Source organism: Akebia trifoliata, chromosome 6 (assembly GCF_017979445.1).
Source record: "Akebia trifoliata isolate Shusen 1 chromosome 6, ASM1797944v1, whole genome shotgun sequence".
NCBI lineage: Eukaryota > Viridiplantae > Streptophyta > Magnoliopsida > Ranunculales > Lardizabalaceae > Akebia > Akebia trifoliata.
The window spans coordinates 17,754,121-17,898,299 of NC_141380.1; positions in this window are offsets into that span (position 1 = coordinate 17,754,121).

Here is a 144,179-nt window from a genome sequence, read left to right on the forward strand (position 1 = left end):
AAAACCTATTTTCTTTGCATTAATCTTTCAACATTCTGTAAAAAGAGTCAAGACGTTCCTACAAAGCACGGATTCGGACAGCCCGACTCATCATCAATTTTTCAGCCTGACTCATCATCAAATTTTCAGCCTGACTCATCATCATGACCCACTAGACAAAATGCGAAGGCATCGAAGAAGGGACCGCAGACAAACCTCTCCTAAGATCACTCTCCGGGCCTACTGAGGTAGATAAACCATTGATCATCGAACTTACAGTTGTAGCAATGGAAGAGTTTATAAGAATGACCTAACTAGGGAAATCCTTATGGATGCGTGGCCGTAACGATGCTTATGAGATTCTAAGTGAAGATGAGTACATACAAACATTCCCGAGGGGAATTGGACCAAAACTATCGAAATCAGAAGCTTCTCGAGAAACTGCCGTTGTTATCATGAATCACATTAACCTTGTTGAGATCCTTATGGATGTGAATCAGTGGTCCACCGTGTTTTCTAACATTGTTTCAAAAGCAACAACTCTTGAAGTCGTATCAATAGGCGTAGCAGAAAACTACAAATGGAGCCCTTCAAGTGATGACAGCAGAATTTCAAGTCCCTTCACCTCTGGTTCTGACTTGAGAAAATTTCTTTGTAAGGTATTGTAAACAACATGTCAAGGGGATTTGGACGGTGGTCGATGTTTCCTTGGATCATTTGTATCCTAGCCTGATATCGAGATGTCGAAGAAGGCCATCAGGTTGTGTAAATCCAAGAAATGCCAAATGGTTACTCCAAGGTTATATGGGTCGAACACGTAGAAGTGGATGATAAAGCAGTTCATAGTATATATAAAACACTGGTTAAACTCCAGCCTTGGGTTTGGCGCAAAGCGTTGGGTTGCTACCCTAGATCAACAATGTGAACACCTTGCAAATGTTATGGCTAGTAACATGCCCGCTGGAGATGTTGGTGTGATCACAAGTCAAGAAGGGCGAAAGAATACGTTGAAGTTAGCTGAAAGAATGGTGATGAGTTTTTGTTCTGGTGTAAGTGCTTCTACTGCTCACACATGGACAACATTATCGGGAAGTGGCGCTGAAGATGTAAGGGCCATGATTGGAAAAAGCATAGATGATCTCAGCAGGCCTCCTGGTATTGTGCTAAGTGTAGCTACTTCTTTCTGGCTTCCAGTCTCACCAAAGGGAGTTTTCAATTTCCTTCGCGATGAGAACTTTAGAAGTGAGTGGGACATTCTTTCTAATGGTGGTGCTGTTCAAGAAATGGCACATATTGCTAATGGTAGAGATCCTGGTAACTGTGTTTCTCTACTGCGAGTAAATACTCCAAATTCCAGTCAGAACAACATGTTGATATTACAAGAGAGTAGCACCAATGCAACAGGTCTTGGTCGATTCGGTTCCAACTGCAAAACTCTCTCTTGGATCAGTGACAGCTGTTAACAACCATATTGCTTGTGCTCCAACTGCAAAACTCTCTTGGATTTGTGGCGACTACTAACAACCTCAGTGCTTGCACCGTTGAAAGGATCAAAGGTATCAAAGGACAATGCATGAATTGAGAGGGTTAGCGTATGATAGAAACAGAGCAAAATCAACAAAAGAAGGTAACCAAAAAAAAAAAAAAAAATTCAAAAAACCTCTCGAGTTGCACTCAACTCCGATTTGTCAAAACACGATCGAAGAAATAGTCGGATTTCAAAACTCATCAAATTTTCATCAAATCAAAGATCTCACACGAGCTCCGCGCCATCGAGATCAATGAATTAATAAGGCAAAACTCTATCAGACCCCGTGCTTGAGTAACCATTTTCCACAAAAATCTTCAATACAATCGATAATTCAAGATCGTGTTTTTACAGAATTTTTCTGGCCCGTACAAATAGGGGTTTAGTCTATTCTTTGCAGTTCTTTGCACGCAATTCCTGCAAAGAAGGGCAGCTGTAGACACCTCAATTTGAACGGGCCACTTCTCGAAAGGGCCCAAAAATATCGATTTTCCAAATAAATGGGCCAACGGGCCTTAAGGGCCCAACTCATTGAAAATGGACATTTTTACCAACCCGAGGCCCCTAAGACCTCTCAATGGTTTAGGAGGCCACCAAAAGGACTCGGCCAACCTTACGCTTTCCCAACATTCACCGCTCCGCTTCCAAAATAAAAAACGTCAAATTTTCGATAAATTTCACCAACGGGCCTAAAAAGCCCGATTCGCCAACACGTGGCATTTTTGATCAAATTAATGATTGTAAAAAATCTAAAAAAATTAATTAAAAATTAAAAAGGTGAGACTTGAGATGCCTACCCCTCTCTCTACTATCACCGCTCCGCCTCCGTATTCGTAAAAACCATTTCTAAAACCCAAGCCCAACACTACAAAGCCCACAAATCATTAACCATATCCAATTCATTATCCAACCCACAACCCTAACCCATAAACCACAACCCACATCAACCAATCACTCTTTTATCATCAAAAGATGACACATGTCATCACCCCATCTCACCTCCCTCACCCAACTACCTACCCCATTAATTTGCTTTAAATCCCATCTACCCACACATCAACCCATCACCTTTTCTCTCAAATCAAACACATCTACCCACACCCCTAACCTATACCTCCCCTAATCTACCCTCATCATTCCCTACAAAACCTACATCTACAACCTAAACCTACACCATCCTCTCAAGTCAAACACTCAACCTCTCCCATCAACCTATCCCAACCCTTCATTTTCACCCACTTTAACACATGGCATCATCTCCTTCATCCTCCCAAAATATCATCAACCACCTCTTTAAATCCTCCATTCTCTTAAATCAAACACCATTTAATCTCAACCACCATCTTAAACTTACCTCACCAAACACTCCACCCAAATGGGTTGGGTAGGATCCAAACCATTTGGGTCAAAACTCACCCATTTAACCCCCCTTCCCTAAATACCCTCCAATCTCCTCTAAATTACACCCACTTCTCTCTCAAACTCATAACCATTCTACCCATTTTCTTCACTTCACCCCATTATATCCCTAAAATAACTCCTAAACATCTATAAATACCCTCATCCTCTTCCCAAAAATGGCCCCCAACTTCTCATTACAAAACTTCTCCCCAACACTCTCTCTACTAACAACCATCATCAATTCTCACCAAGTTTACCAACTCTTTCACACAAATCCTCTACAAGTCTCACTAAAACAAAAGAAATCCCTACTCTCTCTAATCACTTCTTCCCATTCTCATACTCTCATATTATACTAAGGACTCAAGAAGACTCAAGCAAGAAGAAGAAAAGAAGAAACAAGATACAAGGTGGGTTTGAAGCACACCCCCTCTCTTTCTCTAACCTTCTACTCTTTCCCTCTTCTAACACCCCCTTCTTCTATTTTATTTTACCCCTTTTGATGATTGGGCCCCAAGGCTAAGGTTCATAAGGGTCATTTCCATTAATGAAATGACCCTATGATCAAGCCGAAAATGAATCCCTACTTAGGGAACATATGCACCCACGTGGCACATTTTTTTCACCTTCTTTTAAAAATAAAAAATGATCGAGTTATTTGAGGTTACCGCCACGTGGCGGGGAGGAAAGGGTGCCTAACACCTTCCCTTTTCTTCAACCGAGCCGCTTACCCAAATCTCGAGGTTTGACTACCCCTTATCCATTGTGAGTCACTAAAATGCCAAAAATCTCATCTTTTGGAAAATGTACCCCGGGTGACCATTCACACCCACTTCCAACTTGAATGGTGGCGACTCCAAATCATTGTAGATGTAGTCATCATAATGACGAAATCACGCGTCTACAACGACCTTACTAACTTGGGGTTTATTCGATCGAGTTCCTCACTTTGGGAAGTACCGGTTTTGTTTGTCAAGAAGAAGGACGGGTCACTTCAATTTTGTATCGACTACCGGAAGTTAAATCAAGTGACCATTAAGAATAAGTATCCCCTTCCGCGCATCGATGATCTGTTTGACCAACTACAAGGTGCCCAATATTTCTCTAAGATCGACTTGGGATCTGGGTACCATCAGTTGAGGATTTGGGAGGCGAATGTTCCAAAAACTGTATTTCGGACTAGGCTAGAACACTTCGAGTATCTAGTGATACGTTTCGGCCTAACAAATGAGTCGGTAACTTTAATGGATCTGATGCATCGGTTATTTTGGGAGTACCTCAATAAATTTGTCATTGTGTTCATAGATGACATCCTAATTTACTCTAAGTTGAGGGAGGATCATGAGAGACACCTCAGAGTCACACTACAAATCCTAAGAGAGTATAAGTTATATGCTAAGTTCAGCAAGTGTGAGTTATGGCTCCAAAAGGTAAAGTTCTTAGGACACGTGGTGTACAATGAAGGAATAGTAGTAGACCCTTCTAAGGTTGAAGCCGTATTGATGTGGAAATAGCTAAAGACAGTGATAGATATTAGAAGTTTTCTTGGGATGGCTGGCTACTATAGAAGTTTTCTTGTAGCACCGTTGATGAGACTAATGCAGAAAAACGTCCTATTTGAATAGGATAATAAGTGCGAGACTACATTTCAAGAATTGAAGAAAATATTGACAACCACTCCAGTTTTAGTATCACTAACTCTGGGTGAAGGTCTGACGATTTTTACAGATGCTTCTGGGATTGGTTTGGGAGCTATATTGATGCAGTGTGAGAAGGCATACGCATCAAGGAAGTTGAAGAATTATCCGATCATAAGAGTGTCAAGTACATATTCTCGCAACGAGAATTAAATATGAGACAATAACGTTGGATAGAATACCTCAAGGACTACGATTTTACCCTTAAGTATCACCCAGAGAAAGCCAATGTGGTTGCCAACGTGTTGAGTAGAAATACTATAGCTCATATATTGGTGAAAGAATGGCAGTTGTTTGAGCAAGCCATAGAAACTGTATTTGAGACTCCAAGGGGAAGGTACAGATCGTACATTTACCTAGGTACATTGAGGATCGAAAATGAGTTGATAACATGAATTAAGGAAGCCCAGAAGGTAGGTGAAGATGCGAGAGAATATGAGCCAAGGACTAGGGATCTGGCCGACCTAGATTGGTCAAAAAAATAAGATGAAGTTCTTAGATTTCGAGGTAGGATATGGATACTGTAGGACTCATAATTGAGATCCGACATACTGGATGAGGCACACCGTTCCCGATATTCTATACACTCAGAAGGTACGAAGATGTATAAAGATTTGCGAAGAAATTTTTGGTTCCCGGGTATGAAGAAGGCAATTGTAGAATATGTAGGTAGATGCTAACCCAGCGGGCTTATTCCAATCATTACCAATAGCGGAATGGAAATGGAAGCATGTGACTATGGACTTTGTAATAGGGTTACCGAGAGCCAGTGACGGGTCAGATGCCATATGGGTGATTGTGGATCGACTAACGAAATCGGTACATTTCATCCCAGTTGGAGTCTCATTTGGCATTGATAGATTGAGCCAAATATACATAGCTGAGATAGTTTGACTGCATGGGATACCAGTTTCTATCGTGTCAGACAGGGATCCCAGATTTACTTCTTGATTCTGGGAGAGTCTACACAAAGCCATGCATACTCAATTGAACTTCAGTACAATTTTTCATCCACAGTCTAATGGACAGTCTGAGCGAGTTATTTAGATTCTATAAGATATGCTAGTGTAGACACCCCATTTTTGCAGTCACCTGATTAATCAATTCGTCAACCTGATCGCGATGATTCCCAATGATGGATGATTATTCCAAGGCTTTATTTGTTATTAGATATAATTCAAAAATTCAGATAAAGTATCTCAAACTAACAAAACTGTAGAAACCACGCTACGCTAGGAAAATATAACTCCAAAGACATAGAAATCATCATCTTGCAGACAAAAAGAAATTTTACGATAAAAATCACTAAAAAATGATCAAATTATTAAAATACCCCAACCGCAAAACATTCCTAGAGCCTACATTACGCTTAGAAAAACCCTTTCAAACACATAAAATAATAAATCGAAATTAAATAAACCATTTCGCCAATTTTCACATAATTCGACAAAATTATGAAAATACCCTTCATAAATGACATAAACTAATATTCTCATTGAATACCTTATGAAAAATCGATTCCAAAACATCTTGGAACATTGAAAAATGACTTAAAATGCAAAAAGTCCTTTTCGAGGGCAAAACGATAATTTTATAATTTTAATAATTAAAAATTCCAAAATTAATAATTAAAATATTAATTAATGTAAAGTGAAATTCTAATTAAAATTAAAGTCAATCAAGTAAGACTTAAGTCAAAACCCTAAATTCTAGTAAATCAAGTAAGACTTAAGTCAAAATCCTAAAATCATGTCAATCTAATAAGATCAAAGTCAAACCCTAACCCTAATAGAATTCTAATTAAGATCTAAAACTATCTAAAAGAATTATAATTAAACTCTAAAACTATCTAAAGTAAACATAATCTAACTCTAACTCTATGTAAAAAGCTCTTAAAAAAAATTTATAAATAGGGGTCTCTACAATCTATTTTCGTATGAAAAACAAAATCCTGGAAAAAGTGTGTTAAGGAGGCTCCCCAACCTTTCCAAAACCCTAATTTGGATGCCCTAACCCCTTACCTATCATCCAATCCCCAATTTTTGCTAAAAAAACACTAGAACTTCAAAAACTCTCAGAAATCCATCAAAAATTAGGAAGCACTTAGATCTAAGGAGAAGATACTTCATCTTGAAAATCCGAATGTAATGGAAACGAAGCAAGGAATCTCTCCGCCAGCTCTGAGGGAACTATCATTTTAATCATCTAGGTATTTTTCATTCTTATTTTTTTATTTTTTATTTAGGTCTTTTAGCAATGTAGTTTTATTTGAAAAAAGTAATGACCGACGTTTGTTGGGCGGGGTTGGTACTTAGCACCTTCCAACCCCGTAACGTGATCTCCGGACCCATATTTTCTGTCGTAGATTAGTGTTATTTGCCTTTTAGAGTCAGTGTTCGGTTTCTAGATCATAATAACTAGGTGGTGACTCCCAAACCTCAAAATCAAAAGCGGATCTGCGGATCAAGAGCGCTTTCAGCTACGGGCATGTGTTTTGGATTTTGGAGGAGATTGGAAGCGCCATTTACCGTTGGTGGAATTCTTCTATAACAATAGTTTTCAAGTTAGTATTGGCATGACACCATTCGAGGTTCTATATGGGAGGCCGTGTCGATCACCGATATGTTGAGCATAGACAAGAGACACCATGATGTTGGGACCCGAAGTTGTTGAGGAAACTACTGAGATAGTACGCATTATACGGGACAGACTAAAAACTACTTAGAGTAGACAGAACAGCTATGCAGACAAACAACGCAGACCTTTGGAATTTCAAGTTAGGGATAAAGTATTCCCTGAAAAGGGATCTCCTGGTTTGGCGTAAAAGGCAAGTTGAAGCCACGGTTTGTGGGACCATTCGAGATAACTGAATGGATAGGTCCTGTGGCTTATAGATTGATTTTACCACCGCAACTTGAGCAAGTTCATAATGTATTCCACATGTATATGTTGAAGAAATACTTGCCAGACTCTTCGCACGTGGTCGACTTGCGGGAATTATAAAGGTGATGCAGATACTTGACAGGAGAGTAAAACAACTCAGATCCATAACCATTCATTTAGTCAAAGTATTGTGGAGACACCACAACGTTAAGGAAGCCACTTGGGAAAAAAAGGCAGAGATGCAGGCTAAGTACCCATATCTATTCCAAGACTAAGGTACGATTTTAATTTCGAGGAAGAAATTTTTATTAAGGAAGGGAGAATGTAATACCCTGAGTTTTTAATGTGTATCTTGAGAAAATCTAATTGTGAATTTTGAAAAAATTTTAAAAGAAAGACTAAGGATAAATACTCGAATTTTATTCCATTCGTTTTTAATGAAATCTAAATTCTCTAATAGGCTCAAAATGATCAAAATATATACTTTAGTTTATAAGCAAGTTCGAATTTGAGTTCGGATGGAAAAATTATAAAATTCTCAAATTTCGTGTTGAGTGGGATCCAAAATAGTGAAATTTCATTATAACAAGAATCGAAAAAATTCGACGTCACCATTAGGTATGCAACGATAAAATATTCAAAATAGAATATTCATTTACCATTTTTCGAGCCCGAATAATCAAGTTACGGTCGAAACTAGAAACAATAAGAAGAAAATTACAAATATATCCTCATCACTTTCTATTTAAAAGAAAATTAGTTTTATTTTATTCCTTTATCTTATTCTCCCACGAACCAAATGACAGCCCACTCTCAACCCAAGGGTATCAACCCATTCCCATCAAATTCTAGCGTAAACGAGGCCGAGTTGTACATCGATTAAGAAGGAAAAGTTGTTGGCCATGACGAGATCTATAACTTCACCATCCTTGCTTGGTCATTCTCGTTCGTTTTTCCCATCCTTCATAAAAAACTAGTTGTGTAATTCAAGAGAACCACTACATATTCCACTCAAAGGCTTCATCGAGTAGGAGTTAGATCTACCCTTCATCGTAGGAACAAAGGAGAGCGCCATAGTTGAATGCCTTACAAACCCTCACCCATTTTGTACCAAACTCAACCCAACCTCGACTCGTGTGTCATCCAACCTAAGCTCTCGTGCTAGCTCATCACCTTTGGCATCCACGAACTCCGGTAGGGGACTTTCAATTCTTAGTGGTAACCTTTAGATTTTAAAATATGCATTTAGGAACTTTTATGGAATATGTGTGATATTTGTAAATCATAGAAATCTTTTGTTTAAATTTCAATTCATGATTAGAATTAGAGATTTGATGTGTTTTTATCAATTTTAATTGTTAAATTCATGGGTGGGTCGAAGGGTTCAAAGAACGGAAGAAAAATCTGAAAAATGATCAAAACCCAAATTTTGTGAATGTGTTCAGTGCTGTCGGCAGGAGGTTTGGTTCCACTGACAGAATGATGCTTCTGCCAACGACAGCCACTGAGAGAAGTGTTTTCAAAACTACTTCTAGCTTTTGGGATATGTTCCTCATGCCTTATATATGTTTTCCCATCCTTCATTTAATTAAAAATATTTAACTAAATGTCTACTTACTTTAAGTTCTTTAAAGAAATTAAGATTTTACCCCAATTTCAGAACAATGGGAATTATTTCAAGATTCAAATCTTAAAGGATCAAAATCTAAATTTTTGTTTCAAGAACAAAACATAAAATTTGACATTTTCGATAAATTTTCAAAAGTTAATATCTTTCGTGTTACTTTAAATTAGACTATAAAATTTATATGGTGTCGAATCTCGTGTTCAAGGCTTTCATTTTCAAAAACCTATTGAGAATTTTGAAAATTTGAGATTCTGACACTTTGTCAAATTTCCACAAGTTTTTCCAATTTTGGCAATTTGCCTTCGAGTACTTATTGAGACCCCGTTTTAATAAAAAAAAATTGATAGTTTTCGATTGAAAGATCAAGTGAATTTGAAAGCTTGAAAAAAAAGGTTTGGATTTGAAAAGATGAATAGTGAAAATATCTAAAGAATGGGAAAGGTAATAAAATGGTAAAATATAATATTCACACCCGAGGGGTGATGTCTACATTTTACATTGTATGTTGTGTGTAGGTTGGTGAAGGGATATCCAGGTGTAATGAATGGTTGTATGTTTATTTAAATTATGTTGGCGTAGAGGCTCCGAGTACTGTTATTTATTTTAGATCGGGTGACCACAGTTGCATGATAGGAAACTAGATATCCATTTTCAACCCTGGTATTATAATTTCTCTTTTGTTTTTTAAGAAAAATAATATATATAAGTAGTTATTTTGTGAGCTGTTAAAGAGCTTGTAAATGCCTGAAGGGAAAGTGCGTCATATCATCCGGAGTGGTGTACTATCCTAGGATGTACGATAGGGACTACCAAACTCATATGTGGTATGGGACGCGTATAAGAATGGAGTCACAACTGGAATCCGGTTCCATTTTTTTTCTATCTTTACTAGTGAACGTGATTGTAAAGGTGGTCATATACGAATGAAATGTTCATTTTGGGAATCACATGCACGCCTAATAGGCATAGATGAAGATGATTGGTCAGTGATCACTAACAATCTAGTAGTAGTCGAACGTTCTAACACATCGAAAAGAAATCCTAGCTTACAGTCACGTCAAACGGCCCGCCTGAGTCGGATAAATGGTAATTAGTGTAGTACGTGCGCCGACCAGTCACAAAATCATGAACTAAAAGTCAGATTTATATTGTGACATCATGTCCCAATTGGGAGCACTCCAGTCGTGAATCCCAGCTCTCTAATTCTTTTACTCCACCATTTTGTAATATATATCTGTGGTTCTATTTTGAATTATAAACTGAAAAGCATGTCTACTATTTGAATGTTGTCAATTATATTTGCAAACAATGAAAATGTATATTGAGTATGGATGACTAATGCTATGTGAAGTTTTAAACTATTTTTCGTAACTATAATCTAACCTTATGTCGTTGTAATTTACCATCTTCCGCACCTTGTATACTCTTGGCATATGTTATATTCATGATTATTTGAATATTGGTTTCTCAAGTTTTGAGTTTCGTGGAACGCTAACATAAATAAAGGAGACCAAGCCGAAATTTTTGAGGCACCACCTAGTGCCTCGAGATGACCTTGGGATTTGTGTTAATGTTCGACGAGGCGTCACAAAAACTATAAAATAACAGAAGGAGAGAGGTTGATTTGAAACTAGGGTTCAAAAACCTTTCCTAAATAAAATTACTTCTAAACTCACCCCACTTCAATATGAAGTATTTGTATCTACTAAGATCTTGCATAAATCTTGAATAATTTTCCATCGCTACCATCGCACTGGCCAAGTTTACTATGGAATCACGGTCCTATAGACATCCCATTTTTGGATCTGCCTAATTCGACAATTCGTCGTCCGATTGGCGTGAATTCCTAACGATGATCGCAAAGAACTCGAAGGCTTGTGAGTATTGTCCTTGATTCTTTCCATTTCTAGTCCTTTCATGCCCTCACTTGCTACGACTCGACATAGAAATTTACGCACGCTTAGGATTGTTATACCTTACACTCGCTTTAGAAAGCACATACGCTTTAGGTTTGCTACACAGTTCGATAACTTAGAGATCTTGCTATATTAGGAAAACACAACTTTGAAACTTAAAAATATTCACGTTGGGACTGAAAGAAATCTTACGTCAAAATTTGTAAAAATCTACAAAATTCACCAAAATAATGAAAATGTCCCTCAAGAATTTTGGACTTTCAAACAATCTCGAAAGTTCCACCATCGTACTCAGAATGTGATTTCGAGTTTAATGAGACTCAAATCGACAAAAAAAAAAAATTAGAAAAATCATAAAAATGATCAAAATGCCCCTCAACATCCAAATTCAACCTAAAAACCTTGATTCTTAGGAAAACATGATAAAAATAAAAATCAAATCGAAATCAAATTGAAAGTCTAAGCTAATGAAAATTAAAAATTATACGACCAAATTTACTGTCAAAATCAACACTTTTTTTATGACTATCAAGTTCACCGTTTTTTCAAATAAAATATTGTGAACTCAACATTGATATAACCCACCCATTTTCGATTTTCGAGTTTTTTCGACTAAAATACATGGAAAGATCGACTTAAAACTTGAGATAATGGTTTATTTAAATGATTTCAACCTAAAAAAGAACCATTATTGATCGATTTTCATTCAAAAACTAAGAAAAAACAAACCTATTTTTTTACATACATCTACAAAATGGTTGATAAAAAACCTTGAAAATTGATTCTTCTTTCTTAAATCCTTTCTGACGGAATGGAGTCTCTGAAACTCGATTGATATGTCAAAAATCCAATTTTTTGATGAAAATGATGAATTCGAATGGTTAAGGCTGTAAAATCCGAAGTTTTCAATTCATATCTAGAGAAAAAATAAATAGTAGAATTTTAAAAAAATCCTGAAAGTGGGACTTAGGGGTAAAACTTTAAAAAGTTTCTAATCATTTTTAATGCAATTTGAACTCACCATTGGATTCAAAATGATTGAAAAATATTCTTTAATCTGTAAGCACGCTCAAATACGAGTCTGAACATAAAAGTTGCAAACTCCTCGATTACCGAGTCGGACCAGGCTAAAATAATGACTTTCTGTTAGAACAAGAACTTTTAAGATTCAATCATACCATTGGATTCATAACAAAAAATTATTGAACATTGACTATTTATTTGTCATTTTTGGAATATAGAAAGTCGAATTATCGTCAAAAATGAAAATGACGTCAATTTTATGGGTCACCTTAGGCCAAAAATGTAAATTTTTATTAGAGATAAAATTTATAAAAATTGATCATACCATTAGATCTGAAACAAAAAATTAGATGAAATAGAGTATTCATTCGTCACTTTTGGAGTCCGGATGTTCAAGTTATTGTCGATCGAAATAATAAGCAAAATACCAATTTCGTCCTAAGATTTATATAAATAAATTTTTACTAATTTTTTCACTATTCTTCATTTTAAACCAACCAAAACCAGCCAACGAATTTAGGATAAAAATTAGTTTTTTTCCCAATTTTTCAACTTAGATTCGTCGCGAACGATCCTCTTTTGGTCACCTACGTAGAAGAGAAAAAGGTCCGCAGCCTCGACATCTACAAAATCTACCCAAAATCTCTTTATTTCATCTTCTTTTTCATCCATTATCTTCAAAAATCAATCGTATATATATACGGGGGTTTCGAAACTTCGACCTCAAATTTCATCAGTTTCGAGGCCAAACAGTCCTCTGTCACAAAAGGGATAAAGGAGAACAGCATTGAGATCTTCGAAATCATCGGGTTAGATTTTAAAATCAACCACCTCGATTTTCATGTTGATCACCTCGATTTCTCCACACATGTTTCAATTTTGTCGCCTAGAGATTGTAAGGAACTCTCAATTTCTATTAGTAATCGTATATTATGAAAATTGTACTTAAGATTTTATTAAAAATTTGTGGTGTGTTTCCAAAAATATAGAATTCTTTTTGTTATTTCAAATTCACGCCAGAACTTGCATGTTTGATATGTTTAACTATATTTTATAACAAAATATATATGGATAGGATATCTCACTAGGTAATTTCCGTCAATTGGGTCCTATGCATCGCTCGGACCTTGTTTTAATCTAAGTTTTGGTATTTTTTTAATGTTATTGATAAAAATGAATTTTATAGTTGGAAAAATGATTTAATATTCAATGAACTCAAATTGAGTTTATAAATATTAGAAAGTAGATATTTTGTTTGAAAGATTGAAAACGATAAAAATCGAAAAAAGGGATGAAACGGTAAAATGTCAGAGTCACACCCAAGGGGTGATGTCTGCATTTTACATTGTTGTGTTGTGTGTAGGTTGATGAACAGATATCCAGAGATAATATTACTGGTTGCATGTTTATTTACTTTCTGTTAGCGTGAGACGCTGTTTACTTTTTCGTTTTGTTATTTATTTTAGGCCAGGTGACCACACTTGCATGGTAACAAATGGGCCCATGGGCCTGATCAAACCGATCATTATAACATGAATCATATGAATATTTAATCAAAACATTCAAAATACATATCATTAATATTAAGATCAAGGCATATCAATCAATGAATATAACAAAGAATAATCGATCAGATTTAATATTGAAACAAGCACAAGAACCAAAAGGACTCTTTTTTTTTTTTTTTTTTTTTAATTTTGAATTTATGACTGAACAAGTTTCTCAATGAGAACTTAGGTTATCTCGACTAACCCATTAAGATTTCAAAATTGTTAAGGTTAATTAGGTCACGTGGTTCATCATGTCCAATCCAATGTCACAACCTTACAGATTTTGATGGAAAAATTGGGATCCTGAAACAAAATTCACATTAATTTTTTTTACTTCGATCCAAGGTTTTTGAAAATGAGCAATTACGGAATCCCAAATCTAAAATTAAAATTCAAAATAAAAATTCAAAATTTTCTTTTGAAAGTTCTTTAAATTTCGGCTTTTACAAGCCTATGACATTGGCTGGTGATTTTGAGTGGCACATGGCAAACTCAACTACCTTTAATAAATATAAAATCTTATCAAGTTAGTGAGATTAACCTTGCTTGAAGGCCATCACATTTGAAGTCAGACACTTTTCCTAGCAATTAAGAAAAGTGATTTTGTCGTTTGGGGTGGGACCCACATTGAAAACTAAGAGATAATGTAAAGAATTGAAATGTCTACTACCATAACCTTTTTTTTTTTTAAAGCTAAGAGATGTAATTCCATAAAAAATGTGGGTCCCACCTAAATTTTGTCACAAACAATGCTTCAACCTATTACTATTATATATATATATATATATATATATATATATATATATATATATTTTATTGTGTTGCTGTACAATACAACACCCAAAACTCTTTTTATTTTTATTTTTTATTTTTTATTTGTTTTATATATATGCTGTCAACACACAACATGCTGCCAACACCTCAGCGTTTTATGTTTTTTTTTTAAATAATAAAAATTAAAATTAAAAAGCAACCAAACCAACTGTTTGCAACTAAAAGTAAGTTGCCTTTGATCCTCTTTGGCCTTCACAGAACCTCTGATTTTGAAGAGAATATGAGAGAGGCTGGTTTTCATGTTATCAAGCGAAGATCCATCGGTGAAGAAATCGGAACTTGTCCTACTGTTTCTATGTATCGTATTTTCTCATTTCGGATAGCTAAAGGATCAGATTGGGTTTATGAGATGATTGGTGTTGTTGCCAATACCTGATTTGTAAGGGTCCAGTGACGTAGAAACATTAAATACGTCATTCGGGGAATTGGAATCAATCTCAATATTGCCCCCAACAATCTCTAGAAGATCACCATTCGATTAATCTGAACAAAGTATTTCATTCAAAGAGGACAATGAGCACTGCCTGACTAGCGATGATCTACGCGACTCGGCTTCATTAGAGGTAATGCCAGCCACAACAGATGAATGAACAATGGAATCAGATCCGCCGAATTCAAAACTCACAATCCTTGAAATGGGACTCTGAATATTTTGTCTAATTTTTGGAGTTAACCAACCATTCTTATTATCCCGAGAACCAATCCACAACCCATGAACAAAGTTACTATTGTACGGTTCTTGATTTCTCAAACTCACGCTCGTTTTCCTGCAATTGTAAAGAGATTTATCACTGTACGAAAGACCAGCTTGATTCATGGAGCTCAAGAGATGATCATTCGTCAAAGTAAATTTATCTAAACAACAATCGTGTAATACAGCTTTGGAACCACAAGCAGCCATTGGTGTCTTCTGAAATGGACTGCCAACAGAAAATGTGCGAGAAGTGCTCGAACAAAAGATAAGTTCCTCTTTCACTGATTTATTAAGTGAAAATCTGATTTCACAGCAAAATTTTCCGTGCCTTTAGAATAAATTTACACCCCTAGAATTCCCAAACAACTTACTAGAGAGTTTTATAACTGAGAAAAACAATGGCATTTGACCTTCGTAAAGAAAACAATTCAACTCCTCCATTATACAGACCAACTCCCACTACATCAATCCTCAAGTTATCCATAACAAGATCTTGGTGCCATGAACGAAAGATGGAACTTATCCATCACCCACATCGACTCCATTGGATTTTACAGAAACAGAGGTCGGATTGAGCTTTATGTTAGGATTACGAGCACAGATTGTGAGATTGAGATACAAATTGAGGTGAGGGGAAGAAGAGAGAGAGAGAGAGAGAGAGAGAGAGAGAGAGAGAGAAGAGAGAGAGAGACGTCTATCTTATGGTTTGTTGTTGTTTTTTCTCTTCTTATTGAAGAAGAAGATGGAAAATAGAAAGAAAGACTTTCTGTTAACGGCACACCGCTCAGACATATATAAAACGTTAAGGGTTTAAAATGTAAAAGAGCGTTTCTGCTAGGGGCACACCAAGGCTTATTAGAACTTTTAAAAACCAGTTTTTTTATTTTTATTTTTTTCTCTTGCTGCCAATAGACAGCACGTTACATAATTTTACTATTTTGCAAATCTTTTTGCTGTCAATGGACAGCACACTAAAAAAAAACTCCTTTTTTTTTTTTTAAACAAATATAAAAAATGTTGTTGAAGAATGCATCGCACCTTTAAACCAAAAAATTTTACTTTTATTTTTATTTTTATTTTTAAACAACGGTACTTAGAAATAGAATCCTAAAACAAAAATAAAAAAATAAAACTTCAACATTAATCATCGTTCCTTCCTCAATTAAACCTCATGATTTTTTTAATTACTTAGAGCTATTCCAAGTAACTCTCGATTGAGCAATAATAATAACATAAAATAAACAAAAATAATGCGAACATGCAAGAACAGAATATTCATAATCCAAACATACGATCAATGATTGAACCGAAAAAGATGATAAAAATAAAATAAAACAAGTAAACTAACAACGGAAAACAATCTAGGTTATTCTAGCAATGCTCCCTTACTTGGGGTTTTTCAAATTCGATCCTCGAAGGTCCTCAGTGGAGTCGCCACTGAAAGCGCCCTCGATCCGCGGGGTGGGCAGATCCGCTTTTGACCCTTGAGGTTTGGGAGTCGCCACCTAGTTATTACGGTCTAGGAACCAAACTGACTCTAAAAAAGGCAAACATTACTAATCTAAGAAAGAAAAAAAGGGTCCGGGGATCACGTTACGAGGTTGGAAGGTGTTAGGTACCAACCCCGCCTGGCCAGAGCCGGTCTCTACTAATTTATCAAATAAGTTACATTGCTTAAAAAAACCTAGATAATAAAAAAAATAAGAAAATATACTTTTCCGATAGCAAAGACCTTATTCCCTCAGATCCGACAAAAACTGCTCCTTCTACCGTACTCCTTACTTCGTTCTGTCTCTGGATTTGATTTCTGATCTCCGAGGCAAGGTATCTCTTTTTTGATCTGGATTCTTCGAGTTTGTTATGGATTTTGGGGTGTTTTTTAAGGGCTTTTAGGTGTTTTTCGACTAAAATTGAAGTATGGGTGTTAGGCAAGGAGTTGGGGCTCCAAAACTAGGGTTTATGGGAGGCTAGGGGGGCTTTTAGACCTACTTCTCTTAGGGTTTATAATTTTATACGAAAATAGGGTGTGAGGACCCCTATTTATAGATTTTTTTAAGGGTTGATTTAGATAGAATTAGTGTTTAATTATAATTCTTTTAGTTAGAGTTGTATTTTAGTTAGAATTGTTTTAAGTATAGTTATATTTTAGTTAGAATTGTTTTAGGTAGAGTTATATTTTAGTTAGAACTCTATAGAGTTATTATTTAATTAGAAATCTATTAGGATTTTGACTTTTGGTCTTATTTGATTGACTTTAATACCTTGACCTTAGTCTTACTTGATTAACTTTAAGATTTTGACTTTAGTCTTGCTTAATTGACTTTAATTTTAACTTTAGTCTTACTTGATTGACTTAAATACCTTGACTTTAGTCTTGCTTAGTTGACTTTAATTTTTTTGGAGAATCCCCCTCTATTATATCTTTAATTCTTTGGACCCCCAAATGGAGGGGTCCTTAAAGAAATATCTTACGAACCCTCAACAATTTTGTCTGAGAGCCTGATTAATCGATTTTTTTTATTCAAAATTTTAAATTAATTTCATTAATGTTTCACTTTAATTATTTAATATTTTATTTATTGATTTCAAAATTTTTAATTATGAAAATTGTGAAATTATCGTTTTGCCCACGGAAAGGACTTTTCGCGTTTTAAGTTGGTTTTTTATGTTCCAAGATGTTTTAGAATCGATTTTTCGTAAGGAATTCAATGGAAATATTGGTTTGTTTCATTTATGAAATTTTTTGTGTGAAATGGTCGTGAACTTTATGAGGGGCATTTTCGTAATTTTTTCAAATTTTGTTAAAATTGGCGAAATAATTTATTTGGTTTCGATTTGTTGTTTTACGTGTTTGAATGGATTTTTCTAAGCGTAACATAGGCTCTAGGGTCTTTTTGATGTTAGGGGTATTTTGGTAATTTGGTTAATTTTTAGTGATTTTTATCGTGAAACTTCTTTTTGTCTGCAAAATGATGATTTTTATGTTTCTGGGGTCATATTTTTCTAGCGTAGCGTTGTTTCTAAGGTTTTCAGTTCGAGATACCTCATCCGGATTTTTGAAAAATTTCTGGTAACAAAATAAAGCAATGGAAATAACATCCATCATTGGAAATCATTGCGATCGGGTTGAGGAGTTGATTAATCAGGCGAGTGCAAAAATGGGGTGTCTACAATGAGGTGCCCTTTTATAGGCAAATTAGTTCAAGATTGGTTCTAATTAGTCTTTGGAAAAATAAAGCAAGTCTAATTAGTCCTTAGGAAATAAAGAAATCAAAACTAAGGACAATTAGAACATAAAAATTCCCAATTAACCCTTGCATCCAAATTGATCTTCCAAAGTGATCTCTTACATAAAAAGATAGTTGACCATCCTTGATGAAACTTTGATATCTCCGAAGTTAGCCTTAGAATATTCTAGAATGGTCTCTTTGTATTGTACTTTCACAATCAAGCCTTGCAATACCTCTTCCATCCTCTTTATCCTTGCCCTAGTCATTGGACCGCCAATTCCTTGCAATGGTTCTTGAGTAGACATGGAAACATCAACTTGAGTTATTGGGTCAGCAACTCGATCTCCATTATTTAGGCATGCATATCTAAAAAGCTTGTGGCATTTTTTATGATAAAGCAGTCCCCACATGACCACTCCAATAACCCAAGAAAGGCTACATAAAAAATCTTTTTTTTTAATAACCTTTTAGAGTACCTAACTTACTTTTCCCAAAAAGAATTAACAAAATGGTGTTTAACCTCTTAATTACTATTCGAGTGTGTGGGCCTTCAACTTCCATTATTATCATATGACATATTAAAGCACATAAGAGTAAACAATACGGAATAAATGGTAGAAGTTGCTAATTAAAATAATGGTACAATGTATCCGAAGTTTTTAGAGATAGAAAAGTGAACATTAGAACATCATTAACTATCTATCGTGTGGTACTATGTATCCCAATGAAATTTGCACCTGTGACAATCTGGGCCGAATGATGGGCTACTTACTGTATCTGATGAAGTACTTCATGCTCTTTTCCAACAAGGAACTTGGACATATTGCCTAGCTCGAATCTATCAACTATAAACATATATCCTTTTCGACAAATGGGTGTTTATATTGAACCTCCATGAAAATTAATTTCTCTACCATTAAATTAAAATACAAAACCAGCCTTATTATAAAAGGATTCAACCAAGTTCCTAGTATGGACTACCATGATAGATTTAGCCCACTTGTAAAATTCATTGTTTTATGCACAATTATCTCCATTTCAACTCGATTTCTAAGGGATTGCCGTTCTATCAACTTGTTGTAACTAAAAAAATGCACTGCAAATCATTGAGTACTCATTTGATGGGTTCATTTACCACTCAACAACCTCCATGGAAGAGAGATCATTTTCCTTTAACTAGAATCCGAAAAAATAGTTCATAACATTTACCACTTGAACTAAGTTATCTTTGATTTTTATTATTTTAATGAGAAGAAGGGGAAATTGATAAATAAGAAACATTACCAACACATAAAAAGTGTAACAAAGTAGGAACTAAAAATGAGAGGCCCACTCATTTGCTCATCAAGCAATGTTTGAGTTGTATATTTAAGTCAATTAAAAAAAAATCTAAAATGGTAAAACATAGTAGGATTGTCAAAGATAACAACCATTTCATGCAACATTTCAAGTGCAAGAGCTTGCCAATCCCAAATTTCTTAGGAGAGAGAAGTAGGAACTAAAAGGTGCTTTGTAGGTTATAATAATTGGTAAAAGGCAAGCCAGTTTTTTACACTTCATTAGGTATCTTGAACAAATGATGAAAATTTTGTGTGGCCAAAACTTACAAGATATATGAATCCCATTTAGAAAAGGAGACAATCATAATCACTTGTTAGAGTCCAACGACTTTAGAATAAGTAGAACTAAGGTCGAGTATGTGGATTTTAAATTCACTATCAACACCAAAGATGTCTTAGGTAGTAGGCCCTGTTTTATTCTGCCTTTATATGAGTCTATAAGAGGGAAACTGAGATTTTTTGTCATATCTATGGATTTGATCCTTTGGTCAACCTACTATTTTATTTGAACTGTTATTTGCTCTGTTCCTAGTTCTATGGTTTGTCTCTATTTATCTTCAGTGATTATAGGTAGCTTTCTAATAACTTGTCATGACCATCACATGCTAATGCTTGTTGTTGGAGCTGTGAAACGTACTAAAGAGCATGCAGGAGCAACCCTTGAGCTTCCTATCGAGGATATCCTTTCAAAGTCCACTGCATAAGAGAGTAGATGAGCTGCAATGCCTTCAAATGTGGGCATTTATAGATTATTTATTTAAGTGTAATCTCTGCTAAAGAGTACATGAGTCCTTTTTTGTGTTCCAATGTCTATGATTTGCTCAATCATAAAACAATAATGGTGACAAAATGCGTTTATTAATGTTAAACTACACATAGAAAAATGTATTTTTTTTTTTTTTGATAAATGGTGATCTGGGGTTTAGGAGAACCCCCAACCAAGAAGAGACTACAACCTAAGGACCATCCTTCCCTCGGCATCCTCCTTAACAAGCTTAGCCAAGCCAGTAGGAACCGCCCCTGGGAGGATCTCCACATATGAATCTAAGTTACATAAGCCCACAAGAAAATCCGCTGCGCGATTGGCTTCTCTATAGGAAAACAAAAAGTCACAATATCTAATCTTAGCCTTTAAGTCTTTGATATCCCTAATAATTCTTTCGGTATACCAAGGGGGAGTGATTTGTCCCTTCAGCGCTTCCACTGCTACCTTTGAATCCGATACCACTTTAGTAGCTTGCCCACCTAGGTCCACAACCCTTTTTAGGCCCATGTGGATAGCTTGGAGCTCATGTATTATCACGGATCTCCTTTTCACCCCTTTTGCTACTGCCCATATGATGTCTCCGTTGTGGTCACGAATTAAAGCACTCATTCCCCCTACATTTCCTCTTAAAGAGCCGTCACAATTTACCATCCACCATTGCCTCGGAGGGGGGTTCCATCTGCACTGTTTTGGTATTGCCAATTTGAACTTTGCTTCAATGGCCCACGACTCAAAAAAGCTCCTATTGAAGCTCGAGTCCTCCACCACGGTATCCTCTCCGCTGAACCTTATTCTCACATCTTGGATAATTACTTGCACCAACACATCCTCATTGGCCTTCTTATTCTTGAAAATTCTCTTGCATCTCTCTTTCCAGATATGGTAGACAAATGTACTAAATGAAGCTCGCTTGATCTCCGTGGAAAATTCCCTGCCCTTGAAATTATTGATCATCCAATCCAACTCTTGTGCCCACGGCTTTATAGCTCTATTTATAAGAGACATTTTAAGAATCCTTTTCCAAATATCCCTTGCATAAACGCAGCCCATAAACATGTGCTCTATGCTCTCATTGCTGTTGTTGCAAAAGGAACAAACCGAGTTAGATGTGATGTGCCTAGATCGCAGCCAGTCTTGCGTTTTTAGGCTACCCAAAACAGCCATCCACAGCGTAAATCTATGCTTTGGAATAGCTTTCTTACACCAAACCAACTCCCGCCATCCAACCCTTTGACCACGATTCAATTGGTGGTAATACGCCGAAGAGGTTGTGTACAAGCCAGTTGAACTACCTACCCACCTGACCTTATCGTCCTCTTTAGCGTCAATCTCAATATTGTCCAGGTCTGCCCATATGTGATCTAACACTCTAACCATGCGATATGGAGGATTCCACTTTCCGTCTTTAATAATAGTGCTTACCTTAGCTCGGAGGTTCAATCTTGAGTCATAACGGAGCTCACTCGGGAATTGATTCACAAGAATACCATCTGGGTGCCATGGCTCAGTCCATAACTTTGTTGCTGCTCCATTACCAAATAGATGGAACAAAAGTAAGGTTATTTACATTATTAGGCACCATGGGTGCTACAACATTTGTAAACCCCAAAGGCAAGCTACCAACAACATAATTGTACAAGCTACTAACATAAAGGAGGTGGGATCCACCACTCAATAGGGTCATCAACTTGATCAAGACATAAGTTTTCTTCTTTATTAAGTTTCTTTGCTCAGATGGTGTGATTTCCTGTTTAGAATGCCCAAGGGTTAATGAGATTCTAGACCTCCAAGAACTAGTGAGACTTTATTTGTATCCTCTTCTCACATGACTATTTTTGTTATCACACTTCCAACAACTAAGTCATACACCTATGTTTTGCTACTAAAGGTGGATATTTCCTACAACTACCTTGCATTAGTATATAAACTACTAAAATTGTTGCAGATTTGACCGTTCTAATTCCACTTATTTTAAAACTAGAACCAACAAAAACCAGAAGCGATAAAATATAGTGGTTATAATTCTTATTTTCATAGGAACTAAACCAGAATCGACTCATTGCAGTCTGTATTCGTCCTCCTATGTAATCTTTACTCCCAATAGTATAACAAGATTTATACATACATTTCTTGTTTCCAAATATTGGGAACTACTTTCAAGTTTCAACACTACAAGGGCCCTCTTTGTCACATACACAATCACAATCCAGCATATTAAGAGAAAAACTTTTGAGGGACAACTACAAATTAATTAAGCTAAGCAGTTTGGGAATAAATAAAAAAGGATTGAAAAATTGCAACATCAAATCATAGAAAATAAGTCCAACTAAATGAGTTTGATTCATAAGAAATCGGATTCCAAAAAATTATAAAAAGAAAAAAATTAGTTAATTCGTACTAAACTATGATGAAATGTTTACCTAATAAATTTTCAGATAGATCACAAAATATGAATGACAATAGATTGCAACAATAATCTAGCAACATAGAAAGGGGTATACAAATAGATTAACATGAAAGATATCACATATATGATGTAATATGCAAATTAAAAATAGCTTATAGAAGTAACTCAACTCATGCTAAATTTTTTAGTGCAAATCAAAATAATTCTTAACTCAAGAAAAAGTACCAAAATGGCAGAAAAAAGCACTTTGACGGCATTCTCTTATGGAATTCCATAAAAAATGGAACTTAAAAGCTTATATTGAAAAAAAAGAGTCATGTGCAGATTACTAGTTAATGGACAACTATTAGATAGAGAAGCAATACTCATATCAGTACAAGATGGTTGAAAAGATCTCACATGCCTTTTCCATATACGAGGCACACATCCAATTATTAGATCAGATGTTCAAAGCCAATAAAAGAACACCAAAAAAACTATAACTTTCAAGGATAAAAGCCAAATAAAGTCATTTGAAATCAGCAAGTATATTACATAACATAGCAGAAACTCCAATTAAAACAATGTGCAGAATTTGCAATACACTCATAATTTACAAATCAAGCTCGGATCAGATCTTCAAATTGACCAGATCCATTGCTAATCTTCCAAAAAAGAATGACTTCAAATGAAAAAAATATTTGAAACCCTAAATTAATTAAGGAAAATATGATATTCAATAAAAAAATTTAACATACCTGAAGATTCGATAACAAACCAAGCAAAGGGAGGGAGATCGAACAATGTCTTAAAACTTTTGATCAAATGCCAATCGATTCTGCCCTAAAACTTGTAAATCGAAATTTGATTGCATTTTCAAAATCACAGATTCTGTAAGTGAGAGATCGAGCGAAGATCTTTCACTCAAACTTCGATCGATTTCTTTACAAAAAAATTGAGACAGAGTCGAGTAAGAGAGAGAATGACAAATTCGAGAGAAAGTGAGAAGAGTGAGGAGTTTGAGAGAGAGAGAGAGTAGAGACAAATTCGAGAGAGAGCGAGACAAGCGACGGATTCGAGAGAGAGACAAACTCGAGTGAGAGAAGATAGTAGAAGGTCGACTGTGGCGGAGATCGAACTTCTGTAAACTAAGGTTTGTAAGGATTTTTGTTAAGAGTGGCTATTGGCACCCCAACTTTTACTTATTATCGCCTATGAGTATGTTGAAACAACGGTTATACGATAGCTAAAAACTGTCACAATTTGGCGTCGTCGAAAACGCAATATGACGTAGTGGTTGTTGTGCGCTATTAGTAACAGCAAAAATAAAATAAAAACTTTGAAAAAGGATAAGAAAAGAAAATTTTTCTTTGATAAAAGCAATAGCCACATCTTTACAAGAGCAACCACCCACGATGACATGATTAAAAGAAAAAAGGAAAGAAACGAAAGATTTTGTCTCTCAGTGACAACTACAGAAAATGAACGTGTGAGAGACAGAAGAATCGTAGAAAAGATTCTCTCTATCTCTCTCTCTTTCTGATGGATTCTTTGAAACTGAGTTTTTTTAGTAGTGATTAGTATCTCTATCTTGTCTTCCCTCTTTGTTATGTCTTATTTTTCTTTTTAGTTTGTTGTTCTTATCTATCGGGTACAATGGAGATCTCACACACGATAAAAAATCAGAAAGGTGAGTTTGGGTCGAACAAGGAGATCACTAGAGAAAGAGATTGAGAGAGTTCTAATAGAACTCAATCTCTTGAGTGAAACACAGCAGGTCGTGTATGTTATAAAGGAGGGGAGTTGGCACCACATAAAATAACGAAAAAAGAAGAAAGAGATATGGATAGGGAGAGAGTTCTTGAAGAACTCAACCTGCTAATCCATAAAAAAGAGTGGCAGCCATCGTTGAGGGGGAAACACAAACGAAGATCAGAAAAAATGATACAGAGAGAGAAAAATAAAAAGAATTGTGTGTCTATTGTGTGGATTGTTGGGGCCGCACAAGCAAGGAGAAGAGAAAAATGGAGAAGTTGCTGTTGTAGCATTGCAAAGAAACATAAAAAAATCTGTGAGGTCATGTGGTGCTGCAAAAATCAGGTACGTGTTAGTTTTTGTCATTTTTCCTATTTTATTTTATTTTATTTTATTTATTTTAATTTTTATGAACAATTTTTATCAATCTTATGGCATTGCATGATTAGATTTTTAGGTGATTTGAATCTTCATTTAATGTCATTTTTTTCATGATATTTTCAATTTATAGTTGTGTATTGAACGCATGGCATTCTCTGGTGGAATTACCTTTGATATTGGTTGCGGACAGTCATATGATGTGGTTTGCTTAGTTTCATGAAATTCCAATTCTTGTAAGATTGATTGGGAAGTTGGCTCATTATTCTATCTTTGAAGTGGGCAAATCAATTTTGTTATGGTGATCCAATACTTGTAAAATCTGATCTCCATGCATGGGTGGCATTGGAAAGGTTTGTTATCATTGGTTATCCCAATAATTATTTGTTTGAATTGAATTCCATTTGCGTGGGTGATTGATGTGCCAACTGATGATTCATAGTGGTGTAAGACCTCCGATTTTTGTTTAGTTTTCACGTGGTTTGGTGATTCTCAAAATGCTAATCCAAATTCAATGTCTAAGATTTACAATTTCAAGAAATATGGGTTTTACCACACAATGAGTCCTTATTAAAAATTTTGTGGTTGATCGTGAATAGTAATTGCATTATTTCATTAAAAAAAAAGAGAAAAAAGTCAATTTGTTTTTTTTTTTAAAGGGTTCATCGCTCTTTATCTCCACAACTAATATTCTATCTTTGATTCAATATTATTTGAAATTTTGAATTGTTTTGGGTCACCCAAAGTGATCATCGATTGGACCATAAAAAAAAGGTTTGTTTTAGTTCATTTAAAAACAAAAACAAAAAAACAAAAAAAATGGGGTTGAATTTCGAAAATCAATCATAGGGGTGAATTTTCTTAAGTAAGTCAACTCAATTGAACTCGTCTTACATCACGTGAGGTGCTAAATGTGTGCTACTTCTGTTAATATCTTCTCCTTTTTCTTTGTGTAATTTTATCATAACATGTGATGCTATGATACCCCAATTTCGAATGTAATGAGTTGAGTTGACTCATTTTAATTTATTGGTCTCATACTTGTTCTCATACATTCCATTGATGCTTCATGATGATGCTTCATATGAAATTTTTTTTCATGTTATATGATATTGAATGCTATGAGATGAGTAAACTCAATGAATCCACATTTGAATAGGTCATGTGCTAAATTAGGTTGCATGGTTTCCTTTTGATACCCGATTGATGTGATTATATCCCTTGGATATCTTGATTAATTGAATCATTAAGTCTAACATGTTGATTGTTTTGATTCTAATTAATTGATTGATTTTGATCGATTGATTGATTTTAATTTCTTCTGATTAGCATACTATGATTTTTTTTTCTAATGTTTGCATCCCCTATAATTGTGGCCCATTAATGATTTGATATGGCCCACGGGCCCATTTATTTGAAAAATGCCTCGGGCACACCCCACCCTGTTTTGCACATACCACTAGCACGTTTATTTTATTACATTGCACCCTTGCATGTCCCTTCTAGCCAACGTGGCACTAGTGTGTCGTCTGGTTTCCTCGAAGATACGACGTCATTCATGAAAACCACAACTCTAGTCACGTATCTTAGGGTATATAAAATTGGGGCATCAGTACCATTTGATCAAGTGACAATAAAAGGTATATCGATGCACCAATGCTAGAGCGACCTGAGTCTTTGTCCTATTGTAAACCGTAAACTCACATGTCCCGATTGTCCCGATCGTCAACCCTAGACTCGTACCTATGCGATATATCAAAGTTAATCTAAGTTCACCAATTGCACTTCTTGGCCAAAATCAGTGCCTAAGTGAGATCTTGTCTCGTTGTACCCTACTATACGAGGGAGATAGACAATGTCTATTCTAGACGAAAGGTATTTAAGTGGGCCCTTGCTCAGCATCGTGCGCTACCTCTTAACTGGGGATTAAACTGACTGTTTTTTACTTCAGAGATTTGAGTTGGAGTCTTAGATTATCACCTATACGGTATATCAAATTAAGTCACCACGTACCGTCTGGTTGAGTACGCTTGAGAGGTATATAGGTGCACTTGGACAAGGGTGGCCAGATAAATTGTATTGCACGTAGTAAACCTAGAGTTTAAGAGGCTCCCTATAGGTCACAACTCAAATTGACTATGGGTGTTCCCGGATTTTTCTAATCAATCCAACCAACAAGTAAGTAGGCGGACTGATCCAAACCGTTTAAACTAGACTCGCAATATCGGCCTGACTCAATATGTGAAATATAAATCAATTGGCCCAATCAACAAATGGATCAAACTAATCAACACCAAACCATTTGAACCAATTGGTTTTACTTTCAAAAACTCAGACTATTTTATACCAAAAAGATTTGATCATAGGGTCAAATTAATTTGTTTGATCAAAGGTTCTATCTTAATCAGGGGTAGACCCGTGATTAACCTTTCTCACCTTCTTGGTCATTATAGACTTATAGTGTAATTGCATTCAATGTTTCCAACCAGACTTAGGCTAATCTCAAAATTTTAACCATGTGGTTAAGCATCAAACCTTCAGAATCAATGGTTAATCTTGGTGTAGTTCCACTCAGGTGATAATTGCTCCTAAACATTCTAAACCACCATCTGTACCACTTTGGGTCTGTCAAAAGAGTCGTCATGCCAAAGTACTAATGTCAGTCTATCTTTACACCATGATATTATGTCTATCCACCTAGAAGGACCTCCCTGCTTTATAGATAAGTGTTCTTGAGTTTTCTTTTAGTTTTAGTTTAGTTTTCGTGAGTCTTGAAATTCAATTGGTCATTTCAATTACGTTAGTCTTTCTTTAGTCGAGTTTGTCAGTCTATGTTTTTTTAATTCCAATAGAATAAAGAAACTTCTGATTATTATGCGTGTAATAACGATTTGAGTATAATATCAAAGATGAGGAATGACTCAAGGCTGACAAATCGAACTTGATAAATATTGGGATTAAAGTGTATGCTCAAAAAGTGCAAATGGGTACTACATTATCCTCAGGAGAACATGAGAGAATAATAAACTTGAGAAATTCAACAACGTTCCTGTATGATCTCATGAGGATATATTGATAGATTGCACCAAAATAAATTAAGGCATAAAGTCGATGGTGAACTTCAAAATCAAAGATTATCAGTTAAGAATGTTGTAGTTGTAACTATCGATAAAGGTGCTAAGACTCATTAGAAGGGATCCATTATGTTTTTCACTGGAGGGAGAAAAGTTCTTATTCACAAAAGAATATGAGATCTTCTTCGAAGTTTGGAAAGGGTTGAACGAGTCAATGTCAAATACAAAGAACTCAATCACATTCAATTTCGTGGAAAGAGACTGAAGATTACTCATTCTCAAAAGGAGATCGTATTCGATAGAGTAATCAAGACATCGAGTTCCTAAAACTTTGACCAAATCAAGTAGTATTTCACCAAAGGAGGCCTTCTTTGGTCAAACTATTTTCCTGACTTACCAAGATAAAGAAAACCTTCTTTAGTCCTCATAGTTTCTAAAAACATCAATAGCCTTTTCTTTTTAAACCACACCAACCAAACTCGGGAGGGATATCTTAGTATGAATTACATTTTGACTTGATCCCAAAAGAGAAAAGAAATATTTGGGGTACGTAGGCAAATTGAAAAGTTACTTCAGGACCGGTCACTCAAAAAAATATATATATTCTTTAAAAAAAAGTGTCATCCAAAAGGTTCAAAAAAAATAATGCCTAACTAGGGGCATTAAAAGAAAGAGTCAAAAGAATTGACAGAAATGAAAAAAATGCCAAACTAAGGGCATAAATCAAAAGAATTTACAAAAGGAAAAATGTCAAACTAAGGGCATTAAGAAGAAAAAGAGAATATCAAACAAAGGGCATTTTGGGGAAGTCAAGCCTTATACCTTTTCTTTCTAAACCATGTCCTAAGCCCACCTATTAAGTCCTCCTGAATGCTAATTGACTCGGTTAAGGTCCAAAGAACCAAAAAGTTGTCGAGTTAAATATTCAGGATCATTAAGAAGTAAAAAAAACCTACTAAGTTGAAAACCCGAAAGGGCGACTTAGGCAAAAGTTAGGGCATAACCATAAATTGAAAACTACTAGGTTAAAAACCTAAAAATGTGACCTAGGCTTTTATCAAGGCATTATCAAAAAAAATAAAAACAAAGTTCACTAGATTGAAAATCTTAAGATGCGATCTAGGTAAAAATTAGGGCATCATCAAATGGGAACAAAGGTCCCATCAAGAAGAAAAATTCAGAAGGAAGCTTATGCAGAAATTAAGAAATGCAAGAAATTATTCAAGTCACAACATTTATTTTTCAACTGAAAGCTCACATTTAACAAAGATAGGGTTGAAGTCGAAGAAACTCAAAAACCATCTTGAACATTGTAAGATCCTTAGGAGTATGTTTACTTGTCCAAGTGTTCGTCAAAGGAAAGTGTAGAACCATTAACCACTTTGAAGAAAAATATCTTCTATTCTAGTAATTATCAAGATTCTAAGTCCAGCGCAAGTATTTCTCAAAAGAAATTAATCAAATTCTTTATTGCACATATGATAATTTTAAAAGTCTTGAATTTAAAGAAATGTTGATTCTTCTGTCTGTCATATATTAGAGTCCATAGTTGCTCGTTTATATTTTTCAAGTGCAATCCATTTCATCGGTTTCATAGTCAAACTCCAGTTAGAAACCAACCTTGAAACAATGGGCATTTTTTTAGAATAACTGTGATTCCGAAGTTTTTATTCTTGATCACATGATAAAAAGAAAATCTTATAAAAGCTCAAAAGTCTGGTGATGCCCAATGATAATTATGAATACAGATGTATGATAAGCCAATAAAAGTCCAATCTTCCAAACTTTGAACTCGATAATACCGAGTCTTTAACTAATTCAAACCCGAGAAGCGTGGCTCCAATAAGTTCGAGTTCAAGAAATGAGACTGCAACTTTTTGAATCATAGAATGAGTAGGTTTTTTGAAGTACCTACAAACCTAAGTTCGAGTCCGAGAAATGAGACTCCAACATTTTGAATCATAAAATGAGTAGGTTTTTGAAGTACCTACAAATCTAAGTTCAAGTCCGAGAAACGAGACTCCAACTTTTTGAATCATAGAATGAGTAGATTTTTTTAAGTACCAACAAACTTAAGATCGTGTTTACCTAAAAAGCTAAGTTCGAGTCCGAGAAACAAGACACCAACTTTTTGAATCATAGAATGAGTAGGTTTTTTGAAGTACCTACAAACTTAAATTCGAGTCTGAGAAACGAGACTCCAACTTTTTGAATCATAGAATAAGTATGTTTTTTGAAGTACCTACAAACCTAAGTTCGAGTCCGAGAAATGAGACTCCAAATTTTTGAATCATAGAATGAGTAGATTTTTTGAAGTACCTACAAACCTAAGTTCGAGTTTGAGAAACGAGACTCCAACTTTTTGAAACAAAGAATGAGTAGGTTTTCTGAAGTGCCTACAAACCTAAGTTTGAGTCCGAGAAACGAGACTCCAACTTTTTGAATCATAAAATGAATTAACAAGATTGTTTAAGTTCCTATAAACCTTAGCTAGAGTCTGATAATCGAGATTCAAAATTTTCAGATTCTAAAATAAAATTTTGATAGAATTTAATGAAGTTTCTACTTCACCTATCTCGTTATTCAAACTTACCATAATTCAATATTGTGTGATTGTCTTCATTGTGTATGTGCATTTCAATTTGAATCATCATTGTCAGTAAGAGAAGATCTCTAGGACCTAACATTCTTTTTTAATTGAGGAGAGTTTATTCTCAATGATCTGATAAAATACTCAGTAAGCATCGTACCATTGCATACATGTGCACTTTTGCATTTGTCAGGGAAAATTTTCTAAAATTTAAGGACTTAACATCGCCAGTGAGAGCTCGCACTCAAAGACCTGATAATTTTTTTAGTTTGGGGAGAGTTTTACCCTCAAGAATTCGAACGCCTCGATGAATTGCTAAATCAGGCTGCAAAATGAATTGTCACTAGCTTTGGCATTCAGATATCGCACTATCTACTAAAATGGATTTGCTATCTAGTTTGTTTCAACCCTCTGCTAAAAAGAGGTATCTGTAGAAATTCCATTTTCGCACTTTCCTGATTAATCAACTCGTCAACCCAATTGCGACGTTTCCCAATGATGAATGAAATTCTAATGCTCTATTTTGTTGCTAGATATGTTTTAGAAATTCAAATGAAGTATTTCAAACAAACAAAATTATAGAAACCACGTTACGACAGGAAAATATGACCCAAAGCGTAGTAATCATCATTTTTCAGAAAAAAATAAGTTTTACGATAAAAATCACTAAAAATGACCAAATTACCAAAATACCCCAAACATCAAAACATCCCTAGAGCCTACATTACGCTTAGGAAAACCATTTGAACACATAAAACAACAAAATGAAATCAAATAAACTATTCCGCTAATTTTCACTAAATTTGATAAAATTACGGAAATGCCCCTCATAAGGGTTCACAATCATTTCACGTCAAAAATTTTATAATTGACACAAATCGATAATCCCATCGAATTCCTTACGAAAAATCGATTCTAAAACATCCCGGAACATCGAAAAAAGACTTGAAACGTAAAAGTTCTCTTCGGAGGAAAAATAATAATTTTTTAATTTTAAAAGTAATAAATTTTAAAATTAATAAATAAAATATTAATTTACGTAAAGTGAAATCTTAACAAAATTAATTTCAAATCTAAACCAAGAAAATTAATCAATCAAGCCTTCAGGCAAAATTGTTGATGGTTGCTCACTTATTTAAGTGGAGCCTTCTTGATATTTATTAAAAGACCCTTCCATCTGGAGGTCCAAATAATTAAAGATATAATTAGGGGGTTCTCTAGAAAACTTAAAAGTATATTCTTTTATCGTACGTAAGAGTAAAAAACCTAATTTAAGATACCAAGTCAATCTCATAAGACTTAAGTCAAAACCTTGATTAAAATCCGAATCTAAAGAAGCTTAGTCAATCAAATAAGTCTTAAGTCAAAACCCTAATTTTCCTGATCTAAAAGGAGACCTAATCAAACCCTAAATCTTCCAAAAAAAATCTATAAATAGGAGCCTCCACAACCTAATCTTACATGTCAAAAGAAACCCTAGAAAAAGTAGGTCAAAAAGTTTCCCTAACCTTTTCCAAACCTTAATTTTGAAACCCTAACTCCTTATCTATCATCCAAACCCCAACTTTTATTCAAAAAACCCTAGAAACTCATCAAAAATACCTATAAATCCCTTAAAAACGTCAGGAAACACTCAAATCTAAAAGAAAGATACTTCAACTTAGAGATTAGAAACAAATCTAGTGATGGAGGAATGGCAAGGAAACTCATACAAGGACACTTTCTGCCAGTACTGAGGAAACCGTCGTAATCTGCTAGGTAATTATTTTTATTTTTTTTATATTATTTTTTGGCCTATTTTGCAATGTAGTATTATTTGAAAAAAGTAGAGACCGACGTTTGCCGGGCGAGGTTGGTGTCTAACACCTTCCAACGCCATAACCTGATTCCCGGACCTATTCTCTGTGTAGATTAGTATCTTATCTATTGGTAGAGTCAATATTTGATTCCTAGACTATAATAACTAGATGGCGACTCCCAAACCTCAAAAATCAAAAGTGGATTCACACACCCTGCGGATCGAGGGCGTTTTTAGAGGTAAGGACGTAATAAATGAAAGGCAGCAATAATATCCATAAAGATAAGAGAGAATTGAGTGTTATGGCAGCAACATATTTTTTATAAAAAAATGTGAGTTTTGGATGTGTGAGTTTTGTGTGTGCTGCCAGCTACTTTAAAAGAAAATTGATTTTATCTAATGGTGCTAGCATATTAAAAACGCAAATAAAAAATGTGAGTTATGGGTTGTGAGTGTTGCTCGCAACAAAAAAAAAAATTTGTTTTATAATTTTTTTTATAAATTGAACGGGCAATCTTACTAGCTTAGTAAGGTTTTTTTTCTTACTAAGAGTTATTGACCTCGCCACGTGGCACTCAAAAAGGAGATCTAATGCCACGTGCTTGTGGCGGATGAAACTCTACGAGCTTTAAAAAAAAGGGAATCTCAAGAAAATTTTTAAAAATTAATTTTGATTTCGAATTTTGATTTCGAATTTTGATTTCAAATATGATTTCATAGCCGCTCATTTTCAAAATATTGGATCAAAGTAAAAAAAAAAAAGTGAATTTCACTTTTGGGTCCAAACTTTTCTATCAAAAAGGCTATGGTATTGGATTACTGATGAGATGACCATGTTGGCTTAATGACCCTAAGTAAAATTTGAAATCTTATGAGTTATTCAAGTTAGCCTATGTTCTCAAAATATTTGCCATGTATGTCTTTCAAAAAATAAATGAATAAATAAATAATATGTTCATCATTCCTTATCTCTACAACTATCAATTTATCCTCAATTCATGTTTGTTGAAATCTCAATTTGTTTTGGGTTGCCCAAAGTGATCCTTGGTTGGACCAAAAAGAAAGAGTCATTTTGGTTTTAGTTCATTTTGAAAACAAAAAAAGGTTTTTCTTGTACTAATCTCAATGATTGGTCGATGATTGGTTATTTGTGTGCTATCTTGATTGATCACTTTCTTTCTACCCTGATTGATTGTCTATTTAATATGCCATGATTTGATTGATATATTTTTATGATGTGCATACTTTGATCTCGAACTAGATGTTATGGATATTCTTGTATTTCTCGATCAATAGTTATTTGATATCCATGTGTTAATGGTTTGATCTGGCCCACAGGCCCATTTATCTAGAAAATGCCCCGGTGTTACGGCCATATCATTTGTCACCTACAGTTAGGTGTAAGCTCGCCCCAGAGTTACCCGGGAGCACCCATGTAATATTATGTAAGACTCGTTATGAAGCTATGTCAGCCTTCGTACCAGGGCATATCTATTAGCTTAGAGGTACATGTCAACCCCGTGCTAGGGTACACTTGTTAGCTTAGTGGCATTTTTGTAATAAGAGAGTATGACCGGCCTCCACTTTTGATTTTTTCCTTCTGAAAATCAGGGAAAAACTTAGCGTACTCTTTGTACGAAGGGTGTCAGTGCTATCCAAATCCCTGGCCTACACCCACGTTGTTGAAGCCTTGAAGCCCAACTCCGTGGAAGTCCCCCATGTCATAAGATCATCTATTACTTGTAATGCACCTTATTACTTTTGTAACGGGTTACCCCGTGTAATCAATATTATATCAACAAAGTTACCTCCGGGCTTTGTCTCGTGTTGCCACATTTACTTGTTTGTTAGCTACTTGTGTGTGGTGTACGATCATTTTACAAGCTTGCAAGTAGATTTGAGCCCCTTGCGCCACATGACCTCTCTTCGAAAGAATACGGCCGTGATAGTTGGTATCAGAGCTATAGTTGTTTGAGCACAGTTGGAATTTCAACCACGTTGGTTTAGGTACATGTTGGTTTTATCCCCTAACTCTTCCCCCAGTTTCCATTTAGTTGACGCGAACGATGGCAAGAGGAACTACTAGTACCACGGACCAACCCGCTCCAAACACACCACCACCATGTACAAACAAGGAACACATCAAGGTATTAGAAGAGAAGGTAGCCATGCTACTCGGTCTCGTTGATGGTATTGCGCAATTAGATGGTCACCAGAACACGTTGGAAAAAGAATCCGTGACCTTCAGAGCTAGAGTGACTAACCTTGAGGAAGATACCCGAGGCAACATAGCCACCTTACAGGAACAAATTACAGAGCTCACTACGAAGGTAGGTTTCCTGGTCCGAGCCGTCGCTAATGATTGACCTACCAGTGATGATGCTTCTCCCTCGCGCTTGCAAGTACCTAAGCCACGCACCTTCGATGGTGTCCTTGATGCAAAAGAGCTCAAGAATTTCCTATTCGACATGGAGCAGTACTTCCATGCAGCTAGTCCGGATTCAGAAGAGGTAAAAGTAACAACTGCTTCTATGTATCTTGCAGGTGACGCCAAGCTATGGTGGCGAACAAAGTACACTGAGATGGAATGTGGCCAATGTTCTATAAATACATGGGAGGACCTCAAGAAAGAATTGAAGCACCAGTTCTTACCAAAGAACGTGAAGTTCATTGCCCGCAAAAAGTTGAGGCAACTCCAACATACAGGTACAGTTCATGAGTACGTCAAGCAATTTTCCGTCTTGATGCTTGATATTCGTGACATATCAGAGAAAGACAAGTTGTTCTCGTTCCAAGAAGGACTCAAGCCTTAGATTCAAACAGAACTCTAACGACAACGTGTGGAAAATCTCGCGTCTCCTGCGGGAAGGAGTCAGCAGAATGTACACCCTCAAAGGGTTACTACCAGCAACCTAAGTACACAAAGAAGTCTTCAAATGGCAAGAATGGAGGGCACAGACAGAGTTCTAGTAAGGGATCCTCACGAAATTCCTCCCCTTCACAGAGCAGAAGTACCTCGCCAGTCAAGCGTCGTCACAAGCATGTATGGGTTTTGTGTGATGGGCCTCACAAGACAGTTAAGTGCCCACAGCGAGCCAAACTGACTGCACTTTTAGCATCCCAGAGTGACCCTAGTCACAAGAGTACAAGTGGGAGAGGTGATGAAAATCCTCCTCACATGGGAGCCTTGCATCTTTTGAATGCAATGAAGCAGACATCTGAGACTCAGAATAACCATCAACGGAAGGGTCTTATGTATATCGATATTGAAGTTGGTGGGAAGATCACCGAAGCAATGGTTGATACAGGAACTACGCACAGCTTCATTACCCCTACAGAGGCGAAACGTCTCAATATCCGGCTCGATAAAGGTTCAAGCCGTATGAAAGCTATAAACTCCCAAGCCACTCCTATCCAAGGTTCAGCCAAGTCAGTGTCCGTCAAGATAGGTACATAGAAGGGTAAGCTTGATTTATTCATAGTTCCACTCGATGAGTTCAGAGTTGTCATTGGGATGGATTTCATACAACAGAACAGGGTTGTACTGATGCCATTCACCAATACTTTGGGCATGCTAGGTGAATATCCAGTCTTCATTCCCATATCCTCAAGCAAGGAAGAGGGAAAGTTGATTTCAACCCTTCAGGTGAAGAAAGAGTTGGAGCAAGGTGAGCAACCGTACATTGCTACCTTGAGAGTTGAATCTGTAGAACAGGACCATAGTTCAACTCTTACACAAGTTACACAGGTTTTAGCAGAAGTTGATGACGTGATAGCGAATGAGCTGCGAATGAGCTTCCGAAGACACTACAACCACGTAGGTCGATAGATCATCAGAATGAATTACTACCTGTTGCCACACATTTTACAAAGAGGCCTTTCAGGATGAATCCTCCAAGACTAATTGAGTTGAGCAAGCAACAGAAGAAGTTTGGGTCTTCGCGACGTTGTGTCGATTGTCGAGTATCGAAGAATATCACCTTCTAGAACAGGTATCCTATCCAGCCAATTATCGACTTGTATGATAAACTTGGGACAGCCAAGTACTCTTCAAAATTGAGTCAGAGATCAGGTTACTGTAAGATTCAACTTGCAGATGAAGCCCCTCAGGTACTATGTCAGAGTGTCAACAAGAATTGGAATGTACCTCAGAGTGTTGTCAGCGTCAGAGATTCAAGAGTCACAGGGAAGTTATGGGACGGATCGTGCAGATTACTTGGATTCTAGCTTGATTTTCCAACCAGTGTACATTGTCAATCAGATTGGCCAACGGAGAGATTCATTTTGTGTTGGAGTATTTTAGGCATCTTGCCAATGCCGATCATGAGAATTGGATGAATTTGTTCAATTCCAGCTTTCAAAAGAACTCTTCCTCCAATAAGAGTACTTTTGAACTTATCACAGGCCGACAGTGTTTAACTTCTTACGCTATTGTTTCAGGTTACAGGAGACACAGTCTAAGGACGTACAGGTTTGCTAAACTCTGGTTACCATACAGGTTACGCAGCATTCACTCTGTCATCCATGCAAGAAGTCTCAAGCCGTACCATGCAGATCTAGGAGATCCCACGCGCATCATTCCAACACGTACATCTTCTCATTCAACTATTTAGACAGAGCATATTATCGACAAAGTTCTCGAAGACGTCATTTCAGCAGCAGTTCCATCTAGCAACAGCAGCAGCATGTGGAGTACTTCGTCACACAGAACATGCCAGAATTTGAAGCTACATAGAAGAGTGCAAGAACCTACAACCTTTCAAGTAGAAGATTGAAGAGTTTGCCAGGTCAATGCAATGAGGACATCTACAGAATAGGTGGGGGAGTCTGTAACGGCCATATCATCTGTTACCTAGAGTTAAGTGTAAGCTCGCCCTGGAGTTACCCGGGAGCACTCATGTAACAGTATGTAAGGCTCGTTATGAAACCATATTAGCCCTCGTGCCAGGGCATATCTGTTAGCTTAGAGGTACATGTCAACCCCGTGCCATGGTACACTTGTTAGCTTAGTGGCATTTCTGTAATAAGGGAGTATGATCGACCTCCACTTTTGATGTTTCCTTCTGAAACCTAGAAAAGACTTAGCGTACTCTTTATAGGAAGGGTGTCAGTGCTATCCCAATCCCTGGCCTATACCCACGTTGTTGAAGCCTTGAAGTCCAGCTCCGTAAAAGTCCCGCATGTCATAGGATCATCTATTGCTTGTAACGCACCTTATTGCTTTTGTAACGTGTTACCCCGTGTAATCAATATTATATCAACAAAGTTACCTCTAGACTTTGCCTCGTATTGCCTCATTTATTTGTTTGTTAGCTACGTGCGTGTGGTGTACGATCATTTTACAGGCTTGCAAGTAGATTTGACCCCCTTGCGCCGCACGACCTCTCTTCGAAAGAATACGACCGTGACACTCAGGCACACCCTACTCTATTTTGCACACACTACTAGCATGTTTATTTTACTACATTGCACGCTTTCATGTCCCTTATAGTCAACGTGGCACTAGTCCGTGGTTGAGTCTCCTTGGAGATGCGACATCATTCATGAAAATCACAACTCCAATCATGTACCTTAGGGTATATAAAACTGGGGCATCAGTACCACTTGATCAGGTGAATCTGAAAGGTATATCGATGCGCCCATGCTGGAGCGACCTAAGCTTTTATCCTATTGTAAGTCGCAAAGTCACATGTCCCGATCGCCAACCCTAGACTCGTACCTATACGGTATATCAAAGTTAATCTAAGTTCACGAACTACACTTCTTGGTAAAAACCAGTACCTAAGCGAGATCTTTACCCCGATGTACTACTGATACAAGGGGGATAGACTACGTCTATTCTAGACGAGAGGTGACTTAAGAGTGCCCTTGCTCAGTATCGTGTGCCACATCTCAACTGAGGATTAAATTGACAGCTTTTGACTTCAGAAATTTGAGTTGGAGTCTTACGTTATCACCTATATGGTATATCAAACCAAGTCACCACGTACTGTCTGATTGAGTACGCTCGAGATGTATATAGGTGCACTTGGGCAAGGGTGGCTGGATAAATTGTATTGCACGTAGTAAATCTAGAGTCTAGGAGCCTTCTTATGGGTCACGACCCGAACTAACTATGGGTGTTCTCGGGTTGTTCTATTCAATCCAATCAACAGGTAAGTGGGCAGACCGGTCTAGGCCGTTCAAATTAAACTCGTAATATCAGTCCGACTTAATGTGTTAAATGTAAATCAACTGGCCCAATCAACAAATTGATCAAACTGATCAACACAAAACTAGTTGGACCAATTGGTTTTACTTTCAAAGATTTAGAATATTTTATACCAAAACGATTCGATCTTAGGATCAAATTAATTTGTCTGATTGGAGGTTCAATCCCAATCAGGGGTAGACCCGTGACTAATCTGCTTCACCTTCTTGGTCACTATAGACTTATAGTTCATTTGAATTCGATATTTTCCACCAGACTTGGGCTAATTTATATCAAATTTTTAATCATGTGGTTAAGACTCAAACCTTCAGAATCAATGGTTAATCTTGGTGTATTTCCACTTAGGTAATAATTGCTTCCAAATACTTTAAAAAGTCATCTGTGGTAGTTTGGGACCGTCAAAAGATTGTCTAGTCAAAGTACTAGTGTCAAGTCCAAGTAGTTCATCCAACCAGAAGGACCTCCCCGCTTTGTAGATGCGCCCATGAGTTTTCTCTTATTTTCAATTCAGTTTTTGTTAGTCTTTAAATTTAGGTGTTCGTTTCAGTTACGTTAGTCTTTCTTTAATTTTCGAGTTTTAGTCGAGTTTGTCAGTCTATTTTTTTTTAAGTCCAATAAAATAAAGAAGCTTTTGATTATCCTGCGTGCAATAATGATGTGAACATAAAATTTGGCATGAGGAATGACTCAAGGCTCACTAATCAAGTTTGATAAATATTGGAGTTAAAGAGTACACTCAAAAAGTAAAAATGGGGTACTACATTGTCTTCAGGGGAACATGAGGAAATAATAAACTTACTTGAGAAGTTCAATAACATTTCTGCTTGGTCTCATGATGATATATTTATAAATTGCACCAAAATAAAAGTCTTAAAGTTGAGGATGAACTTCAAAATCAAATATTATCAGTCAAGAATGATGTGGTTGAAACCATCAACAAAGGTGCTAAGACCCACAAGAAGGGATTCATCATGTTTTCTCATTAGCAAAAGAATATGAGATTTTTTTTCGAAGTTTGAAAAGGATTGAACGAGTCAATGTCAAATACAAAGAACTCAATCACACTCAATTCTTTAGAAGAAGATTGAAGATTACTCCTTCTCAAAAGAAGACTTTACTCGACAGAGCAATCAAGGCATTGAGTTCCCTAAACTTTGACCAATTCAAGTAGTATTTCTCCAAAGGAAGCCTTCTTCGGTCGAACCATTTTCTTGTTTTACCAAGACAAAGATAACCTTCTTTAGCCCCTCACAGCTCTAAAAAATAAATAGCCTCTTATTTCTAAACCACACCAACCAACCTTGGGAGGGAATTTAAATATGAACTACGTTTTGACTTGATCCTAAAAGAGAAAAGAAATATTTGGGGTACATAGGTAACCTGAGAAGTTACTTCAAGCCCGGTCATGCAAAAAAAAAGTGTATTCTCTTAAGAAAAGTGTCATCCAAAAGGAAAATCCATTTTTAAAAGATTTAAAAGAAGTAATGCCAAACTAAGGGCATTAAAAGAAAGAGTCAAAAGAATTGATAGAAATTTTTTTTTCAAACTAGTGCATTAAAAGAAAGAATCAAAAGAATTTACAAAAAGGAAAAGAATGCAAAATTAAGGGCATTAAAAAATATTATTAAACTAGAGGTATTTTGGGAAAGTCAAGCCTTATACATTTTCTTTCTAAACCATATCCTAAGCTCACCTATTAAGTCCTCCTGAATGCTAATTGACTCGATTAAAGTGCAGGGAATCAAGAAGTTGTTGAGTTGAATATTCAAGATCATCAAGAAAAAAAGAAAAACTCGCTAGGTTGAAAACCTGAAAAAGTGACCTAGACAAAAATAAGGGTACACAAAAAGGAAAAAATCTTATTGAAGAGAAAAATTCAAAAGGAAGTTGTCGAGTTGGTTATTCAAGATCACCAAGAAAAAAAAGAAGTCCGCTAAGTCGAAAATCCGAAAGGACGACTTAAACAAAAGTTAAGGCATAACCATAGAAAAGGAAGGTCTGCTAGATTGAAAACTTGAAAAGGCGACCTAGGCAAAAATCAAGGCATCATAAGGAAAAAAAAATAAAGTTTGCTAGATTGAAAATCTGAAGAGACGATTTAGGCAAAAATTAGGGCATCATCAAATAGGGGGAAATATTCCATCAAGAAGAAAAATTCAGAAGGAAGCTTGTGTAGAAACTAGGAAATGCAGAACCATTCAAGTCACAACATTCGACGAAAACAATGTTAAAGTTGAAGAAACTCAGAAGCCATCCTGAATATTATAAGATCTTTAAGAGTATGTTTACCAAATGAAAATATAGAATCATCGACCACTTTGAAGAAAAAGATCTTCTATTCCAATAATTATCAAGATTTTAAGTCTAGTTTAAGCATTTTTCAAAGGAAAATGATTAAATTCTTTATTATACATATGATAATCTTAAGAGTCTTAAAATTTAAAGGAATGTCAATTCTTCTGTCTGTCATATATCAGAATCCATATTTACTCATTCATATTTTTCAAGTGCAATCCATACCATCAGTTTTATAGTTAAGTTCCAGTTAAAGCTAACCTTGAAACTAGGGGTATTTTTGAAAGTCATTGTGACTCCAAAGTTTTGTTCTTGATCATATGATAAAAAAGAAAATCTTACAAAAACTTAAAAGTTCAGCGAAGTCCAATGATAATTATGAATCCAGATGCATGATAAGACAATAAAGGCCCAATCTTTTAAACTTTGAACTCGATAATATCAAGTCTTTGACTAATTCAAGTTCGAGAAGCATGGCCCTGATAAGTTCGAATGCGAAAAACGAGACTCCAGCTTTGTTTGAATCATAGAATGAATTAACAGAATTGTTTAAGTTCTGGTAAACCTTAGCTAGAGTTCGAGAAACGAGACTCCAACTTTGTTTAAATCATAGAATGAACTAACATGATTGTTTAAGTTCTTGTAAACCTTAGCTAGAGTCCGAGAAACGAGACTCCAGCTTTGTTTGAATCATAAAATGAATTAACAGGATTATTTAAGTTCTTGTAAACCTTAGCCAGATTTCGAGAAACGAGACTCCAACTTTGTTTGAATCATAGAATGAATTAACAAGATTGTTTAAGTTCTAGTATACCTTAGCCAGAGTCCAAGAAACGAGACTCCAACTTTATTTGTATCATAGAATGAATTAACAGGAGTGTTTAAGTTCCTATAAGTCTCAATCCGAGTCCAAGAAACGAGACTCCAACTTGAATAGGATTTTTTAAGTTCCTACAAACCTTAGTCCGAGAAGCGTGGCTCCAATAAGCTCAAGTCCGATAAATGATACTCAAATTTGTTCGAACTCTAAAAAACAATTTCGATAGGATTTAATGTAGTTTCTACATCACCTATCTCATTATTCAAACTTACCATAGTTCAATATTGTGTGATTGTCTTCATTACGTATGGGCATTTCAATTTGAATCATCATCGTCAGTGAGAGAAGATCTCTAGGCCTGACATTTGTGGTTATCGAGGAGAGTTTATTCTTAATGATCCGATAGAATACTCAGTAGGCATCACCCATTTTTTATTAATAAGGGAGAATTTTCTAAAATTCAAGGATCTGACATCATCAGTGAGAGTTCAAGCTTGAGGACCTGACATACTTTTAGTTCGAAGAGAGTTTTACCCTCAAGGATCCAAATGCCCCGACGAATTGCTAAATCGGGCTACAAAATGAACTGTCACTAGCTTTAGCATTCAAATATCGCACTATCTACTGAAATAGATTTGCTATCTAATTTGCTTCAACCCTTTGTCAAAGATGGGTATCTGTAGGCACCCCATTTTTGCACTTGCCTGATTAGTCAATTCGTCAATCCGATTACGACGGTTCCCAATGATGGATGATTGTTCCAATTTTATATCTGCTACTAGAGATATATTTCAGAAATTTAACTGAGGTATCTCAAACAAGTAAAACTTTAGAAATCATACTACACTAGGAAAATATGACTCACAATGTAGAAATCATCATTTTTCAGACAAAAAGAAGTTTTATGATAAAAATCACTAAAAAATGATCAAATTATCAAAATACCCCTAACATCAAAACATCCTTACAGCCCACAGTACGCTTAAAAAAATCCTTTCAAACACATAAAATAACAAATTGAAACCAAATAAGCCATTTCACAAACTTTCACCAAATTTGATAAAATTACAAAAATACCCTTCATAGGGTCCACGATCATCTCACACCAAAAATCCATAAGTGACACAAATCGATAATCCCATCGAATTCCTTACGAAAAATAAATTTTAAAACATCAAAAAATGATTTTTTTTAATGTAAAAGTCCCCTTCGAGGGTAAAACGATAATTTTCTAATTTTAATAATTTTAAATTTTAAAATTAATAATTAAAACATTAATTAATGTAAAGTGAAATCCTAATTAAAATTAAAAATTTTAAACCAATTAATCAAGCTCTCAAGCAAAATTATTTTTGGTTGCCCACTTATTTAAGTGGAGTCCCCTAATATTTATTAATAGTCCCATCCATCTAGAGGCCTAAAGAATTAAAATATAATTAAGGGGGGTCCTCCAAAAATAAAAAATATATTCTTTCATTATACGTAAGAATTAAAACCCTAATCTAAAGAAACCTAGTTAATCAAATAAGAGTTAAGTCAAAATTCTAATTCAAAGAAACCTAATCAATCTAATAAGGCTTAAGTCAAAATCCTAATTCACCTTATTTAAAAGAAACCTAATTAAACACCAACTCTTCCAAAAAAAATCTATAAATAGGAGCCTTCACAACTCAATCTCGCGGGTCAAGAGAAACCTTAGGAAAAAGAGGTCAGAAAAGTCTCCCTAACTTTCTCCAAATCCTAATTTTGAAATCCTAACTCCTTACCTATCATCCAAATCCCAATTTTTGCTCAAAAAACAGTTAGAAACCCTATAAAAACACTTAAAAATCTTCAAAATATCAAAAAACCAGAAAATACTTAAATCTAGGAGGAGAATACCATGTCATGGAGATCATAAAGAGATTTAGTGACGAAAAAAAGTAGGAAGACTCACATGAGGACGCTCTCCACCAACTCTAAGGAAACCAATTGTCGTAGTCACCCAGGTAAATTAGGTATATTTTTATTTTTATTTTTATTTTTTCTAGGTTATTTTTGCAATGTAATTTTTTTAACTATAGTAGAGACAGGCAATCACCGGGCGGGGTTGACGCCTAACACCTTTCAACCCTGTAACGTGATCCCCAGACCCTTAGTTTCTTTCCTTAGATTAGTGTTATTCATCTATTTAGAGTCATGATTAGGTTCTTAGACCTAAAAACTAGGTGGCGACTCCCAAACCCAAAAAAGTGGATCTACAACCTGTGGATCGAGGGTGCTTTCAACTGGATCGCTCCCATTCGGGACATGATGTTTCATAATGAAGTATTAGTTCTTGATTTTGTGGCTGGTCGTTGTTTACGACACTTGCGGGACCATTTATCCTGCTCAGGCTGTCTGTTTGACACGACTATAGGCAATGGGTCTTTTTTCGATATGTCAGAACGTTCGACTACTATACATTGTTAGTGATTACTTACTAATTATCTTTGTTTATGCCTATCAGGCGTGCATGTAATTCTCAAATATACAATCTATTCGTATACAACCACCTTTATATTACAAGTTCACTGGTAAAGATATAGAGGAATAGACTCAGATTCCAGTTGTGACTCAACTCTCATACGCATCCCATACCACGCCTGAGTTTAGTTGTCCCTACCGTACATCCCAGAATAGTACACCTCTCTGGATGATATGACATACTATCCCTTCAGGCATTCATAGACTCTTTAACAGCTCACAAAATAGCTATATATATATATATATTATTTTTATTTGATAACAAAAGAGAAATTAATAATACAAGGTTGAGAATGAATATCCAGTTTCTTATCATTAACTATAACCACCCGGCCTAAAATAAATAATAGAACAGAAAAGTAAATAGTGCATCGTACTAATAGAAAGTAAATAAACATGCAACCAATAACATTATCCCTAGATATTCGTTCACCAACCTGCACACAACACAATAATGTAAAATGCAGACATCACACTTTGGTCGTATTTCCTATCCACAGTCACGTGTCAGCTCATGGAGCCTATCATGTGTAGTACTGCTACCACACCGCTATCCTAACTGATCACAGGCCCAGCTCGACCTGTGCACGGGATGTGACATCTCATATTTTCGGATATAAAATGAAGACATCACCCCTCAGGTGTAATTCTAACATTTTATCGTTTCATCCCATTTTCCCATTTTTTTAATTTTCATAATTCTCAGTCTTTCAAAACAAATATTCCCTTTCTGATATTTATCAATTCAATATGCGTTCACTGAATATTAAATCATTTTTTTAAACTATTAAATTTATTTTTTTAAATAACATTAAAAAAATACAAAACTTAGATCAAAACGGGGTCTGGACGGTGCATAGGACCCAACTACCTGAAATAACCGAGTGAAATGTCCTACCGACATATAATTTGTTATAAAATACAATTAAACATACCAACTATGCAAGTTCTAGCGTGAATTTGAAATAACAAAAAGAATTCTACAATTTTTTAACTCAATACAAATTTTTGATAAAAATCCTAAATGCAATTTTCATAAATCTACGGTTACTAATAGAAATTGAGAGTCCTTATAATCTCTGTGCGAAATAATTGAAGCGTGTATGGAGAAATCAAGACGATCGACATGAAAATAGAGATGAATCAAACTTCAACGTAGCTGAATTTAATCCAATGGTTTCAAAGATTTTAATACTGTCGTCATTTCTCCCTTCTACAACGAAGGATAATTTGGCCTCGAAACAGATGAAATCTAGGGTAGAAGTTTCCAAATTCCCGTCTTATCTACGGCTGATTTTTGACGATATGGGGTGAAAAAGAAAAAAAAAATGAAATTTGGTGGATTTTATAGAGAACGAGGTTGCGAACGTTTTTCCCTTTACGTTGAAAGTCGAAGACAGACCGTTCGCGACGAATCGGACTTTGAAAATTGGAAAATAAACCAATTTTTTTTTTTAAATTCCAGCTGATTTTGGGCTATTTAGAATGACAATGAATAGTTTTTTCTATTAAAAAAATTTATTTATATAAGTGTGGGACGAAATCAATATTTAACTTATGGTTTCGTTCGACGATAACTTGACCGTTCGGATTCCAAAGGTGACGAATGAATACTCTATTTTGTCTAATTTTTTGTTCTGAATCTAATGATATGGTCAAATTCTACAAATTATATTTCTAACAAAAATTTACTTTTATGGCCCAATAGGACCTTAAAATTGATGTTGTTTTCATTTTTTACGATAATTTAACTTTTTTGATTCTAAAAATGACAAGTAAATAATCTTGTTTCTATAATTTTTTCTTACGAATCCAATAATATGATCAAATTTTAAAAATTCTTACTCTAGAAAAAAGTCATTATTTTAGTCTGGTTCGACTCGCAAATCGGGGGTTTTGCAACTTTCTTATTCGTACTCGCATTTGAGTGTGTTTATAAGCTAAAGCATGTTTTCTGACCATTTTGAATCCAATGGTAGGGTTAGATTCCATTAAAATGAACAGAATAAAATCCTACAGTTTTATCCTAAGTCCTACTATCAAGAATTTTTCAAAACTTCACTATTTATTTTTTCTTGAGATACGAATCGAAAACTTTGGGTTTTACAAACCAAAATCCTTTCTTTATTTCCAATATGATTTGAACATGAGGAGGATACAAAAACAACATCCATCGTACTTTGGTAGTCCACTAAAGCATTCAAAAAGAGAAAATCAGATAAGATAACATCTAAACTCAGACACATAGACACCTCTGTCAACAAGAATATGACAAACTAAAACGTAAAGTGCTTTGACATAATTACAGTACCAATTTCTAGAAAAGATAAAACATTATTATAGAAGAAAGAATACGTACCTTCAAATTTTGTAGATTTCCAAGTGTTTCATTTCTATAAATATTGACAAACGAAAATTAAGATAGGATAAGCTAATTCAAGTTAAACAAAAAAAAACTAACAATAAAGTAAAACATTACAATTTCAGCAAATATAACAGCTAATTGATGTCAAAACTGAATCTTTAGACTTTGAAAGTTCCAATCTTTGCACAAACCTGCAAATGAAAAATAAACAGGTAGACATAATTCAACCACAACATATAAATAATTACAGAGATATTATAAAATAAACAATAGAAATATATCATATATAATAATTTCAAATTAACTAAAAAGCTGAAATTTTGACACATGGGAGTTTTACCTATGACAAATAAACTCATAGTGATGAATCCATAGCATACCTTCTCCCTCTTCCTTTATCCGAACTTGGGATCGGCAATGTAAAACGTTAATTTTACATTGGCAGAGTTAAAAAGATTTTACCTAATACATGCAAAAAGTTAAAAAGGTTTTACCTAAGAAGTGTTAGATATCAATCCATATATATATAAGAAACGATACACACATTCAAGACCAAGTTTTTGTCTAATTTACATTACATGGAACTGAACAATTGTAATATCTTCAACTATCACTAATGAAAGTTGCAAAATAAAAAGTTTATCATTCCTACCTGATAAACAAAAGTTTGTGAATCCAACTATTACTATTTGATGAGTATCTCGAAATACTCAATTGTACGCACATTTTCCAGACATTTATCTTGATTTTTATCCCTATTTCTCCGTATTTTGGTAATAATCATGATAAGCCTCAAAACACTATGTTGCATGTTAATTAGCCTTAATTATACTTAAATAAATTTATTTACTGGATAAATCTTATTACGTGTGTTTCTTGTGCAAAAAATCATCATTTTAAAATCAAAATCTCAAGGCAAAAGTATTTGGGCCTACTTTAAAATGCCCAAATCTTTAACTCATAATCTCCTCTTTTGTCTTTTTGTGTAAAGAAAAATAGATACTACTTTTAGACTCTTTTACACATATTTTTATTTATAAATAGAGCCTCAATCTCTAGAGAAAGGGTCCCCTCTTGGTTATTTTTATCTTCTAGTTATTTTCTTTTTAGTTAAATAATCTTGTAAAAAGTAGAAGAAGAAGAATTTGTAAGTTTCTCCATGAAATGAAGAAAAGTTCTTTCATCTCATATCTTTCCTCTCTTGAAATGACATTAGGCAAAACTCCCCTCCATTGGAGAATGGAAAAGCCTATAGCAAGTTTTTGTCTTGTTTCTAATTTCATGCATTTCTTTTATTTAAAATGCTTATGAGTTCTCTTTAATATTTTTTGCACCTTTTATTCTTAATATAGATATTTTATGCTTAGATTAGATCAAGATAAAGTATGCTTAAACTAGATAATTGGTAGTAGGAAGTTTTCAAAGAATTTTATCTTGTTTATGTTCCCTTATTTGATATCATTTGCAAAACTTTCCGATCTAAGGAACTAACATCAAGCTCTTACGATTTAGTTATAAAAGGCTAGAGACTAGGAATTGTTTATCAACATGTTTTAGGTCGATCCACCTCCAATGGTGCTTTAATTTTATAAGTTTATTTGCTTTTAATTTCATTTACTTTGATTAATTTTCTAACAACTTTAAATCTTCTTGATAAGTTCAAAAATACAAAGAAAAACAGTTTTAATTTTTTTGGTTAATTCAAATTTTATTCTCTTAGCTTAACTCTACTCCCCATTTTTCTTGGGTTCGATCCCCTACTTACCCCACAAGTAAGGTAAAAGTAAGATTAATATTAACTCCGGTGAGAAGAACAATGATAGTCTCACCAGAATTTTGGCGTCGCTGGAAGGGAAAAGTAAAGGTAGTAATGGTAAGTTTTGATTTAAAATTCATTTCTTTCATTTTTATTTTTATTTTATTTTTTATTTTGATTTCTCTATAAGTTCAAATGTTCTTGAGGGTTTAAGAGAGAAGAAAGAAGAAAAAAATTGAAAATTGAAAAAAGATGTCATTCCCGTTTGTTTTTTCACCCTAGACAATAGAACTTAAATTGACTATAATTTTATGTTCCGATCTCTGATTAACTATTATAGTATATCGCTTTGGGGTAGAACGAAATTTTATATTAAATGAGACAAAATCAGCAACATTTTGGTAAGTCAAATTCTGTTTTTGAGTCTGTTTATTATCATTTCTACTAACATTTATGTTTTGCTCCTTGTAGGTGAACATTTTTTTCTTCTTTTCTTTCAATTTTATTCAATCTTTAGTTAGGTTTATTTTTTTATTTTAAAAACTCTTGTTTTGTAATTTTTTTTTAATTATGCAAAAAGGCTTGGATTGTACTAGACTAAGGAAGGACGACAGGTGGACAATACCATCACGGCTCCTTAGGTTTGCACACCAAAATTGGAATTGGTAGGCTAAGTCGACTCAAACCGTCTTCACCCCGTCTAGCACAGGAGGTAATCTCGAAACACCCACACCTCTCTATGCTAGTGGGTTACTCCTTGCCTTTGTGTGTTATTTTTCCAATTTGCACACACTTGGAATAGTTAATTAAGTAGTAAAGAGCACCCCTCTCCTAGGGATGGCATGATAAGATAAGGATTGGAAGTCATAACCAATTCCTTACTCTAATTAGGATAATCAACTCACTATTCATCCAATCAAATTAAATAAAATTAATTGGAATTAACTATAAGGCCCACGAGCTCAATAGGAGAAATTCTGTTTCAAGTTGTGCTAATTGCGCTTCTTGGTCATTTTTTGTATATAGTAAGATATTTCCCTTTGAGGGGATAGACTCAGTCTATTCAAGAAAGGAATGTTATTTAAGAGTGCCCTTGCTTATGTATTGTCACCACCTCCGATCTAGAGATCCGAATGATTCAAAATTGACTTCATAGAATCGAGTTGGAAGGCTAGTTGTGCTATTTCTACCCAGTTAGGAATTGTCTAGCTTTAGGCAACCTATCTAGGTCCAGTCTTTTCTTTTCGTAATTGTTTGATTGATTATATGATTTGCATGCTTTGTAGACGTTCACAAAACAACGTGTTAGAACCATTTGATCCTAAGATCGAACGTACCTTTAGTAGAATACGCAAGATACTATCAATAGTTATGAAGGATGATCGAGAGCGAACTCTCAATGAGCTTTTCGCTCTAGCTTCCGTATCTCATCCTACATGCATTGTGCTACCATTAAATAATGCACCTCAGTTTAAAATTAGGATTGTCACCATCAATATGCTCCCTAAGTTCCACGGTTTAGAGCGTGAACAGCCTTACACCCACCTTAATTGATTCTTAACTATTTGTCAAACTTTTAGAAATTAGAATCTAGATGAGAAGAGTATCAAGTTCATTCTGTTCCCGTTATCCTTGGAAGACCATGCAGTTGCGTAGTCCCCTAGCATCCAATTCCATATCCACCTGGGACGTTTTATCCAAGAAATTTATGGCCAAATTCTACCCCGTGGGCAAAACTGAGAAAATGAAACTCAATTAAAAATTTTAGAGCCCGTCCTGATTATGAATTTTCCCAAACTTGAGAAAGATTCAATGATTTATTAGTCAAATGCCCACACCATGACATTGACAAAGCACAGTTGGTGCAAAGTTTTTATAGAGGATTAACAATGAATCAACGTATCATAGTCGAGTCAACGCATAAGAGTCAGTTTATTAACCAGACTCCCAACTAAACGTACTATTTACTCGTAGAGTTAATCGAGAGTGCTCAAAATTGGAACACTAACCAAGAAAATTTTGATAGAGATGATCCAGTTAGGAAGACAGGCATGTATGAGATGAAGGCAGACCCTGATCTAAAAAATGTCATGTCTAGTCTAGTGAGTGGGATGAACAATCTCACAAAGAAGTTAGGTGCCTTTACCATCTCAACATCCAAACCTCTCCTAAACCCTCGTACAATTTTGTAAGTGACTGTTGAACCGAGTTCTTTGTGCGTCATATGCGACGGCAACGACCATTTGGTCGAGTGTTGTCCCACCTTGCCTCAAATCAAAGTTGAACAAGCAAATGCGATTAATGACTATAGTACTTTTAGGAAGCCAACTCCGAACTCTTTTAGCCAAATATATCACCCAGATAATAGGTTTCATTCTAATTTCTCGTACAGATAGAATGAACCTATTCAATCTAGTGGTCCGTCAGGTTACAATAGCAGTTTTCCAAGGCAATTTGGTTTTTTCACAAACCAAACCATTGTTCTTCAAGTCCCTTATCAACTCCAACAATCTACAGATTGCAGAGTCATCATACCAGATCCCATGACCAATTAGTAGTAGCCTACCCAACAATAGTTGTCCTTAGAATCTATGATTGCCGAGTTGATGAGACAGCAACAATATTTCATCCAAACTCAATAGCAAACCCATCAAAATCAAACTCAAATTAACCAGATCACTACACAATCTGTAGCTAAGATGGAAGTTCAGTTGGACAGTTAGCTCTTTCCTTACGTGGGAGAGAGAAAGGTCAATTTCCTAGTCAGACTATCCCTAACCCTAGAGGTCAATCTTTGATTCAAAACGGACTGAAAGGTCAATAAGGTCCAGTCCAGGCTATCCACACCTTGCATTTGAGAAAGAAGGTGGACAACAAGGTCCAACTTATTAATAAGGGAGAAAAAGTCCTAGAGAACAACAAAATTTAAAAAGAAGTCATAGATTCTTCAAAAGAGAAGGAGAAAGATTTGAAAAATCCTCCCATCATTTTGCCAATTTTAAAAGCTCCATTTCTCCGTTGCCTTAGAGATTCTAAAAAAGATAAGCAGTTTGAGGGTGTCTTAGAAGTCTTTCAAAATGTGCATATCAATATCCCATTCCTAGATGCCATTAAGCAGATACCTTCTTATGCAAAATTCCTAAAAGATTTGACCACAACTAAAAGGAAAACACTATTTCCTTGGGAAATCATCATGGCAGTCCAAGCTTCGTCGCTCATCCAACAAACAATTGCACCAAAATTTAAGGACCCTGGATGTTCGACAATTTCCATTCATATTGGAAATAAAGTGGTCGAAAAATGTTTCTTAGACTTAGAGGCTAGTGTGAACCTTTTACCATATTCGGTTTATAAACAATTAGGTTTGGGGGTTTTGAAACCTACCGATATCATGTTGAGTCTAGCCAATAGGTCTATAAAAATTCCAAAAGGTATAGTTGAGGACGTGATAGTTAAATTTAAAGATTTTTATTTTCCTGTTGATTTTGTTGTCTTAAACACAGAGCCAGTCATCAATTCGAACAGTCATAGTCCTATCATCTTAGGACATTCATTCTTAGTCATGTCTGACTCAATCATTCATTGCAGAAAAGGGATTATGACTCTAGCATTTGGGGATATGAAAGTTAAACTGAATGTTTTCCACAATTTCTAAGGAATTGATGTAGATGATGGTATAGAAGAAATGAACATGATAGATACGCTAGTCAATCAAACGTATCAAGAGTTAGGATACTCTGATCCCCTAACGAAATGTTTGGCTCACTTTGGCCTTGACTTGGACATAGAAGAGTCCATAAGCGAAGTTAATGCTTTGCTTGAATCCGTTCCACTCTTAGATTCTGTACGGTGGCACGCAAAAGCTGAAAGTCTTTCTGTGCGCACATCCAATCTTGTTCCTTCCCATGTCGAACCTCTAAAATTAGAACTTAAGTCGCTTCCAAAGACCTTGAGATATACATTTTTAGGCAAGAATCAAACCTTGCTCGTGATCATTTTCTCTCACCTCAATGAAGTTCAAGAGGAAAAGTTGTTAAGAGTATTAAGAGAACATCAAGAAGCTATTGATTGGAGCATAACTGACATCAAGGGAATTAGTCCATCTGTGGTGATGTACCATATTCGTTTAGAGGACTTCGCTAACCCTTCCTTAGAACCTCAGAGACAGCTAAATCCTTTCATGAAAGATGGGGTTCGGATGGAAGTGATGAAATTGATAGATGCGGGTATTATCTATCCTATCTCTGACAGTCGTTAGGTGAGTCCTATACTACTAGTTTTTAAGAAATCTGGTATCATTGTGGTAGTGAATCAAAACAACGAATTAATCCCCACTCGAATCCAAAATGGATAGAGAGTGTGTATCGATTATAAGAAACTAAACTCGATAACTCCAAAGGATCATTTTTCTTTACCTTTCATTGATTAAATGTTAGAGCGTCTAGCAGGACATTCTTACTATTGCTTCTTAGATGATTATTTCGGGTACAACCAGATACCTGTTGTTCCAATCGATCAAGAGAAAATAACTTTCACCTGTCCCTTTGGAATTTTTGCGTATCGTCGCATGCCTTTTGGATTGTGCAATACACCTGCAACTTTTCAGAAGTGCATGATGAAGATATATTTTCCGACATGCTAGAAAAATATCTCGAAGAGTTCATGGACGATATTTTAGTTTTCAGACCAAGTTTTGAGGAATGTCTCCATCACTTGACTTTGGTCCTTGTACGTTGCAAAGAGATCAATCTAGTCCTCAATTAGGAAAAATTCCATTTCATGGTAACATCGGGGATTGTGCTAGGGCACATTATTTCTACTAAGGGAATTAAGGTAGATAAGGCGAAGGTAAGTCTAATCGAAAAATTACTACTCCTAGAATGATCATTCCTAGGCCCTATGGGTTTCTATCGTAGATTCATTAAAGATTTTGGGAAAATCTCGAAGCCTTTATGTGAGCTATTGGGAAAGGATGTTCCTTTCGACTTTTCAGAGTCATGTCTCTCTGTGTTTAACAAGCTCAAGTCCGAGTTAACCTTGGTACCCATTATTCAACCTCCAAATTGGAGCATTCCATTCGAAGTTATGTGCGACGCTTTGGATTATGCAATAGGCGCTGTTTTGGGTCAGCGAATTGAAAAACAACCTCATGTTATCCAATATGCTAGTAAAACCCTTAACGATGCTTAGCTTAACTACTCTACAACAGAGAAGGAAATGCTAGCAGTAGTCTATGCCGTTGAAAAATTCCGCCCCTACCTCATTGGATCTAAAGTCATGATCTACATAGACCATGCAACATTGAAGTACCTTCTATCAAAGAAAGATGCTAAAGCAAGGTTAATCCGTTGGATTCTACTTCTACAAGAGTTTGATCTTGAGATCCAAGATAAAAAGGAGGCAAAAAATGTCGTAGCTAATCACTTGTCTAGGATAGTTAACAAGCCATCCGAGGAGTCCTTACCCTTTTCTGATGAGTAACTTATGCAAATCTCTCAAGCCAACGCTCCATGGTATGTGGACATTATCAACTACCTAGTTACAGGTCAATTCCCAGTCGAAATGACTAGCCAAGAGAAACTCTGTCTTCTGTCGAAAATAAAATGATATTTTAGGGATGAGCCATACTTATTTAAGTATTATCCCGATCAAATCATTAGAAGTTATATTCCAACCTGTGAGCAAGTCAATATCCTAGAGTTTTGTCATAATCATGCCTGCGGAAGGCACTTCAGTGGTAAGAAGACCGCTATGAAAATCTTACAATGCGATTTTTTTGGCCTAGTATTTTTCGTGATGCCCACGAGTTTCACAAATCTTGTGATAGATGTCAGAGATTAGGAAAAATCTCCAAGAGAAATGAAATGCCTCAAAATCCTATCCTGATCATCGAAATTTTTGACATATGGGGTATAAACTTCATGGGACCATTTCCTATCTCACAAGGTTACCAATACATCCTAGTTGCCATTGACTATGTGTCAAAATAGGTCGAAGCTATGACATGTAGAATGATCACAAGATTGCGATAAAATTCATTAAGGAGTCGATTTTTTCAAGATTCGGTACTCCACGAGCTATCATAAGTGATGGTGGCTCACATTTTTGCAACAAGATCTTTGCTGCGTTGATGAAGAAATACCTCATAACGTATAAGGTTGTCACACCTTACCACCCACAAACAAGTGGACTAGTGGAGATTTCTAACAGGAAAATAAATACTATCTTAAAAAAATAGTCAATCTTTCAAGGAAAGATTGGTCTTTGAGATTGAGTGATTCACTCTGGGCCTATAGGACTGCATTCAAGACACCCATAGGGATGTCTCCCTACCCGTTATTTTTTTACAAGGCCTGTCATCTCCCTATAGTTCTCAAGCATCGTGCATATTAGGCGATCAAGGGCCTCAACTTTGATTTTGATAAAGTCGATGAGAAGCGAAAGTTATAGCTAGACGAGTTAGAAAAGATTAGAAATGAATCGTATGATTGTGCCAAAAGGTACAAAGAACGTACCAAATTCTTTCACGATAGGCACATTCTTAGGAGGAATTTCATTCCTAATCAAAGAGTTTTGTTGTATGATAACAGACTCCACCTTTTTTTAGAAAAAATCTCGATGGACTGGTCTATATATTATCCAAACAGTCTATCCTCAAGGTGCTGTTAAAGTCCTTAATCCTAAGGACAGATCCACTTTCAAAGTGAATGGCCAACGTCTCAAACCTTTTCTCCAATATGTTCCCCAGGAGGAAGTTATTCTCCTCCATGACCCCGTCTATCAAAATTAACTATGTTTTCATCTAGCTAAAGACGATAAACTTTACGCTTCTAAAAGGCAACCCACGCGTTTCAGGGGACATTGTGTTAGATATCAACAGGACTGTAAGGTCTTTCTCAGATGCTATCTAACCTACTTCATTTCATTTTGTCAATTTTACCTTTGCATGTATATGTTGAAATATTGAGGAGAATATAATATTTAAGTTTGGGGGTATATGGGTCAGATTTCCACTTATTATTTTTTTCTTTTATTTCAAAAATAAAATAAAATTTTTAGTTGGCGACTTTGTTGTAGTTTGCTTAAAATCTTAGCTTGTATCTTTAAGTACTTTGTTAAAAATATTTAATCAATCTTTCATTGGAAGCTATGATCTGAAGTCCTCATTTGTGTTTCTCTTAGGCAAAAGTTAGAGTAAAGTTATCTTTTGGTTTATAGTCACTTCTAATAAGGTTACCAAGAGTCTAGATTGTATTAAGAGAGTTTGTTACCTTATTTCTATTTAGAGTTTAAGGAAAAACTAGGTTTGATAAACTTTGACTTCCTTGTTCAATTGGTTGGCTGATTAGAAGAAAAACAGAACTGAGTTTTATGCACCTTGTACAATAACCATTGAATTAGACTGGGTACCTTGAAAAGGACTGCCTACTTTTCTTAGAAAAAGAGTAAAGAGTTAATAGAAAAAAAAATCAAAGATCCAAAAGTTTATGTAAAGTTTCAGTAGGGTGAAAGCTATCAAGTGTAAAAATGTGAGTATATTGGAATATCACATATAAAGTCCCTTAAAGGTATTAAAGTGAATGTCCATACTTCTCACTACCCCAGACAGGATGCTAAGTTTAGAATTAAACTCTAAGTTACTCTAGCTATTCTTGAGTAGTTAGAAGGTTGAAACTCATTCTAGGAAATCGAATCTCTTAAATTTTTTAGTTAGAACCACTATCGCTCAAAGGTCAATTTAAGTCTAAATTTTATCGTAGAGAAATAAGGGTTGGGACTCTATACCAAGCATTACTTCCAATTGATTGACAAAACCAAAAATAGACTTGTGCTTTTCAATATAAGTTTTGATTTTGACTATTTTTACTTCTTAGTTATTTTCAATTTTGTGGGTATATTTTCTGCAAACCCTCACGAGTCAAACTCGTCCACTAGGGGTAACCTAGCGGTTCAAGGGCTTGCTGCATTCGCTAAATACAGTCGAGATGCCTGTGAAAGTGGTAGTTTTATTTTCTAGGGACTAGAAAAAGGTAAGTTTTGGGTGTGATTAGTGTTTCGAAATACTCAATTATATGCATATTTTTTAGACATTTATCTTGATTTTTTCCCTATTTCTTCGTATTAAAGTAATAATCATGATAAGTCTCAAAACACCATATTATATATTAATTAGGCTTAATTATACATAAATAAATTCATTTACTAGATAAATTTAATTACGTGTGTTTTTTATGGAGAAAATTAACATTTTGAAATCAAAATTTCAAGGCAAAAACATTTGGCCCACTTTGGAATGCCCTATACCTTAACTCATATTCTCCTCTTTTGTCTTTTTGTGCAAAGAAAAGTGGAGGCTAATTTTAGACTCTTCTATACACATTTTTCTCTATAAATAGAGCCTCAATCTCTAGAGAAAGTGTCCCCTCTTGGTTACCTTATCTAAGACTCCTTTAATCTAAGTCTCTTAGCCTATTCTCTTATTTTCTGTATTTTTATCTTCTAGTTATTTTCTTTTGACTAAATAGTCTTAGCAGAAGTTGAAGAAGAAAAATTTGTAAGTTTCTCCATGAAATGAAGAAAACTTTTTCATCTCTTATCTTCCCTTTCTTACAATGACATTAGGCTAAGCTCCCCTCCATTGGAGAGTGAAAAAGCCTAGAGCAAGTTCTTGTGTTGTTTCTAATTTCATACCTTACTTTTATTTAAAATGCTTATGAGTTCTCTTTAAGATTTTTTGCACATTTTATTCTTAATATAGATAGTTTATGCTTAGATTAGATCAAGATGAAGTATGCTTAAACTAAATAATTGATAGTAGAAAGTTTTCAAAGAATTCTACCTTGTTTATGTTCCCTCATTTGATTTCATTTGCAAAACTTTCCGATCTAAGGAGCTAACACCAAGCCCTTATGATTGAGTTATAAAAAGACTAGAGACTAAGAATTATTCATCAACATGTTTTAGGTCGATCTGCCTCCAATGGTGCTTTAATTTCATAAGTTTATTTGCTTTTAATTTCATTTACTTTGGTTAATTTTCTAGCAACTTTAAATCTTCTTGATAAGTTCAAAAATACAATGGAAAACAGTTTAAATTTCTTTTGATTAATTCAATTTTTATCCTCTTAACTTAACTCTACTCCCCCTTTCTCTTGGGTTCGATCCCCTACTTACCCTACAAGTAAGGTAAAAGTAAGATTAATATTAACTCCGGTGAGAAGAGCAACGATAGTCTCACCAATATTAACGAAACTTGGAAAATAAAAGATTAAACATCGATTTCTACTTAACAAAAGGTTGTGGATCAACTTGTTACGAGTAATGAAACTTACAATTAAAAAACTAATCACCGATTATTGTAAAAAAAGCTTGAATATCAAACTATTACTGCTCAATAGAGGTTTGTGGATCGCTGCCCTTGGAAACCTACAAATAATATTATTTTACTTATTAGTACAAGAAAATGCAATTGAAAATTTTTTGTTTAAGAAAGCAGAATAACAAGTTATTACCTGTGTACCCCAAAGTACTTCAGTCATATTTACGGGACGGCCAAGTTGCTTACTTATAAATGACATCAGTGCTTGGAATTGTATTGACACGTTTGTTTGAAATTCAATCATCTCTCGGTGTGTTGCAACGGCTTCTCGGCATGCCTCATCAACATGAGGATTTGCCTCAACAGCCTGTGAGATATACTCTTGACGGGTGGGTTGGGGTCTGAAAAATGTTGAAGGACTCACTCCCATTCCCATCTACCCAACACGACCATGACCATCTTCTCCCATGACTTGGGCAAAGATGTCTGTAAAACCTCGAGTTTTCGATTCATATTTCAAGGAAAAATAACTAGTGAAATTTTGAGAAAATCTTAAAAGTGGGACTTAGGGTAAAATTTTAGGATCTATTTCTGATCATTTTTAATAAAATCTAACATTAACATTAGATTCAAAATGGTTGAAAAATATACTTTAGCCTATAAGCACGTTTAAATACGAATTCAAATAAAGAAGTTACAAAATCCTCGATTTTTTAGTCGACCCAAGCTAAAATAATGACTTTTTACTAGAGTAAGAATTTTTAAAATTCAATCACACCATTGGATTCATCACAAAAAAATTATAGAAAATGGACAATTTACTTATTATTTTTTAAGTCCAAAAAGTCGAATTATCGTAAAAAATGAAAATAATATCAATTTTAGGATCCAATTGAATTGAAAAAGTAATTTTTTGTTAAAGACATAATTTGTAGAATTTGATCACATCATTAAATTCAGAATAAAAAATTAGACAAAATAGAGTATTCATTAGTCACTTTTAGAGTCCGAACGATCAAGTTATCATCAAACGAAATAATAGGTTTAATACTGATTTCGTCCTGCACTTATATAAATAATTTTTTTTAATAAAAAATACTATTCATTGTTATCCAAAGTCATCCAAAAATCAGCTGTAACATTTTTTTAAAATAATTGGTTTTTGTTTCAATTTTCAAACTCTGATTCGTCGTAAACAGTCCGTCTTCGACCTCCGACGTAGAAAGAAAAAAGGTCCATGGCTTCGATGTCTACAAAACCCACCCAATATCTTTTCGTTTCATCTTTCCTTTTGTCTCGTATTATAAAAAATCAGTCGTATATATATATATATATATATATATATGGATTTCGAAACTTCGATCCTAGATTTAATAAGTTTCGAGGCCAAATCGTCCTCTACCATAAAATGGAGAAATGACGATGGTATCGAGATCTTCGAAACCACTGGGTTAGATTCAAAAATCAACCACTTCAAAATTTGATTTACCTCGATTTTTGTGTCGATCATCTCAATTTTCGCACATGCACTTCGATCTTATCGGACAGAGAAGGTAAAGACTCTCAATTTGTATCAATAACCATAGATTGTGAAAATTGCATTTAAAGTTTTAACAAAAACTTATAATGTGTTTTCAAAAATATGAAACTTTTTTTATTATTTCAAATTCACGCCAGAACTTGCTTGTTTGATATATTTAATTGTATTTTATAACAAATTATATATGGGTAGGATATTTCATCGAGTTATTTCCGTCAGTTGGGTTCTGTGCACTGTTCTGACCCTATTTTGACATAAGTTTTGAAAATTTTCAATGTTACTGATAAAAATAAATTTCATAATTGAAAAATAATAATTTAATATTCAATAAAATCATATTGAGTTGATGAATATCAAAAAAGAAATATTTTATTTGAAAGATTGAAAACTACGAAAATTTGAAAAAGGGAAAAAGGGGATGAAACGATAAAATGTAAGAATCATATTCGAGGGGTGATGTCTGCAGTTTACATTGTAATGTTATGTGTAGGTTGGTGAAGGGATATCTAGGGATAATAATTTGTTACATGTTTATTTAAATTCTATTGGCGCAGAAGATCCAAGTTGAAGGCACCCTCGATCCGCGGGGTGCGCGGATCCGCTTTTGACCCTTGAGGTTTGGGAGTCGCTACCTAGTTATTACGGTCTAGGAACCAAACTGACTCTAAAAAAGGCAAATATTACTAATCTACGAAAGAAAAAAGGGTCCAGGGATCACATTACGGGGTTGGAAGGTGTTAGGCACCAATCCCACCCGGCCAAAGTCGGTCTCTACTAATTTTCCAAATAAATTATATTGCTAAAAAAACCTAGATAATAAAAAAAATTAAGAAATTATACCTTTCCGAAGATAACTTTATCATTCCCTCAGATCTGATTGAGTAACTAACTCCTTGTATAGTACTCCTCGCTTCGTTCTGTCTCCGGATCTGATTTCTGATCTCCGAGACAAGGTATCTCTTTCTTAGATCTGGGTTCTTCGAATTTTTTCTATGGATTTTGGGATGTTTTTGAATAGTTTCTAGGTGTTTTTCAAGCTAAAACCGAAGTATGGGTGTTAGGTAAGGAGTTGGGGCTTCAAAACTAGGGTTTATGGGAGGTTAGGGGGACTTTTTGACCTACTTCTCTTACGATTTTTGATTTGATACGAAAATAGGGTGTAGGACCTCTATTTATAGATTTTTTTAAAGGTTGATTTAGATAGAATTAATGTTTAATTATAATTCTTTTAGTTAGAGTTGTATTTTAGTTAGAATTGTTTTACGTAGAGTTATATTTTAGTTAGAACTCTATTAAATAGAGTTATTATTTAATTAGTACTCTATTAGAATTTTGACTTTTGGTCTTATTTGATTGACTTTAATACCTTGACCTTAGTCTCACTTGATTGACTTTAAGATTTTGACTTCAGTCTTGCTTAATTGACTTTAATTTTGAATTTAATCTTACTTGATTGACTTTTAATACCTTGACTTTAGTCTTGCTTGGTTGACTTTGATTTTTTGGAGAACCCCCCTCTATTATATCTTTAATTCTTTGGACCACCAAATGGAGGGGTCCTTAAATAAATATCTTGCTAACCCTCAACAATTTTGCCTGAGAGCCTGATTGATCGATTTTTTTAGTTCAAATTTTTAAATTAATTTCATTAATGTTTCACTTTAATTATTTAATAGTTTATTTATTAATTTCAAAAATTTTAATTATGAAAATTGTGAAATTATCGTTTTGCCCCCGGAGAGGACTTTTCGCGTTTTAAGTCGGTTTTTTATGTTCCAAAATATTTTAGAATCGATTTTTCGTAAGAAATTCAATTGAAATATTGGTTTGTGTCATTTATGAAGTTTTTTGTCTAAAATTATCATAAATTTTATGAGGGGCATTTTTGTAATTTTGTAAAATTCTGTTAAAATTGGTGAAATGATTTATTTGGTTTCAATTTGTTATTTTATGTGTTTGAATGGGTTTTTCTAAGCGTAATGTAGGCTCTAAGGATATTTTGATGTTAGGGGTATTTTGGTAATTTGGTCATTTTTTAGTGATTTTTATCGTGAAACTTCTTTTTGTCTGCAAGATGATGATTTCTATGTCTCTGGAGTCATATTTCCTAACGTAGCGTAGTTTCTAAGGTTTTGTCAGTTTGAGATACCTTATCCGGATTTCTGAAACATATCTGGTAATAAAATAAAGCATTGAAATAAACATCCATCATTGGGAACTGTTGTGATCGGGTTGACGAGTTGATTAATCAGGCAAACGCAAAAATGGGGTGTCTACAGAAGTTCTGTTATTTATTTTAGGTCAAGTGGCCATAGTTGCATGGTAGGAAACTGGATATCTATTCACAACCTTATATTGTTAATTTCTCTTTTATTTTCAAATGAATATAATATATATGTAACTATTTTATGAGCTGTTAAAGAGTCTGTGAATGTCTAAAAGGATAGTGCGTCATATCATCCAGAGTGGTATATTATCCTGGGATGTACGGTAGAGACCACCAAGCTCATACGTGGTATGAGACACGTATGAGAGTGGAATCACAACTGAAATCTGGGTTTATTCCTCTCTATTTTACCAGTGAACTTGTAATGTAAATATGGTCATATACGAATGGATTGCATATTTGGGAATCATATGCATGCTTGTTAGGCATAGATAAAGATGATTAGTCAGTGATCACTAACAATCTATAGTAGTCGAACGTTTTGACACATCGAAAAAAAACTCATTGCTTATGGTCACGTCTAACGACCAGCCTGAGCCTGATAAATGGTCTCACAAGTGTGGTAAACAGCTACCAACCACAAAATCAGGAACATATATTTTATTCTGAAACATCATATTCTTATTGGGAGTGATCTAGTCGTGAATTCCAATTCTCTAATTCCATTACTCCACAATTGTGTATTATGTAACTGCTGCCTTATTTTGATATATAAAATGAAATGCATGTTTAATGTTTCCATTTAGTCAATTAGATTTTTATAAAAAGAAAATGATATAGTAAGTACTGTTGATTGATATAATGTGAGTTTTAAAATGTTTAGTTGCTCATCCATGGCTATATGTATAGATTAATCGTAGTTTCTTGTGTAAAATTTTGCATACTTAAAATGATTCAGTATGTTTATTCATTCATGTTAGGAGAGGTTATTGGTAGAAATTGTTTGCTTCCCTACTAGGTAACCATTGTTACTCATCCTTTCCTTGTCTAATTTTTTTAATTTCAGATTCAGAGCTTGGCAAAACATGTGTAGAACACTAGTGAGAATTATTTGTTAGGTCAGGTAGAAGACCGGAGTCCTTTCATGGTAAGTACTGGAATATAGCTAGCGGCGTCAAGTTGTCCAGGTAATAATATAGATTTTGGTTTTGAGAGTTAGGAGTTTTATTAGAGTGAGGAATTTCTGTATAAACCTGTATATAAATTTCTTCTTTCGCACTCTGATTTATCATGCGTTATTAGATGTATATAGATTTTCGCTATTATTCTATTTTGTATGTATATATGCAGGATATAGTATATGTTATTTATCAGGTGCAGGTATTTAAACCCTTTCAAGGAGCCACTTAGTGCCTCGAGATCTGACATGGGGCTTTGTGTTAGCGTTTTGCGAGGCGCCACAATGTCATTCCTACTTGTGTTGCTTTGGGAACCATCTGACAGTTGGGACTCGTTCTCTTTTTGTCTCATCTCATCCTAAAATAAATTAAAAACAATCAATATTTACATGATTTAAAAAAGAAAAGACAAAAAAAATTATTGTAACTTAGAAATAATTTTATAAGATAGATAATTTGGATTCATAAGTTTTTCTAATAAAATAGGTTGGAAATATATACTTACAATAATTTTTTATGTCTTTACATTTATAAAGGTATTGTCCTTTCTTGTATGGGTTACTATGAACATTTGCATCCAGGATAGCTTCACCCCATTACTCTTTTCTGTCTATTAACAAGTAAAGCATAGTAAGTCAATAAATATTATTGCAATCATGTACTAAATAGGCTCGATGGTCATTTGATTTTACTTCTTCCTCAAATTTCTGGCGAAACTCTTTGTGTCAGATGTGTGGTGCATTTTTTGTTTCTTACAATTGACTTTGTTTTTCATTTCACGTATTTACGAAGTAAACCATAAAAAATTGGATAATATTCAAACCTTACCAACAGTTAATTAAATGAATTTATATGTAATTATGGTTGTTACTGTAGACACCCCATTTTTGCACTCGCCTGATTAATCAACTCGTCAGCCCGATCGTAATGATTCCCAATGATGGATGTTTATTCCATTGCTTTATTTTGTTACCAGATATGTTTTAGAAATCCGGAAGATGTATCTCGAACTGACAAAACGGTAGAAACCACGCTACGCTAGGAAAATTTGACCTCAGAACATAGAAATCATCATTTTTTAGACCAAAAAGAAACTTCATGATAAAAATCACTAAAAATTGACCAAATTACCAAAATACCCCTAACATCAAAACAACTTTAGAGCCTACGTTACGATTAGGAAAATCCTTTCGAACACATAAAACAACAAATCGAAATCAAATAAATCACTTCGCCAATTTTCACAAAATTTGACAAAATTACGAACATGCCCCTCATAAAGTTCACAACCATTTCACATAAAAAATTTCATAAATGACACAAACTAATATTTCCATTGAATTCCTTACGAAAAATCGATTCTAAAACATCATAGAACATTAAAAACCGACTTAAAACGTGAAAAGTCCTCTCCGGGGGTAAAATGGTAATTTCATAATTTTTATAATTAAAAATTTCGAAATTAATAAATAAAACATTAAATAATTAAAGTGAAACATTAATGAAGTTAATTTAAAATTTTGAACTAAGAAAATCGATCAATCGGACTCTCATGGAAAATTGTTGAGGGTTCGTGAGATATTTCTTTAAGGACCCCTCCATTTGGGGTCCAAAGAATTAAAGATATAATAGAGGAGGGTTCTCCAAAAAATTAAAGTCAATCAAGCAAGACTAAGGTCAAGGTATTAAAGTCAATCAAGTGAGACTAAGGTCAAAATTAAAGTCAATTAAGCAAGACTGAAGTCAAGATATTAAAAGTCAATCAATTAAGACTAAAGTCAAAACATTAAAAGTCAATCAAATAAGACCAAAAGTCATAATAGAATTCTAATTAAATAATAACTTAATCTAATAGAGTTCTAACTTAAAAACAATTCTACCTAAAACAATTCTAATTAAAACACAATTCTACCTAAAACAAGTCTAACTAAAACACAACTCTAATTAAAAGAACTCTAATTAAATACTGACTCTATCCAAATCAACCCCTAAAAACATCTATAAATAGAGGTGCTCACACCCTATTTTCGTATCAAATCATAAACCCTAAGAGAAGTAGGTCTAGAAGGCCCCCTAGCCTCCCATAAATCCTAATTTTAGAGCCCCAACTCCTTACTTAACATCCCTCCTTCAATTTTAGCCTAAAGAACGCCTAAAAGCCTTCCAAAAACATCCCAAAATCCGCAACAAACTTGAAGAGTTCAGATCCAAAAATAAGGAGATACCTTGCCTTGGAGATCCGAAATCAAATCCGGAGATAGAACGAAGCAAGGGAGTACGGTACAAGGAGCTATTTTTGTCAGATCTGAGGGAAAAAAATCCTTGCTATCGGAAAGGTATAAAATTTTTATTTTTATCTAGGTTTTTAGCAATGTGATTTATTTGGGACGTTAGTAGAGACCGGCTTTGGCTGGGCGGGGTTGGTGCCTAACACCTTCCAATCCCGTAACGTGATCCCCGGACTCTTTTTCTCTTTCGTAGATTAGTTTACCTTTTTTAGAGTCAGTTTGGTTCCTAAACCTTAACAACTAGGTGGCGACTCCCAAACCTCAAGGGTCAAAAGTGGATCCGCGCACCTCGCGGATCGAGGGCGCTTTCAGTGGCGACTCCACTGGGGACTATTGAGGATCAAACTTGAAAAACCCCAAGTATGAGAGCATTGCCAAGATGACCTAGTTTTTTTTTTATTATTTAGTTAGATTTATTATATTTATTTTTTCTGTTTATTTATTTTTTTGTCTTGATTGTAGATGATTTTGCGTATTGCATTTTTTTTTTCAATTAAGGATCACTTTTTGATGACCCCTAAATAATGAAAGATTCAAATTGACATATGAAAATGATGGAATGATGAAGGTTGGGACAGTAATGTTCAAACGTTTTTACAAAATATTTTAGTGAGAATTAAGTCTGAGAACCTCTTAATAAAACGTAGATCTCATCGAGTAGATTAATTTAAAATTTGAGTTCACTCAATTTCGTTATCGGAAGCCTTAGATATCATCGATGTAAGTTCAATCTGTAAATCTGGAATTGTTGTTGAATTTAGTTGGGACAACAATGTTAAAACTTTTTTACAGAATATTCTAGTGAGAATTAAGTCTGGGAACCTTTAATAAAACGTAGATCTCATCGAGTAGATTAATTTAGAACCTGAGTTCACTCAATTTCATTATCGGAAGCCTTAGATATCATCGATGCAAGTTCAATCTGTAAATCTGGAATTGTTGCTGAATGAAGGTTGGGACAACAATGTTAAAAGGTTATCACAGAATATTCTAGTGAGAATTAAGTCTAGGAACCTCTTAGTAAAACATAGATCTCATCGAGTAGATTAATTTAGAACCTGAGTTCACTCAATTTCGTTACCAGAAGCCTTAGATATCATCGATGCAAGTTCAATCTGGAATTATTTCTGAATGAAGGTTGGGACAGCAACGTTAAAACATTTTTACAGAACTTTCTGGTGAGAATTAAGTCTAGGCACCTCTTAATAAAATGTAGATCTCATCGGGTAGATTAATTTAGAAATTGAGTTCACTCGATTTTGTTATCGGGAGCCTTAGATATCATCGATGTAAGTTCGGATTATATTTTCCAAATTCACAGAAAATCCGAATTTATCTAATTTTAACACAATTAATGTTCCTGAGAGTGAGCTCATCTCCACCATTGTCATCCTATCATCAATGTAACATCTATTGGAATCTCGAATCATTTTGGATCACCCAAAAGTAACCCTTGATTAGACCATAGACAACAAATTTGTGGGCCTTTTTAATGTTGGATCAGATTAATTATTATTTGTGTTATATGCCCATATAATGTGTCATGATCTCTACAGATATATTTGTGATGTGTTTCCTTTCATCTTAATTTCGATGTGATGGGTTTTGTATTATTTTCTTGATCAATATTCATTTGATATCCATATGTGATGACATAATCTGGCCCATGGGCCCATGTGTTTGAAAAAGGCCCCGGACACACCCCACCCTGTTTTGCACACACCACATGCACGTTTATTGTTTTACTCACACACACGTCCCATATAGCCAACGTGGCACTAGTCCGTGGCCCGGTCTCTTCGAAGATGCGACGTCATTAATGAAAACCACAACTCCAGTCACGTACCTTATGGTATATCAAACTGGGGCATCAATACCGTCTGATCAGGTGATTCTGAGAGGTATATTGATGCACCCAGGCTGGAGCGACCTGAGCCTTTGACCTATTGTGAGCCACACAGTCACATGTCCCGATTGCCAACGTAGTACTAGTACGTGGTCGGTCCCCTCGTGGGATGCCAAACCATTTATGAAAGTGACAATTCTTGACTCGTACCCATAGGTATGTAAAAGATAATCTAAGTATATCAATTGCACTTCTTTGTCAAAACCGGTGCCTAAGCAAGATCTTGCCCCGCTGTACCTTACTGTACGAGGGGGATAGACTATGTCTATTCTAGACGAGAGGTATTTAAGTGGGCCTTTGCTCAGCATCGTGCGCCACCTCTCAACTGGAGATCAAACTGGCTGTTTTTGGCTTCAGAGAAGTGAGTTGAGGTTTTAGATTATCACCTATACGGTATATCAAACCAAGTCACCACGTATCGAAAGGTATATAGGTGTGCTTGAGCAAGGGTGGCCAGATAAATTGTATTGCATGTAGTAAATCTAGAGTTTAGAAGCCTTCCTATAGGTCACGACCCGAACTGACTATGGGTGTTCCCGGGTTACTTTATTCAATCCAACCAATAGGTAAGTGGGCGGACCGATCCCGAATAATCAAACAAAACCTGCAATATCGGTCTGACCCAATCGGTAAAATGTACCGATTAATTTGAACCAATTAAACCAGGTGGCCCAATTGACAAATGGATCAAATTGATCAATGCCAAATCAGTTAGACTAATTGGTTTCTCTTTTAAAGATCCAGACCACTTTGTATAGGAAGATTCGATCTTATGGTCAAATCATTTTGTCTGATCAAATGCTCAATCCTAATTAGGGGTAGACCCATTTCTAACCTTTCTCACCTTCTTGGTCACTACAGACTTATAATGCATTTCGATTCGATATTTCCCATCGAACTTGGCTATTCTATATCGAAACTTTAATCATGTGGTTAAGAGTCAAACCTTTAGAGTCAATGGTTAACCTTGGTTTACTTCCAATCGGGTGATAATTGGTCCCAAATGTTTTAAACCCTCATCTGTGTCATTTTGGATCCGTCAAAAGAGTCGTCTAGATAAAGTACCAATGTTAAGTTCAAGTAGTCCATCCACCCAGAAAGACCTTCTCTCTTTGAGTTTCAATCATATTAGTTGTTTTGGTACGTTAGTCTTTCTTCAATTTTCAAGTTTTTAGTCGAGTTTGTCAATCTATGTTTTTCAATTCCAATAAAATATAAAAGTTTCTGATTATCATGCGTGTAATAATGATTTCAGCATAATATCTAATATGAGGATTGACTTAGAGCTCACTAATCAAACTCGATAAATATTTGAATTAAACAGTACACTCAAAAAGTGCAAATGGGTACTACATTTTCCTTAGAAGAACAATAGAAGAATAATAAATTTACTTGAGAAATTCAACAACGTTCCTGCATGGTCTCGTGAGAATATATGGATAGATTGCACCAAAATAGATCAAATCCTAAAGTTGAGGGTGAACTTCAAAATCAAATATTATAAAGAATGATGTATTTGAAACCATCAACAAAGGTGTTAAGATCTGCAAAGAAGGGATTCATTATGTTTTTTACTTAAGAAAGAAGAGTTCTCATTCGCGAAAGAATATAAGATTTTTTTTTCGAAGTTTGGAAAGGATTGAACGAGTCAACGTCAAATACAAAGAAGTCAATCACACTCAACTTTGTAAAAAATGACCGAAGATTTCTCTTTATCAGAAAAACTGAAGATTATTCCTTCTTAGAAGATTGAAGATTATTCCTTCTCAGAAGAAGATTGAAGATTACTCATTCTCAAAAGAAGACCTTACTCGATAGAGCAATCAAGACATCGAGTTTCTAAAATCTTGACCAAATCGAGTAGTATTTCACAAAAGGATGCCTTCATTTGTCGAACCATTTTCCTGTCTTACCAAGAAGAAGACAACCATCTTTAGCCCCTCGCAGTCTTTAAAAAAAAAATATCAATAGCCTCTTCTTTCTAAACTACGCTGACCAACCTTGGGAGGGAATCTTAGTATGAACTACGTTTTGACCTGATCCCAAAAAAAAAAAAAAGGAAATATTTGGGGTACGTAGGCAACCTGAGAAGTTACTTCAGGCCCGATTACGAAAAGAATAAGTGTATTCTCTTAAGAAAAATGTCATCTAAAAAGAAAATCTCCTATTGAAATGTTCAAAAAAAAAGAATGCCAAACTAAGGGCATTAGAAAAAAGAATCAAAAGAATTGATAAAAAGAAAAGAATGCCAAACTAGGGGCATTTAGAAAAAATTAAAATAATTGACAGAAAAGAGAGAATATCAAACTAGGGGCATTTTGGAAGTTGAGCCTTATATCTTTTCTTTCTAAACCATACCCTAAGCCCACCTATTAAGTCCTCCTGAATGCTAATTGACTCGGTTAAGGTGCAGGGAACCAAGAAATTGTCAAGTTAGTTATTCAAGATCATCAAGAAAAAAAAGAAAAGTCCGCTAAGTCGAAAACCCGAAAAGGCGATTTAGGCAAAATTTAGGGCATAACTATAAAAAAGAAAGCCTGCTAGGTTGAAAACCTGAAAAGACGACCTAGGCAAAAATCAATGCATCATCAGAAAAAGAAAAACAAAGTCCGCTAGATTGAAAACCTGAAGAGGCGATCTAGGCAAAAATTAGGACATCATCAAATGGGAGGAAAGGTCCCATCAAGAAGAAAAATTCAGAAAGAAGCTTGTGCAGAAATTAGAAAATGCAGAACCATTCAAGTCACAATATTCATTTTTCAGCTAAGAGCTCACATTCGATGAAGACAATGTTGAAGTCAAAAAAATCAGAAGTCATCTTGAACATTGTAGGATCTTCAAAAGTATGTTTACTTGTTCAAGTGTTCGCTAATGGAAGATGTAGAATCATCGACCACTTTGAAGAGAAAGATATTCTATTATAATATTTATTAAGATTTTTTAAGTCCAACTCAAGCATTTCTCAAAAATAATGATCAATTCTTTATTGTACATATGATAATCTTAAGAGTCTTAAATTTAAGAGAATGTCAGTTCTTCTATCTGTCATACATCAGAGTCCGTATTTTTCAAGCGTAATCCATTCCATCAGTCTCGTAGTCAAGTCCCAGTTAAAGTCAGCCTTGAAACTAGGGGCATTTTTGAAGGTCATTTTAATTCCAAAGTTTTTGTTCTTAATCACATGATAAAAAGAAAATCTTACAAAAGCTTAAAAGTCTGGCGAAGCCCAATGATAATTATGAATCCAGATGCATGATAAGCCAATAAAGGCCTGATCTTTTAAACTTTGAGCTCGATTTCGAATCATAGAATGAATTAATAGGATTGTTTAAATTCCTATAAATCTAAGTCCGAGAAACGTGACTTAGTAAGTTCGAGTCCGAGAAACGAGACTCCAACTTTTTGAATCATAGAATGAGTGGACTTTTTGAAGTGCCTACAAACCTAAGTTCGAGTCCAAGAAACGAGACTCCAACTTTTTGAATCATAGAATGAGTGGACTTTTTGAAGTGCCTACAAACCTAAGTTCGAGTCCGAGAAACGAGATTCCAACTTTTTGAATCATAGAATGAGTGGGCTTTTTGAAGTGCCTACAAACCTAAGTTCGAGTCCGAGAAACGAGATTCCAAATTTTTGAATCATAGAATGAGTGGGCTTTTTGAAGTGCCTACAAACCTAAGTTCGAGTCCACGAAACGAGACTCCAACTTTTTGAATCATAGAATGAATAGGCTTTTTGAAGTGCCTATAAACCTAAGTTCGAGTCCGAGAAACGAGACTCCAACTTTTTAAATCATATAATGAATAAGCTTTTTGAAGTGCCCATAAACCTAAGTTCGAGTCCGAGAAACGAGACTCCAACTTCTTGAATCATAGAATGAATAGGCTTTTTGAAGTGCCTATAAACTTAAGTTCGAGTCCGAGAAACGAGACTCCAACTTTTTGAATCATAGAAGGAGTAGGTTTTTTGAAGTGCCTACAAACCTAGGTTCGAGTCCGAGAAGGTAGACTCCAACTTTTTGAATCATAGAATGAATAGGCTTTTTGAAGTGCCTACAAACCTTAGCTCGAGTCCGAGAAACGAGACTCCATGTTTAATAGGATTGTTTAAGTTCCTGTAAACCTTAGCCAGAGTCCGAGAAACGAGACTCCAACTTTGTTTGAATCATATCAAATTAACATGATTGTTTAAGTTCTTTAGCCCGAGAAGCGTGGCTACAATAGGCTCGAGTCTGATATACGAGACTCAAACTTTTTCTAACTTCAAATAGGATTTAACGAAGTTCCTACATTTTTATGACTCCAATTACCTCATTATTCGACCTTGCTATGATTGCTTTCGTTGCATAAACACATTTCAATTTTGAATTATTGTTGTCAGTGAGAGAAGATCTCTAGGACCTGACACATTTTTACTCAGTAAGCATCACACCTTTGCACACACGTGTACTTTTTCATTAGTCAAGGAGAATTTTATAAAATTCAAGGATCTGACACTGTCAGTGAGAGCTCACGCTCGAGGACCTGACAATATTTTTTTTCGGGGAGAGCTTTACCCTCAAGGATCCGAACACCCCGACGAATTGCTAAATCAGGCTGCAAAATGAACTGTCACTAGCTTCGGCATTCGGATATCACACTATCTACCAAAATAGATTTGCTATCTAGTTTGCTTCAACCCTCTGCCAAAGAGGGGCATCTGTAGACACCCCATTTTTGCACTCGCCTGATTAATCAACTCGTCAGCCCGATCGCAATGATTCCCAATGATGGATGTTTATTCCATTGCTTTATTTTGTTACCAGATATGTTTTAGAAATCCGGAAGATGTATCTCGAACTGACAAAACTGTAGAAACCACGCTACGCTAGGAAAATTTGACCTCAGAACATAGAAATCATCATTTTTTAGACCAAAAAGAAGCTTCACGATAAAAATCACTAAAAATTGACCAAATTACCAAAATACCCCTAACATCAAAACAACTTTAGAGCCTACGTTACGATTAGGAAAATCCTTTCGAACACATAAAACAACAAATCGAAATCAAATAAATCACTTCGCCAATTTTCACAAAATTTGACAAAATTACGAACATGCCCCTCATAAAGTTCACAACCATTTCACATAAAAAATTTCATAAATGACACAAACTAATATTTCCATTGAATTCCTTACGAAAAATCGATTCTAAAACATCATAGAACATTAAAAACCGACTTAAAACGTGAAAAGTCCTCTCCGGGGGTAAAATGGTAATTTCATAATTTTTATAATTAAAAATTTCGAAATTAATAAATAAAACATTAAATAATTAAAGTGAAACATTAATGAAGTTAATTTAAAATTTTGAACTAAGAAAATCGATCAATCGGACTCTCATGGAAAATTGTTGAGGGTTCGTGAGATATTTCTTTAAGGACCCCTCCATTTGGGGGTCCAAAGAATTAAAGATATAATAGAGGAGGGTTCTCCAAAAAATTAAAGTCAATCAAGCAAGACTAAGGTCAAGGTATTAAAGTCAATCAAGTGAGACTAAGGTCAAAATTAAAGTCAATTAAGCAAGACTGAAGTCAAGATATTAAAAGTCAATCAATTAAGACTAAAGTCAAAACATTAAAAGTCAATCAAATAAGACCAAAAGTCATAATAGAGTTCTAATTAAATAATAACTTAATCTAATAGAGTTCTAACTTAAAAACAATTCTACCTAAAACAATTCTAATTAAAACACAATTCTACCTAAAACAAGTCTAACTAAAACACAACTCTAATTAAAAGAACTCTAATTAAATACTGACTCTATCCAAATCAACCCCTAAAAACATCTATAAATAGAGGTGCTCACACCCTATTTTCGTATCAAATCATAAACCCTAAGAGAAGTAGGTCTAGAAGGCCCCCTAGCCTCCCATAAACCCTAATTTTGGAGCCCCAACTCCTTACCTAACATCCCTCCTTCAATTTTAGCCTAAAGAACGCCTAAAAGCCTTCCAAAAACATCCCAAAATCCGCAACAAACTTGAAGAGTTCAGATCCAAAAATAAGGAGATACCTTGCCTTGGAGATCCGAAATCAAATCCGGAGATAGAACGAAGCAAGGGAGTACGGTACAAGGAGCTATTTTTGTCAGATCTGAGGGAACAAAATCCTTGCTATCGGAAAGGTATAAAATTTTTATTTTTATCTAGGTTTTTAGCAATGTGATTTATTTGGGACGTTAGTAGAGACCGGCTTTGGCTGGGCGGGGTTGGTGTCTAACACCTTCCAATCCCGTAACGTGATCCCCGGACTCTTTTTCTCTTTCGTAGATTAGTTTACCTTTTTTAGAGTCAGTTTGGTTCCTAGACCTTAACAACTAGGTGGCGACTCCCAAACCTCAAGGGTCAAAAGTGGATCCGCGCACCTCGCGGATCGAGGGCGCTTTCAGTGGCGACTCCACTGGGGACTATTGAGGATCAAACTTGAAAAACCCCAAGTATGAGAGCATTGCCAAGATGACCTAGTTTTTTTTTTATTATTTAGTTAGATTTATTTTATTTATTTTTTCTGTTTATTTATTTTTTTGTCTTGATTGTAGATGATTTTGGGTATTGCATTTTTTTTTCAATTAAGGATCACTTTTTGATGACCCCTAAATAATGAAAGATTCAAATTGACATATGAAAATGATGGAATGATGAAGGTTGGGACAGTAATGTTCAAACGTTTTTACAAAATATTTTAGTGAGAATTAAGTCTGAGAACCTCTTAATAAAACGTAGATCTCATCGAGTAGATTAATTTAAAATTTGAGTTCACTCAATTTCGTTATCGGAAGCCTTAGATATCATCGATGTAAGTTCAATCTGTAAATCTGGAATTGTTGTTGAATTTAGTTGGGACAGCAATGTTAAAACTTTTTTACAGAATATTCTAGTGAGAATTAAGTCTGGGAACCTTTAATAAAACGTAGATCTCATCGAGTAGATTAATTTAGAACCTGAGTTCACTCAATTTCATTATCGGAAGCCTTAGATATCATCGATGCAAGTTCAATCTGTAAATCTGGAATTATTGCTGAATGAAGGTTGGGACAACAATGTTAAAACGTTTTCACAGAATATTCTAGTGAATAATTAAGTCTAGGAACCTCTTAGTAAAACGTAGATCTCATCGAGTAGATTAATTTAGAACCTGAGTTCACTCAATTTCGTTACCAGAAGCCTTAGATATCATCGATGCAAATTCAATCTGGAATTATTTCTGAATGAAGGTTGGGACAGCAACGTTAAAACGTTTTTACAGAACTTTCTGGTGAGAATTAAGTCTAGGCACCTCTTAATAAAATGTAGATCTCATCGGGTAGATTAATTTAGAAATTGAGTTCACTCGATTTTGTTATCGGGAGCCTTAGATATCATCGATGTAAGTTCGGATTGTATTTTCCAAATTCACAGAAAATCCGAATTTATCTAATTTTAACACAATTAATGTTCCTGAGAGTGAGCTCATCTCCACCATTGTCATCCTATCATCAATGTAACATCTATTGGAATCTCGATTTATTTTGGATCACCCAAAAGTAACCCTTGATTAGACCATAGACAACAAATTTGTGGGCCTTTTTAATGTTGGATCAGATTAATTATTATTTGTGTTATATGCCCATATAATGTGTCATGATCTCTACAGATATATTTGTGATGTGTTTCCTTTCATCTTAATTTCGATGTGATGGGTTTTGTATTATTTTCTTGATCAATATTCATTTGATATCCATATGTGATGACATAATCTGGCCCATGGGCCCATGTGTTTGAAAAAGGCCCCGGGCACACCCCACCCTGTTTTGCACACACCACATGCACGTTTATTGTTTTACTCACACACACGTCCCATATAGCCAACGTGGCACTAGTCCGTGGCCCGGTCTCTTCGAAGATGCGACGTCATTCATGAAAACCACAACTCCAGTCACGTACCTTAGGGTATATCAAACTGGGGCATCAATACCGTCTGATCAGGTGATTCTGAGAGGTATATTGATGCACCCAGGCTGGAGCGACCTGAGCCTTTGACCTATTGTGAGCCACACAGTCACATGTCCCGATTGCCAACGTAGTACTAGTACGTGGTCGGTCCCCTCGTGGGATGCCAAACCATTTATGAAAGCTACAATTCTTGACTCGTACCCATAGGTATGTAAAAGATAATCTAAGTATATCAATTGCACTTCTTGGTCAAAACCGGTGCCTAAGCAAGATCTTGCCCCGCTGTACCCTACTGTACGAGGGGGATAGACTATGTCTATTCTAGACGAGAGGTATTTAAGTGGGCCTTTGCTCAGCATCGTGCGCCACCTCTCAACTGGAGATCAAACTGGCTGTTTTTGGCTTCAGAGAAGTGAGTTGAGGTTTTAGATTATCACCTATACGGTATATCAAACCAAGTCACCACGTATCGAAAGGTATATAGGTGTGCTTGGGCAAGGGTGGCCAGATAAATTGTATTGCATGTAGTAAACCTAGAGTCTAGAAGCCTTCCTATAGGTCACGACCCGAACTGACTATGGGTGTTCCCGGGTTGCTTTATTCAATCCAACCAATAGGTAAGTGGGCGGATCGATCCAGAATAATCAAACAAAACCTGCAATATCGGTCTGACCCAATCGGTAAAATGTACCGATTAATTTGAACCAATTAAACCAGGTGGCCCAATTGACAAATGGATCAAATTGATCAATGCCAAATCAGTTAGACTAATTGGTTTCTCTTTTAAAGATCCAGACCACTTTGTATAGGAAGATTCGATCTTATGGTCAAATCATTTTGTCTGATCAAAGGCTCAATCCTAATTAGGGGTAGACCCATTTCTAACCTTTCTCACCTTCTTGGTCACTACAGACTTATAATGCATTTCGATTCGATATTTCCCATCGAACTTGCGCTATTCTATATCGAAACTTTAATCATGTGGTTAAGAGTCAAACCTTTAGAGTCAATGGTTAACCTTGGTTTACTTCCAATCGGGTGATAATTGGTCCCAAATGTTTTAAACCCTCATCTGTGTCATTTTGGATCCGTCAAAAGAGTCGTCTAGTCAAAGTACCAATGTTAAGTTCAAGTAGTCCATCCACCCAGAAAGACCTTCTCTCTTTGAGTTTCAATCCAGTTAGTTGTTTTAGGTACGTTAGTCTTTCTTCAATTTTCAAGTTTTAGTCGAGTTTGTCAATCTATGTTTTTCAATTCCAATAAAATATAAAAGTTTCTGACTATCATGCGTGTAATAATGATTTGAGCATAATATCTAATATGAGGATTGACTTAGAGCTCACTAATCAAACTCGATAAATATTTGAATTAAAGAGTACACTCAAAAAGTGCAAATGGGTACTACATTTTCCTTAGAAGAACAATAGAAGAATAATAAATTTACTTGAGAAATTCAACAACGTTCCTGCATGGTCTCGTGAGAATATATGGATAGATTGCACCAAAATAGATCAAATCCTAAAGTTGAGGGTGAACTTCAAAATCAAATATTATAAAGAATGATGTATTTGAAACCATCAACAAAGGTGTTAAGATCTGCAAAGAAGGGATTCATTATGTTTTTTACTTAAGAAAGAAGAGTTCTCATTCGCGAAAGAATATAAGATTTTTTTTTCGAAGTTTGGAAAGGATTGAACGAGTCAACGTCAAATACAAAGAAGTCAATCACACTCAACTTTGTAAAAAATGACCGAAGATTTCTCTTTATCAGAAAAAGACTGAAGATTATTCCTTCTCAGAAGAAGATTGAAGATTATTCCTTCTCAGAAGAAGATTGAAGATTTCTCATTCTCAAAAGAAGACCTTACTCGATATAGCAATCAAGACATCGAGTTTCTAAAATCTTGACCAAATCGAGTAGTATTTCACAAAAGGATGCCTTCATTTGTCGAACCATTTTCCTGTCTTACCAAGAAGAAGACAACCATCTTTAGCCCCTCGCAGTCTTTAAAAAAAAAATATCAATAGCCTCTTCTTTCTAAACTACGCTGACCAACCTTGGGAGGGAATCTTAGTATGAACTACGTTTTGACCTAATCCAAAAAAAAAAAAAAAAAAGGAAATATTTGGGGTACGTAGGCAACCTGAGAAGTTACTTCTAGCCCGGTTACGAAAAGAATAAGTGTATTCTCTTAAGAAAAATGTCATCTAAAAAGAAAATCTCCTATTGAAATGTTCAAAAAAAAAAGAATGCCAAACTAAGGGCATTAGAAAAAAGAATCAAAAGAATTGATAAAAAGAAAAGAATGCCAAACTAGGGGCATTTAGAAAAAATTAAAATAATTGACAGAATAGAGAGAATATCAAACTAGGGGCATTTTGGAAAGTTGAGCCTTATATCTTTTCTTTCTAAACCATACCCTAAGCCCACCTATTAAGTCCTTCTGAATGCTAATTGACTCGGTTAAGGTGCAGGGAACCAAGAAATTGTCAAGTTAGTTAATAAAGATCAATCAAGAAAAAAAAGAAAAGTCCGCTAAGTCGAAAACCCGAAAAGGCGATTTAGGCAAAATTTAGGGCATAACTATAAAAAAGAAAGCCTGCTAGGTTGAAAACCTGAAAAGACGACCAAAAATAGGCAATGCATCATGCATCATCAGAAAAAGAAAAACAAAGTCCGCTAGATTGAAAACCTGAAGAGGCGATCTAGGCAAAAATTAGGACATCATCAAATGGGAGGAAAGGTCCCATCAAGAAGAAAAATTCAGAAAGAAGCTTGTGCAGAAATTAGAAAATGCAGAACCATTCAAGCCACAATATTCATTTTTTAGCTAAGAGCTCACATTCGATGAAGACAATGTTGAAGTCAAAAAAATCAGAAGTCATCTTGAACATTGTAGGATCTTCAAAAGTATGTTTACTTGTTCAAGTGTTCGCTAATGGAAGATGTAGAATCATCGACCACTTTGAAGAGAAAGATATTCTATTATAATATTTATTAAGATTTTTTAAGTCCAACTCAAGCATTTCTCAAAAATAATGATCAATTCTTTATTGTACATATGATAATCTTAAGAGTCTTAAATTTAAGAGAATGTCAGTTCTTCTATCTGTCATACATCAGAGTCCGTATTTTTCAAGCGTAATCCATTCCATCAGTCTCGTAGTCAAGTCCCAGTTAAAGTCAGCCTTGAAACTAGGGGCATTTTTGAAGGTCATTTTAATTCCAAAGTTTTTGTTCTTAATCACATGATAAAAAGAAAATCTTACAAAAGCTTAAAAGTCTGGCGAAGCCCAATGATAATTATGAATCCAGATGCATGATAAGCCAATAAAGGCCTGATCTTTGAAATTTTGAGCTCGATTTCGAATCATAGAATGAATTAATAGGATTGTTTAAATTCCTATAAATCTAAGTCCGAGAAACGTGACTTAGTAAGTTCGAGTCCGAGAAACGAGATTCCAACTTTTTGAATCATAGAATGAGTGGACTTTTTGAAGTGCCTACAAACCGAAGTTCGAGTCCAAGAAACGAGACTCCAACTTTTTGAATCATAGAATGAGTGGACTTTTTGAAGTGCCTACAAACCTAAGTTCGAGTCCGAGAAACGAGATTCCAACTTTTTGAATCATAGAATGAGTGGGCTTTTTGAAGTGCCTACAAATCTAAGTTCGAGTCCGAGAAACGAGATTCCAAATTTTTGAATCATAGAATGAGTGGGCTTTTTGAAGTGCCTACAAACCTAAGTTCGAGTCCACGAAACGAGACTCCAACTTTTTGAATCATAGAATGAATAGGCTTTTTGAAGTGCCTATAAACCTAAGTTCGAGTCCGAGAAACGAGACTCCAACTTTTTAAATCATATAATGAATAAGCTTTTTGAAGTGCCCATAAACCTAAGTTCGAGTCCGAGAAACGAGACTCCAACTTCTTGAATCATAGAATGAATAGGCTTTTTGAAGTGCCTATAAACTTAAGTTCGAGTCCGAGAAACGAGACTCCAACTTTTTGAATCATAGAAGGAGTAGGTTTTTTGAAGTGCCTACAAACCTAGGTTCGAGTCCGAGAAGGTAGACTCCAACTTTTTGAATCATAGAATGAATAGGCTTTTTGAAGTGCCTACAAACCTTAGCTCGAGTCTCCATGTTTAATAGGATTGTTTAAGTTCCTGTAAACCTTAGCCAGAGTCCGAGAAACGAGACTCCAACTTTGTTTGAATCATATCAAATTAACATGATTGTTTAAGTTCTTTAGCCCGAGAAGCGTGGCTACAATAGGCTCGAGTCTGATATACGAGACTCAAACTTTTTCTAACTTCAAATAGGATTTAACGAAGTTCCTACATTTTTATGACTCCAATTACCTCATTATTCGACCTTGCTATGATTGCTTTCGTTGCATAAACACATTTCAATTTTGAATTATTGTTGTCAGTGAGAGAAGATCTCTAGGACCTGACACATTTTTACTCAGTAAGCATCACACCTTTGCACACACGTGTACTTTTTCATTAGTCAAGGAGAATTTTATAAAATTCAAGGATCTGACACTGTCAGTGAGAGCTCACGCTCGAGGACCTGACAATATTTTTTTTCGGGGAGAGCTTTACCCTCAAGGATCCGAACACCCCGACGAATTGCTAAATCAGGCTGCAAAATGAACTGTCACTAGCTTCGGCATTCGGATATCACACTATCTACCAAAATAGATTTGCTATCTAGTTTGCTTCAACCCTCTGCCAAAGGGGGCATCTGTAGACCCCCTTGCTATGATTGCTTTCGTTGCATAAACACATTTCAATTTTGAATTACTGTTGTCAGTGAGAGAAGATCTCTAGGACCTGACACATTTTTACTCAGTAAGCATCACACCTTTGCACACACGTGTACTTTTTCATTAGTCAAGGAGAATTTTATAAAATTCAAGGATCTGACACTGTCAGTGAGAGCTCACGCTCGAGGACCTGACAATATTTTTTTTCGGGGAGAGCTTTACCCTCAAGGATCCGAACACCCCGACGAATTGCTAAATCAGGCTGCAAAATGAACTGTCACTAGCTTCGGCATTCGGATATCACACTATCTACCAAAATAGATTTGCTATCTAGTTTGCTTCAACCCTCTGCCAAAGAGGGGCATCTGTAGACACCCCATTTTTGCACTCGCCTGATTAATCAACTCGTCAGCCCGATCGCAATGATTCCCAATGATGGATGTTTATTCCATTGCTTTATTTTGTTACCAGATATGTTTTAGAAATCCGGAAGATGTATCTCGAACTGACAAAACTGTAGAAACCACGCTACGCTAGGAAAATTTGACCTCAGAACATAGAAATCATCATTTTTTAGACCAAAAAGAAGCTTCACGATAAAAATCACTAAAAATTGACCAAATTACCAAAATACCCCTAACATCAAAACAACTTTAGAGCCTACGTTACGATTAGGAAAATCCTTTCGAACACATAAAACAACAAATCGAAATCAAATAAATCACTTCGCCAATTTTCACAAAATTTGACAAAATTACGAACATGCCCCTCATAAAGTTCACAACCATTTCACATAAAAAATTTCATAAATGACACAAACTAATATTTCCATTGAATTCCTTACGAAAAATCGATTCTAAAACATCATAGAACATTAAAAACCGACTTAAAACGTGAAAAGTCCTCTCCGGGGGTAAAATGGTAATTTGATAATTTTTATAATTAAAAATTTCGAAATTAATAAATAAAACATTAAATAATTAAAGTGAAACATTAATGAAGTTAATTTAAAATTTTGAACTAAGAAAATCGATCAATCGGACTCTCATGGAAAATTGTTGAGGGTTCGTGAGATATTTCTTTAAGGACCCCTCCATTTGGGGGTCCAAAGAATTAAAGATATAATAGAGGAGGGTTCTCCAAAAAATTAAAGTCAATCAAGCAAGACTAAGGTCAAGGTATTAAAGTCAATCAAGTGAGACTAAGGTCAAAATTAAAGTCAATTAAGCAAGACTGAAGTCAAGATATTAAAAGTCAATCAATTAAGACTAAAGTCAAAACATTAAAAGTCAATCAAATAAGACCAAAAGTCATAATAGAGTTCTAATTAAATAATAACTTAATCTAATAGAGTTCTAACTTAAAAACAATTCTACATAAAACAATTCTAATTAAAACACAATTCTACCTAAAACAAGTCTAACTAAAACACAACTCTAATTAAAAGAACTCTAATTAAATACTGACTCTATCCAAATCAACCCCTAAAAACATCTATAAATAGAGGTGCTCACACCCTATTTTCGTATCAAATCATAAACCCTAAGAGAAGTAGGTCTAGAAGGCCCCCAGCCTCCCATAAACCCTAATTTTGGAGCCCCAACTCCTTACCTAACATCCCTCCTTCAATTTTTGCTTAAAGAACGCCTAAAAGCCTTTCAAAAACATCTCAAAATCCGCAACAAACTTGAAGAGTTCAGATCCAAAAATAAAGAGATACCTTGCCTTGGAGATCCGAAATCAAATCCGGAGATAGAACGAAGCAAGGGAGTACGGTACAAGGAGCTATTTTTGTCAGATCTGAGGGAACAAAATCCTTGCTATCGGAAAGGTATAAAATTTTTATTTTTATCTATGTTTTTAGCAATGTGATTTATTTGGGACGTTAGTAGAGACCGGCTTTGGCTGGGCGGGGTTGGTGTCTAACACCTTTCAATCTCGTAACGTGATCCCCGGACTCTTTTTCTCTTTCGTAGATTAGTTTACCTTTTTTAGAGTCAGTTTGGTTCCTAGACCTTAACAACTAGGTGGCGACTCCCAAACCTTAAGGGTCAAAAGTGGATCCGCGCACCTCGCGGATCGAGGGCGCTTTCAGTAGCGACTCCACTGGGGACTATTGAGGATCAAACTTGAAAAACCCCAAGTATGAGAGCATTGCCAAGATGACCTAGTTTTTCTTTTATTATTTAGCTAGATTTATTTTATTTATTTTTTTTGTTTATTTATTTTTTTGTCTTGATTGTAGATGATTTTGGGTATTGCATTTTTTTTTTCAATTAAGGATCACTTTTTGATGACCCCTAAATAATGAAAGATTCAAATTAACATATGAAAATGATGGAATGATGAAGGTTGGGACAGTAATGTTCAAACGTTTTTACAAAATATTTTAGTGAGAATTAAGTCTGAGAACCTCTTAATAAAACGTAGATCTCATCGAGTAGATTAATTTAAAATTTGAGTTCACTCAATTTCGTTATCGAAAGCCTTAGATATCATCGATGTAAGTTCAATCTGTAAATCTGGAATTGTTGTTGAATTTAGTTGGGACAGCAATGTTAAAACTTTTTTACCGAATATTCTAGTGAGAATTAAGTCTGGGAACCTTTAATAAAACGTAGATCTCATCGAGTAAATTAATTTAGAACCTGAGTTCACTAAATTTCATTATCGGAAGCCTTAGATATCATCGATGCAAGTTCAATCTGTAAATCTGGAATTGTTGCTGAATGAAGGTTGGACAATAATGTTAAAACGTTTTCACAGAATATTCTAGTGAATAATTAAGTCTAGGAACCTCTTAGTAAAACGTAGATCTCATCGAGTAGATTAATTTAGAACCTGAGTTCACTCAATTTCGTTACCAGAAGCCTTAGATATCATCGATGCAAGTTCAATCTGGAATTATTTCTGAATGAAGGTTGGGACAGCAACGTTAAAACGTTTTTACAGAACTTTCTGGTGAGAATTAAGTCTAGGCACCTCTTAATAAAATGTAGATCTCATCGGGTAGATTAATTTAGAAATTGAGTTCACTCGATTTTGTTATCGGGAGCCTTAGATATCATCGATGTAAGTTCGGATTGTATTTTCCAAATTCACAGAAAATCCGAATTTATCTAATTTTAACACAATTAATGTTCCTGAGAGTGAGCTCATCTCCACCATTGTCATCCTATCATCAATGTAACATCTATTGGAATCTCGATTTATTTTGGATCACCCAAAAGTAACCCTTGATTAGACCATAGACAACAAATTTGTGGGCCTTTTTAATGTTGGATCAGATTAATTATTATTTGTGTTATATGCCCATATAATGTGTCATGATCTCTACAGATATATTTGTGATGTGTTTCCTTTCATCTTAATTTCGATGTGATGGGTTTTGTATTATTTTCTAGCTCAATATTCATTTGATATCCATATGTGATGACATAATCTGGCCCATGGGCCCATGTGTTTGAAAAAGGCTCCGGGCACACCCCACCCTGTTTTGCACACACCACATGCACGTTTATTGTTTTACTCACACACACGTTCCATATAGCCAACGTGGCACTAGTCCGTGGCCCGGTCTATTCGAAGATGCGACGTCATTCATGAAAACCACAACTCCAGTCACGTACCTTAGGGTATATCAAACTGGGGCATCAATACCGTCTGATCAGGTGATTCTGAGAGGTATATTGATGCACTCAGGCTGGAGCGACCTGAGCCTTTGACCTATTGTGAGCCACACAGTCACATGTCCCGATTGCCAACGTAGTACTAGTACGTGGTCGGTCCCCTCGTGAGATGTCAAACCATTTATGAAAGCTACAATTCTTGACTCGTACCAATAGGTATGTAAAAGATAATCTAAGTATATCAATTGCACTTCTTGGTCAAAACCGGTGCCTAAGCAAGATCTTGCCCCGCTGTACCCTACTGTACGAGGGGGATAGACTATGTCTATTCTAGACGAGAGGTATTTAAGTGGGCCTTTGCTCAGCATCGTGCGCCACCTCTCAACTAGAGATCAAACTGGCTGTTTTTGGCTTCAGAGAAGTGAGTTGAGGTTTTAGATTATCACCTATACGGTATATCAAACCAAGTCACCACGTATCGAAAGGTATATAGGTGTGCTTGGGCAAGGGTGGCCAGATAAATTGTATTGCATGTAGTAAACCTAGAGTCTAGAAGCCTTCCTATAGGTCACGACCCGAACTGACTATGGGTGTTCCCGGGTTGCTTTATTCAATCCAACCAATAGGTAAGTGGGCGGATCGATCCAGAATAATCAAACAAAACCTGCAATATCGGTCTGACCCAATCGGTAAAATGTACCGATTAATTTGAACCAATTAAACCAGGTGGCCCAATTGACAAATGGATCAAATTGATCAATGCCAAATCAGTTAGACTAATTGATTTCTCTTTTAAAGATCCAGACCACTTTGTATAGGAAGATTCGATCTTATGGTCAAATCATTTTGTCTGATCAAAGGCTCAATCCTAATTAGGGGTAGACCCATTTCTAACCTTTCTCACCTTCTTGGTCACTACAGACTTATAATGCATTTCGATTCGATATTTCCCATCGAACTTGCGCTATTCTATATCGAAACTTTAATCATGTGGTTAAGAGTCAAACCTTTAGAGTCAATGGTTAACCTTGGTTTACTTCCAATCGGGTGATAATTGGTCCCAAATGTTTTAAACCCTCATCTGTGTCATTTTGGATCCGTCAAAAGAGTCATCTAGTCAAAGTACCAATGTTAAGTTCAAGTAGTCCATCCACCCAAAAAGACCTTCTCTCTTTGAGTTTCAATCCAGTTAGTTGTTTTAGGTACGTTAGTCTTTCTTCAATTTTCAAGTTTTAGTCGAGTTTGTCAATCTATGTTTTTCAATTCCAATAAAATATAAAAGTTTCTGATTATCATGCGTGTAATAATGATTTGAGCATAATATCTAATATGAGGATTGATTTAGAGCTTACTAATCAAACTCGATAAATATTTGAATTAAAGAGTACACTCAAAAAGTGCAAATGGGTACTACATTTTCCTTAGAAGAACAATAGAAGAATAATAGAAGAATAATAAATTTACTTGTGAAATTCAACAACGTTCATGCATGGTCTCGTGAGAATATATGGATAGATTGCACCAAAATAGATCAAATCCTAAAGTTGAGGGTAAACTTCAAAATCAAATATTATAAAGAATGATGTATTTGAAACCATCAACAAAGGTGTTAAGATCTGCAAAGAAGGGATTCATTATGTTTTTTACTTAAGAAAGAAGAGTTCTCATTCGCGAAAGAATATAAGATTTTTTTTTCGAAGTTTGGAAAGGATTGAACGAGTCAACGTCAAATACAAAGAAGTCAATCACACTCAACTTTGTAAAAAATGACCGAAGATTTCACTTTATCAGAAAAAGACTGAAGATTATTCCTTCTTAGAAGAAGATTGAAGATTATTCCTTCTCAGAAGAAAATTGAAGATTACTTATTCTCAAAAGAAGACCTTACTCGATAGAGCAATCAAGACATCGAGTTTCTAAAATCTTGACCAAATCGAGTAGTATTTCACAAAAGGATACCTTCATTTGTCGAACCATTTTCCTGTCTTACCAAGAAGAAGACAACCATCTTTAGCCCCTCGCAGTCTTTAAAAAAAAAATATCAATAGCCTCTTCTTTCTAAACTACGCTGACCAACCTTGGGAGGGAATCTTAGTATGAACTACGTTTTGACCTGATCCCAAAAAAAAAAGAGGAAATATTTGGGTACGTAGGCAACCTGAGAAGTTACTTCAGGCCCGGTTACGAAAAGAATAAGTGTATTCTCTTAAGAAAAATGTCATCTAAAAAGAAAATCTCCTATTGAAATGTTCAAAAAAAAAAGAATGCCAAACTAAGGGCATTAGAAAAAAGAATCAAAAGAATTGATAAAAAGAAAAGAATGCCAAACTAGGGGCATTTAGAAAAAATTAAAATAATTGACAGAAAAGAGAGAATATCAAACTAGGGGCATTTTGAGAAGTTGAGCCTTATATCTTTTCTTTCTAAACCATACCCTAAGCCCACCTATTAAGTCCTCCTGAATGCTAATTGACTCGGTTAAGGTGCAGGGAACCAAGAAATTGTCAAGTTAGTTATTCAAGATCATCAAGAAAAAAAAGAAAAGTCCGATAAGTCGAAAACCCGAAAAGGCGATTTAGGCAAAATTTAGGGCATAACTATAAAAAAGAAAGCCTGCTAGGTTGAAAACCTGAAAAGACGACTTAGGCAAAAATCAATGCATCATCAGAAAAAGAAAAACAAAGTCCGCTAGATTGAAAACCTGAAGAGGCGATCTAGGCAAAAATTAGGGCATCATCAAATGGGAGGAAAGGTCCTATCAAGAAGAAAAATTCATAAAGAAGCTTGCGCAGAAATTAGAAAATGCAGAACCATTCAAGCCACAATATTCATTTTTCAGCTAAGAGCTCACATTCGATGAAGACAATGTTGAAGTCAAAAAAATCAGAAGTCATCTTGAACATTGTAGGATCTTTAAAAGTATGTTTACTTGTTCAAGTGTTCGCTAATGGAAGATGTAGAATCATCGACCACTTTGAAGAGAAAGATATTCTATTATAATATTTATTAAGATTTTTTAAGTCCAACTCAAGCATTTCTCAAAAATAATGATCAATTCTTTATTGTACATATGATAATCTTAAGAGTCTTAAATTTAAGAGAATGTCAGTTCTTCTATCTGTCATACATCATAGTCCGTATTTTTCAAACGTAATCCATTCCATCAGTCTCGTAGTCAAGTCCCAGTTAAAGTCAGCCTTGAAACTAGGGGCATTTTTGAAGGTCATTTTAATTCCAAAGTTTTTGTTCTTAATCACATGATAAAAAGAAAATCTTACAAAAGCTTAAAAGTCTGGCGAAGCCCAATGATAATTATGAATCCAGATGCATGATAAGCCAATAAAGGCCTGATCTTTGAAATTTTGAGCTCGATTTCGAATCATAGAATGAATTAATAGGATTGTTTAAATTCATATAAATCTAAGTCCGAGAAACATGATTTAGTAAGTTCGGGTCCGAGAAACGAGACTCCAACTTTTTAAATCATAGAATGAATAGACTTTTTGAAGTGCCTACAAACCTAAGTTCGAGTCCAAGAAACGAGACTCCAACTTTTTGAATCATAGAATGAGTGGACTTTTTGAAGTGCCTACAAACCTAAGTTCGAGTCCGAGAAACGAGATTCCAAATTTTTGAATCATAGAATGAGTGGGCTTTTTGAAGTGCCTACAAACCTAAGTTCGAGTCCACGAAACGAGACTCCAACTTTTTGAATCATAGAATGAATAGGCTTTTTGAAGTGCCTATAAACCTAAGTTCGAGTCCGAGAAACGAGACTCCAACTTTTTAAATCATATAATGAATAAGCTTTTTGAAGTGCCCATAAACCTAAGTTCGAGTCCGAGAAACGAGACTCCAACTTCTTGAATCATAGAATGAATAGGCTTTTTGAAGTGCCTATAAACTTAAGTTCGAGTCCGAGAAACGAGACTCCAACTTTTTGAATCATAGAAGGAGTAGGTTTTTTGAAGTGCCTACAAACCTAGGTTCGAGTCCGAGAAGGTAGACTCCAACTTTTTGAATCATAGAATGAATAGGCTTTTTGAAGTGCCTACAAACCTTAGCTCGAGTCTCCATGTTTAATAGGATTGTTTAAGTTCCTGTAAACCTTAGCCAGAGTCCGAGAAACGAGACTCCAACTTTGTTTGAATCATATCAAATTAACATGATTGTTTAAGTTCTTTAGCCCGAGAAGCGTGGCTACAATAGGCTCGAGTCTGATATACGAGACTCAAACTTTTTCTAACTTCAAATAGGATTTAACGAAGTTCCTACATTTTTATGACTCCAATTACCTCATTATTCGACCTTGCTATGATTGCTTTCGTTGCATAAACACATTTCAATTTTGAATTATTGTTGTCAGTGAGAGAAGATCTCTAGGACCTGACACATTTTTACTCAGTAAGCATCACACCTTTGCACACACGTGTACTTTTTCATTAGTCAAGGAGAATTTTATAAAATTCAAGGATCTGACACTGTCAGTGAGAGCTCACGCTCGAGGACCTGACAACATTTTTTTTCGGGGAGAGCTTTACCCTCAAGGATCCGAACACCCCGACGAATTGCTAAATCAGGCTGCAAAATGAACTGTCACTAGCTTCGGCATTCGGATATCACACTATCTACCAAAATAGATTTGCTATCTAGTTTGCTTCAACCCTCTGCCAAAGAGGGGCATCTGTAGACACCCCATTTTTGCACTCGCCTGATTAATCAACTCGTCAGCCCGATCGCAATGATTCCCAATGATGGATGTTTATTCCATTGCTTTATTTTGTTACCAGATATGTTTTAGAAATCCGGAAGATGTATCTCGAACTGACAAAACTGTAGAAACCACGTACGCTAGGAAAATTTGACCTCAGAACATAGAAATCATCATTTTTTAGACCAAAAAGAAGCTTCACGATAAAAATCACTAAAAATTGACCAAATTACCAAAATACCCCTAACATCAAAACAACTTTAGAGCCTACGTTACGATTAGGAAAATCCTTTCGAACACATAAAACAACAAATCGAAATCAAATAAATCACTTCGCCAATTTTCACAAAATTTGACAAAATTACGAACATGCCCCTCATAAAGTTCACAACCATTTCACATAAAAAATTTCATAAATGACACAAACTAATATTTCCATTGAATTCCTTACGAAAAATCGATTCTAAAACATCATAGAACATTAAAAACCGACTTAAAACGTGAAAAGTCCTCTCCGGGGGTAAAATGGTAATTTGATAATTTTTATAATTAAAAATTTCGAAATTAATAAATAAAACATTAAATAATTAAAGTGAAACATTAATGAAGTTAATTTAAAATTTTGAACTAAGAAAATCGATCAATCGGACTCTCATGGAAAATTGTTGAGGGTTCGTGAGATATTTCTTTAAGGACCCCTCCATTTGGGGGTCCAAAGAATTAAAGATATAATAGAGGAGGGTTCTCCAAAAAATTAAAGTCAATCAAGCAAGACTAAGGTCAAGGTATTAAAGTCAATCAAGTGAGACTAAGGTCAAAATTAAAGTCAATTAAGCAAGACTGAAGTCAAGATATTAAAAGTCAATCAATTAAGACTAAAGTCAAAACATTAAAAGTCAATCAAATAAGACCAAAAGTTATAATAGAGTTCTAATTAAATAATAACTTAATCTAATAGAGTTCTAACTTAAAAACAATTCTACATAAAACAATTCTAATTAAAACACAATTCTACCTAAAACAAGTCTAACTAAAACACAACTCTAATTAGAAGAGCTCTAATTAAATACTGACTCTATCCAAATCAACCTCTAAAAACATCTATAAATAGAGGTGCTCACACCCTATTTTCGTATCAAATCATAAACCCTAAGAGAAGTAGGTCTAGAAGGCCCCCTAGCCTCCCATAAACCCTAATTTTAGAGCCCCAACTCCTTACCTAACATCCCTCCTTCAATTTTAGCCTAAAGAATGCCTAAAAGCCTTTCAAAAACATCCCAAAATATGCAACAAACTTGAAGAGTTCAGATCTAAAAATAAAGAGATACCTTGCCTTGGAGATCCGAAATCAAATCCGGAGATAGAACGAAGCAAGGGAGTACGGTACAAGGAGCTATTTTTGTAATATCTGAGGGAACAAAATCCTTGCTATCAAAAAGGTATAAAATTTTTATTTTTATTTTTATCTAAGTTTTTAGCAATGTGATTTATTTGGGACGTTAGTAGAGACCGGCTTTGGCTGGGCGGGGTTGGTGCTAACACCTTCCAATCCCGTAACGTGATCCCCGGACTCTTTTTCTCTTTCGTAGATTAGTTTACCTTTTTTAGAGTCAGTTTGGTTCCTAGACCTTAACAACTAGGTGGCGACTCCCAAACCTCAAGGGTCAAAAGTGGATCCGCGCACCTCGCGGATCGAGGGCGCTTTCAGTGGCGACTCCACTGGGGACTATTGAGGATCAAACTTGAAAAACCCTAAGTATGAGAGCATTGCCAAGATGACCTAGTTTTTTTTTTATTATTTAGTTAGATTTATTTTATTTATTTTTTCTGTTTATTTATTTTTTTATCTTGATTGTAGATGATTTTGGGTATTGCATTTATTTTTTCAATTAAGGATCACTTTTTGATGACCCCTAAATAATGAAAGATTCAAATTGACATATGAAAATGATGGAATGATGAAGGTTGGGACAGTAATGTTCAAACGTTTTTACAAAAATATTTTAGTGAGAATTAAGTCTGAGAACCTCTTAATAAAACGTAGATCTCATCGAGTAGATTAATTTAAAATTTGAGTTCACTCAATTTCGTTATCGGAAGCCTTAGATATCATCGATGTAAGTTCAATCTGTAAATCTGGAATTGTTGTTGAATTTAGTTGGGACAGCAATGTTAAAACTTTTTTACAGAATATTCTGGTGAGAATTATGTCTGGGAACCTTTAATAAAACGTAGATCTTATCGAGTAGATTAATTTAGAACCTGAGTTCACTCAATTTCATTATCGGAAGCCTTACATATCATCGATGCAAGTTCAATCTGTAAATCTAGAATTGTTGCTGAATGAAGGTTGGGACAACAATGTTAAAACGTTTTCACAGAATATTCTAGTAAATAATTAAGTCTATGAACCTCTTAGTAAAACGTAGATCTCATCGAGTAGATTAATTTAGAACCTGAGTTCACTCAATTTCGTTACCAGAAGCCTTAGATATCATCGATGCAAGTTCAATCTGGAATTATTTCTGAATGAAGGTTGGGACAGCAACGTTAAAACGTTTTTACAGAACTTTCTGGTGAGAATTAAGTCTAGGCACCATTAATAAAATGTAGATCTCATCGGGTAGATTAATTTAGAAATTGAGTTCACTCGATTTTGTTATCGGGAGCCTTAGATATCATCGATGTAAGTTCGGATTGTATTTTCCAAATTCACAGAAAATCCGAATTTATCTAATTTTAACACAATTAATGTTCCTGAGAGTGAGCTCATCTCCACCATTGTCATCCTATCATCAATGTAACATTTATTGGAATCTCGATTTATTTTGGATCACCCAAAAGTAACCCTTGATTAGACCATAGACAACAAATTTGTGGGCCTTTTTAATGTTGGATCAGATTAATTATTATTTGTGTTATATGCCCATATAATGTGTCATGATCTCTACAGATATATTTGTGATGTGTTTCCTTTCATCTTAATTTCGATGTGATGGGTTTTGTATTATTTTCTTGATCAATATTCATTTGATATCCATATGTGATGACATAATCTGGCCCATGGGCCCATGTGTTTGAAAAAGGCCCCGGGCACACCCCACCCTGTTTTGCACACACCACATGCACGTTTATTGTTTTACTCACACACACGTCCCATATAGCCAACGTGGCACTAGTCCGTGGCCCGGTCTCTTCGAAGATGCGACGTCATTCATGAAAACCACAACTCCAGTCACGTACCTTAGGGTATATCAAACTGGGGCATCAATACCGTCTGATCAGGTGATTCTGAGAGGTATATTGATGCACCCAGGCTGGAGCGACCTGAGCCTTTGACCTATTGTGAGCCACACAGTCACATGTCCCGATTGCCAACGTAGTACTAGTACGTGGTCGGTCACCTCGTGAGATGCCAAACCATTTATGAAAGCTACAATTCTTGACTCGTACCCATAGGTATGTAAAAGATAATCTAAGTATATCAATTGCACTTCTTGGTCAAAACCGGTGCCTAAGCAAGATCTTGCCCCGCTGTACCCTACTGTACGAGGGGGATAGACTATGTCTATTCTAGACGAGAGGTATTTAAGTGGGCCTTTGCTCAGCATCGTGCGCCACCTCTCAACTGGAGATCAAACTGGCTGTTTTTGGCTTCAGAGAAGTGAGTTGAGGTTTTAGATTATCACCTATACGGTATATCAAACCAAGTCACCACGTATCGAAAGGTATATAGGTGTGCTTGGGCAAGGGTGGCCAGATAAATTGTATTGCATGTAGTAAACCTAGAGTCTAGAAGCCTTCCTATAGGTCACGACCCGAACTGACTATGGGTGTTCCCGGGTTGCTTTATTCAATCCAACCAATAGGTAAGTGGGCGGATCGATCCAGAATAATCAAACAAAACCTGCAATATCGGTCTGACCCAATCGGTAAAATGTACCGATTAATTTGAACCAATTAAACCAGGTGGCCCAATTGACAAATGGATCAAATTGATCAATGCCAAATCAGTTAGACTAATTGGTTTCTCTTTTAAAGATCCAGACCACTTTGTATAGGAAGATTCGATCTTATGGTCAAATCATTTTGTCTGATCAAAGGCTCAATCCTAATTAGGGGTATACCCATTTCTAACCTTTCTCACCTTCTTGGTCACTACAGACTTATAATGCATTTCGATTCGATATTTCCCATCGAACTTGCGCTATTCTATATCGAAACTTTAATCATGTGGTTAAGAGTCAAACCTTTAGAGTCAATGGTTAACCTTGGTTTACTTCCAATCGGGTGATAATTGGTCCCAAATGTTTTAAACCCTTATCTGTGTCATTTCGGATCCGTCAAAAGAGTCGTCTAGTCAAAGTAGCAATGTTAAGTTCAAGTAGTCCATCAACCAGAAAGACCTTCTCTCTTTGAGTTTCAATTCAGTTAGTTGTTTTAGGTACGTTAGCCTTTCTTCAATTTTCAAGTTTTAGTCGAGTTTGTCAATCTATGTTTTTCAATTCCAATAAAATATAAAAGTTTCTGATTATCATGCGTGTAATAATGATTTGAGCATAATATCTAATATGAGGATTGACTTAGAGCTCACTAATCAAACTCGATAAATATTTGAATTAAAGAGTACACTCAAAAAGTGCAAATGGGTACTACATTTTCTTTAGAAGAACAATAGAAGAATAATAGAAGAATAATAAATTTACTTGAGAAATTCAACAACGTTCCTGCATGGTCTCGTGAGAATATATGGATAGATTGCACCAAAATAGATCAAATCCTAAAGTTGAAGGTGAACTTCAAAATCAAATATTATAAAGAATGATGTATTTGAAACCATCAACAAAGGTGTTAAGATCTGCAAAGAAGGGATTCATTATGTTTTTTACTTAAGAAAGAAGAGTTCTCATTCGCGAAAGAATATAAGATTTTTTTTTCGAAGTTTGGAAAGGATTGAACGAGTCAACGTCAAATACAAAGAAGTCAATCACACTCAACTTTGTAAAAAATGACCGAAGATTTCTCTTTATCAGAAAAAGACTGAAGATTATTCCTTCTCAGAAGAAGATTGAAGATTATTCCTTCTCAGAAGAAGATTGAAGATTACTCATTCTCAAAAGAAGACCTTACTCGATAGAGCAATCAAGACATCGAGTTTCTAAAATCTTGACCAAATCGAGTAGTATTTCACAAAAGGATGCCTTCTTTTGTCGAACCATTTTCCTGTCTTACCGAGAAGAAGACAACCATCTTTAGCCCCTCGCAGTCTTTAAAAAAAAAATATCAATAGCCTCTTCTTTCTAAACTACGCTGACCAACCTTGGGAGGGAATCTTAGTATGAACTACGTTTTGACCTGATCCCAAAAAAAAAAAAAAGGAAATATTTGGGGTACGTAGGCAACCTGAGAAGTTACTTCAGGCCCGGTTACGAAAAGAATAAGTGTATTCTCTTAAGAAAAATGTCATCTAAAAAGAAAATCTCCTATTGAAATGTTCAAAAAAAAAAGAATGCCAAACTAAGGGCATTAGAAAAAAGAATCAAAAGAATTGATAAAAAGAAAAGAATGCCAAACTAGGGGCATTTAGAAAAAATTAAAATAATTGATAGAAAAGAGAGAATATCAAACTAGGGCCATTTTGGAAAGTTGAGCCTTATATCTTTTCTTTCTAAACCATACCCTAAGCCCACCTATTAAGTCCTTTTGAATGCTAATTGACTCGGTTAAGGTGCAGGGAACCAAGAAATTGTCAAGTTAGTTATTCAAGATCATCAAGAAAAAAAAGAAAAGTCCGATAAGTCGAAAACCCGAAAAGGCGATTTAGGCAAAATTTAGGGCATAACTATAAAAAAGAAAGCCTGCTAGGTTGAAAACCTGAAAAGACGACCTAGGTAAAAATCAATGCATCATCAGAAAAAGAAAAACAAAGTCCGCTAGATTGAAAACCTGAAGAGGCGATCTAGGCAAAAATTAGGACATCATCAAATGGGAGGAAAGGTCCCATCAAGAAGAAAAATTCAGAAAGAAGCTTGTGCAGAAATTAGAAAATGCAGAACCATTCAAGCCACAATATTCATTTTTTAGCTAAGAGCTCACATTCGATGAAGACAATGTTGAAGTCAAAAAAATCAGAAGTCATCTTGAACATTGTAGGATCTTCAAAAGTATGTTTACTTGTTCAAGTGTTCGCTAATGGAAGATGTAGAATCATCGACCACTTTGAAGAGAAAGATATTCTATTATAATATTTATTAAGATTTTTTAAGTCCAACTCAAGCATTTCTCAAAAATAATGATCAATTCTTTATTGTACATATGATAATCTTAAGAGTCTTAAATTTAAGAGAATGTCAGTTCTTCTATCTGTCATACATCAGAGTCCGTATTTTTCAAGCGTAATCCATTCCATCAGTCTCGTAGTCAAGTCCCAGTTAAAGTCAGCCTTGAAACTAGGGGCATTTTTGAAGGTCATTTTAATTCCAAAGTTTTTGTTCTTAATCACATGATAAAAAGAAAATCTTACAAAAGCTTAAAAGTCTGGCGAAGCCCAATGATAATTATGAATCCAGATGCATGATAAGCCAATAAAGGCCTGATCTTTTAAACTTTGAGCTCGATTTCGAATCATAGAATGAATTAATAGGATTGTTTAAATTCCTATAAATCTAAGTCCGAGAAACGTGACTTAGTAAGTTCGAGTCCGAGAAACGAGACTCCAACTTTTTGAATCATAGAATGAGTGGACTTTTTGAAGTGCCTACAAACCTAAGTTCGAGTCCAAGAAACGAGACTCCAACTTTTTGAATCATAGAATGAGTGGACTTTTTGAAGTGCCTACAAACCTAAGTTCGAGTCCGAGAAACGAGATTCCAACTTTTTGAATCATAGAATGAGTGGGCTTTTTGAAGTGCCTACAAACCTAAGTTCGAGTCCGAGAAACGAGATTCCAAATTTTTGAATCATAGAATGAGTGGGCTTTTTGAAGTGCCTACAAACCTAAGTTCGAGTCCACGAAACGAGACTCCAACTTTTTGAATCATAGAATGAATAGGCTTTTTGAAGTGCCTATAAACCTAAGTTCGAGTCCGAGAAACGAGACTCCAACTTTTTAAATCATATAATGAATAAGCTTTTTGAAGTGCCCATAAACCTAAGTTCGAGTCCGAGAAACGAGACTCCAACTTCTTGAATCATAGAATGAATAGGCTTTTTGAAGTGCCTATAAACTTAAGTTCGAGTCCGAGAAACGAGACTCCAACTTTTTGAATCATAGAAGGAGTAGGTTTTTTGAAGTGCCTACAAACCTAGGTTCGAGTCCGAGAAGGTAGACTCCAACTTTTTGAATCATAGAATGAATAGGCTTTTTGAAGTGCCTACAAACCTTAGCTCGAGTCCGAGAAACGAGACTCCATGTTTAATAGGATTGTTTAAGTTCCTGTAAACCTTAGCCAGAGTCCGAGAAACGAGACTCCAACTTTGTTTGAATCATATCAAATTAACATGATTGTTTAAGTTCTTTAGCCCGAGAAGCGTGGCTACAATAGGCTCGAGTCTGATATACGAGACTCAAACTTTTTCTAACTTCAAATAGGATTTAACGAAGTTCCTACATTTTTATGACTCTAATTACCTCATTATTCGACCTTGCTATGATTGCTTTCGTTGCATAAACACATTTCAATTTTGAATTATTGTTGTCAGTGAGAGAAGATCTCTAGGACCTGACACATTTTTACTCAGTAAGCATCACACCTTTGCACACACGTGTACTTTTTCATTAGTCAAGGAGAATTTTATAAAATTCAAGGATCTGACACTGTCAGTGAGAGCTCACGCTCGAGGACCTGACAACATTTTTTTTCGGGGAGAGCTTTACCCTCAAGGATCCGAACACCCCGACGAATTGCTAAATCAGGCTGCAAAATGAACTGTCACTAGCTTCGGCATTCGGATATCACACTATCTACCAAAATAGATTTGCTATCTAGTTTGCTTCAACCCTCTGCCAAAGAGGGGCATCTGTAGACACCCCATTTTTGCACTCGCCTGATTAATCAACTCGTCAGCCCGATCGCAATGATTCCCAATGATGGATGTTTATTCCATTGCTTTATTTTGTTACCAGATATGTTTTAGAAATCCGGAAGATGTATCTCGAACTGACAAAACTGTAAAAACCACGCTACGCTAGGAAAATTTGACCTCAGAACATAGAAATCATCATTTTTTAGACCAAAAAGAAGCTTCACGATAAAAATCACTAAAAATTGACCAAATTACCAAAATACCCCTAACATCAAAACAACTTTAGAGCCTACGTTACGATTAGGAAAATCCTTTCGAACACATAAAACAACAAATCGAAATCAAATAAATCACTTCGCCAATTTTCACAAAATTTGACAAAATTACGAACATGCCCCTCATAAAGTTCACAACCATTTCACATAAAAAATTTCATAAATGACACAAACTAATATTTCCATTGAATTCCTTACGAAAAATCGATTCTAAAACATCATAGAACATTAAAAACCGACTTAAAACGTGAAAAGTCCTCTCCGGGGGTAAAATGGTAATTTGATAATTTTTATAATTAAAAATTTCGAAATTAATAAATAAAACATTAAATAATTAAAGTGAAACATTAATGAAGTTAATTTAAAATTTTGAACTAAGAAAATCGATCAATCGGACTCTCATGGAAAATTGTTGAGGGTTCGTGAGATATTTCTTTAAGGACCCCTCCATTTGGGGGTCCAAAGAATTAAAGATATAATAGAGGAGGGTTCTCCAAAAAATTAAAGTCAATCAAGCAAGACTAAGGTCAAGGTATTAAAGTCAATCAAGTGAGACTAAGGTCAAAATTAAAGTCAATTAAGCAAGACTGAAGTCAAGATATTAAAAGTCAATCAATTAAGACTAAAGTCAAAACATTAAAAGTCAATCAAATAAGACCAAAAGTCATAATAGAGTTCTAATTAAATAATAACTTAATCTAATAGAGTTCTAACTTAAAAACAATTCTACCTAAAACAATTCTAATTAAAACACAATTCTACCTAAAACAAGTCTAACTAAAACACAACTCTAATTAAAAGAACTCTAATTAAATACTGACTCTATCCAAATCAACCCCTAAAAACATCTATAAATAGAGGTGCTCACACCCTATTTTCGTATCAAATCATAAACCCTAAGAGAAGTAGGTCTAGAAGGCCCCCTAGCCTCCCATAAACCCTAATTTTGGAGCCTCAACTCCTTACCTAACATCCCTCCTTCAATTTTAGCCTAAAGAACGCCTAAAAGCCTTCCAAAAACATCCCAAAATCCGCAACAAACTTGAAGAGTTCAGATCCAAAAATAAGGAGATACCTTGCCTTGGAGATCCGAAATTAAATCCGGAGATAGAACGAAGCAAGGGAGTACGGTACAAGGAGCTATTTTTGTCAGATCTGAGGGAACAAAATCCTTGCTATCGGAAAGGTATAAAATTTTTATTTTTATCTAGGTTTTTAGCAATGTGATTTATTTGGGCCGTTAGTAGAGACCGGCTTTGGCTGGGCGGGGTTGGTGTCTAACACCTTTCAATCCCGTAACGTGATCCCCGGACTCTTTTTCTCTTTCGTAGATTAGTTTACCTTTTTTATAGTCAGTTTGGTTCCTAGACCTTAACAACTAGGTGGCGACTCCCAAACCTCAAGGGTCAAAAGTGGATCCGCGCACCTCGCGGATCGAGGGCGCTTTCAGTGGCGACTCCACTAGGGACTATTGAGGATCAAACTTGAAAAACCCCAAGTACGAGAGCATTGCCAAGATGACCTAGTTTTTCTTTTATTATTTAGCTAGATTTATTTTATTTATTTTTTTGTCTTGATTGTAGATGATTTTGGGTATTGCATTTTTTTTTTCAATTAAGGATCACTTTTTAATGACCCCTAAATAATGAAAGATTCAAATTAACATATGAAAATGATGGAATGATGAAGGTTGGGACAGTAATGTTCAAACGTTTTTACAAAATATTTTAGTGAGAATTAAGTCTGAGAACCTCTTAATAAAACGTAGATCTCATCGAGTAGATTAATTTAAAATTTGAGTTCACTCAATTTCGTTATCGGAAGCCTTAGATATCATCGATGTAAGTTCAATCTGTAAATCTGGAATTGTTGTTGAATTTAGTTGGGACAGCAATGTTAAAACTTTTTTACAGAATATTCTAGTGAGAATTAAGTCTGGGAACCTTTAATAAAACGTAGATCTCATCGAGTAGATTAATTTAGAACCTGAGTTCACTCAATTTCATTATCGGAAGCCTTAGATATCATCGATGCAAGTTCAATCTGTAAATCTGGAATTGTTGCTGAATGAAGGTTGGGACAATAATGTTAAAACGTTTTCACAGAATATTCTAGTGAATAATTAAGTCTAGGAACCTCTTAGTAAAACGTAGATCTCATCGAGTAGATTAATTTAGAACCTGAGTTCACTCAATTTCGTTACCAGAAGCCTTAGATATCATCGATGCAAGTTCAATCTGGAATTATTTCTGAATGAAGGTTGGGACAGCAACGTTAAAACGTTTTTACAGAACTTTCTGGTGAGAATTAAGTCTAGGCACCTCTTAATAAAATGTAGATCTCATCGGGTAGATTAATTTAGAAATTGAGTTCACTCGATTTTGTTATCGGGAGCCTTAGATATCATCGATGTAAGTTCGGATTGTATTTTCCAAATTCACAGAAAATCCGAATTTATCTAATTTTAACACAATTAATGTTCCTGAGAGTGAGCTCATCTCCACCATTGTCATCCTATCATCAATGTAACATCTATTGGAATCTCGATTTATTTTGGATCACCCAAAAGTAACCCTTGATTAGACCATAGACAACAAATTTGTGGGCCTTTTTAATGTTGGATCAGATTAATTATTATTTGTGTTATATGCCCATATAATGTGTCATGATCTCTACAGATATATTTGTGATGTGTTTCCTTTCATCTTAATTTCGATGTGATGGGTTTTGTATTATTTTCTTGATCAATATTCATTTGATATCCATATGTGATGACATAATCTGGCCCATGGGCCCATGTGTTTGAAAAAGGCCCCGGGCACACCCCACCCTGTTTTGCACACACCACATGCACGTTTATTGTTTTACTCACACACACGTCCCATATAGCCAACGTGGCACTAGTCCGTGGCCCGGTCTCTTCGAAGATGCGACGTCATTCATGAAAACCACAACTCCAGTCACGTACCTTAGGGTATATCAAACTGGGGCATCAATACCGTCTGATCAGGTGATTCTGAGAGGTATATTGATGCACCCAGGCTGGAGCGACCTGAGCCTTTGACCTATTGTGAGCCACACAGTCACATGTCCCGATTGCCAACGTAGTACTAGTACGTGGTCGGTCCCCTCGTGGGATGCCAAACCATTTATGAAAGCTACAATTCTTGACTCGTACCCATAGGTATGTAAAAGATAATCTAAGTATATCAATTGCACTTCTTGGTCAAAACCGGTGCCTAAGCAAGATCTTGCCCCGCTGTACCCTACTGTACGAGGGGGATAGACTATGTCTATTCTAGACGAGAGGTATTTAAGTGGGCCTTTGCTCAGCATCGTGCGCCACCTCTCAACTGGAGATCAAACTGGCTGTTTTTGGCTTCAGAGAAGTGAGTTGAGGTTTTAGATTATCACCTATACGGTATATCAAACCAAGTCACCACGTATCGAAAGGTATATAGGTGTGCTTGGGCAAGGGTGGCCAGATAAATTGTATTGCATGTAGTAAACCTAGAGTCTAGAAGCCTTCCTATAGGTCACGACCCGAACTGACTATGGGTGTTCCCGGGTTGCTTTATTCAATCCAACCAATAGGTAAGTGGGCGGATCGATCCAGAATAATCAAACAAAACCTGCAATATCGGTCTGACCCAATCGGTAAAATGTACCGATTAATTTGAACCAATTAAACCAGGTGGCCCAATTGACAAATGGATCAAATTGATCAATGCCAAATCAGTTAGACTAATTGGTTTCTCTTTTAAAGATCCAGACCACTTTGTATAGGAAGATTCGATCTTATGGTCAAATCATTTTGTCTGATCAAAGGCTCAATCCTAATTAGGGGTAGACCCATTTCTAACCTTTCTCACCTTCTTGGTCACTACAGACTTATAATGCATTTCGATTCGATATTTCCCATCGAACTTGCGCTATTCTATATCGAAACTTTAATCATGTGGTTAAGAGTCAAACCTTTAGAGTCAATGGTTAACCTTGGTTTACTTCCAATCGGGTGATAATTGGTCCCAAATGTTTTAAACCCTCATCTGTGTCATTTTGGATCCGTCAAAAGAGTCATCTAGTCAAAGTACCAATGTTAAGTTCAAGTAGTCCATCCACCCAAAAAGACCTTCTCTCTTTGAGTTTCAATCCAGTTAGTTGTTTTACGTACGTTAGTCTTTCTTCAATTTTCAAGTTTTAGTCGAGTTTGTCAATCTATGTTTTTCAATTCCAATAAAATATAAAAGTTTCTGATTATCATGCGTGTAATAATGATTTGAGCATAATATCTAATATGAGGATTGACTTAGAGCTCACTAATCAAACTCGATAAATATTTGAATTAAAGAGTACACTCAAAAAGTGCAAATGGGTACTACATTTTCCTTAGAAGAACAATAGAAGAATAATAGAAGAATAATAAATTTACTTGTGAAATTCAACAACATTCCTGCATGGTCTCGTGAGAATATATGGATAGATTGCACCAAAATAGATCAAATCCTAAAGTTGAGGGTGAACTTCAAAATCAAATATTATAAAGAATGATGTATTTGAAACCATCAACAAAGGTGTTAAGATCTGCAAAGAAGGGATTCATTATGTTTTTTACTTAAGAAAGAAGAGTTCTCATTCGCGAAAGAATATAAGATTTTTTTTTCGAAGTTTGGAAAGGATTGAACGAGTCAACGTCAAATACAAAGAAGTCAATCACACTCAACTTTGTAAAAAATGACCGAAGATTTCTCTTTATCAGAAAAAGAATGAAGATTATTCCTTCTTAGAAGAAGATTGAAGATTATTCCTTCTCAGAAGAAGATTGAAGATTACTTATTCTCAAAAGAAGACCTTACTCGATAGAGCAATCAAGACATCGAGTTTCTAAAATCTTGACCAAATCGAGTAGTATTTCACAAAAGGATACCTTCATTTGTCGAACCATTTTCCTGTCTTACCAAGAAGAAGACAACCATCTTTAGCCCCTCGCAGTCTTTAAAAAAAAAAATCAATAGCCTCTTCTTTCTAAACTACGCTGACCAACCTTGGGAGGGAATCTTAGTATGAACTACGTTTTGACCTGATCCCAAAAAACAAAAAGAGGAAATATTTAGGGTACGTAGGCAACCTGAGAAGTTACTTCAGGCCCGGTTACGAAAAGAATAAGTGTATTCTCTTAAGAAAAATGTCATCTAAAAAGAAAATCTCCTATTGAAATGTTCAAAAAAAAAAGAATGCCAAACTAAGGGCATTAGAAAAAAGAATCAAAAGAATTGATAAAAAGAAAAGAATGCCAAATTAGGGGCATTTAGAAAAAATTAAAATAATTGACAGAAAAGAGAGAATATCAAACTAGGGGCATTTTGAGAAGTTGAGCCTTATATCTTTTCTTTCTAAACCATACCCTAAGCCCACCTATTAAGTCCTCCTGAATGCTAATTGACTCGGTTAAGGTGCAGGGAATCAAGAAATTGTCAAGTTAGTTATTCAAGATCATCAAGAAAAAAAAGAAAAGTCCGATAAGTCGAAAACCCGAAAAGGCGATTTAGGCAAAATTTAGGGCATAACTATAAAAAAGAAAGCCTGCTAGGTTGAAAACCTGAAAAGACGACCTAGGCAAAAATCAATGCATCATCAGAAAAAGAAAAACAAAGTCCGCTAGATTGAAAACCTGAAGAGGCGATCTAGGCAAAAATTAGTGCATCATCAAATGGGAGGAAAGGTCCCATCAAGAAGAAAAATTCATAAAGAAGCTTGTGCAGAAATTAGAAAATGCAGAACCATTCAAGCCACAATATTCATTTTTTAGCTAAGAGCTCACATTCGATGAAGACAATGTTGAAGTCAAAAAAATCAGAAGTCATCTTGAACATTGTAGGATCTTTAAAAGTATGTTTACTTGTTCAAGTGTTCGCTAATGGAAGATGTAGAATCATCGACCACTTTGAAGAGAAAGATATTCTATTATAATATTTATTAAGATTTTTGAAGTCCAACTCAAGCATTTCTCAAAAATAATGATCAATTCTTTATTGTACATATGATAATCTTAAGAGTCTTAAATTTAAAAGAATGTCAGTTCTTCTATCTGTCATACATCATAGTCCGTATTTTTCAAGCGTAATCCATTCCATCAGTCTCGTAGTCAAGTCCCAGTTAAAGTCAGCCTTGAAACTAGGGGCATTTTTTAAGGTCATTTTAATTCCAAAGTTTTTGTTCTTAATCACATGATAAAAAGAAAATCTTACAAAAGCTTAAAAGTCTGGCGAAGCCCAATGATAATTATGAATCCAGATGCATGATAAGCCAATAAAGGCCTGATCTTTGAAACTTTGAGCTCGATTTCGAATCATAGAATGAATTAATAGGATTGTTTAAATTCCTATAAATCTAAGTCCGAGAAACTTGACTTAGTAAGTTCGAGTCCGAGAAACGAGACTCCAACTTTTTAAATCATAGAATGAATAGACTTTTTGAAGTGCCTACAAACCTAAGTTCGAGTCCAAGAAACGAGACTCCAACTTTTTGAATCATAGAATGAGTGGACTTTTTGAAGTGCCTACAAACCTAAGTTCGAGTCCGAGAAACGAGATTCCAACTTTTTGAATCATAGAATGAGTGGGCTTTTTGAAGTGCCTACAAACCTAAGTTCGAGTCCGAGAAACGAGATTCCAAATTTTTGAATCATAGAATGAGTGGGCTTTTTGAAGTGCCTACAAACCTAAGTTCGAGTCCACGAAACGAGACTCCAACTTTTTGAATCATAGAATGAATAGGCTTTTTGAAGTGCCTATAAACCTAAGTTCGAGTCCGAGAAACGAGACTCCAACTTTTTAAATCATATAATGAATAAGCTTTTTGAAGTGCCCATAAACCTAAGTTCGAGTCCGAGAAACGAGACTCCAACTTCTTGAATCATAGAATGAATAGGCTTTTTGAAGTGCCTATAAACTTAAGTTCGAGTCCGAGAAACGAGACTCCAACTTTTTGAATCATAGAAGGAGTAGGTTTTTTGAAGTGCCTACAAACCTAGGTTCGAGTCCGAGAAGGTAGACTCCAACTTTTTGAATCATAGAATGAATAGGCTTTTTGAAGTGCCTACAAACCTTAGCTCGAGTCCGAGAAACGAGACTCCATGTTTAATAGGATTGTTTAAGTTCCTGTAAACCTTAGCCAGAGTCCGAGAAACGAGACTCCAACTTTGTTTGAATCATATCAAATTAACATGATTGTTTAAGTTCTTTAGCCCGAGAAGCGTGGCTACAATAGGCTCGAGTCTGATATACGAGACTCAAACTTTTTCTAACTTCAAATAGGATTTAACGAAGTTCCTACATTTTTATGACTCTAATTACCTCATTATTCGACCTTGCTATGATTGCTTTCGTTGCATAAACACATTTCAATTTTGAATTATTGTTGTCAGTGAGAGAAGATCTCTAGGACCTGACACATTTTTACTCAGTAAGCATCACACCTTTGCACACACGTGTACTTTTTCATTAGTCAAGGAGAATTTTATAAAATTCAAGGATCTGACACTGTCAGTGAGAGCTCACGCTCGAGGACCTGACAACATTTTTTTTCGGGGAGAGCTTTACCCTCAAGGATCCGAACACCCCGACGAATTGCTAAATCAGGCTGCAAAATGAACTGTCACTAGCTTCGGCATTCGGATATCACACTATCTACCAAAATAGATTTGCTATCTAGTTTGCTTCAACCCTCTGCCAAAGAGGGGCATCTGTAGACACCCCATTTTTGCACTCGCCTGATTAATCAACTCGTCAGCCCGATCGCAATGATTCCCAATGATGGATGTTTATTCCATTGCTTTATTTTGTTACCAGATATGTTTTAGAAATCCGGAAGATGTATCTCGAACTGACAAAACTGTAGAAACCACGTTACGCTAGGAAAATTTGACCTCAGAACATAGAAATCATCATTTTTTAGACCAAAAAGAAGCTTCACGATAAAAATCACTAAAAATTGACCAAATTACCCAAATACCCCTAACATCAAAATAACTTTAGAGCCTACGTTACGATTAGGAAAATCCTTTCGAACACATAAAACAACAAATCGAAATCAAATAAATCACTTCGCCAATTTTCACAAAATTTGACAAAATTACGAACATGCCCCTCATAAAGTTCACAACCATTTCACATAAAAAATTTCATAAATGACACAAACTAATATTTCCATTGAATTCCTTACGAAAAATCGATTCTAAAACATCATAGAACATTAAAAACTGACTTAAAACGTGAAAAGTCCTCTCCGGGGGTAAAATGGTAATTTCATAATTTTTATAATTAAAAATTTCGAAATTAATAAATAAAACATTAAATAATTAAAGTTAAACATTAATGAAGTTAATTTAAAATTTTGAACTAAGAAAATCGATCAATCGGACTCTCATGGAAAATTGTTGAGGGTTCGTGAGATATTTCTTTAAGGACCCCTCAATTGGGGGGTCCAAAGAATTAAAGATATAATAGAGGAGGGTTCTCCAAAAAATTAAAGTCAATCAAACAAGACTAAGGTCAAGGTATTAAATTCAATCAAGTGAGACTAAGGTCAAAATTAAAGTCAATTAAGCAAGACTGAAGTCAAGATATTAAAAGTCAATCAATTAAGACTAAAGTCAAAACATTAAAAGTCAATCAAGTAAGACCAAAAGTCATAATAGAGTTCTAATTAAATAATAACTTAATCTAATAGAGTTCTAACTTAAAAACAATTCTACCTAAAATAATTATAATTAAAACACAATTCTACCTAAAACAAGTCTAACTAAAACACAACTCTAATTAAAAGAACTCTAATTAAATACTAACTCTATCCAAATCAACCCTTAAAAACATCTATAAATAGAGATGCTCACACCCTATTTTCGTATCAAATCATAAACCCTAAGAGAAGTAGGTCTAGAAGGCCCCCTAGCCTCCCATAAACCCTAATTTTGGAGCCCCAACTCCTTACCTAACATCCCTCCTTCAATTTTAGCCTAAAGAACGCCTAAAAGCCTTCCAAAAACATCTCAAAATCCGCAATAAACTTGAAGATTTCAGATCCAAAAATAAGGAGATACCTTACCTTGGAGATCCGAAATCAAATCCGGAGATAGAACGAAGCAAAGGAGTACGGTACAAGGAACTATTTTTGTTAGATCTGAGGGAACAAAATCCTTGCTATCGGAAAGGTATAAAATTTTTATTTTTATTTTTATCTAGGTTTTTAGCAATGTGATTTATTTGGGACGTTAGTAGAGACCGGCTTTGGCTGGGCGGGGTTGGTGCCTAACACCTTCCAATCCCGTAACGTGATCCCCGGACTCTTTTTCTCTTTCGTAGATTAGTTTGCCTTTTTTAGAGTCAGTTTGGTTCCTAGACCTTAACAACTAGGTGGCGACTCCCAAACCTCAAGGGTCAAAAGTGGATCCGCGCACCTCGCGGATCGAGGGCGCTTTCAGTGGCGACTCCACTGGGGACTATTGAGGATCAAACTTGAAAAACCCCAAGTATGAGAGCATTGCCAAGATGACTTAGTTTTTTTTTTTTAATTAGTTAGATTTATTTTATTTATTTTTTCTGTTTATTTATTTTTTTGTCTTGATTGTAGAAGATTTTGGGTATTGCATTTTTTTTTTCAATTAAGGATCACTTTTTGATGACCCCTAAATAATGAAAGATTCAAATTGACATATGAAAATGATGGAATGATAAAGGTTGGGACAGTAATGTTCAAACATTTTTACAAAATATTTTAGTGAGAATTAAGTCTGAGAACCTCTTAATAAAACGTAGATCTCATCGAGTAGATTAATTTAAAATTTGAGTTCACTCAATTTCGTTATCGGAAGCCTTAGATATCATCGATGTAAGTTCAATCTGTAAATTTGGAATTGTTGTTGAATTTAGTTGGGACAACAATGTTAAAACTTTTTTACAGAATATTCTAGTGAGAATTAAGTCTGGAAACCTTTAATAAAACGTAGATCTCATCGAGTAGATTAATTTAGAACCTGAGTTCACTCAATTTCATTATCGGAAGCCTTAGATATCATCGATGCAAGTTCAATCTGTAAATCTGGAATTGTTGCTGAATGAAGGTTGGGATAACAATGTTAAAACGTTTTCACAGAATATTCTAGTTTGAATTAAGTCTAGGAACCTCTTAGTAAAACGTAGATCTCATCGAGTAGATTAATTTAGAACCTGAGTTCACTCAATTTCGTTATCAGAAGCCTTAGATATCATCGATGCAACTTCAATCTGGAATTATTTCTGAATGAAGGTTGGGACAGCAACGTTAAAACGTTTTTACAGAACTTTCTGGTGAGAATTAAGTCTAGGCACCTATTAATAAAATGTAGATCTCATCGGGTAGATTAATTTAGAAATTGAGTTCACTCGATTTTGTTATCGGGAGCCTTAGATATCATCGATGTAAGTTCGGATTGTATTTTCCAAATTCACAGAAAATCCGAATTTATCTAATTTTAACACAATTAATGTTCCTGAGAGTGAGCTCATCTCCACCATTGTCATCCTATCATCAATGTAACATCTATTGGAATCTCGATTTATTTTGGATCACCCAAAAGTAACCCTTGATTAGACCATAGACAACAAATTTGTGGGCCTTTTTAATGTTGGATCAGATTAATTATTATTTGTGTTATATGCCCATATAATGTGTCATGATCTCTATAGATATATTTGTGATGTGTTTCCTTTCATCTTAATTTCGATGTGATGGGTTTTGTATTAGTTTCTTGATCAATATTCATTTGATATCCATATGTGATGACATAATCTGGCCCATGGCCTCATGTGTTTGAAAAAGGCCCCGGGCACACCCCACCCTGTTTTGCACACACCACATGCACGTTTATTGTTTTACTCACACACACGTCCCATATAGCCAACGTGGCACTAGTCCGTGGCCCAGTCTCTTCGAAGATGCGACGTCATTCATGAAAACCACAACTCCAGTCACGTACCTTAGGGTATATCAAACTGGGGCATCAATACCGTCTGATCAGGTGATTCTGAGAGGTATATTGATGCACCCAGGCTGGAGCGACCTGAGCCTTTGACCTATTGTGAGCCACACAGTCACATGTCCCGATTGCCAACGTAGTACTAGTACGTGGTCGGTCCCCTCGTGAGATGCCAAACCATTTATGAAAGCTACAATTCTTGACTCCTACCTATAGGTATGTAAAAGATAATCTAAGTATATCAATTGCACTTCTTGGTCAAAACCGGTGCCTAAACAAGATCTTGCCCCGCTGTACCCTACTGTACGAGGGGGATAGACTATGTCTATTCTAGACGAGAGGTATTTAAGTGGGCCTTTGCTCAGCATCGTGCGCCACCTCTCAACTGGAGATCAAACTGACTGTTTTTGGCTTCAGAGAAGTGAGTTGAGGTTTTAGATTATCACCTATACGGTATATCAAACCAAGTCACCACGTATCGAAAGGTATATAGGTGTGCTTGGGTAAGGGTGGCGAGATAAATTGTATTGCATGTAGTAAACCTAGAGTCTAGAAGCCTTCCTATAGGTCACGACCCGAACTGACTATGGGTGTTCCCGGGTTGCTTTATTCAATCCAACCAATAGGTAAGTGGGCGGATCGATCCAGAATAATCAAACAAAACCTGCAATATCGGTCTGACCCAATCGGTAAAATGTACCGATTAATTTGAACCAATTAAACCAGGTGGCCCAATTGACAAATGGATCAAATTGATCAATGCCAAATCAGTTAGACTAATTGGTTTCTCTTTTAAAGATCCAGACCACTTTGTATAGGAAGATTCGATCTTATGGTCAAATCATTTTGTCTGATCAAAGGCTCAATCCTAATTAGGGGTAGACCCATTTCTAACCTTTCTCACCTTCTTGGTCACTACAGACTTATAATGCATTTCGATTCGATATTTCCTATCGAACTTGGGCTATTCTATATCGAAACTTTAATCATGTGGTTAAGAGTCAAACCTTTAGAGTCAATGGTTAACCTTGGTTTACTTCCAATCGGGTGATAATTGGTCCCAAATGTTTTAAACCCTCATCTGTGTCATTTTGGATCCGTCAAAAGAGTCGTCTAGTCAAAGTAGCAATGTTAAGTTCAAGTAGTCCATCCCCCCAGAAAGACCTTCTCTTTTTGAGTTTCAATCCAGTTAGTTGTTTTAGGTACGTTAGACTTTCTTCAATTTTCAAGTTTTAGTCGAGTTTGTCAATCTATGTTTTTCAATTCTAATAAAATATAAAAGTTTCTGATTATCATGCGTGTAATAATGATTTGAGCATAATATCTAATATGAGGATTGACTTAGAGCTCACTAATCAAACTCGATAAATATTTGAATTAAAGAGTACACTCAAAAAGTGCAAATGGGTACTACATTTTTCTTAGAAGAACAATAGAAGAATAATAAATTACTTGAGAAATTCAACAACGTTCCTGCATGGTCTCGTGAGAATATATGGATAGATTGCACCAAAATAGATCAAATCCTAAAGTTGAGGGTGAACTTCAAAATCAAATATTATAAAGAATGATGTATTTGAAACCATCAATAAAGGTGTTAAGATCTGCAAAGAAGGGATTCATTATGTTTTTTACTTAAGAAAGAAGAGTTCTCATTCGCGAAAGAATATAAGATTTTTTTTTCGAAGTTTGAAAAGGATTGAACGAGTCAACGTCAAATACAAAGAAGTCAATCACACTCAACTTTGTAAAAAATGACCGAAGATTTCTCTTTATCAGAAAAAGACTGAAGATTATTCCTTCTTAGAAGAAGATTGAAGATTATTCCTTCTCAGAAGAAGATTGAAGATTATTCCTTCTTAAAAGAAGATTGAATATTACTCATTCTCAAAAGAAGACCTTACTCGATAGAGCAATCAAGACATCGAGTTTCTAAAATCTTGACCAAATCGAGTAGTATTTCACAAAAGGATGCCTTCATTTGTCGAACCATTTTCCTGTCTTACCAAGAAGAAGACAACCATCTTTAGCCCCTCGCAGTCTTTAAAAAAAAAATATCAATAGCCTATTCTTTCTAAACTACGCTGACCAACCTTGGGAGGGAATCTTAGTATGAACTACGTTTTGACCTGATCCCAAAAAAAAAAAAAAAGGAAATATTTGGGGTACGTAGACAACCTGAGAAGTTACTTCAGGCCCGGTTACGAAAAGAATAAGTGTATTCTCTTAAGAAAAATGTCATTTAAAAAGAAAATCTCCTATTGAAATGTTCAAAGAAAAAGAATGCCAAACTAAGGGCATTAGAAAAAAGAATCAAAAGAATTGATAAAAAGAAAAGAATGCCAATCTAGGGGCATTTAGAAAAAATTAAAATAATTGACAGAAAAAAGAGAATATCAAACTAGGGGCATTTTGAGAAGTTGAGCCTTATATCTTTTCTTTCTAAACCATACCCTAAGCCCACCTATTAAGTCCTCCTGAATGCTAATTAACTCGATTAAGGTGCAGGGAACTAAGAAATTGTCAAGTTAGTTATTCAAGATCATCAAGAAAAAAAATAAAAGTCCGCTAAGTCGAAAACCCGAAAAGGCGATTTAGGCAAAATTTAGGGCATAACTATAAAAAAGAAAGCCTGCTAGGTTGAAAACCTGAAAAGACGACCTAAGCAAAAATCAATGCATCATCAGAAAAAGAAAAACAAAGTCCGCTAGATTGAAAACCTGAAGAGGCGATCTAGGCAAAAATTAGGGCATCATCAAATGGGAGGAAAGGTCCCATCAAGAAGAAAAATTCATAAATAAGCTTGTGCAGAAATTAGAAAATGCAGAATCATTCAAGCCACAATATTAATTTTTCAGCTAAGAGCTCACATTCGATGAAGACAATGTTGAAGTCAAAAAAATCAGAAGTCATCTTGAACATGTAGGATCTTCAAAAGTATGTTTACTTGTTCAAGTGTTCGCTAATGGAAGATGTAGAATCATCGACCACTTTGAAGAGAAAGATATTCTATTATAATATTTATTAAGATTTTTGAAGTCCAACTCAAGCATTTCTCAAAAATAATGATCAATTCTTTATTGTACATATGATAATCTTAAGAGTCTTAAATTTAAGAGAATGTCAGTTCTTCTATCTGTCATGCATCAGAGTCCGTATTTTTCAAGCGTAATCCATTCCATCAGTCTCGTAGTTAAGTCCCAGTTAAAGTCAGCCTTGAAACTAGGGGCATTTTTTAAGGTCATTTTAATTCCAAAGTTTTTGTTCTTAATCACATGATAAAAAGAAAATTTTACAAAAGCTTAAAAGTCTGGCGAAGCCCAATGTTAATTATGAATCCAGATGCATGATAAGCCAATAAAGGCCTGATCTTTGAAACTTTGAGCTCGATTTCGAATCATAGAATGAATTAATAGGATTGTTTAAATTCCTATAAATCTAAGTCCGAGAAACGTGACTTAGTAAGCTCGAGTCCGAGAAACGAGACTCCAACTTTTTGAATCATAGAATGAGTGGACTTTTTGAAGTGCCTACAAACCTAAGTTCGAGTCCAAGAAACGAGACTCCAACTTTTTGAATCATAGAATGAGTGGACTTTTTGAAGTGCCTACAAACCTAAGTTCGAGTCCGAGAAACGAGATTCCAACTTTTTGAATCATAGAATGAGTGGGCTTTTTGAAGTGCCTACAAACCTAAGTTCGAGTCCGAGAAACGAGATTCCAAATTTTTAAATCATAGAATGAGTGGGCTTTTTGAAGTGCCTACAAACCTAAGTTCGAGTCCACGAAACGAGACTCCAACTTTTTGAATCATAGAATGAATAGGCTTTTTGAAGTGCCTATAAACCTAAGTTCGAGTCCGAGAAACGAGACTCCAACTTTTTAAATCATATAATGAATAAGCTTTTTGAAGTGCCCATAAACCTAAGTTCGAGTCCGAGAAACGAGACTCCAACTTCTTGAATCATAGAATGAATAGGCTTTTTGAAGTGCCTATAAACTTAAGTTCGAGTCCGAGAAACGAGACTCCAACTTTTTGAATCATATAAGGAGTAGGTTTTTTGAAGTGCCTACAAACCTAGGTTCGAGTCCGAGAAGGTAGACTCCAACTTTTTTAATCATAGAATGAATAGGCTTTTTGAAGTGCCTACAAACCTTATCTCGAGTCCGAGAAACGAGACTCCAACTTTGTTTGAATCATATCAAATTAACATGATTGTTTAAGTTCTTTAGCTTGAGAAGCGTGGCTACAATAGGCTCGAGTCTGATATACGAGACTCAAACTTTTTCTAACTTCAAATAGGATTTAACGAAGTTCCTACATTTTTATGACTCCAATTACCTAATTATTCGACCTTGCTATGATTGCTTTCGTTGCATAAACACATTTCAATTTTGAATTATTGTTGTCAGTGAGAGAAGATCTCTAGGACCTGACACATTTTTACTCAGTAAGCATCACACCTTTGCACACACGTGTACTTTTTCATTAGTCAAGGAGAATTTTATAAAATTCAAGGATCTGACACTGTCAGTGAGAGCTCACGCTCGAGGACCTGACAACATTTTTTTTCGGGGAGAGCTTTACCCTCAAGGATCCGAACACCCCGACGAATTGCTAAATCAGGCTGCAAAATGAACTGTCACTAGCTTCGGCATTCGGATATCACACTATCTACCAAAATAGATTTGCTATCTAGTTTGCTTCAACCATCTGCCAAAGAGGGGCATCTGTAGACACCCCATTTTTGCACTCACCTGATTAATCAACTCGTCAGCCCGATCGCAATGATTCCCAATGATGGATGTTTATTCCATTGCTTTATTTTGTTACCAGATATGTTTTAGAAATCCGGAAGATGTATCTCGAACTGACAAAACTGTAAAAACCACGCTACGCTAGGAAAATTTGACCTCAGAACATAGAAATCATCATTTTTTAGACCAAAAAGAAGCTTCACGATAAAAATCACTAAAAATTGACCAAATTACCAAAATACCCCTCACATCAAAACAACTTTAGAGCCTACGTTACGATTAGGAAAATCCTTTCGAACACATAAAACAACAAATCGAAATCAAATAAATCACTTCGCCAATTTTCACAAAATTTGACAAAATTACGAACATGCCCCTCATAAAGTTCACAACCATTTCACATAAAAAATTTCATAAATGACACAAACTAATATTTCCATTGAATTCCTTACGAAAAATCGATTCTAAAACATCATAGAACATTAAAAACCGACTTAAAACGTGAAAAGTCCTCTCCGGGGGTAAAATGGTAATTTCATAATTTTTATAATTAAAAATTTCGAAATTAATAAATAAAACATTAAATAATTAAAGTGAAACATTAATGAAGTTAATTTAAAATTTTGAACTAAGAAAATCGATCAATCGGACTCTCATGGAAAATTGTTGAGGGTTCGTGAGATATTTCTTTAAGGACCCCACCATTTGGGGGTCCAAAGAATTAAAGATATAATAGAGGAGGGTTCTCCAAAAAATTAAAGTCAATCAAGCAAGACTAAGGTCAAGGTATTAAATTCAATCAAGTGAGACTAAGGTCAAAATTAAAGTCAATTAAGCAAGACTGAAGTCAAGATATTAAAAGTCAATCAATTAAGACTAAAGTCAAAACATTAAAAGTCAATCAAATAAGACCAAAAATCATAATAGAGTTCTAATTAAATAATAACTTAATCTAATAGAGTTCTAACTTAAAAATAATTCTACCTAAAACATTCTAATTAAAACACAATTCTACCTAAAACAAGTCTAACTAAAACACAACTCTAATTAAAAGAACTCTAATTAAATACTAACTCTATCCAAATCTAACTCACACCCTAAAAACATCTATAAATAGAGGTGCTCACACCCTAATTTTAGAGTCCCAACTCCTTACCTAACATCCCTCCTTCAATTTTAGCCTAAAGAACGCCTAAAAGCCTGCCAAAAATATCTCAAAATCCGTAACAAACTTGAAGAGTTCATATCCAAAAATAAGGAGATACCTTGCCTTGGAGATTCGAAATCAAATCCGGAGATAGAACGAAGCAAGGGAGTACGGTACAAGGAGCTATTTTTGTCAGATCTGAGGGAACAAAATCCTTGCTATCGGAAAGGTATAAAATTTTTATTTTTATTTTTATCTAGGTTTTTAGCAATGTGATTTATTTGGGACGTTAGTAGAGACCGGCTTTGGCCGGACGGGGTTGGTGCCTAACACCTTCCAACCCCGTAACGTGATCCCCGGACTCTTTTTCTCTTTCGTAGATTAGTTTGCCTTTTTTAGAGTCAGTTTGGTTCCTAGACCTTAACAACTAGGTGGCGACTCCCAAACCTCAAGGGTCAAAAGCGGATCCGCGCACCCCGCGGATCGAGGGCACTTTCAGTTACTCATACCTTACCAACTTTGTTTTCCCAAAATTGAACAAGCCAATCCTACTCCACTAGATCAATAAATGGAAGGAAGTTCTTTTTTGCCTCATCTAGAGTGCCCACAAAGTCTAAATAGTATTTTTTTTCAAAAGGGATTTGTGGTTTTTCCATTTCTAATTAAAGGATTCAAGAACCCAACCCTTCAAATTGACATCGATATCAAAAAACCCCTACATCACATTTTAAAAACATAAGACTAAAGTTTCTAGATAAATATAAACAGTCGATGTAGTTTAATTGATTTATTTTTTAGATTACCTGAACAGTTTGCCAAATGTTCTCTTTAGCTTCAATCGGCATTCGCCTACAATTTGAATACATAAAAGATATGAACGGTGACTTCTATACCATAGTACCTAAAAACTACCTAAGTAACTTGGCCCCATTGCCAATAGACTACTTGTAGTTAGTTTTTCAAACACATGTTTTTAAATCCTGTGGGATAATGTTCCAAAGTTATTCAAGACATGTATCGCTCCGAACACGTTTTTTATGCGTCTTGGTAGACCCTCTAGAAAATCATGTACAAAAAATTAATTATCATTCAATTATCTTACATATGCATATATGAGTGCAAAATCTTAAAAACAATGACTCCATCTTATTTGATGTTGATTCAGATGCCTGATCGGAAGGGGCAGTCATGTCTATCTATCTGCGTGGGTCCCAAATGTATAGTTTCATCAGGAAATTGTGAATCATGACGACGCATCCTATAATAAAGATCAAGAAAATGATTAGTTATTTTGAAAACTTATAAGAAATATTATTTAGTTAATGATAATGGAGGTTAATACAAAGATTTACTAATGAGTTTTTTGAATTATTAATTACCAAATCTATATCAAATGATACATTGAATTTGGAATTGCATCATTATACATGAATAATTTCAAACAGCATCATTGGACCCTAACTCATCCCCATCAATACTATTGAAATCTGACTCATCAATGTCATCCTCCTTAATTTCATCTGTAACAGTTAAAGGTGTTGTGATAATTAGAGGTGCATTGATCGTTATTCCTGTCATATCTAACCTATCCCATGTTATGTTATCATCAGAGGTGATCAAAGTATCCACCATAGTTTGATCATTGCAAGGCAAGCTTCGTAAGTAATCATCGATATCTTCTACTATACCATTTACTCTCATTTCAAACAAGTTTATCGATTTTGACTATACAGTAGTATACCAATTTGAATCCATTGAGTCTTTGACGTAGAATACTTTTGTGGCTTGAGATGCTAGTACAAATGGTAAATCGTAAACATTTGTTCCAATATTGGATAGATATGTGAAATTCACGAGTGTAAACCCCAAGTCATCTTTTTTATTTCTCTTTTAACATCAACCCACTCACACTTAAACAATACAACACGCTTCCATCCATAATAATTGAACTCTATGATATCAGTCAATACACCATAATAGGTAATGTCTCATTGAATTGGGTTTCTATCATAACACTTAGGAAACTTGATGTATTTGCAACTACAATAACTCTGTTGTTTTGAGTTTTTCTCTTACTTTCACTACCTTTCATACGAAATCTGAACCCATTAATAATGTATGTGTTGAATCTTTTTGCAACATGATCAAGACCCTTTGCTACTTTTTTAACTTCATCTGAAAGTGCAATATTCTCCGAATGGGAATACTTGTTGAAAAGCCAATCATCAAATTCTTTGGCATTCAGCCTATCAATTTCAAAACGACTGACCTGATGATGATGCTGCTTAAGTTCATTATTGTGTTTTCTGTATATGTTTGAATTCAAGAGATATGATTAACTATGGATATATTACATTCAACATGCATCATAAAACTTAAAATAGATATGCATTCTTACTCGAAGTATGGGACAAGTGTTTTAGAGTTGAAGAACATGTATCGATTTGCTTATTTTCATGATATTTCATCTAGAGTAAACACTTGTTCTTTCCCCAACGGTCGACCTGAGATAGTGCTACCAAGTTCATCATTTCTTATTGGTCGATTAAACCTTGTCTCCACACTATCAAAGTACCTCGACCAAAATGTTAAGCATTCTTTTGCGAGGTACCCTTCTACAATGGAACCTACTGGTCGACTTTGATTACGCACATACGATTTAAGTGTGAGAAGGTACCTATAACCATGCATTGAGATAATATGACTATGAAATTGAATAGTGTGGTGCATGTGAAACTAAAACAAAAAGTACAAAAATTAATGCCTACCTTTTAATAGGGTATATCCATCAATAATGTACTTGTACAGTAATTCATGCCTCGATTACCAAATGAATGGTTAAATGCACCATAACATCAAAGAATGCTAGGGGAAAAATCTTCTCTAAGTAGCATAATGTTAGCACAATCCAAGACTGCAATCTTTCAAAGTCACTACCCATACAACCTTAAAGCACAACTCCTTAAAAAATGTGCACAACTCAATTAGGTTTGCGCTCACATGCTTAACCAATGTACCTCGCAAGGCTATCGAGAGTAGTTGTTGCATCAATACATGACAATCATGACTCTTGAGTCTTAAAATCTTACATTTTTTGGGGTATACACATCGTGAAATATTCGCTGCATAACCATCTGAAACCTTAACATTCTTCAACACATTACAAAATTTCTCTTTTTCAATATTGCTCATTGTAAAACACGTGAGGGGATAATATGTCTTATTTCCCATACTAATTGGATGAAGTTTAATTCGTATTTTCATTTCTTGCAAGTCTAAATGAGCCTTCAAATTATCCTTTGTCTTTCCTTCAATGTTCAACAAAGTCCCAATAACATTATCATACACATTTTTTTCAATGTACATGACATCCAAACTATGCCGCAACAAGTTGTGTTTCCAATAAGGTAAGTCAAAGAAAATGTTTTTCTTCTTCCAACTGTAAAAGTCTCTTGCATCATCCTCTCGTCCTCTCTTGTGACCTTTTACAACCTTAGAAATCTTCTTGAACATGATGGTCATGCCCTCTACTTATTTCAAAACCTTAGAACTAAATGACGGGATTGACATAATTCGATATTCTTGTTCTCCGTCGAAACATCTCTTGTCAAATCTAAACCCATGGTCAATCGATAGAAATCGACGGTGACCTAGGTAACAAAATTTTCTATCATACTTCAAACATCGAGAGAAAGTGTCCTTGTTGCAACAAGGACAAGCAAGACGCCCTTTGGTGTTCCATCCAAATAACATAGCGTATCTTGGAAAGTTGCTAATCGTTCATAATAGTGCAGCTTTCATTTGAAAGGTTTGATTACTATGTCCATCATATGTATCTACGCCAAACTCCCACAATTGTCTCAAGTCATCTATCAATGGTTGCAAATACACGTTGATATCATTGCCAGATCTTTAAAGACCTATAATCAATAATGATAACATGGGATAAGGCTGCTTCATACACATTCATGATGGAAAGTTGTATACTGTTAGAATGATAGGCCATGTACTATGAGAAATACTCATTGTCGTAAATAGATTAGCTGCCAATCCAAGTCTAACATTGCGATTGTCTAAAGAGAACGATCGATGTTTAGTGTCAAAATCTTTCCAAGCAAGAGAGTCAGTTGGACACTTCAAGGACCCATCTTTGGTCCGACTCTCGTCATGCCATCGCATGAATGATGCAGTCTTCGATGACATGAATAACCTTTGAAGCCTTGGAACCAATGAAAAATAACGTTATATTTTAGCAGGAATCTTTCTTTCTTTCGTTCTTGGAGAAATGTTCTCATATTCCTCTTTATGTTCAACTTTTTACCATCTTGAAGTGTCGTACACCTTGCATAATTGGTCATTGGCTATGTCATTCCAAATATACAGTCATTGGGGCACACATCAATTTTATTGTAATTAGTCCCAAGTCCTTAATGATCTTCTTCGCATCATAAAAAGACTTTAGCAATAACTTTCCCTCAGGTAATGCCTCCTTCAAAAGCGTAAGCAATATGTCAAAGGACTTGTTGCTCTATCTAGACAAACATTTTATGTGATATAGTCGAACAATGAGAGAGCTTTGTAAATTTGATACATCCGGGATACAACTCTCTATCTACATCTTGAAGCAATCTGAAGAAGTTTTCTGTTTTGGCATTAGGCCCTTGTGTAGGTTCACTTGCTCCATCAGGTGCATCATTGTCCACACCCGATATACCAAAAGTATCAAGCAACATTCCATTCATATCAACACCACCTAGAGCATCATCATATAGAATAGTAGGTGTGGATTTGGAAGAAGTTTACCCATGATATTTCCATAGTGTGTAATGTTCCATAATTCCATAGACAATGAGATGCTCCTTGACAACATCCCGTTTCAAGAGCTTAAAGTTGACACATTTCCTACATGCACATGGGATGAGGCTGGTTGATGTATTGGCAAATGCAAAGTCAAGGAATTTATCAACACCATTTATATATTTGCTACTCACCCTACATTAGAAAATAATGTAGAACTTTTAAAAACAAATCCCATTGAGTTATAAGCATTGACAATGGATCATAACTAGTTGAGTTTACCTCGACTTTTTCATCCAACTGTTATCCATCACTTCCTTCAATACCTAAATTCAAAAATTATTGTAAAGAAACAATACTATAAAGATTGTAATAAATATGAGGTTTTCTTTACAGTCTATTTGGATTGAGAAAATAGAAGAAAGGCCTAAGCTCTGTAACAAAGACTGTAACAAATTTATTACTTTTAATAAAGATAAATATTTTACTCTTGAAAAAAAAAATCATTAATTTGTATCTTTAGTATAACAAATTATAGCTAAGTTAATGATTTTGTTCATAATATGTTAATTTTTCGAAGAAAATTTTTCGTTATTGAAATACTTTTTTTCTCATTCAATTCTTGAGAACCAAAACTGATGGTTACCCGTCATTTTTGGTGGTTCCGGTTCTGGTTATATTTATTTTAGAACTGGACCTGGAATAGAACTAAATATAATGGTTATGGTTCTAACTTCCTTGGGCACCAAATTAGAATCTTCCCATTGACACCCCTAATCCCAATAACGTCTTTTCTTCAATTTCATGTTTTTAAAGAAACTCAAAAGTAGATTCCACCTTTTACAATATAAACTATCTTTGATAGATAAGATATTTTATTAATAGAGAGGAACTGAAGGGACCAGCCGCAACAACTCTACAAGAAAACAAGAAATATAACAAAAAACTACAATACACTCAAGCATCACATAAAAGATCTCACTTGAAATCTTTAATTCTAACATGTTCTACCATTTAATTCTATCTAGGGAAATATACTCTGTTAATGTGTTTCCCATCAAATATTTTTGTACTTCTCTTATTGTAGCCTTCTTCTACACCAATTCGTAATTCATGTTGTTCATCTCGAAATAGTTTGTAAAAGGATTTGAGGTTGAAAATATTGGAATTCACAATGCATGTTGTTAGTTGCTTAAGAAAAAAAGCAAGAAGTCGACACTCTATCATGGATCCATAATTTAAATTAACCACTTATACAATGGGTTAGAGACAGAGAGAGAGGTTATTAATTTGGCCTGCTGACCTTCCAAGATGTATGTTAATTCTTTGGTGACTTACATATGAATTAGAGTGGCATTAGCAAAAGTTAATCAGTAGAAATGCCACAAATACCCCTAATGCAATTCCTATTTTAGCACAAACTGAAAGGTGAGGACCGCATGTAGGTAATCTGGGTATACCACAAAGACCTACATTAGTCGTAAAAATATGGGTGCACATAGTAAGTATTTTTATTTCTTGAACATTTTATACAAGAGTTTGCATCTAAAAGCCTATATAATCATAATAGCATACTTGAAGCCAGCTCTGTGTAGAAGTCTTGCTCCAAGTGCAGCTGGGACTCTTCTAGATAAAAAGTTACTATTGAGATTTTTGTAGCAATGTTAATCAAATTAGAACTACTTCCGCATACTCATGTTAAAGCCAGTCTTGAGGCAAATCAAATAATGCTTGGAAAGGTCACTTACAGTCTCCGTAACGATGTTAACCCTCTAGGCTTTTTGGAATCGAACCATTGAATTGGTTGAAAGAGAGGTCTCTACCAATGAACTATGTGTTTTAATCACAAAGAAATTACATTGCAAATAGCTTCATTTAAGTAAAAATGATCAACCATTAATGTAAACATATAGGAAGGCACAATTTATGAATAAAAATTTTGTTTCAAAATGCATTTATTTTGTGTTGTTCTAGAGCTTTCATATAATTAGCAATTATTTTATTTATTTTCTTGATAGATAAAAATAATTTATTGATAAGGAGAAAGGAGGTTTGAGGAGACCTGCCAATACAACCAGGAAAGATTAGCCAACTATATTTTAATCTAGTTTAATATATATTAATGATGCATAACTTTTCTTTTTCAACCCAAATCATTGGTAATTCTTAGTGGAAACTAATAGGCAATACTAAAGCTGAACATAGATAAGCAATCAAAGAGTGCTACTTACAATGTTTCAAGTGAAATTATTGTTCCAAGTGAGGATGGAATGGCCCCACAAATGTCGTTTACACTCAAGTTTCTATGGAGATAAATAAAATAAATGAGATATAATGATGATGATAATAATAATAATGCTGAAGTAACCTCAAGATTGTACCTCATATCGCACATCCTAATGTGAAAGTGTATAGGAACCATAGATGATTTTCATCGAGATACAAGTCAAAAAAAACATCTATGGTTCCTACACACTTTCACGTCAGGATGTGCGATATGAGGTACAATCTGGAGGTCACTCAAGCGCGACTCTAATTATAATAATAATAATAATAATAATAATAATAATATCAGTCTATAATGATGCACTTTTGTGTCATACTATGGTGGGAAAAAGTGTTACATTATGATTGAAGTGCACTGTATAATTGCACACATAGTAAAACTTTATCATCACGGTCAAGAAATAAGGAATGATATTTATGCCCCTAGAAGTCAAGTGTTCCTACAATACAATCCTTATTGAAAGTAAAGATGAAAAATTCTATTGAAGAGTCCCCAAATGAACTCAAGGTGGATGATTATCAAGAATATACATGCTTTGTAGATTACGTAGCTTGGCTATGTCGTTTGGCAAGAAACCCTTCAATCCTTGATTGTCAAGACCCTTGAAAATGAAGCTGCAAAAAATAAATTGATTATCCAAAGATAAAACATGGCTAATGCAAAGGAAATTTAATTCATTGACATTAAGTAAGACTATCTAAATGTGCATAGTAGTCAAGATCTTAAATTCAATCAAGTAAGACTTAAGTCAAAATCATAAAGTCAATCAAGTGAGACTAAAAGTCAAAATCCTAATAGAGTTTTAATTAAATAATAACTCTATTTAAAAAAATCCTAATTAAATAATAACACTATTTAAATCAATCACACAATTAAATAATAACTCTAGTTAAAACAATTCTAATTAAAATATAACTCTACCTAAAACAATTATAATTAAACAATAACTCTCTCTAAAAGAATTATAATTAAACATTAACTCTATCTAAAAGGCACTAAAAAATCTATAAATAAGAGTCCATACAACCTATTTTCGGATGAAAAAATAACCCCTAGAAAAAGTAGGTCAAAAAGCTTCCTAGCCTCCCATAAACCTTGATTTTGAAGTCCCAACTCCTTACCTAACATCCATACCCCAATTTTAGCTCAAAAAACACCTAGAAACCCTTTCAAAACACCCAGAAATCCATAAAAAAAAATTGAAAACTTCAGAAGGAGATACTTTATTTTGGAGATCCGAAACGAATCCGGTGACAGAACGAAGCGAGGAGTGTTGTACAAAGAACTATTCTACCGGATCTAAGGGAACAAGACTGTTGTCTTCGTAAAGGTAAAGATTAAATTTTTTTTATTGATTAGGTCTTTTAGCAATGTAATTCTATTTGGGAATTAGTAGAGACCGACGCTTGCCGGGCAGGGTTGGTGCCTAACACCTTCCAACCCCGTAATATGATCCCCAGACTCAGTAATTTTTTAGTAGATTAGTTGTTTCTTTTTGTCCATTTCGAGTCAATGTTTGGTTCCTAGACCGTAATAACTAGGTGGCAACTCCCAAACATCAAAGTCAAAAGCAAATCCGCGCACCCCGCAGATCGAGGGCGCTTTTAGTGGCGACTCCACTGGGGACTATTGAAGATCAAACTTGAAAAGCCCCAAGTATGGGAACATTGCCATTTAGACCTAGTTTTTTTTATTTTTTTTTGTTTCGTTTATTTTTTAGCTTATTTGATTCGTTTATTTTTGGGATTGCGTTATATTTTCTTGACATGATTTGGGTTAAGTTTTGAGCGTGTTATTGTGGAATATTATTCCATTTAGGGTCATTTGGGATGACCCTAAATAAGGCAGGATTACACTAAATAATGCAGGATATCGGGAGGTTAAAGACATGAAAATGAGAATGATTGATAACCCATTTTTATTTGGGATATCTTTTATTATCCTCTCTTAACATCATTTGGTTTGATTTTGAGCACTTTGATTTGTCATATTATTCTTGTAATTTAATCAAGTTCATTCGGAATAATCCTAAATAATGCGAGATTTCAGAGGGATGGTTTTGCTGAGGATGGGATAATGATAGTTGGACAATGAAATTTTTTCTTATTTTTGTTTCAAATAATTGTGTAGATTTTTATTTTTTAAATGTGTACAATCTGTCTTTAGATGAAATATATATATATATTTTTTTTTAAAAAGAATATTTCGTTAAGTGCGTGATATCTATCTTTCGACAGTATTTTTTTTTTTTAATCTTAAACGTGTTTTTTTAGTAATGCCACTAGCAAACAGCACTCATTGACAGCAAGCATAAAAGAAAAAAAAAGAGTTGTGTTGTCCATTGACAGCAAACAAAAATAATTTTTTTTTAAGGGTGTTGTTAGCCAACAATAGCGTTTTAAACCAATTTTAGGGGTTGGTGTGCCGTTAATAAGAAGAGAAATTCTCTCTTCTTATCTTCTTCTCTATGGAAGAAAACAAAAAAAAAAAAAAAAACGTATCTCCATCTATCTCTCTCTCTCTCTCTTTCTTAGGCTCAGACGAATCTAATCCTAACACACCTCTCTCTCTCTCACTCCGTCACTCGATCTCAACCTCTGTTGATATCTCGGTCTTCATCATCTCATTTTCTCACATACATTAACAGTTAGATTCTTTATGAAGATTATCTAAACTCATTATTAATTTGTCTTAGAGAGAAAGAAAGATCGATCAATTGATTGCTATAAAAAAAATCTTCACTAATCGAGAATCCAAAAGAAACCCCTTTCGATCATTAGCGGTTTGTTCAGATTCAGATCTGAAAACTCAGATCGAAGATCTTGAATATATGTTTAAGAGATTCAATGCTAATGGAGATGGAAAGATTTCATGGTCGAAGTTTGGGTTAATAATGGATAACCCAGGTTGCAAAGCAACAGAGGAGGAATTACAGAAGATGATAAAGATTGTTGATTCTGTTGGAGATAAATTCATCAATTTGATCGAGTTCATCGAGTTGGAGGATTTGAGGAATCCATCCTTGGTTTATAATTTGGATCAAAATGGATCGATTTGTAACACCCCGGATTTTCAACTCATATCTCGAGGAAATTAAATGGTGAGATTTGGAGGAAAATGTCGAATGAGAGATTTAGAGTAAAATACTCGAATATTGCTATGATTAATTTTGAGGAAAACCGACTTCGCCATTAGATTCAAAAGGATCGAAATATATACATTAGCCTGTAAGCAAGTTTGAATTCGAGTTCGGAGGAAAAAGTTATAAAATCCTCGAATTTTGCGTTAAGTGGGACCCAAAATAGAAAATTTTCGTTAGAGGGAGAATCAAGAAAATTTGACTACACCACTAGAACAACAACGAAAAATTATTTGAAATGGTATATTCGTTTGTCGCTTTCCGAGCCCGAATAGTTAAGTTATGATCGAAACTAGAAATGATGGGGAAATTACAAGTATACCCTCAGCCCTCTTATAAAAGAAAACTCACTTTCTTTTATTTCCTTTCACTTCTTCACTCTTCTCCAAAGAACTCAACTCAGCCATTTTCTAGGGTTTGAACCCATTCCTATCAAGATCTATCCCAATCAAGTCCGAGTTGAACCTCGACGAAGAAGGCAAAGTCGTCGGCGTTGTCGAGCTCTACGTCCTCACCCCATCCAACCTCCATTTCCTCTTCTTTTCTCTTGATCTCCCACAAGAATCAGCAAGTGGGTTTTTGTATAATCACTTGGAACCTCATCCAAATCATAGGAGAGTCGTTGTTGGTCATTAGGAAGCGGGGAGAACACCTTCAAAGAGGGTTTCACAACCAACCACTCCGTTGGCACCCGAGTTCAACCACTTTCGGAACTTCGAGCCGCCTAACATTGATCCTTAGTGTTGATTCATCACCATTGGCGTCCACAAACAAGTAAGGGACTTCCAATTCTTATTGGTAGCTTTAGATTTCCGAAATGTGCATTTAGGGTTTTGAAACAAAACTTATTGTTTGCATTTAAATCGTAGAAATTGGTGTTTGATTTCAAATTCATGGTAGAAGTAGGTGTTTTGTTTATGCTTTATCGAATTTTGATAACAAAATCGTGGGTGGGTCGAATGGTTCGAAGAATGGAAGAAGAAATCGAAAAAGGGATCGAAAAACCCAAAAATCGTGAGTGAGGTTCAGGCTGTAGGTGGGAAGGGTCGGTGCCACCGGCACCTACCGAAGGCATTCTGTCGGTCCCACCGACAGAATGTTGCTTCTGCCACCGACGAAATCAAGAAGCCGCCGAAAACTTTGTTCTGTCGGCAGGACCGTCAGTCCCACCGACACCTGCCGATGTGTATTCTGTCGGTTCCACCGACAGCATATTGATTCAGCCACCGACAGACACAGTTTTGACCAGAACAGTGTTCTGACTCTTGGCTTGACCTCCTCACACCTTATACACTATTTCTCACCCTTTATTTCATTAAAAACATTTAAGGTTTTTACTTTCCATTTACTTTAAGTTCTTTAATGAAATTAAGGTTTTACCCCCCATTTCGGAACAATGGGAATGGTTTTAAGATCCAAATCTCAAAGGATCAAAATTCAAATTTTGGTTTTAAGAACAAAACGTAAATTTTGACGTTTTCGACAAGTTTTCAAAATATAATAATTTTCACATTACTTTGAATTAGATTACAAAAACTATATGGTGTCGAATCTCGTAAGCGAGACTTTCATTTCGAAAAACCCATTTTCAATTTCGAGAACTTTGAAAAATTGAGTTTCCGACACTTAGCCAAATTTTCACCAGCTTTCATTATTTTTAACAGTTTTTACCCCGTGCATCATCGGGACCTTGTTTGTGAATAAACTTTGAAGGTTTTCAATGGAAAGACCGAAATAATGACCTTGAAAGATTGGAAATGGATGGTTGATTTGAAAAGACGAAAAATGATAATGTTGAAAGAATGGGAAAGGGATGAAACGGTAAATTGTCAGAATCACACCCGAGGGGTGATGTCTTTCTTTTACATTGTATGTTGTGTGTAGGTTGGTGAAAGGATATCCAGGTTATTAATGAAAGGGTTGCATGTTTATTTTCGATTATGTTAGCGCGTGCGCTGAGTACTGTTATTTATTTTAGGCCGGGTGGCCACGGTTGCATGGTAGGAACTGGATATCCGTTCTCAACCCTGTTCTGTTAATTTCTCTTTTGTTTTAAATGAAAAATCATATATGTACGTAGCTATTTTGTGAGCTGTTAAAGGGTTTGTGAATGCCTGAAGGGATAGTGTGTCACATCATCTAGAGGAGTACACTATCCTGGGATGTACGGTAGGGACCACCAAACTCATACGTGGTATGGGACGCGTATGAGAGTGGAGTCACAACTGGAATCCGGGTCCATTCCTTTCTTATCTTTACCAGTGAACGTGTATTGTAAAGGTGGTCGTATACGAGTGGAGTGTCTTTTGGGAATCACATGCACGCCTGATAGGCATAGACGAAGATGATTAGTCAGTGATCACTAACAATCTAGTAGTAGTCGAACGTTCTGACACATCGAAAAGAGACCCATTGCTTACGGTCACGTCAAACGGCTAGCCTGAGCCGAATAAATGGTCCCGCAAGCGTGGTAGACACGACCAGCCACAAAATCAGGAACTACAATGTTATTGAGGAATATCATGTCCCGACTGGGAGCAATCCAGTCGTGAATCCCAACTCTTTAATTCCAATACTCCACCATTTGTATTATGTATCTGTTGTTATATTTCGAATTATAAACTGAGAAGCATGTCTATTATTTCAATGTTGTCAACATTATTTGCATAAAATGGAGAATGTATAATGAGTATGGATGATTAATGTTATGTGTAAATTTTTTTTCAACTGTTTAGTTGCTCATCCCTGACTATATGTACCAGTTGATCGTATTTTATCTTGTAAAACCTTGCATGTATTAAAATGTTCAGTATGTTTTATTCGATCATGCTTAGGAAGGGTTATTAGTAGGAATTGGCTGTGGACTTACTGGGTAACCATTGTTACTCACCCTTTCCTTCCAATTTTTTTTTAGTTTCAGCATTTGCAGCTACCGAGGCAGGCGTAGAGTCAGTAATTGAAGAGTATCTGGTCGATCAGATCGATGATCAGAGTTTATTGCCTGGTGAGCACAGGGCCACATCCCTTAGTGTTGTTAGTTTCATCCAGGATGTATGCAGTTTTTGGATTGAGAGTTTAGGCCTATGTTAGAGTGAGAGTGTTTTGGGAAGCCTATATATTGATAAATCTTTTGCACTCTGATCTACTTACATGTTTGATGTAATTGGTCTTCCGCTGTTATTTTCCTGTATCTACATTTTTATATACAGGTTTTGTTATAAATTGGTTTATCAAGTTTGAGTTCCGTGAAACGCTAACATAAACAGAGGAGACCATGCCGAAATTTCGAGGTGCCACCTAGTACTTTGGGATTTGGCCTTGGGATTTGTGTTAGCGTTTGGCGGGGCGCCACAGATTTCTCCAAAAGAATTGCAGAAGGTTTTTGGAGGGATCTCCGTCTCTTATTACCTTTTGAGTTATCCTCATTAGGGAAAAAATGTATGTCGTTGCTGCACTATCGTGTCAAGAGATGTCGTACGTGGATTGATAAGAATGCAAAATGTCATATTTTTCTCCTTTAATATTTAGTCCTTTATACATATTTAGTGCCTAAATGTACTCATTATTCTTTTATTTTGATTTAGGATGCAAATGGAGGTGTTAAGTGCAAAACGAAATTAATTGGGCGATTTTGGACAGTTTTGACATCGTTTCATAATCTGGGCATAACTCTCTCATCCGAACTCCAATTGAGATGATTCCAAATGCTATGGAACGCTGAGAAAAAGATCTACAACTTTCGTGTTTTGAGTTTTAAGAGATAATGACTGTATCAAGGTCAAAATTGGGTTTGAAGTTGTTGCACGTAAACTGTTGACGCGAATTTGTTAAAAATTTGACGAGGTTTATTTTCGAAAGTCTCCAAATCTAGTGCACAAAAATTCCAACTAAAACACCACTTTCCTAATTATATTAGGACTTTATTTTATTTTAATTAGTCAGATTTATATATTGTTATTGGAGGATAAGATTTAGGATTTTTTTAGGAGATTTTGTTAGCTTCTAAGAAGGAAGAGAAGAACGGGTAAAAGAAAAAAAAAGGAAGATCTCTATCTCTCTCTCTCTTGCTCTCTCTCGATTAGGGTTTTTTTTTTTTAATCTTTTCTTTAGGAAAGAAGTGGCTGAAACTTGGGGAACTAGGGGGCCAACGAGTTGCTGTCAAGAAGGAGAAGTTACTGAAATTTTTCAGCAACATTATTGTCAAGAAGTTTACAACGTTGCTGCTTGTATTCGTTTTCAACCATCAACATCATCATCGTGAGGAACATCACCACCAACACATCTCAAACTTCTTTGGTTGTGTTAAAAAGTGTAACCCTTATGACTTTTATTTATTTTTATTATTGCAACCCTGGTTGCTTTTGGATTAAAGAACATCTTGTTAGATTCTTAAGTTGGAAATTTTTAATTCAATGAGTTAGTGACTTTCAGATTCATTAATTGATGTTTTCGGATTGGTGATATGTAGACACATGAATCAGTGAATTTTAATTATGTATGCTGAATTTTCAGTTTGGTCATATTGAAAACTTTGATATTAACGGTCATTGAAGCCATAATTGTATCTCTAATCACCTAATTGATTTGGAATATGATTTAAAAGTGGTAAAAACTATGAACAATAGTTGTGATCTGAAAATTACATGTTCTTTAGCCATGGACTTTTCCATAGGTTTGAAGAGTAGGTTATTGAATCATAATTCTTTTTTATCTTAATGATTTGTTTAAGAAGTTGTAAGGATACGCTAAGTATTAACTTGATTGCTTAATCAAAATAACTCGGTGATGGACTTTTCCAAAATCCTAGGGATTATCTAAGAAGGAATTTATAAGATGCATGATCTCTTTAGGCTTGCATTTTGATTCAATTCAGATATGTAATTAAGGCATAAAATTCGTTATCTATGTTGAAGCAATTTGATTAGTCATTTAATGAATTTATTTTTCTGAATTGTGAGAGAAGATGATCAATTGTAAATATTTATTTCTTTAATTTTTATTTTTATTTTTATTATTTTTTTATTTTTATTATTATTATTATTATTTTTAATCCGAATCGCCAAAATTGAAACCCCTACAAATTTGTGTAATATGTTTGTTTTCAATTTGTTAATTAAACTAACTAAAATTTATTATGACTCTTTAGAATAGGAGTACCCGCAATCCCCGGCCAATAACGATACCCTACAAATCACTTTACTACAATCTTCTATAGGGTTTATTGATGACTAAAAATATGGTCAATCATGGATCACGTCCAACGATGCCACGAGAAGAAGGGATGCCTTTACGCTTATTTGTTCACAGCGTGTTGTTGCTTCTGCTACTTCAAGACTTGCCAATGTTGCTTGGATGTTCTGTTGCTGCTGCCCTTAGGTGCCCAATCGGACACTATTGTGTGTCCACCTTAGGAACATAATAAAGAAGAGGTGATTTATGTGTTGCTGGCAACAACATATAAAAAAAAAAAAAAAAAAAAAAACAGAAGTTGATTATATGTTGTGGCAGTAGCATATAAAAAGGTTGTAAGTTGTGGCAACAACATATAAAAAAGTAGAGGTGTATGCGTATGTGTTGGAAGCAACATGACATTAAAAAAGGTTTATACTGTTTTTTTTTTTTTTTAAAGTGGGTTAGTCTTGCTAACTTAGTAAAATTCTTTTCTTACTAAGGGTCATTGACCTCACCACGTGGCACCCAAAAAGGTGATCCAATACTACACACGTATGGCGGATGAAATTGTGAGAATCTTTTTATTAAAAAAAAAAAATTGAATTAATTTTCATTTTGAATTTTGAATTTAAATTTGATTTCATAGTCCTCATTCTCAAAACATTTGATCAAAGTTAAATGATGTTAATTTTATTTTCGGATCAAGAATTTTCCATCAAAATCTTTAAGGTTGTGACATTGGGTTGCCGGCATGATGAACCACGTGGCCTAATGACCCTTAGTAAAATTTGAAACCTTATGAGTTGGTCACGCTAGCCTATGTTCTCAAAAGATTTGCCATGCATGTTTTTCAAAAAAAGAAAAAAATGGTTCATCAATCCTTATCTCAATAATGACCGTTCTATCATCGATTCAATGTTTATTGAAATCTCGACTTGTTTAATGTCACCCAAAATGATTTTTTGATTGGACCATGAAAAGAATTGTGCTTGGATTTGATTGATTATTTTGTGTTAGATCTGATTGATTGCCCATCAATATGCTATGATTTCTACAGATAAATTTTGGATATGCTTATTTTGATTTTGATTTCGATGCTATGAATTGTGATTAATATTTCAATGTTGTAATGATATGATCAGGCCCATGGGCCCTTTGGTTTGGAAAAGGCCCTAGGCACACCCTACCTGTTTTGCACACACCACATGCACGTTTACTGTTTTGCACTATTGCATGTCCCATATAGCCAACGTGGCACTAGTGGGTGGTCCGGTCTCTTCGGAGATGCGACGTCATTCATGAAAACTACAACTCCAGTCACGTACCTTAGGGTTTATAAAACTGGGGCATCAGTACCATTTGATCAGGTGACTCTGAAAGGTATATCGATGCACCCAGGCTGGAGCGACCTGAGCCTTTGACCTATTGTAAGTCGTATAGTCACATGTCCCGTTTGCCAACGTTTGTACTAATACGTGGACGGTCCCCTCGTGGGATGCCAAACCATTTATGAAAGCTACAACTCTTGACTTGTATCCATAGGTATATCAAAGATAATATAAGTACATCAATTGCATTTATTGGTCAAAATCAGTGCCTAAGCGAGATCCTGCTCCGATATACTACAATATTATGAGGATAGACTACATATATTCTATAAAAGAGGTGATTTAAGAGTGCTTATGCTCAAACATCGCGCGCCACCTCTGATCTGGGGATTAATCTGACTGCTTTTAGCTTCAGAGAAGTGAGTTGAAGTTTTATATTATCACCTATACGGTATATCAAACCAAGTTACCACGTACCGTTTGATTGAGTACGCTCGAGAGGTATATAGGTGTACTTGGGCAAGGGTGGCCAGATAAAAATGCATTGCACACATAGTAATCTTAGAATCTAGAAACCTCCCCTGTAGGTCACGATTCAAACTTATCGTGGGTGTTCCCGGGTTGTTATTGAATGGGACCTTGTGAATGATGAATCTATGTGAATGATGAGATCAGATTGTATGGTTGTCTTCAAGGATTAAAGTTTTCTATTACTTTATTAAAATGGGTGCACCGACCCAATAAAGAATCCATTTTTTGCAACAATTCATAATGACCTAGTCCATCTCAATCTAACCATCATGATGAGTTGGACCATTTAAATCAAAATAGAATTTAAACTCTTTCGAAAAAAAAGGTTTCCTAGAAATGTCTTCCAAAAGAAAAAGTTTTTCCAGGGAAATGTACTTTAAAGAAAAATGTTTCTCAAGGAGAAAATATGAGAGAAAATGATTTATTCTTTCATGGAAAATGACTTACAAATATATTTTACATGGACTTTGAAAAATTATTAAAATGTATTTTTCTAGAAAGAAAATGACTTGCAAAAAAAATAATCAGATTTGTGAAAGTTTTTATTCAATGAAAACATTATTTTCAATATTGCAAAAGAATCATTTTCCTTCTAAATAATCATTGCATGAATGAATTGTTTAAGGGATTGGTGCACAGAATTTAATAAAATTTCAGGGTTCATTTAAAATGTTATCAAGGGGGTAATACTGGAATTGATTAAATTCACCTTCAATGAGATTTAAGGGTTATCATTGTACCTAAGGTCAATCATCCATCATCTAGCTAGGGTTGTAAGTCCAGTCAGTTAGAACAAATGTCAACATCAAGTCAACAGTTAGAAATAGCCTCAGAATTTCTCAATATCGTCCAATTGTTCCCTGAAGATCACCATGCCTCAATTCTGTTGGTTGTAGGTAATGTTTCAGCCCTCAATCCTAATTAAGCCCGTTGTGGGTAGTTGTCTTGAGTTTTCATGAGTTATTTGAGTTAGCTCGAGTCCAATTTTCCAATGTCATGTTTTCTTTAGATCGAATCTACTATTTTTCTATTGAGTCAAGTTAATTTGTCAAGTCTATAGAGGTGTTTGTCGCCCCATCTGAATTGATTGGATAAAAGAAATTTTTGAATACCTCGAGCGCATTAACGAATTAACTACTAATCTGGCTTCAAGGATATATTTCTTTCCTGAGCAAGAAGATAAGAGTCAGGCTCAACCTTTAATCGAGAAAACAAAGGTCATTGACCTCGGAACAGAAAATAATTTCTAAAGAGATTCAGATATAAACTATCCTATCCCTAGAGGAACACGAGGGGATAATGAATTTACTCAGAAATTTCAAAAGACTTATTCATGTGATCATATGAGGGTTTGTTAGGTACAAGCTTGGGTGTTGTTCAACACGGAATAGATACTCGTCTATATCGATGGAATCAAAGAAGATGTTAGAAAATATATTAGTGCTATCCCCACTACATCTCGAGTTGAAAAATTCATTTAAGCACATGTTATCAATCGATATGGGGGTACCTTTTGAATTGATCTTTGATAATGGGTCGTACTTCAAAGCTTAGGTCATTACTCTATGTTCAAAGTTCAGGATTCGACATCATAAATCATCTCCCCACGTTCTCAGACTAATGGAAAGGTTGAAACAGTCAATAAAAAAATTTAAGATAATCATCAGGAAAATGTGTCAATCGAACCATGATTCGTCAAAGAAGTTACCATTCACACTATGGGCTTATCAGTCTTCCATTGGAGTTATTCCCTATCTCTAGTATGACATGGAAGCAGTCTCACCAGTTGAAATGGAGATCTCGTATATTAAGGACTTGATGGAAAGTCAATTCTTAGAAACAAACTGAGTCCGACATCAGTACAAAGAACTGAACCTGACTGAGAAAAACGATTAAGAGCTTGTACCACGTGCAGGCTTATCAGAGAAGAGTCGCCCGTGTATTTGACAAAAAGATCAAGGTTCGTCACTTACAAGTCGGGGATTTAGTACTCAAAGAAAATCGGGTACATATATTTGACCCTAGAGGGAAGTTCAAACCAAATTGGAGAGGTCTGTTAATCATCAAAGAAATATTACTAGGAAAAACTGTCAGACTTCAAGACCATGATGAAATTGAATTACCAGAACCAATCAACCTTGACCAAATCAAATGGTACTACATTTAAGGAGGCCATCTTTGGCCGAATCAATTCTCCTATTACCCAGTTCAATATATCATTTTTCAATCCCTTTGCAGCTTTATCAATATATATATATATATATATATATATATACATTTTTCTTTCTCAGCCTGGTCATCCAATCTAGGGAAGGGAAATTCGAACTACGTCTTGATCTGATCCCAAAATTCTGGGTACGTAGGCAACCTGAGAAGTTACTTCAGGCCCGACCACATCAAAATAAAATATATATATATAAATAGATTCCCCGACAAAAAAAAATCTAAAAGGAAAAAATTTAAAAGAAAAAGAAATATCATCCAAAATGGGGAAGAAAATTCAAGTTAAAAAAATAAATAAATAAATGCCACACAAGGGGCATTCGGGTTTTTAAGCCTCAAAATTCCTTTTTTTTTATACCCAATCTTAAGCTTACCCATGAAAGTCCTCCGAAGTACCGTGTGAAAAAGTTCAGAAGGAAAAGTTAAAAAAGGTGGTAAAGCATGATCAGACAGTACCTCCAGAAGTTCAGAAGGGAAGAAAAAGATAAAGAAAAAAAATAAATGAAGCCTGCTAAGTTGAAAATCCCAAAAAGGGCAACTTAGGCAAAAATTAAGGCAAGCTCACAATGTTGAAAATCTGAAAGGGCGACTTTAACAACACTTAGAGTAAGAAAAAAAATAAAAGAAAGCTCGCTAGATTGAAAACCTGAAAAGGCGATCTAGGCAAAAGCAAGAGCAAGCTCGTTAGATCAAAAATTTGAAAAGGCGATCTAAGCAAAAGTTAGAGCAACAAAAAAAAACATAAGAAAATCTCAGGAAGTTCGAGCTGAGTCATCAGAAGTCCGAATAATCAAGTTCAATACTTAGCTTAAACTAGGCACGGACTCAGAAGCCAGAAGTATCTTGTCTACAATCAATCTGAAAATTTTTACTTCCCCAAGTGAACCAATAGAGAGAAGGGTGAATTCTATGATGAGTCTCAAAAGGAAATATTTTGTTCTCTTGAGCCTGACTCAAAATCTTCAATAAAATTAATCAAAATTAAAAGTTGAATCTTTATTGAGCTTATGGTAATTAAATATTTCAAACCTTCATACAAGGGGCACCTTCTTTCTTCTTTGATATGTAGTTTCCCCCTTATACTAGGGGCATTTTTTTAATTTTTGCATGATGAGTTCATTTATCTTCAATGCCATGTTTCCTGTCAAACTAGGGCCATTTTATTTTTAAGGTTAAGCAATAGTAATCCTAAAAGATAAAAGGAATCCCAAACTTAACTTTACCCTCTTGATAACAATTTTTTGAAAAACCCTTGAAGTTTAAAAGAAATAAAAACTCAGGTTTTTAATTCATAAAACTTTTGGATAAAACCTTGAGGTTCAAATAAAAGCATTTCGGATCTCACATTTGGTTATGCCCAGAGCTTCACTCATAACCCTTTTACCTAGTATAGGAGATAGGGCATTCATTATTTTCCAGATCCATTCATTCCCAGATTTAATCACTCTTTTCTATATTCATTTTCAATCATTCTTTCCCAGATTTATTCCTTCATTCTCAATTTTACTCAGCCAGATACCGCCAAGGGTTATCTTGGATTTTGCTCAGTTGCCACTAAGGGTTAACTTGGATTTTGTTCAATTACCGCCAAGAGTTAACTTGGATTTTGCTTAATTGTCGCCAAGGGTTATTTTGGATTTTGTTCAGGTTATGCTCACTTTTTCTCAGATTATGTTCAGTTTATGCACAATTTTTCTCAATTTTTACTCAGTTTCACAGTACACATACTCACACTTGCACTTTTTAGTCAAGGAGAATTTTCTAAAATTCAAGGATCTGACACTGTTAGTGAGAGTTCACGCTCAAGGACCTGATAACCTTTTAGTTCGGGGAGAGTTTTACTCTCAAGGATCTAAACATCCCGACGAATTGTTAAATCAGGCTGCAAAATGAATTGTCACTAGCTTTGGCATTCAGATATCGCACTATCTACCAAAATAGATTTACTATCTAGTTTGCTTCAACCCTCTTCCAAAGAGGGGCATCTATAGACACCCCATTTTTGCACTCACCTGATTAATCAACTCGTCAACCCGATTGCAGCAGTTCTCAATGATGGATGATTATTCCAATGCTTTATTTTGTTACTAGATATGTTTCAGAAATTCAGATAAGGTATCTCAAACTAACAAAACCTTAGAAACCACGTTACGCTAGGAAAATATAACTCCAAAAACATAGAAATTATCATCTTACAGACAAAAAGAAGTTTCACGGTAAAAATCACTAAAAAATTACCAAATTATCAAAATACCCCTAACCTTAAAACATCCCTAGAGCCTACGTTTTACTTAGGAAAACCCTTTCAAACACATAAAATAACAAATCGAAATCAAATAATTCATTTCGCCAATTTTCACAGAATTCAACAAAATTACGAAAATGCCCCTCATAAAGTTCACGACCATTTCACACAAAAAATTTCATAAATGATGGAAACCAATATTCCCATTGAATTCCTTACAAAAAATTGATTCCAAAACATCCTTGAACATTGAAAATCGACTTAAAACGCAAAAAGTCATCTCCGAGGGTAAAACGGTAATTTTATAATTTTAATAATTAAAAATTCTGAAATTAATAATTAAAATATTAATTAATGTAAAGTAAAATCTTAATTAAAATCTTAAAGTCAATCATGTAAGATTAAAGTCAAGATCTTAAAGTCAATCAAGTAAGACTAAAGTCAAGATCTTAAAGTCAATCAAGTAAGACTAAAGTCAAAATCTTAAAGTCAATCAAGTGAGACTAAAAGTCAAAATCCTAATAGTATTCTAATTAAATAATAACTCTATTTAAAATAATCTCAATTAAATAATAACTCTAGTTAAAATAATTCTAATTAAAATATAACTCTACCTAAAATAATTACAATTAAACAATAACTATCTCTAAAATAATTATAATTAAACATTAACTCTATCTAAAAGGCACTTAAAAAAAATCTATAAATAGGGATCCCTACAACCTATTTTCGGATGAAAAAATAAACCCTAAAAAAAGTAGGTCAAAAAACTTCCCTAACCTCCCATAAACCTTGATTTTGAAGCCTCAACTCCTTACCTAACATCTATACTGCAACTTTAGTTCAAAAAATACCTAGAAACCTTTTCAAAACACTCTAGAAATCTATAAAAAATTCAAAAATTCAGAAGGAGATACTTTGTTTTGGAGATCCGAAACGAATCCAGTGACAGAACGAAGCGAAGAGTGTTGTACAAAGAACTATTCTACCAGATCTAAGGGAACAAGACCGTTGTCTTCGTAAAGATAAAGATTTAAATTTTTTTTATTGATTAAGTCATTTAGCAATGTAGTTCTATTTGAGAATTAGTAGAGACCAACATTTGTCGGACGGGGTTGGTGCCTAACACCTTCGAACCCCATAATGTGATTCCCGGACTCAGTAATTTTTTCGTAGATTAGTTGTTTCTTTTTATTCGTTTAGAGTCAATGTTCGATTCCTAGAGCGTAATAACTAGGTGGCAACTCCCAAACCTCAAAATCAAAATCAGATCCATGCACCCCGCAGATCGAGTGCGCTTTCAGTACCAAATTTTTTTCACGATAGGCACATTTTTAGAAGAAATTTCATTCCCAATCAAAGAGTTTTATTGTATGATAATAGACTCCACCTTTTTCCAGGAAAACTCAAGTCTCAATGGACTGGCCCATATATTATCCAAACAATCTACCCCCATGGTGGTGTTGAAGTCTTTAATCCTAAGGACAGATCCACGTTCAAAGTGAATGGCCAACGTCTCAAACCTTTTCTTGAGTATGGTCTGCAGGAGGAAGTTCTTCTCTTCAATGATCCCGTCTATCAAAATTAACTATGCTTTCGTCTAGCTAAAGACGTTAAACTTAACGCTTTTGGGAGGCAACCCATGCACTTCAAGGCACTTCGTGTTAAATATGAACAAGACTATAGGGTCTTTCTCAGGTGTTATCTAACCCACTCTATTTCATTTTGTCAATTTCAATTTTACCTTTGCATGTATATGTTGAAATATTGAGGACAATATACTATTTAAATTTGGGGATGTATGGGTCGGATTTCTATTTATTATTTTCTTCTTTTATTAAAATATATTATATTTTTGGTTGGCGACTTTATTGTATTTTGCTCAAAATCTTAACTTGTATCTTAAAGCACTTAGTTAAAAATATTTAATCAATCTTTCATTGGAAGCTATGATCTGGAGTCCCCATTTGTATTTTTCTTAGGTAAAAGTTAAAGTAAAGTTATCTTTTGGTTTATAGTTACTTCTAATAAGGTTACCAAGAGTCTAGATTGTATTAAGAGAGCTTGTTACCTTCTTCCTACCTAGAGTTTAAGGAAAAATTGGGTTTGATGAATTTTGAATTCCTTATTCAATTGGTTGGCTGATTAGAAGAAAAACAGAACTAGGTTTTATACACATTGTACATCAACCATTGAATTCGACTGGGTACCTTGAAAAGGGCTGCCTACTTTTCTTAGGAAAAGAGTGAAGAAGTAATAGAAAAAAAAAGACCTCAAAAAAAAATCAAAGATCCAAAAATTTATGTAAAGTTTTAGTAGGGTGAAAGCCATCAAGTGTAAAAATGTGATTATACTGGAATATCACAGATAAAGTCCCTTAGAGGTATTAAAGTGAATATCAACACTTCTCACTACCCCAGACAGGATGCTAAGTTTAGAATTAAACCCTAAGTTACTCCAACTATTCTTGAGTAGTTAGAAAGTTGAAACTCATTCTAGGAAATCGAATATCTTAAATTTCTGAGATAGAACTACTATCGCTCAAAGGTCAATTAAAGTCTAAATTTTTTCGTAGAGAAATAAGGGTTGGGATTCTATACCAAGCATTACTTCCAATTGATTGACAAAACCAAAAATAGACTTGTACTTTTCAATAAAAGTTTTGATTTTGAGTATTTTTACTTCTTTGTTGTTTTCAATTTTGTGGGTATATTTTCTGCAAACCCTCACGAATCAAACTCGTCCACTAGGGGTAACCTAGCGGTTCAAGGGCTTGCTGCATTCACTAAATACAGTCGAGATGCCTGCGAAAGTGGCAGTTTTATTTTCTAGGGACTAAAAAAAGGTAAGTTTGGGGGTGTGATGAGTGTCTCGAAACACTCAATTATACGTATATTTTTTAGATATTTATCTTGATTTTTATCCTTATTTCTTCGTATTAAGGTAATAATCATGATAAGCCTCGAAACACCATGTTGCATGTTAATTAGGCTTAATTATACATAAATAAATTCATTTACTAAATAAATCTAATTACGTGTGTTTCTTGTGCAGAAAATCAACATTTTGGAATCAAAATTTCAATTCAAAAGCATTTGGGCCTACTTTGGAATGCCCTAATCCTTAACTCATATTCTCTTATTTTGTCTTTTTGTGCAAAGAAAAGTGGAGGCTACTTTTAGATTCTTCTATACACATTTTTCTCTATAGAGCATCAATCTCTAGAGAAAGGGTCTCCTCTTGGTTCTCTTATCCAAGACTCCTTTAATCTAAGACTCTTAATCTATTCTCTTATTTTTTGTATTTTTATTTCTAGTTATTTTCTTTTGGCTAAAAGTTTTGTAAGAAGTAGAAGTAGAAGAAGAAGTTGTTAGTTTCTCCATGATATGAATAAAAGTTCTTTCATCTCTTATCTTCCCTCTCTTACAATGACATTAGGCTAAACTCCCTTCCATTGGAGAGTGGAAAAGCCTAGAGCAAGTTCTTGTGTTGTTTCTAATTTCATGCATTTCTTTTATTTTAAATGCTTATGAGTTTTCTTTAAGATTTCTTGCACTTTTTATTCTTAATATAGATATTTTATGCTTAGATTAGATCAAGATAAAGTATGCTTAAACTAGATAATTGGTAGTAGGAAGTTTTCAAAGAATTCTACTTTGTTTATGTCTCTCATGTGATTTCATTTGCTTAACTTTCCGATCTAAGAAGCTAACACCAAGCCCTTACGATTGAGTTATAAAAAGGCTAGAGATTAGGAATTGCTCATCAACATGGTCTAGGTAGATCCACCTCTAATAGTGTTTTAATTTCATAAGTTTACTTGTTTTTAATTTCATTTACTTTAGTTCATTTTCTAGCAATTGTACATCTTCTTATAAGTTCAAAAATACAAAGAAAAATAGTTTTAATTCATTTTTGTTAATTTGAATTTTATCCTCTTAGCTTAACTCTACTCCTCCTTTCTCTTGGGTTTGATACCCTACTTGTCCCACAAGTAAGGTAAAAGTAAGATTAATATTAACTCCGGTGAGAAGAACAACGATAGTATCATCATCAGACCATGATAGAATCGAACTATCAGAGTTAACCAACCTTGACCAGATCAAGCGGTACTATATTTAAGGACTCCACCTTCGACCGAATCAATTTCTTACTACCTATTTTAACATCTCCTTTCTAAGTCCTTTGCAGTCTTTTTGAAAAAAAAAATATTTTTCTTTCTCAGCCCGATCGTCCAACCTAGGGGAGGGAAGAATTCGATCTACGTTTTGGTCTGATCCCAAAATTCTGGGGTACGTAGGCAACCTGAGAAGTTATTTCAGGCCCAACTACATCAAAACAAAAAAAAAAGTAGATTCCCCTACAAAAAAAAATTCAAAAAGAAAACAATTTAAAAGAAAATGCCACACAATGAACATTTGGCTTTTTGAGCCTCAAAATTCCTTTTTTTTCATACCCAGTCCTAAATTTACCCATGAAAGTCCTCCTAAGTACCATGCGAAAAAGTCAAGGAAGGTAGCAAAGCATGATCAGACAATAACTCCAAAAGTTCAAAAGGAAAGAAAAGAAAATGAAGCCTGCTAAGTTGAAAACCCAAAAGGGCGACTTGAGCAAAAATTAAGGCAAACACGCAAGGTTGAAAATCCGAAAGGACAATCTTGGCACAATCAGAGCAAAGAAAAAAAGAAAAATTGTAAGCTCGCTAGATTAAAAACCTAAAAAGACAATCTAGGCAAAAGTTAGAGCGATCAAATGAAGATCTTCGAGTTGAAAAACTAAAAGGTGGTCCGAGCTGAAACATCAAAAGTCCGAATGATTAAGTTTCAATACCTAGTTTGAACCAAATATAGACTCAGTGGATACAAGTATCTCGTCTATGATTGATCTGAAGAGTTTCATATCCCTAAGCGAATCGACGAGGAGAAAGAACAGATTCTATGATGAATTTCAGAAAGAAGTATTTTGTTCCAATTTCTTTGAGCCTGACTCAAAATCTTCAATATAAAAGGTCAAAATTAAAAGTTAAATCTTTATTGCGCTTGTGGTAATCAAAGATTCCAAACTTTCATAATAAGGGCACTTCATTTTTCTAAAGAGTAGCTTTTCCCTTTATACTAGGGGCATTTGTTTTCGAACTATGTTCAATTATCTCCAATGCAATGTTTTCTATTAAACTAGAGGCATTTGATTTTCAGGGTTGATCAATGTTAATCTTAAAGGATAATGGGAACCCCGAATTTAGGGTTATTTTCTTGATAACAATTTTTTAGAAAACCCCTGAGATTTAAAGAAAGTTAAAATTCAGGTTTTAAATTCATAAAACCTTGAGGTTTAAACAAAAATATTCTGATCTCATATTTGGTTTTGCCCAGAAAGATAGTTCATTACTCTTTCACCCTGAGTAGGTAAGGTAGAACTCCTAGAAAGATAGTTCATTACTCTTTCACCCTGAGTAGGTAGAGTAGAATTCCCAGAAAATAAGTTCATTACTCTTTCACCTCGAGTAGGTAGAGTAGAACTCCCAAAAAGATAGTTTATTACTCTTTCACCCTGAATAGGTAGAGTAGAACTCCAAAAAAGATAGTTCATTACTTTTTCACCCCAAGTAGGTAGAGTAGGACTCCCAGAAAAATAGTTCATTATTCTTTCGCCCCGAGTAGGTAGAGTATAACTCCCAGATTCATTCATTTTTGCCCAGATTCATTTATTCTTTCCCATATTCATTCATTCTTCCCAGATCCATTCTTCAATCATTTTTTCCCAAATTCATTCATTTTTTCCCAGATTCATTTTTCAATCATTCTCAATCATTCTTTTCCAGATTCATTCTTTCTTTCCCAGAATTATTCATTCTTTCTCAGATTCATTTTATTCTCAAATTTATTCAATCTTTCTTAGATTCATTTCGTCGAGGGTTATCTCGGATTATGCTCAAATGCATCCGAGGGCTTTCTAGGAATTATGCTTAGATGCCGTCGAGGGCTTTCTCAAAATTATGCTCAGATGCCACCGAGGGATTTCTCGAAACTATGCTCAGATGCCACAGAGGGCTTTCTCAGAATTATGCTCAGATGCCGCCGAGGGTTTTCTAGGAATTATGCTCAAATATCGTCGAGGGTTTTCTCGAAATTATTGTCAGATGCCGCCGAGGGCTTTCTCGGACTTATGCTCACATGTCGACGAGGGTTTTCTCGAAATTATACTCAGATAACACTGAGTTTTCGAAATTATGCTTAGATGCTGCCGAGGTTTTCTTGGAATTATACTCAGATATCGTCGAGAGTTTTCTTAGAATTATGCTCAGATGCCGCCGAGGGTTTTCTCGGAACTATGCTCAGATGCCACCGAGGGCTTTCTCGGAATTATGCTTAGATGCCACCGAGGGTTTTCTCGGAATTATGATCAGATGTCATCGAGGGTTTTCTCAGAACTATGCTCAGATGCCGTTGAGAGCTTTCTCAGAATTATGCTCAAATGCCACCGAGGGTTTTCTCGGAATTATGCTCAGACGTCGTCGTGGGTTTTCTCGGAATTATGCCTAGATACCGCCGAGGGTTTCTCGGAATTATGCTCAGATGCCACTGAGGGTTTTCTCGGAATTATGCTCAGATACCGCTGAGGTTTTCTCGAAATTATGCTTAGATACCGCCGAGGGTTTTCTTGGAATTATGCTCAGTTTTATGATCAATTTATGCTCAGATTATGCTTAATTTTATGCTATGATTTTACTTAATTTATGCTCAGATCTAGCTTAGACCCTCTGAGATTTATCTTAGATTTTAAGTGCGCACACTTGCATATTTGTTTCATTAGTCAAGGAGAATTTTATAAAATTCAAGGATCTAACGCTGTCAGCAAGAGTACGTACTCAAGGACCTGACAAATTTTTAGTTCGGGGAGAGTTTTACACTCAAGGATACAAACATCCCGACGAATTGCTAAATCAGGCTGTAAAATGAATTGTTACTAGCTTTGACATTCGAATATTGCACTATCTACCGAAATAGATTTGCTATCTAGTTTGCTTCAACCCTCTGCCAAATAAGGGCATCTATAGACACCCCATTGTTGCATTCACCTGATTAATCAACTCGTCAACCTGATCGCGACGGTTCCCAATGATGGATGATTATTCCAATGCTCTATTTAGTTACTAGAGATGTTTCAGAAATTCGAATGAGGTATTTCAAATTAACAAAATTGTAGAAACTACGCTACGCTAGAAAAGTATAATCTCAAAAACATAGAAATCATTATCTTGTAGACAAAAAGAAGCTTTACGATAAAAATCACTAAAAAATGATCAAAACATCCCTAGAGCCTACATTGCACTTAGGAAAACCCTTTCAAACACATAGAATAATAAATCGAAACCCAATAAATCATTTCGCCAATTTTCACAAAATTCAACAAAATTACGAAAATGCCCCTCATAAAGTTCAACCATTTTGTACAAAAAATCTCATAAATGATACAAACTAATATTCCCATTGAATTTCTTATGAAAAATCGATTCCAATACATCTTTGAACATTGAAAAACGACTTAAAAGGCAAAAAATCATTTCCGAGGGTAAAACGATAATTTTACAATTTTAATAATTAAAAATTCTGAAGTTAATAATTAAAACATTAATTGATATAAAATGAAATCCTAATTAAAATTAAAGTCAATCAAGTAAGACTCAAGTCAAAATCCTAAACTCAAGTCAATCAAGTAAGACTCAAGTCAAAATCCTAAAGTTAAGTCAATCTAGAGAAACTAAAAGTCAAAACCCTAAAATAATTCTAATTAAATTATAACTCTATTTAAAACAATTCTAATTAAACTATAACTCTATTTAAAATAATTTTAATTAAACTATAATTCTATGTAAAACAATTTTAATTAAACACTAACTCTATCTAAAAAGTATCTAAAAAAATCTATAAATAGGGGTCTCTACAAATTATTTTCGCATAAAAAAATAAACCCTAGAAAAAGTAGGTCAAAAACCTTTCATAACCTCCCATAAATCCTAATTTTGAAACCCCAACTCCTTACCTAACATCCATACCCCAACTTTTGCTCAAAAAACACCTAGAAGCTCTTCAAAAACACCTAGAAATTCAAAATAAAAGTCAGAAGATTCAGATCTAAGAAGGAAATATCTCGTCTTGGAGATCTGAAGCAATTCGGTGTAGAACGAACCGATGAGTGTTGTACGAAGAACTATTCTACCAGATCTGAGGGAACAAGACCGTTGTCTTCATAAAGGTATATATTTCTTTTTATTTTTTTTTAACGATTAGGTCTTTTTAGCAATGTAATCTTATTTGGGAATTAGTAGAGACTAGTAATGTGATCTCCAGACTCAGTATTTTTTTTTGTAGTAGATTAGTTATTTCTTTTTATCCGTTTCGAGTCGATATTCGGTTCCTAGACCGCAATAACTAGGTGGCGACTCCCAAACCTCAAATGTCAAAAGGGGATCCACCCACCCCACGGAATCAGGGCACTTTCACCTATATTAAGCTTACTATGATCTATGGACTCTAAACACGAAAGAGCTCATAATCCTAATATGGAATTACAAATGGGCTCGAATATCGAATTCTTAATATCACTCTAATATTTGTGGGATCAGCCAACTCCTCAAAATGTAATAGATCTGTGTCACATAAGGATCTAATGCTATGCTCTAATACCATCTATGGCACCTCCATAACACTAACACAAAATCCCATATTACATTTCGAGGCACTAAGTAACGCCTCAAAATTTTGACATGGTCTCCTCTGTTTATGTTAACATTTCAAGGTGCTAAATACCTGCTTCACCTGATAAATAATAAACATTATATATTACATATATACACACAAAATATATACTAGCGAAAGCCTATATACATCTAACAATGTACAATAGATCAGAGTGCGGACGGATAAACAATATATAGGATTATACAAACTCCTCACTCTAACAAAAGTCCTAACGCTCAATACAAAATCCATAAGACGACCTGGATAAACTAACACCACTAAGGGGTATTGCCCTAATACTTATCAGGTAACGAACTCTAGTCGTCTATCTGACCCACCAGATGGTCCCAACTCACTGATTCTAAGCCTGTTTCATCAACTGTAGGCTCTGAAACTAAAAAAATTATGAAGAAAAGGGTAAGTAACAATGGTTACCTAGTAGAAAAATAAATAATTTATGTCAATTACTTTTCCTAACATGAACGAATAAACATATTTGATCATTTTAACTTATACAAAGTTTTATAGAAGAAAGTATGATTAACTAGTACATATAGCCAGGGATAAGCAACTAAACATTTGAAAACTCACATTATATCAATTAACAATATTTA